Source organism: Eumetopias jubatus, unplaced genomic scaffold (genome assembly GCF_037043125.1).
Source record: "Eumetopias jubatus isolate StellerSeaLion01/CBP00866 unplaced genomic scaffold, mEumJub1_p1.0 scaffold_6, whole genome shotgun sequence".
In the NCBI taxonomy this organism is placed as follows: domain Eukaryota; kingdom Metazoa; phylum Chordata; class Mammalia; order Carnivora; family Otariidae; genus Eumetopias; species Eumetopias jubatus.
In genome coordinates, this window is record NW_028274812.1 from 129,520,223 (window position 1) to 129,664,401 (window position 144,179).

Here is a 144,179-nt window from a genome sequence, read left to right on the forward strand (position 1 = left end):
CTAATGACAGAAAAGGGAGCCAACGCTCTGCCCAGAAAGGAAGAAAATGGCTATGTCACTTCCTGGGATGTTAATGTTAACATGGGATGGGGACGTAAGGAGTGCTGAAGTTCAGATGGCGTTATTGTTAAGTTAATTAAAGTTGAATTGTATTAACATTCAGTTCTTCATTCCCACTAGCCACAACCTATGTGCTCAAGAGTCTTATGTGCCAGGGGGCGGAGCAAGATGGCAGAGGAGTAGGAGACCTGGATATCGTCTGGTCTCAGGAATTCAGCTGGATAGGGATCAAACCATTCTGAACACCTACGAACTCAACAGGAGATCGAAGAGGAGAGTAGCAACAACTCTCTGAACAGAGAAGCGACCACTTACTGGAAGGTAGGACGTGCGGAGAAGTGAATCCAAGGCGATATTCATGGGGGAGGGGGCCTCCGTCGGCCGCTTCTGGCAAGTGATAGAGCCGCGGAGCACAAAATTGGAACTTTTAGAAGTTGGCTCCGCTGAGGGACGTCGCTCCAGTGGCTAAGCGGGGGGTGGAACCCTCGCGGGACAGTGTGGTCTCAGGACCCTCGGGGTCACAGTAAGACCGGGGGTGCCTGAGTGAAGCAGAGCTCCCAGGTATCAGAGCAGGGAAGCCAGCTGCAGAGACGGAGCCGAGGCGCGGGCTCTCAGCTCGGGGTGGCCATAAACTGTGATCTGTGGCCCAGTCGGGCCACTGCTCCTCCAGCAGGGACCCAACAAGGGGCAGAGCCGGAGAGACTCCCCTTCCTCCCCCGGGAGAAGCGGCGCGGGAACGCACCGCAGGGATCTGCTGGGTTTGGAGACTCCACATGGGGTCGGGTGCCAGAGATAGAAACACTCGGTCACAGGCCGGGTGAGCACGGAGTGCGGCCAGAGACTGGGGAGACGGGAGTGACTGCTTTTCTCTGGGGGCGTGCTGAGGAGCGGGGCCCCGAGTTCTCAGCTCCTCTGGGAGCAGATTGGGAGGCCACCATTTTCACCCTGGTCGTCCAAAGCTGTACCGAAAGCTTGCAGGGAACAAAAGCTCCTGAGAGCAAACCCAAGCAGATTGCTTAGCCCAGACCGACAAGGGCGGGGCAATTCCGCCTCCCGCAAAGACATTTGGGAACCATGGCAACAGGCCCCTCCCCCAGAAGATCAGCACGAACAGCCAGCAAGCCAAGACCAAGTTTACCGATCAAGGAGAATGGGAGAACTCCAGCGCTAGGGGAATACTGCACATAGAATTCATGGCTTTTTTACCATGATTCATTAGTTTTTCAAAGTTAATTTTTTAACTTTTTTAATTTTTCTTTTTCCCTTTTTCAACCAACATCTTATCAATCCCTTTTTTAAAAAAAACATTTTTTATTTTTCATTTTTAGAGTCATATTTTATCCCTTCATAGTAGTTTTCCTTATTTTTGACATATATATATAAGTTGTTCTCTCTTTAAAATTTTGAGATACAGTTTCTTCTAACAGATCAAAATATACCCTAAATCACTAGTGTATGGCTTTGTTCTAGTCTCCTGCCTGATCACATTCTCTCCCTTTTTTTTCTTTTTTTTTTAAATCTTCTTCTTTTTTCAAACAACTTCTTATCTTATCAATTCCTTTTATAAAATCTTTTATAATTTTCATCTTTACAGTCATCTTCCATCCCTTCATTGTATCAACCCTTATTTTGTACATATATGTCTTTCTTCCTTTAAAATTTTAGGAGGCACTTTTTTCTAACAGACCAAAATACGCCCAAAATTTAGTGTGTGGCACTGATCTATGCACTAGCCTGATCATATTTGATCATATTCGGGTTTTTTTGTATTGTTCTGTTTTTGTTTTTATCTTTTTCTTTTTGTTTTTTTTTTCCTCGTTCTTTTCTCTTTCTTTCCCTTTCTTTTCCCCTGGTTTCAGGTCTTTCCTGATTTGTATAGAGTATATTTGCTGAGGACGTTGTTAACCTGTTAGCATTTTGTTCTTTCATTCATCTCTTCTCCTCTGGACAAAATGACGACGAAAAAATCACCTCAGCAAAAAGAACAAGAGGTAGTACCGTCTGCCGGGGACCTACTCAATACGGACATTAGTACGATGTCGGACCTAGAGTTCAGAATCATGACTTCAAAGATAGTAGCTGGGCTTGAAAAAAGCGTGGAAGTTATTAGAGAAACCCTTTCTGGAGAAATAAAAGAACTAAAATCTAACCAAGTCGAAATCAAAAAGGCTATTAATGAGGTACAATAAAAAATGGGGGCACTAACTGCTAGGATAAATGAGGCAGAAGAGAGAATCAGCGATATAGAAGACCAAATGACGGAAAATAAAAAGGCTGAGAAAAAGAGAGAGAAACAACTACAGGATCACAAGAGCAGAATTCGAGAGATAAGCGATACGATAAGATGAAACAATATTAGAATAATTGGGATCCTGGAAGAAGAAGAAAGAGAGAGAGAGGCAGAAGGTATATTGGAGCAAATAATAGCAGAGAACTTCCCTAATGTGAGGAAGGAAACAGGCATCAAAATCCAGGAGGCATAGAGAACCCCTCTCAAAATCAATAAAAATAGGTCAACACCCCGACATCTAATAGTAAAACGTATGAGTCTCAGAGACAAAGAGAAAACCCTGAAAGCAGCCCGGGAGAAGAGATATATAACCTACAATGGTAGAAATATTAGATTGGCAACAGACCTATCCACAGAGACCTGGCAAGTCCAGAAAGGACTGGCATGAGATCTTCAGAGCACTAAACGAGAAAAATATGCAGCCAAGAATACTATATCCAGCTAGGCTGTCACTGAAAATTGAAGGAGAGATAAAAAGCTTCCAGGACAAACAAAAACTAAAGGAATTTGCAAACACGAAACGAGCCCTACAAGAAATATTGAAAGGGTCCTCTAAGCAAAGAGAGAGCCTAAAAGCAGCATAGATCAGAAAGGAACACAGACAATACACAGTAACAGTCACCTTACAGGCAATACAATGGCACTAAATTCATACCTTTCAATAGTTACCCTGAATGTAAATGGGCTAAATGCCCCAATCAAAAGACACAGGCTATCAGATTGGATTAAAAAACAAGACCCATCAATATGCTGTCTGCAAGAGACTCATTTTAGACCCAAAGACACCCCAGATTGAAAGCAAGGTGGTGAAAAATCATTTACCATGCTAATGGACACCAAAAGAAAGTTGGGGTGGCAATTCTTATATCAGACAAATTAGATTTTAAACCAAAGACTGTAATAAGAGATGAGGAAGGACACTATATCCTACTTAAAGGGTCTATCCAACAAGAAGATCTAACAATTGTAAATATCTATGCCCCTAACGTGGGAGCAGCCAGTTATATAAGGCAATTAATAACAAAAGCAAAGAAACACTTTGACAACAATATAATAATAGTGGGGGACTTTAACACCCCCCTCACTGAAATGGACAGATCATCTAAGCAAAAGATCATAAAGGAAATAAAGACTTTAAATGACACACTGGAACAAATGGACTTCACAGACATATTCAGAACATTCCATCCCAAAGCAACAGAATACAAATTCTTCTCTAGTGCCCATGGAACATTCTCCAGAATAGATATCATCCTAGGTCACAAATCAGGTCTCAACCGGTACCAAAACATTGGGATCATTCCCTGCGTATTTTCAGACCACAATGCTTTGAAACTAGAACTCAATCACAAGAGGAAAGTCGGAAAGAACTCAAACACATGGAGGCTAAAGAGCATCCTACTAAAGAATGAATGGGTCAACCAGGAAATTAAAGAAGAATTTTAAAAAATTCATGGAAACCAATGAAAATGAAAACACAACTGTTCAAAATCTTTGGGATGCAGCAAAGGCAGTCCTGAAAGGAAAGTATATAGCAATACAAGCCTTTCTCAAGAAACAAGAAAGGTCTCAAATACACCTAACCCTACACCTAAAGGAGCTGGAGAAAGAAGGGCAAATAAAGCCTGAACCCAGCAGGAGAAGAGAAATAAGAAAGATCAGAGCAGAAATCAATGAACTAGAAACCAAAAGAACAGTAGAACAGATCAACGAAACTAGGAGCTGGTTCTTTGAAAGAATTAACAAGATTGATAAACCCCTGGCCAGACTGATCAAAAAGAAAAGAGAAATGACCCAAATCAACAAAATCATGAATGAAAGAGGAGAGATCACAACCAACACCAAAGAAATACAAACAATTATAAGAACATATTATGAGCAACTCTATGCCAGCAAATTAGATAACCTGGAAGAAATGGGTGCATTCCTAGAGATGTATCAACTGCCAAAATTGAACCAGGAAGAAACAGAAAACCTGAACAGACCTATAACCACTAAGGAAATTGAAGCAGTCATCAAAAATCTCCCAAGAAACAAAAGCCCAGGGCCAGATGGCTTCCCAGGGGAATTCTATCAGACATTTAAAGAAGAATTAATAGCTATTCTCCTGAAACTGTTCCAAAAAATAGAAATGGAAGGAAAACTTCCAAACTCATTTTATGAGGCCACCATTGCCTTGATCCCAAAACCAGACAAAGACCCCATCAAAAAGGAGAATCACAGACCAATATCCTTGATGAACATGGATGCAAAAATTCTCACCAAAATACTAATCAATAGGATCCAACAGTACATTAAAAGGATTATTCACCATGACCAAGTGGGATTTATCCCTGGGCTGCAAGGTTGGTTCAACATCCGCAAATCAATCAACGTGATACAATACATTAACAAAAGAAAGAACAAGAATCATATGATCCTCTCAATAGATGCAGAAAAAGCATTCGACAAAGGACAGCATCCTTTCTTGATCAAAACTCTTCAGAGTATAGGGATAGAGGGTATATACCTCAATATCATAAAAGCCATCTATGAAAAACCTACAGCGAATATCATTCTCAATGGGAAAAAGTTGAGAGCTTTTCCCCTAAGGTCAGGAACACGGCAGGGATGTCCATTATCACCACTGCTATTCAACATAGTATTAGAAGTCCTAGCCACAGCAATCAGACAACAAAAAGAAATCAAAGGCATCCAAATCAGCAAAGAGGAAGTCAAACTCTCACTCTTTGCAGATATGATACTGTATGTGGAAAACCCAAAAGACTCCACCCCAAAACTGCTAGAACTCATACAGGAATTCAGTCAAGTAGCAGGCTATAAAATCAATTCACAGAAATCAGTGGCATTCCTATACACCAACAACAAGACAGAAGAGAGACAAATCAAGGAGTCGATCCCATTTACAATTGCACCCAAAACCATAAGATACCTAGGAATAAATTTAACCAAAGAGGCAAAGGATCTGTACTCAGAAAACTATAAAATACTCATGAAAGAAATTGAAGAAGACACAAAGAAATGGAAAAATGTTCCATTTCTTCCGTTCTTCCATCATGGATTGGAAGAACAAACATTGTGAAGATGTCAAAGCTACCTAGAGCAATCTACACATTCAATGCAATCCCCATCAAAATACCATCCACTTTTTTCAAAGAAATGGGACAAATAATCCTAAAATTGGTATGGAACCAGAAGAGACCCCAAATATCCAGAGGAATATTGAAAAAGAAAAGCAAAGCTGGCGGCATCACAATTCCAGACTTCCAGCTCTATTACAAAGCTGTCATCAACAAGACAGTATGGTACTGGCAGAAAAACAGACACATAGATCAATGGAACAGAATACAGAGCCCAGAAATGGACCCTCAACTCTATGGTCAACTCATCTTTGACAAAGCAGGAAAGAATGTCCAATGGAAAAAAGACAGTCTCTTCAACAAATGGTGTTGGGAAAATTGGACAGCCACATGCAGAAGAATGAAACTGGACCATTTCCTTACACCACACACAAAAATAGACTCCAAATGGTTGAAAGACCTAAGCGTGAGACAGGAGTCCATCAAAATCCTAAAGGAGAACACAGGCAGCAACCTCTTTGACCTCAGCCACAGCAACTTCTTCCTAGAAACATTGCCAAAGGCAAGGGAAGCCAGGGCAAAAATGAACTATCGGGATTTCATCAAGATAAAAAGCTTTTGCACAGCAAAAGAAACAGTCCACAAAACCAAAAGACAACAGACAGAATGCGAGAAAATATTTGCAAATGACATATCAGAGAAAGGGCTAGTATCCAAAATCTATAAAGAACTTATCCAACTCAACACCCAAAGAACAAATAATCCAATCAAGAAATGGGCAGAAGACATGAACAGACATTTTTCCAAAGAAGACATCCAAATGGCCAACAGACACATGAAAAAGTGCTCAACATTGCTTGGCATCAGGGAACTCCAAATCAAAACCTCAATGAGATACCACGTCACACCCGTCAGAATGGCTAAAATTAACAAGTCAGGAAACGACAGATGTTGGCAGGGATGTGGAGAAAGGGGAACCCTCCTACACTGTTGGTGGGAATGCAAGTTGGTGCAACCACTCTGGAAAACAGTATGGAGGTTCCTCAAACAGTTGAAAATAGAGGTACCCTACGATCCAGAAATTGCACTACTGGGTATTTACCACAAAGATACAAATGTAGGGACCCGAAGGGGTACGTGCACCCCAATGTTTATAGTAGCAATGTCCACAATAGCCAAACCGGAAAGAGCCAAGATGTCCATCGACAGATGAATGGATAAAGATGTGGTATATATACACAATGGAATATTACGCAGCCATCAAAAGGCATGAGATCTTGCCATTTGCAATGACGTGGATGGAACTGGAGGGTGTTATGCTGAGTGAAATAAGTCAATCAGAGAAAGACCTGTATCATATGACCTCACTGATATGAGGAATTCTTAATCTCAGGAAACAAACTGAGTGTTACTGGAGTGGTGGGGGGTGGGAGGGATGGGGTGGCTGGGTGATAGACATTGGGGAGGGTATGTGCTATGGTGAGCACTGTGAATTGTGCAAGACTGTTGAATTACAGATCTGTACTTCTGAAACAAATAATGCAACATATGTTAAGAAAAAAGAAAAAGAAGATAGCAGGAGGGGAAGAATGAAGGGGAGTAAGTCGGCAGGGGAGACGAACCATGAGAGACGATGGACTCTGAAAAACAAACTGAGGGTTCTAGAGGGGAGGGGGCTGGGGGATGGGTTAGCCTGGTGATGGGTATTAAGGAGGGCACGTTCTGCGTGGAGCACTGGGTGTTACGCACAAACAATGAATCATGGAACACTACATCAAAAACTAATGATGTAATGTATGGTGATTAACATAACAATAAAAAAAGAGTCTTATGTGGCTAACAGCCACTCCACTGGATAGTGGAGATACAGCACCTTTCCATCGCCACGGAAAGTAAATGCAATGGGTCTCCTGAAAAGGTTGCAAGTGCCAATGGGTCTGGATAGCAAAAAAAACAAATTATAATTATATGTAATGAGAGGGTTTTTTTTTTAAGTTCAGTTAGAACTTCCTAGCGTGTTATTAAGTCACACAATAATGATGGAGATACACTTACTCCTGGCTTTGGATGTTTGGATGACCCACTGTTCAAAGCATGTCTGTGGGATATGCAAGATATTGTCCCCCTGTGTCCAGCTACCAGATGGGCCAGGGGTCACTAACTCTGTTGTCTCCAGCTCATCCAGCTGCTGGTTGATGGAAAAGGCCCATCAAAGCAAAGCACTGAAATAAGGAGGCACATTCGTCCTGCACGTTTAACAAACACCCTGTTGCCTACTACTGGATTCCATAATATGAGAAAAATCCCATTTAATAAGAGGGTCCTCTTATTTCATGTGATTAGACACTTAAATGGCCTGATCACATGGGAGGGACAGAATGGAGTCATTCTGCAATGGATCTTGTTATGTCTAACTCCTCTTGCTCCCATTGACATGGTATGCTTTTCTACACTCCATTTACTTGCTCAAATCCAAGTCCACTGGGTCCATTCTACTGTTAATCTTTAAACATAAGACAGAGGTACACAGAAGGGTGCAGTGTTTCTTGAGTCATGTGGATAAACATGAGCAGTAACAACAGCAGACCTGTAACTGGGGCGAAAGGAGATGGGTAAGCCCTAGTTTATGTCTTCTGTCTACCCCCTGGTGGAGGGATTCATTACAAGTTGTAGCAGATGAAGGAAAGAGAAAGAGAAAAAAGCATGAATTATTTCCTGAATATCTATTCAGTCCCTCCCTCAACAACCTCGTGTTTGTTGTTTACAGGAGATTGCCAGCTCCACAGGAGAAGAACCGAAACCCTGTTCTTTCCCTTTGAATATGTTCTTTCCCCGGGAATGGCAGGAGCAACTCAGCAGCAGGGGGGCTGCCCTGCCAAAATGCTTACCTCTGAACTCAAGGGGCCATCACTCTGGGTGCAAAAGAAATTATGAGCTTTGCTGCCCTGTCAGGCCTAGAATCCTTCCCTTGGCCATGGATAATACCTAATGATTCAGAGGAAGTACTGTCAATTCTTCAAAGTGAACCCAGCTAATTGTGTGATGTTATTCTGAGGCATTGGGAGAAGCCAAAAAAGAAGGGAGGCTGGGGAGAAATTCCTTCCTTTCCAACGATCAGCTTACATCCTGCACCATCAGATTTGATTATCCTTATCTTTTCTTGCATAACTACAAATGTTATGACTGGACAGAAGTGACCAGACTTCCAAAAAAAAAAAAAAAAAAAGCTCCAGCCACAATATTTGACTCCATAACTGCCTGTGGTGGTAAATTCCTTAGCCTGGCCACATGCTGTGTGAACAGCTATTTCCTTTGATTTATTCATTTACCAATTCTTAACGCTATCAGGTGCCCTCTCGTTCCCACATTAGAGAATGAGGCCAAAAGAAAAGTCTGTTTATTTTGCATCATCTCTTTTTTTTTTTAAGATTGACATATGTATTTGAGAGGGAGAGCACATGAGTGGGGGGAGGGGCAGAGGGAGAGACTCTCCAGCAGACTCCCTGCTGAGCTTGGAGCCTGACCCAATGATGCTCAATCTCACCAACCTGAGATTGTGACCTGAGCCAAAACCAAGAGTCAGACACTTAACCGACTGAGCCACCCAGGTGCCCCTCCATCCCTTTTCATTTAGGCAATTTAACCTAAATATACTCTAACCTCTTTTTCTCATACTGCATAGTAATTTTAAAAATTAATTCAATTTTTTAAAGGTACCTTAAAAAAAGGAATTAATTTTTTAAGCTACCTTTAAAAAAAACTGAGTAAGTAATACAAGGATATAATTAAAGTCATTTAGGAAAAAAAAATAAATAAAAAATAAAATCATTTAGGCACTGCAATAAACCAAAAAAGCAAGTATCTCTCCTGTTGCAGACCCTTGGCTTCCCAGTCCCCACCTCCAAGGCAGTATTATCAACAGCTGCTACAGTATACTCCAGAGATATCCAAATTCACAGATGTGTGCTTTTCCTTTTTTAAAAATGCATTTTCACATATCTTGGAGATCATTCCATTTTGTCATAGTGCTACTTCATCCTTTTTCATGGCTGCATTGTATGCTAATATGAATATACCATAATTTATTTAACTAGTTCCAAACTGATGGATATTTATGTGTTTCTAATCATTTGCTGATATATGAAAAGCCCCAACAAAGATCTCTGTATACATGCCTTAACATAGAAACACAAGTATCTGTATTTTTTTTTTTTTAAGATTTTATTTATTTGAGAGAGAGAGCACATGAGAGGGGGGAGGGTCAGAGGGAGAAGCAGACTCCCTGCTGAGCAGGGAGCCCGATGTGGGACTCGATCCAGGGACTCCAGGATCATGACCTGAGCTGAAGGCAGTTGGTTAACCAACTGAGCCACCCAGGCACCCAAGTATCTGTATTTTAAATGTTGATAGATATTTCCAGATTGCCTTCTAAAGATGTTATGTTAATTTCTATTCTTACCAACTCTACATAAGAGTCCTTGTTTCCCACAATCTTCCATCAAATGCTAGTTCTACCTGAAAAACCACACACGGTGTAGGAACCTCCAAATAAACACTGAGTCCTGACACTGAACCTTCTACCCTTGTAAAACCAATCTCACCTGTGTAAGCCCTAATACCTGACAGGGAAAAAGAAGTAAGATGAAACACACAAAATGGGTTACATGAACAAACAACCAGAGCCACCTAGAGGTTCCTAGGTTTTAATATCACCAAGTTTGTGAACTGCTCAATTTATACCAATAATTGTGTATGTGCTTTTTTAGGGATGGAAGTGAGAAAAATCCAGAATTTTCATTAGATTCCTAAAATGTCCAATTTCTGCCAAAAAGGCTAAGAATCAGTAACCTAGATATTAAAAAAAGAGAAAGACATAGAAGTAAAACTGCACACAAATCCAAGGGCCTGGTTTTATGGCCTAATGTGGACATACTAAATAACACTATGAACTTAAAACTATTAAGACATAAAACAATGAAATCACGCTAGAGTTAGAATTGCTTCTCAAATTTTGGATTAGTTTTTTTTTTATTTAAATTCAATTTAGTTAACATATGGTGTATTACTAGTTTCAGGGGTAGAATTTAGTGATTCATCAGTTGCATGTAACATCCAGTGCTCACTACATCACATGCCCTCCTTAATGCCTATCACCCAGCGACCCCATCCCCCACTCCAGCAACCCTCAGTTCAGCATCTCTCATGGTTTGCCTCCCTCCCTGTTTTTATCTTATTTTATTTTTTCCTTCCCTTCTCCTATGTTCATCTGTTGTGTTTCTTAAATTCCACATATTAGAAAACAAAATTTGTGGCCCAAGGTGGTTTTGTTTAAGTTCTGTGACACCAGGCAGAGAGGTTAACAAAAAATAACTCACATTCTGCCATCATTTTGTAAGAATATCTGAACATCAAAAAGCAGGAAAGATGTAGCCCTAGAGTAAAAGGCAGAGTCCTTGAAGTTGAATACGATTAACTCTGTTTAAAACTCCCTACACTGACCCTCATTTTCTCACGCCAATCATCTGGCCCAAGAATCTGAATGGTGCAGACAGGAAAACTCTGTGACGTATTCTCACTTGTCCCCGGACTGGCACTTGGAAACTGCTGCTATCAGGGACTGGCTCTTAAATCCGTGAAAGCCAGGGCTCCTTGCACAGCTGAAAAACCCAGAGGAGAGAGCACCAGAGTTTGAGTCTGGGTTTGCCGTTAATGAACTTCAGTTAAGTTACCTCGCCTCTCTTTGAACTTCAGTTTTCGACATCACATGAGAATAGTAACACCTTTCCTGCTACTGCACAGGACTGACAAGTTCAAATAAAATAAATAGGTGAGCAAGGTTTTTTCCGTAATGCAGGATCCACTTTAAGGACTAACATTTACTGAGCAAAAACAAAACAAAGAAACATTCACTGAGCATTGTTAAAGTGCCAGATATTGTTTGTTTTTTTTTTTTTAAGATTTATTTTATTATTTACTGGTGGGAGGAGAGGCAGAGGGAAGGGATCTCAAGCAGACTCCCCGCTGAGCACAGAGCCCCACGCGGGACTCAATCCCAGGACCCTGAGATCATGACCTGAGCAGAAACCAAGAGTCAGACACAACCGACCGAGCCACGCAAGCACCACTTACATGCCAGATATTGTTTTATACAAATATTACCCCATCTAGCCCTGGGAGGCCCCAGATGAGGGAAGCTGAGGCTGAGGATAAAGTAATGTGTGAGATTTATTCAGCTGGTGAGGAGTAAGGTCAGGACTTGACCCCCGGGCTGCCTGGTTCTAATTCCGTATTCTTAAGCATTTCTACACACTTTTTTAAATTAATCATATTCTTGTTATTATTACAATTCTTGTAGGTTTTAATTCCAGCTTCTGGCTGAACATACAATAATTATTAATCATTTACCAGACTCAGGCTCCTCTGATAGATCAGCAAGACCTATGGATGACAGTTTTTAGTTTAATAACAAAGGATTTGCTCAGGGACCATTCAGCTAATACATGTCCCCCCCTTTTTTTTTTAATCTTCAGATATTAACCTTTGTAGCTAGCTATAAGACCGAGCTGGTCTTATATTGCTAAGAAAGAAGATTGAGGCATTATTGTATTGGAGATATGTCACTGGATAGAAGTGTAAAAAACGGGGAACATAGGATATAAAATTCAAAACGTGAAGTCAGCTTGAGAAGTGTTGATTTGATTTACTAAATCTTTAGTAAATGATAGGTAGGCATTAAAATAGTATGTGGGGCTTGCTGAAGCCAAAGAACTATTAAGAAACTCTATAACAAACGTTTTCTCATTCATATTTTTTAAAGATTTTATTTATTTATTTATTTATTTATTTATTTATTTATTTATTTATTTAGTGCGAGCATGAGCTATTTATTTATTTATTTATTTATTTATTTAGTGCGAGCATGAGCCAGAGGAAGGGCAGAGAGAGAGAGAAAGAGAGGGAGAGAGAATCCCAAGCAGACTCCCCGCTGAGCTCAGAGCCCAACATGGGGCTCGATCCCAGGACCCTGAGATCATGACCTGAGCCGAAATCAGGAATCAATCGCTTAACCGACTGAGCCACCCAGGGGAGCCTCTCATTCATTTTACTTTGTGATTTATCTAGAATAAAACATTATTGAGTTTTCTCTTTTGCTCAAGACAGGGTCATCTTTGTAAAGCTGACTGAAGCTTTGGTAGTTCAAGGTCTAGAGCCGAGAAGCCCTGGTGGGGCGGCATGAGTAATGCGCGGCACCTGAGAGCAGCAAGGACAGCACCGAGAGCCCAGCAGTCCTGCTGTCACCTGAGTGAGGAGGTGCCACCAGGGACAGTAGCTCCCATAGGTGTCCTTTCTTTTGGCTTTCTGTTACTTCCCCCCAAGCAGGACCACATTCCCTCATGCTTTACTTGGCAGCTTCCCAAGTAGACTTCCAGCACCCCCCACCCCTACCCCATACACTGTTTAAAGCAACACTCCCACCATGCCATTCTCCCGTCCATAAACGAGCTGGCTCTTCTGGTCCCTATGGCATCTAGCTCCTAAGGTCCTATATAATTCACTTCCATATGATTTATCCAATCTCTTTTTCCTTCCTTCGTCACCCCAACCCTACTTCAGGCATGAAGGGGACTTCACTTTTCTTTAGCAGATAAAATGCTTGCTCTCTCTCTCTCTACATATATATAAACATTTATTGATTGGTTACAGTACCTCAGAAATGGCTAAATTCTTTGTCTCGTTAAATAGTTTATTCATCACATTAAACCTATGGGGCAGCTATTCTTATCTCCCCCCAGTTTATAGGTGAAAAAACTGAAGCACTAAGAAATTAAGCACAGCCAGTTAGCAGAGGAGCTGGGATTTAAATCCCAAAGTGCCTGGAACTCAGAGCCCCTGGTCTTAACCATTACTGATCAGCAGCTCACTAGCTATATAAGCTGGAGCAAGTTACTTAACCTGTCCAGTCCTTAATACTCTCCAGTGTAAACAGGGATATAAATGTCTACCCTGCTAGATTAATGAGATTATGTATTATGAAGCTACTATCAAAGAGTCTGACAGTCAAGGGGCTCCAAAAATGTTTCTGTCCCTTTTCTTTTCTGTCCAATTATATTTCACTTATCTTTCACATTCTGCCTCTCCCATGAAGCTTCCTTGGAAGAAAGAATGAACTATTTCAGCCTACGGTGACTTCTTCTTCCTGTGCAATCCAAGAGTTCTAAAATTCAGTTTTAAATTGTGTTCCAACTATTTCATTTAGGTTAGTCTTTGCTTCTCTACCTAAAATATTATATAGACAGTAGCTACATATTAAACTTCATTTATATCCCCTGTACTTTGCAAAATATATCATAAGAACCAGATAAATGTTGGTTGGATCAGCAATGCAGCCCCCTGGATACAGTCTAGGACAGACCTTGCTTTAGAACAATTGCATTCTATCTTAGCAAATGCTTATAAAAAGGTATTATGGTAAATACAGATTCATAATTTATCATTTATCCAGCCTGGGTAACAATGAGTTGAAAATGAGGAACAAACTCTAATTTAACTTTCCTTCTTTGCTTATAGCCTGTTATGTATCTGGTTGTTAAAGGCTAAGAAACTCCTGGTATCTGAAAAGCTATACTATATCTTACTGAATTGCTATATTACTGAGGAAACAAGGTCGGTACGAGAAAACATTAATAGCACCCATCCTTAAATATGTATGGCAGCAATTAGGATTTAAGTGCTTTATAGACGTGTTAATTATTCATAGCTGGTGATTTCCCTCTGAGGTAATTATAAAGACCATTAAAGTAACTGGAATTTGTAGAGTTGGCTAACTATTGTGTTAAGCCATTCCTGGGACTGAGCCAAGATAAGAAGCCAAAAAAGATTCCACTGATACAGACCACAGCCAAAACAACAAAGACAACTGATTTAAGGCTCCAGACACAGTTCATTCTAAGTTCTTAAATTAGACTGAAGACCACCAAAACCTGGCCCCAGCACACTCCACAGAAGGAACAAAGTGCCAAGACCTCATGCCTGGTGCTCTTCCACCCAGAGAGGCTACTTTAGCCACAATCCCAGAATCACACATGGGCTGCTTTCCATCCAGTCCCGTGTGATAGCACAGGCCCTACTTTTGCTTTTTGCTGTTGTCATGGACTCTTCTTTAGATGGTCTTAATTTTATCTATTACCTTTTTAATTTTTTAAAAAAATTGACCATTTCCATCTACAGTTTCTCAATTTGTAAAGGGTCAGTGGGAGTCAAAAGACTGTCAAGTGGTAAGGAATTCTCGAATGTGGACATATGGCCATCAGGAGGAGCTAGATGAAGCTGCCAACTACATTGGCTGGCCAAGTAAGGGCCAGGCTAGATGGAATGATACCTTAAAGGAAGAAAACCTCAATATAGCTATTTCCACTGTTTCCGAAGAACTGGTCAATTTCTAACACAATCAGAAATCATTTTAAATGCAAAATTTCACACTACACTTCTAAAAGTTACATATTTCACTACAGAACATGACCAACAATTTGATTCTGATGTATCATAATGAAAAGACACTAAATCAATACCCACGCTTCCAGACAAGGAGAAGATTTATGAATACCTAAACAGGCCAGACTGAAAACAGTCTACCCTACTGTGAAAAACTTCCGGAGACAGCTTATGCAACCTCCCTAAGTAATGTGACAGTGTCTCGAGTTTCTCTTCATTCTGCTGTCACTCCCTGCAACACTTACACACAATATGTTATACCTCTTATTTCGTAGGGAGGATATGTCAACACAAAGTCCAATATTCAGATGCAATTTCAAACGGGCAATCTTCTGGAAGTTTCCAAAGATATATAGTTGGCATAGTCCAAACTATATAGGCTCAAAGTCCATGACTGTCCCCAATTTTTTCTCAGGACACAAAGAAGAAAACCCATAATGAAATCATTTATTGTGCCAGTTTTCCTTCAGATGAGAATTCCAGAAGGCAATGTCTAAATATTAGAAGTCTTCACTTCTCTTGTTTGCCATGAACATGATTCCGCTACCTCTGTGATGTCCAGATTGTTAAGGATCACAGAGAAGACAGCTCTTATTATGAATATCTACCAAGCTGCACTGAACATAAAGGACCCACAGGGTTCAAAAGAAGCTCTCACACTACTCAAAAACATGTTTTGATGAAATGGATATTCATGCTCTCTAGAAAGTGCACATTTCTTATCGGAAAGCCTGAAACAGAAGCCCCAAATTCTCTTCGGGAGTAAAAGAAAAACAATGCCATAAGTAAGTATAGTTCCAGAAGCTGCAGGTAATCTCTGGGATGGTTCCCAGAAGTGGACAAAAAAGGACCCAAGGCCACCATCTCACAAGAGGCTATAAGGCAGTGAGCAGTGTTCCCAAAGCAAAGACAAACAACTTACCCGGCCAGAGCCCCTCTGAGTAATGCCAAGTGGGTAGTAATTCATTACTGCTGGTCACTGGATTCCAGTGGAGGAAACTGAAATGTCATACCTTCATTCACAACACCGGCTCATGGAATTATTTTTTCCGGATTCCTTGGGAAGTTCAAGTATTTGAGAAGAATATCAGGAACTGTTGTTTCAGCCTGTTTTGTGAGTAGATAATTGCCTTCCAACTCCATTATTTCAGGAAATGATGTGTGCGGCATTGTTCTTGGATGGGGGCAGCACTGTGTTTTAGCAAGATCCATACATGCTTATTAAACAAAACAAAACAAAAGCACGCGGACTAAGTCACTTCGCTGAACTCAGACTTTTTGAATCTGGGCTCTAGATAAGAGGCTGGCCCCAGACAACCTACCCACATACCAAAAACATTCTTTTGAAAGGGTGTAAGCAAAACTTGTTCTGAGAAATGAGAAATTTCACCAAAATTACTAAATGTGGTAATAAATAACTCTGGTCAATTAAGTGCTGTCAAAATCGGTTCAGCAAAGACCTGTTTGAAAGGCTAGGTTTTTCTCTAATTTGGGTCTGAATCAAAGACCAGCCTGGGAACTAGAAGTAAAACACTTCATCCTGAGAAGTACCTTTGATTCCATGGAATATATTAGCCGATCTTCCTGAAATGTGACATCATTTGTGGTACCAGCTGTATGGGTGTGCCATCTAAGGATTTACAAAACTAGCATTTCTTTGGCTTTAATATGTATTTTAAGATCATAGAAAGCAGTCTAATCCAGCTAAGGGCTCCAAGGGGAACTGCTATGGACTTCACTTTAAGAAACTTAAACTATTTACAATCATGACCTATCAACCTTTTTATGGATGGGTTGCAAAGAATAAATTCCCAAATGGACATCTAGAATCGATGATGATGATACAACTGTTAAAAAACAAACATTAAATATGGCGCTCATACGTCAGGCAATGTTGTAAATATATTACATAAGTTAGCTCATATAATCCTCAGAACAAACTTATAAGTTTTAGTACTTTTACCACCCCTATGTTACAGATGAGGAAACTGAGGCACAGAACAGCTAAGTAACCTGCCCATGGTTACCTAATTAATGAGTAGCAGAGGTGGAACCGAACTCACAGTGAATACGCTCACCACCTCAGCTATCCCACCTCTCGTGGTTCTCAAACACTTCTGTCTGATTCAGTTATGTATGTTACAATGGTCAGATCTCCTCTTAATAGAGGTTATTATTTGGATGGTTTGTTAATGAAATGAGAAGTACTGAAAATTTTCTAGTTAGTCTCTATTATGATTCAACATTAGTTTCCAATAGTTGCTGTAGAGAATTCATTTTCCCCTTGAACAATATATTACTATAGCTAGGATATGTAGGTAAAGAGAAAGCCATTTCTATGAAATATCTATGCCTGGCATTATCATTCAAAAATTTAAGGATGTATTATCTTTAAAGGTTTTTAAATAATCCGTTACCAAATGTAGAAGTAAGCTATAAAGAAATCCCTCAGTTCTTTCATATTACACCTTAAAAAATCAGGTATGAAGAAATCTAGGTGGAGTGTTAGACTACAGCATAGCCTCCCATCCATCCATCTACCCACCCATCTATCCATCCATCCACCCATCCATCCATCCACTCATCCATCCATCCACCCATCTACCCAACCATCCATCCATCCACCCATCTACCCATCCATCCATCCATCCATCCATCCATCCATCCATCCATCCATCCAATAAGTCCCATAAGTCAGGCACTGAGAATACAGAATGGGTAAGACAGACAAGGGTCCTGCCCCTCATGGAGGTTATATTTTAGTCGGGGGACTTTAAATACAAATGTGAGGGTGCTATTTTAGGTTGAGTGGTCAGGGAAGGCCTCTCTGAGAGGTGATGTTTGAACAGAGAACTAAAGAAAGTGAGGGAGGGAGTCTTGATTGGATATGGGGACAAAGCATGTCAGGCAGAGGCTCCTAGGTGGAAACGAGCTTCGGTATGTTTGAGGAACAGCAAGAAAGCTAGTGTAACTAGGTGAAATTAAACAATGTGCACAAGGGCAGGAGATAAACGTGACATAGACAGGACCTCATAGGCCATGCCAAGGGGTGTGGATTTTGTTGAGTGGGAGAGACTGCCATTAGTTGTAAGCAGGTGAATGACAGTGATCTGATCCGTGCTTTCTAAAAGACACATGACTGCAGTGAGGGAAATGAACGGGTGGGGAGCAAGAGCAAATGCAAGGAGACTGGTTAAGAAGCAGCAGTCTAGTTGAAAAACCCAATAGTGGCTTAGAGTAGAATTGCAGCAGTGAGTTGGTAAAAACTGGTGGTTAGATTTGGGATATATTATGAAGGCAAAGCCAACTTGGCTAACAGATGGGGTGTGTGACACAAGAATCAAGCAACTGGATAAACAGTGGGGCCTCATACAGAGATTTGGAAGACTAGGGGAGGAACAGTGTGGGAAGAAGGGGAATCAAGAGTTCTGTTTAGACACTGAAGTTGGATACCTGTTAGCTATCTAAGTAGATAAGCTTCTCAGGCAGATTTTTGAATGTGTGAGGGGAAGAGTCAGGGCTGGAGATAGAAATTGGGGCTGGTTAAAGTCATGGCTGTTGGGAAGAGACTAGGTTGGAGGTCTGACCCTGAGGCACATATAAAATTAGAGGCTGGAAAGAAGAGGAATATCTGGAGAGGTGGAAGGCAAACCGGGAATATATGGCGATCAGAGAGCCAAGTGAAGAAAGTGTTTCTAGAAGGAGGGAGTAATCAATTGTGTCAACTACTGAGGTAGAATAATATGAACTCAGGGCCAATCATTGGATTTGGCTTGATGGAGTTGCTGGTGACCTTGACAAGAGGGGTTTCAGTGGAGGAGTGGTACTGAAAAGCAGGTTGGAAAGGTCTCAAGGAGAATACAAGGTAAGGTAAGTGGAGACAGAAGCAAATTTTCAGGTATTTTACTATAAATGTTAGCAGATAAATGGACCTAAGGGTAAACGTGGAGCCTCTGGAGGGCATCTTGGGTCTAGATGGTAGACCCGTAATATGTTAAATGAATGATTCTGCGTGATCCCTAAATTTTTATCTTTTCATCTGAAAAAACAAATAAAAGAAATAAAATTAGTTTAACTGATTATAACTAATGTTTGAAACATGCATTTTTTTCCTGTACACATTTAATCAAGGTTTTGTTTTGCTGCTTGTTTGAGATACAAGGTGGCATACAAATGGGCATCTAGACGTGGCTCAGCCAGTCAGTTGGCCACAGCAACTATGAGTATTGTCTCTTACTTTTCTCTTACTATCATTGTTCTCCTTTCCCTAACACTTAAAAAGGGAACTTGCCTTTTTCTTTACTAAAATCAAATCTAGATGCTCCTAGGTGGGCACTGGAGATGAAATCTCCACTGGAGAGCAGTAACCAGGCCTCGTGGGTACAATGCACACCTGCTCCTTGGAGATCTCTCCCTACTATCACCACCATGTACTTTATGCCAAGGGACACCTCCTTCCCGAATTCCCCCCACACAACTGAGATCATATTGGAACATGTAAAAAAGGTTTCACTGAGGATTTGGGGGCTACAAAATGGGAACAGTCATAAAATATAACTAGATAATCTGGTTTATAAAACATACCTCACTCATCTTTGGCTGAAGCACTCCTATCAAGAAGACTCCCTGACTAGCTCCATGTGGCAGGGTCTATCTGTAACCCCAAGGAATGCTACCAAGTGTGCCTAGATTTCTGAAAGTCCAGATGAGAAGGGGAGAGGAGGGGAGAGGTTCTCAACCCACCTGGTCCTAAGAATCACCACTTTCTCAGGTGACTGACAGTAATGTCCAGGCATTCCAGGACTCAAGTACAGTCTCACTCTGGGTCCTTAAGAAGATACCTACATGAGATTATAAGACAATAAACCCAGGATCAAGAGATACACATATATCAGATACAGGAAGGTGTTTTATTATCATCTTATAATTGTAGACACCACTGGGACCTGGGATCTCTACCACCACCCTAACTCACTTCATGGTAACCCAGGTCTGTGACGGCAGGGCCAGTCTGGGCAAGAAAGAAGGGAAAAGAAATGAAAATAAACCCTTAGGAGTTGCTTTCTACAGCCATTGTCATTTCTCAAGCCCCGTTTTAAGTCCTAGGCAGCAACTTCACAGCCAACTCAGTCACCTCACAGAACATCCCACACTTAGAGAACCTCAGACAAAATGTCTGAAGTTCATTGAATCTGCAAATGAAGAAACTTTATCCAGTGATGGGTTTTAAAAACTATTATTGTCACCTGAGTACATTTACAGATGTGTGTTGAGTACGCATGGTGGTGGTAGGGAAGGGTGCTTCTCTTCTGTCGTCTGCTTCTTATTCTCAACAAATTCCAAAATCTCTTCAGCACCAGATAAGAGAAACTGTGACTTCATCTGGAAACGAGATGGATAACATTCTGTTTTGAGACAGTAAGTAAAACAATGGAAAGGCAAGCAGACTGGTGGGAGCCAGGCCTGGGGATAAAGAAGGATTTGGCCTAAACTGTATTAGTCTCTCTTCAGGAACTAAGGGATTCCTGCTTCCTCTGGTCCTACCGGGGAACATTACTTTCAGGCTACAGCAAGAAGGGTTCATTCCGGGTCTCTCAAGTTGAAACTCTAGATACATTTCTTAAAAAAAAAAAAAAATTAAATATAGTGGCTTATAGCCACATACTACTGGTACTACCATTGGCACCAGATATTTTGAGACATAATAGTTTTTGTGGGCTAGCTAAGTGCCTAATCACTATGTACATCATCGTTTCCATCTAGAGATTCGTTCCAAGTTCGAAACAGATGACCTAAATTTTAGAAAAATATCTATACTGGTTAATTGGGAGTAATTATGTGTGTGTTTGAAGAAGGTAAGATTTCAAGTTTCTACTTTTGCAGTATATAGTTCACCTTAAAAGCTTTCCTAAGAGAAATAGCAATATTATAAATTAGGTGACAATAGACCAGAACACTGATGGTGTAGACTAAAAATAATGGAACATATTAATCTAGCCTATGTATTTCTTCATATTCAATCACTGGTAAAACACAAATGTAAACAGTGAGGATAATTCAAATCTTCCTTAACCAAACCCATAACTAGCTCTGTAATATGGAGTTTCCCTTGTTTAATACACAGTCAGCACATGTTCTCAGCATGGGATATAAAACATATTCTCTGTCCTTGAACAATTTAGTCTTCTGGGAAAGGAAACAGGAAATCCTTAAAGAGGGGTAGCTGCTTAATAAAACCCCATAGTATTTTCTCACTAATTATATAAAAGCAAAATATCTAAAAGGTGAAGAGAAGACCCTTCAATATCTTTTTTAATTTCATAGTGATGATATTCTCAAAAGAAAAAATTTGGTCACTTTGGATAACAATTAAGAATGTATATGAAAAGGAAATATCCCAATCTGAAACTGTGCTAGTAATTGGCGTAAGTAATATAAATAGCGGGTGCCTGGGTGGCTCAGTCATTGAGCGTCTGCCTTTGGCTCAGGTCATGATCCCAGAGTCCTGGGATCGAGTCCCACATCAGGCTCCCTGCTCCGCGGGGAGACTGCTTCTCCCTCTCCCACTCCCCCTGCTTCTGTTCCTGCTCTCACGGTCTCTCTCTCTGTCAAATAAATAAAATCTTTAAAAAAAAAAAAGTAATATAAATAGCACATAAACATATCTATATATGGATGTTAAGAATTCCTACTACCTTAAATTCCAAACCAAGATCTTCATCTCTATCCCTGCCCTGTCTGGACTAGGCATTGCTGTTTTCAGCTACATTCTCAAAATCCATGAGCAGGTTAGTAATTTCCTCTATCAAACAGTCATTCATCTGAGTCTACACAGTAACCTTCCTGTAACTTTCATAGTGCCACTTACTCTAATAGTCTCATTACATACAGGATAAACACAAAATACTCAAGTTGGAAATGACGTGAAAATTTTCTAAGTGATGTGTTTAAGTCCCTGTATAAATTTAGTGATGGAAGCATGACTAAAACCTAAGTCTTTTGGCTCTCAAACCAGTGCGCCTTCCAATTCCTAGTCTTCCCTATCACTGCCTTCAACATCGAAGAATCTGTAATTGTCATTTGAATTTGCCAGGAGTATTTCCATCTATGTTTTTGGTAAACAAGGGTGGAAACCAAGCTTCATTCACTTCTTTATCTCTGACATCTACTGAGGAATAGAGTGGCTGGAATATAGGTGTTCCATGTGTTTACTGAACTAAACTGAACCAGAAATATTTTGCCATTCTTTTCATTCTCTAAATCCTAATCAATTCAAGTTTTATCTGTATTAATAATAGAATGACTCTCTGTTTACAATTCACAAAGATAGTTCCTACCTGGAATTCACTTATTTTAATCATAAACTACGTGCTTGTATATAATGGGGTTTGTGTACGTACACACACAGACACACACACACATATAAAAAATGGTCATTGATATATTAATATTATGGTCCTTGGTATCATATTGTCTTGGCTTTTCTATTTTATTATCATATGTACAACTTGATTATAAATTCCTTTAAGATTGAGGACTATGTTGACTGTGTTTCTCTTGGCATAAAATCCAGACACTATACAATGCTCCAGTGAATAAATACTCATTAAATTCTACTTTGGCTTCTATACCAAGTGGGGAAAAAAAATGCCCTGACAACCAGCTCTTCCCATTATTTTCCACCAATTATATAATTTGGTCTCTAAACATTCATTTAGAAATTATAACTCTACCTCACTTTGGAGGAAAGGACCAAGGGCTTTTCAAAATTCATCTGAAAACATTCCTGGGAATGCTGTTTCTTGATTTGGTTTTGGTTACACAGCTGCAACCTAATCATCTGTGCACTAGTCTATACTTCAGTACAAAGTCCAAAACATCACCTGGAGTTTTTTACTATATATTTTTACTGCTAATAAAACCCTCACATCAATAATATAATGAAAAATCTGTATGTTTGAGACATGAAGGAAAAAAATATATATAATTCTCAAAAGTACTCCTAACCCTCCAGAAATCCTGTACATACTTTCCTACATTCTAGTATTTTTGTTCAGTAATGTAACTTAAATTATCTCTTACACATCTTTGTTCATAGATGGTATACACCCATCTATACAGAGCAGCTTAGATGGAGGGGGGGGGGAAATTCTGTTATCACAGTGACACCTGCTGGTTTTAGTTATATATTTCAGACTCCAAGTGCAGGACAGATTCCCTAGCAACAAAATTTTGCTTAGTACAATTAAACTTAATGTTTTCCATCTTAATAAATTACTTATTTGATGTATAATTAATTTTTAAAGCAAATTTAACATACAATTGGCCACATTTTTAAAATTCTGCGACAATGGTCTTACTGTAACTTTATAAACTATTTTCTTAGAAAAAGTAACATTTCCAAAAAAGCTGTTTAAGCCTTTCAGGGTACATTAAGTTTTTTAAAAAGTGATTTGACTTGTGGCTTCCTTTTCAAATTCTCTACAAATATATTTTAAGGGAATGCATTATATTAAACCTTAAAAACATTTAGAACATATTTTCTTTGTAGAATTGTAATTTTTGCAATATAAGCAATTTCATAAAAGTTGAGAATTACATCTATGCAATAGAGAAACTTTTAAACTCAATCTAGCTAACCTCATATATTGACTTTTTTCTCTCAGATTTATTGATATTTAATTGACATAGAACATTACATTAGTTTCAGGTATACAATGTGATGTGATATATGCATATATTGCAAAATGGTCACCACAGTAAATTAACATCCACCATTTCAGTTATAAAATTTTCTTGTGATGAGAACTTTTAAGATCTATTCTCTTAGCAACTTTCAAATACACAATATAGTACTATTAATTGGTTACCATGCTGTACATCTCATGACCTAATTTATTTTCCAACTAAAGGTTTGTAATTTTGACTCCCTTTGCCCATTTCACTCACTCCCCACCCCCACCTCTGGCAACCACCAATCTGTTCAGTTTCTGTGAGTTTGATTTTTTTCTTTAGATTCTATATATAGGTGAGACCCTACAGTATTTGTCTTTCTCTAACTTATTTTACTTATAATGCTCTTAAGGCCCACGTGAAAACTCATGTTTTCACAAATGACAAGATTACCTTCTCTATAGCTGCTTAATATTCATTCCATTGTGTATATATAATCGCATTTTCTTTTTCTATCCAACCGCTGATGGATTTAGGTCATTTCCACATCTTGGTTATTGTAAATACTGCAATGAACATAGGGGTGCAGATATCTCTTCCAGATAGTGGTAAGGTTTCCTTTAAATATACCCAGATGTGGAACTGCTGGATCCTCTGGTAGTTCAAGTTTTAATTTTTGGAGGAACCACCCTACTGGTTTCCAGAGTGGCTGCACCAATTTACATTCCCACTAAGAGTGCATGAGGGTTCCCTTTTCTCCATTATCTTTGCCAACACTTACTATTTCTTGTCTTTTTGATAGTAGCCACTCTAACAGGTGTGAGGTAATGTCTCATTGTGATTTTGATTTGCATTTCTCTGATAATTAGTGATGCTGAACACCTCTTTAGGCACCTGTGTGCCATTTGTGTGACTTTTTTGGAAAGTTGTCTATTCAGTTCCTCTGACCATTTTTTACTGAATTTTTGCTTTTATGCTACTGAGTTGTAGGAGTTCTTTATATATTTTGAATATCAACCTCTTATCAGATATGATTTGCAAGTATTTTCTCCCATTCCACAGTTTTCATTTTATTGATGTACAGAAGCTTTTTAAAGTAGTCTCACTTTTTGCTTTTGGTATCAAATACAAAAAAATCATCAAATGTCAAAGAGCTTACCCCTGTGCCACCTTCCAGAAGCTTTATTGTTACAGGTTATGCAATGAAGTCTTTAATCCATTTTAATTTTTGTGTATGGTATAAAATAGTGATCTAGTTTCACTCTTTTTTGGATGTGGCTGTCCAGTTTTCCCAACACCATTTACTTAAGAGACTATCCTTCCCCCATTGTATATTCCTGATTCTTTTGTCATAAATTAAATGACCATATGGTCACATATACATGCAGGTTTACGTCTGGGCTCCGCTCTCTATTCTGTTCCACCGATGTATGTATCTGTTTTTATGCCAATCCCATACTCTTTTGATTACTATAGCTTTGTAACATACTTTGAAATAACCAAGTGTGATGCTTCCAGCCTTGTTCTTTTTCAAGATTGCTTTAGCTACTCAGGGTGTTTTGTGGTTCCATACTAATTTTAGGATTATTCTATTTCTGTGAAAAAATGCCATTGGAATTTTGTTAGGGACTTAACACAATCTAGCTAACACATATAATCTATAGTAATCATTCTGAATTTGGGTAGTACAGACATTTTTATAAATTGTATAAGTCTTCCAATCCTTCAGCACAGATTATCTTTCCATTTATTTATGTCTTCTTCAATTTCTTTCAACGATGTCTGGTAGTTTTCAGTGTACAAATCTTTTACATCTGGTTAAATTTATTCCTGGGTATTTTATTCTTTTTGATGCAGTTTTAAGTGGGATTGTTTTAATTTCACTTTCTGATTTCTCTTACTTTCTTGTTGTTACTGTAGAGAAACACAACTGATTTTTGTGATTTTATATCCTGTAACTTTACTGAATTTGATTAGTTCTAATAGTTTTTTGGTGAAATCTTCAGGGATTTTCTACATATCATGAAAGAAATAAAACTATGTATTTGCAGATGACACCGACTTCTTTTATAGTCAAATTTTTCACCCATACATGGTGGATAAATTATTTGCTATGAAGGCTAAACTTCTCCAGGCCTGCCTGGTCTCAATCAAACTTGATTTTCTTTTTTTATGTTTAAGGGAGGAAAACAATTATTCCAAAGGAATAATGGGAACATATTCTGTATTCACTTCCATTTTTAAAAAGTATTAATACTGCCCACGTTGATTGTGGAGTGGTTTTGCTGGCCAGGAGGGCTAAATGCATTGCAATGGGCTTGTATTCCCTTTCTCCTTTATGTAAAGGCTGGACCACTCTGGCCTGGTGTGTGTGTGTTGACAGTTCTCAGCGACCTCAAATCATACAGCAGTCTGTTCCCTAGTGGCATTTATCGGCCTTTTAACCTTGGCCACACTCATATTATTTTCCATCCTGTGGCACAGTCTGAAATAGTAGTAAATACCTTTAGTAATTCAGAATATTTTAAAAGAAATTTCACATATTGGAACTTATTAATCTTTGGTTAAATTTCACATGTTGACTTATTAATCTTTGTAGGACATGAAGCATTCTTTTTTATTTTTATTTTTTTTAAATATTTTATTTATTTGAGAGAGAGAATGAAATAGAGAGAGTACATGAGAGGGGAGAGGGCCAGAGGGAGAAGCAGACTCCCTGCTGAGCAGGGAGCCTGATGTGGGACTCGATCCCGGGAGTCCAGGATCATGACCTCAGCCGAAGGCAGTCACTTAACCAACTGAGCCACCCAGGCGCCCCAGCATTCTTTTAAAAAAAAAAAAAATTTTTTTTTTAAAGAAAAATTGAGGGACACATCTATGCCATGGATTTTCATGACATTATTTATGGATTAAAAAAAACATAAAAGAATTATTTATCTAGCTAATGCTGCTGGCTCAATGTTAGGTGAGCAAAACACTATATTCCCTGTATTTCTATCACTTTACTTTTTTTCCAAAGAACAAAGTGTATAAGTCTTGATTACGAGGATGAAGTAAGATTAAATTACATATAAGGCACTTAAAAGTACATTGTAAACTTTAAGCTATAAGCTGTGTTATACAAATGTGAGTATTGGTTACTTACCTTAAATCAATTTTGATTATTTCTGCAGAGACCATTTGAATCTTGAATTTTTCTGAGGATCAGATGTTAGTGTACTTCTTAATTCACTGCTCTGTGCAGTGCATCACATGTAAAAATGTCAGTTTCCTTTTTTTTATGGAACATAAATATGAAAATATCAGAGGAAATACTGCTTTGTTAATTTTGCCAGATCAATCACAAGAAAGCACTGTTTTTAACAGTTAATTTTAAAAATGAGAAGGAAGAACAGGTAGTGATATGACCGATTTTTAACCTTCCATTCATTCTGTGACCTTGAGTTGCACGTTATTAATATCAGTATTTACTGGAGTTGAAAATTAATGAAATGATTTTAAAACTTTCCTGAAGGACTAAGAACTACTAGAAAATACATGTTCTATAATGGTAGCTTCAAATATTTTAACTGAATGAATACTTAAAATATTTTTCTGGTATTTTTCATCCTGAGATACAGACTTACAGCACCAAATGGCAAAAAAGGAGCCTCTAGGGTACAGTTTCAGGAAAGGCAGTCATTATGCTAAATTCCAAAGCAATAAAACCCTCTACTTTTAATTTGCAATGGCAACCAGAACCTAATACATCAAAATACATGTACATTAAGAAACAGTTCAGAAAGTGAATGGAAGTGTTCAGATGGAAAGCCTATTGTGTTCCAGGAGCAAAGAAGAGAATCTATGATGTATCTGGGAAGCATCTGTGACTCCTCCAGGTTTTTAGGGCACTTCTGGTTTAATACCACAGATCTAACCTCTAACTACATATCCGTATTTATTTACATATTCACAAACCACAGTAATGTCCTAAAAAGAAAAGAATCCAAAATGAAGTATTCAGATAAAAGTGATCAAGGTTCAGAACAAGACTACTATATTCTTATTGGTCTTCAGTAGCTCACAAGCAGTAAAAAGAATCCAACAGAAGTAATAGAAATAATCAAATTAGTTTGCAGATAATAAATAATCAAATGGACAATATTTGGCACAATAATTAAAAGGAAAGGTATCGCTTTTTATACCAGAATATATGGACATTTCTTTTGGAGGTAAATTTTAATATAATAAAATCAACACATACTTGTCTAACATGCTATTTCTGCACAGGGAAATCTCACTAGCTACTGAATGTCAAGAACACTGGGGAAAAAATTTAACTATTTTTTTTTTTATTCATGGCTGAGTAATGGTAAATAAATGGAAACAACTGAAGGTAGATAGGAAAGAGTGAAATTCCATACCATAATTTAGACTGGGAACTGGTAACTGTCCTAAAGACATTTCTCCACCTCTGTAGCCTAGAAGGGCCCCAGTTTTAAGGAGCCACGTCTACACGGGGGACAGGAATTACACAGTTTGGGACTGTATTAGTCTCCTCTGACTGCCCTAACAAAATACTACAGATGGGGTAGCTTAAACAAAAGAGATCTGTTACCTCACAGTTCTGGAGGCAGTGAGTCCACAATCACAATTCCAGAAAATTCAATTTCTGGTGAGGCTTGCAGATGGCCAATTCTTGCCGTGTCCTCATATGAACTTTTGTGTGTGTGCAAGTGGAGAGAGAGTGCTCTGTTGTCTCTTCTTCTTTTCAGAAGGACGCTGTGTTATGGGATTAGGGCTCTACTTCAGTTCACCTTAATTACCTCCTTAAAGGCGCTACCTCCAAACACAATCACCTTGGGGGTTTGGGCTTCAACATATTAATTTGGTGGGACACAATTCAGTTCATAACAGGGACTGAGCTGGAGGAAGAGAAGGACTGATGGACCCCCAAAGGGCACGACTCTCAACGAGTAAAGCAGGAAATACCTCAGTGTGCCCTTCTTTACTCCAAGTAGGTCTGCGGAGAAAAGTCTCCCCTAGGAATGCTGACACTCACATATGTCCGAGGACGAAGGTCACACCACCTGTGAGCGTGTGTGCACGTGTGTGTGCGCGCACTGAAGCACAGGGGAGACACAGGGAGGAAACCCAAGATGAAAAATGAAGTGATCCAGGGTTGGTCGTGCCCCAAGAAACAAACTGGTATTTCAAGGAAAAGAAAAACAGTATCCTCTCTATGGGAACATATTTTAAATGAAAATTCCCCAAAATAAAGTTTAGAAGAATACCAACTCAACCAAAATCACTGGTCTTATTAGAAAACAAATCACTGTAACTGTTTCAGACAAAACAACATATACAAATTTAGATTTAGAGCCACAAAAAAGGAGAAAAATATGAAATTATCATGTATAGAATGTAAGTACATTTAATATGTTTTAAGAAAAGAGAAAGAGGAAACAATGGGACTATCCCAAATGACCAGGAATGTTTGAGAAACAAACAATTCTTTGGAAATGAAAAAAACAACTATAATTAAAAACTCAATAGGTTATAAATAGGTTAGAGATGGTGTGAACACAAGAATTAGGGAACTGGAAAACAGATTTAAAGAAACTATCCAGAATTCAACACACTGAAGAAAAAGAGACAGAAAATATGAAACAGATATAAGAGATACAAAGAACAGAATGTGATGATTTCCTAAAGGAGAGAATGAGCGATATGCAATATTTAAAAGAGATAATGGCTGAAAATTTTCCAGAATTCATGAAAAGCACTAATTTTCAGGTTTAGGAAGCTCAATGAATGTGTATAGGATAATAAAAAGAAGTTAAAAAAAAAATACTGGAATAGGGGCGCCTGGGTGGCTCAGTTGGTTAAGCGACTGCCTTCGGCTCAGGTCATGATCCCAGGATCCTGGGATCGAGCCCCCGCATCGGGCTCCCTGCTCGGCGGGAAGCCTGCTTCTCCGTCTCCCACTCCCCCTGCTTGTGTTCCCTCTCTCGCTGTGTCTCCCTCTGTCAAATAAATACATAAAATCTTAAAAAAAAAAAATACTGGATTTAAAAAAAAAAAGAAATCCACATTGTATTACAATGACTTTAATTATAAAACACCAAAGATAAAAACTGTAAACAATGTGAGACAGATTAGCTTCAAAGGAATACCGATCAGACTACAACTATGATTTCAGAAGCAACAACGAAAGCAAGAAGACAATGAAAGAATATCACTAAATACTGAGAGAAAATAAGCATCAATCCATCAATCTGGAATTGTAGAGCCAGCTACCTTTCAAGGATAGTAAAATGATAAACTGTGGGTAAGTCTAAATAAACACTGACTGTATACAATAGCTATTTTTGGAGTTCAACTGAGATAAATTAAAATTCTAGACACTAACTGATTGAGGAATCAAACTCTGTTCAAAAGTCTCTGGTGTTGGGCGCCTGGGTGGCTCAGTTGGTTAAGCGACTGCCTTCAGCTCAGGTCATGATCCTGGAGTCCCGGGATCGAGTCCCGCATCGGGCTCCCCGCTCAGCGGGGAGTCTGCTTCTCCCTCTGACCCTCTTCCTTCTCGTGCTCTGTATCTCTCATTCTCTCTCTCTCTCAGATAAATAAATAAAATCTTAAAAAAAAAAAACAAAAACAAAAGTCTCTGGTGTTGAGGGAGACAGTAAAGATACTAACTTTAGATTTTGTTAACTATGCAGATTAAATTTCTTGGTAAGCACTAAAAGTTAAAAATTGAGTTTTACCTTCTAAACTAGTAGAGGGAGGATAAACAGGAAAACAAAATGAAAATTAATCTATAGGAAAGCAAAAACAAAACAAAACAATGGGCAGTGAGGAAACAGAAAAGGTAGGACAATAAGCACAAAAGATGATATAAATGAACCCTAACACATCAATAGTTTCAACAAATTTAAATGGATTAGATAGAAAAAAACCCAGTTATAATTTTTAAGTTACAAATACTAACCAGCTGATGTGTGTAGCTTATGTAAATTAAAAAAAAACCCACAGAATTAAAAGCAATAAAAAATGAAATAAAAACATTACTAGAAATAGAGGCTATGTCAACAAGATTCAATTCTAAGCTTGGAAGATAAAAAATTCCAAAGTCGTATGTACCTAATAACAAAGCTTCAAAATATAGGAAACAAAAACTGACAGAATTACAGGAAGAATTAGAAAACTGACTAGAGTATGAAACTTCAAAGCATCTCAGAATCTGAGGGATTACATAGAAGGAAAACAACAGTAAAACAGAGATAATTTGAACAACACAGTAAGTTTGGTCTAATGGATACCCAACAACTGGAAAATAGCATATGTTCAAGTGCTAATGAAACACAAAAACTAACAATATTTTAGGTCATAAGGCAAATAAAAAAATTTCAACATATCAGTCTTATACCAAACCATTCTCTAACCACAATCCAATTAAAGAATAAATCAACAAGAACAATTTAAAAATCTACAGGTTAATAAAAGAACTGAAGAAAAGAAATGAAAAAACACCCACAAATAAGTCAAAAAAAAGAAATCATAATGAAAAATAGAAAATACTTAGACCTTAAGAATATTTTTATAATACGTTAAAAAGGCAGAATGTTACTTCAACTTGATCATTACAAAATAATCCTGTGAGCTACGCAGAACCCATTTTATCTCTGCTCAACAGCATAAACAGAAATGTTGTAAATTATGTAATTATTAAAGTTAATTTTTACATGCAAATATCTATCAAAAGTGATTTGGAAACTGGGAAATATAAGTGAAAATATTAAGGGGAAGGCAAACCAACCGTCTCTTTTACACACTATGTTGATTAGCTAACAAAGTTACAAAGAAAGAATTTAATATCTTAATGTTGACAGTTCAAAAAGCTTACCAATTCATTTTGGTTTAAGGAGTCCTTTAGATCCTTATATAAAATATACAAACTTATATAGTATTTATTATTCATATGAGAGGAACAAACACTATCAGAAACCTTGGCTGCACAAGTGAAGTAGTCACTTTTGCTACCACATTTGCTCTCACACACAGTCCTGATTTCTCAGTCATAGCATCTGTTCAAATGGTGCGCTGGCAATTAATAGCATTCCAGAAACTGCCTACAGTACAAAGGGAATTTTCATTTAAGGTTCCCCTCCCTTTTCATGTGTGGGCTATTTTTGGAAGTATGGTTTTATTTTTTTCCATCCACTGAAAGAGAATTAAGAAAATTCCAACATGCCTTAGTGTCAGCAAGTGCTCTTTTTAGTCCAGGTACCAGAGAATGATTGATGAACCTGTCAAGCCTACAGTAGCGGACAGAGAAAGTTGGCAGAAGTTCAGTGTTATTGAAAGAAATCTCAAATACTTATTTCATCTCCTCTATTAACTTTAATCACATTTTCAACATGCAGCCAAGAATGAAGCTTTACAGTAAGCCATAAATTTACACAAGCAAGCATTGTCACTTTTCTGCAGTAGCAACACTGAGATAACACAAGAGAGTTGGGTATTTTCTTTCTTGTGCCTTTCTTTACTGGAGAGCAATAAAAAATATTTGAAAGATTTATCCATACCTTGAATTCATTCGCCATATATCTCAGAAATTATTGCATTTCATTTGCTTGGTTTATAGCAAATAAAAAAATCAACTTAGTTTCTCAATTAGACTGTTAAATGCAGATTTTTTGAAGATCACAGTGATGACAGAATTGGTACATGTTTCATCATAATACACCTGCTTATGAGAACAGACGTTAAACACTAAAAAAGGATTTACATTTAACATGGATCATTTGCCATGTGGGCAAACATTTCTGGTTTATTCAGAGCCAGAATCTTTATATGGTTCCAGAGGGACTCCTTGGCAGATTTTGCTGATTACTCATTAAACAGTTGAAACATGTATAGACGTTATTTATCTTACAAAGCTTACCGACAGCAAAACAGACACAAAAATGAGGTAAATACCATGGACAAGATTATGGTTCTTGGAAAGGCTAAACGTCAAATATATTTTTGGTAAGATTTTCCTTCTAAGTATGTTTTAAAAGCTGAAAATATTAAGTGCCGGAAGGCCAGAAAACTTAGCAAGTGTGTTTTGTCATTCAGTGAAACACTTATTATGCCATACTACAAAATGTGTAACCTTTCCCAATGGGCAGTTCAAAGACCAACGTGGCCATCTTTGTCTCAGCAGAGAAAAGGTTTTGCCTCTCACCTCTCTTAAATATGATCTCTGCTCCAAAGACGTTGTTTTTGTCCACATTACTCATGGAATAACACTGTATACATTCTTCCAATAACCAAGGACGTTATGACAGTAGCTATTCTATCTGCCTTCTAAGCCACAGTAACTAATATTCACCCTATGTGAGAAAGAATTAAATTATTTTTCTAAGAAGTCTATACTTACAGTCCTCTGAGATAATCAATGGAAAAGACACCCAGTTCTGATTAACAAAAAGCAAATTTATCCCATTTTTCCTCCTATCCTCCCCATTCAAATAATCATATATAGGCACTTAAAACTGGAAAGATGTAGCACTCTTCTTCTATTAAACAATTAAGACTTACTTTTCTTCTGATATAAGAGTGCCATCGAATATATTGCTAAGCTTGAAGCAGAGGCTAAATGGTTTGGTGGGAACAGTTTTTTGGGGGGAAGTCAATGTTCTCTTATTAAATTGTCACTGTTGTGGTTAAAGTTCTTAAAAGGTTGAAAACTTTGCTAGGTCCTTCTCCATGTCGGCATATTGTTCTTTAAGCCTCTCCATGGCTTTTCTGTGTTCTTCATCCACTTCAGCCTGTCTGCTGTGTTGTTCTTTCATAAAATCTTCCCACTGGGTTATATGCTGTTTTTCACTAGCTATTAAATGGTCATTAAGAATCTGAGAAAAGAAATTTGAAAGTCACATGACATTTTCCAGACAATTATTCCTCTATGCAGAAGAGACAAACATAACTTTACCTCTTGATATGTGGCTACTACAGCAATCAGCTTGAAAGTCACAATGCTAAAATTGCATCAGTTTTAATGTCCAACAAGAACATGACAAATTAGAAATATCTAAGGCTTCTTTACTATGACTGAACATGGATGGGTAACCATATTTCTGAAATTTCAATAATGTCTAGTATCTTTAAATGACAAAATCAAATACAATCCAAGTAAATTTTCATACCTCTATTTCTTCTCAAATTCCATTTAACTGTACTTAATATTTAAATCAAGTTTAAAGATTATATGTCCAAAGAGAAATAAAGATGCATGTCTTACATAAAGTATTTTTTCAATGCATTAAAAAAGATTTTAAATTCAAAAAAGATTTTGGGACTCCTGGGTGGCTCAGTCGGTTAAGTGTATGCCGTCGGCTCAGGTCATTATCTCAGGGTCCTGGGATGGAGAGCCCCGCATCAGGCTCCCTGCTCAGCGGGGAAACTGCTTCTCCCACTCCCGCTGCCCCTCCCCCTGCTGTACTCTCTCTCTCTCTCTCTCTGTCAAATGAATAAAAAATCTTTTAAAGAAAATTTAAAAACAGATTTTAAATCTAAAAAAGATTTAGAGGCATAGATTATTAGTCACTGGAAGAGAACTCAAGACATCTCTTCTGGCTCAGTTCCATTCCTTAAAGTAAATAAATGCCAAAAGCATCTGTGCAAATATCTTAAGTTCTTGAGATGTCCCTTAATACTTCTATATAAAGGTGAAAAAATTTTCTTTTGACTACCACGATAAAGATAAAACAATGTATAAGTGAAAAAGGCGTAAGTTTAGTACAATTTCAATTATCTTTGAATATGTACAACAAAGAAAAGCTCAACAGGAAAAGAGAGTATGAAAAATAGCTTTTATATCCCTGCCTTAAATGTTCTACATACATGTCTTTACAAGTCTGGATAGAGACTAAGTTCTATGAAACAAACAAACAAAAACTGTGACAGATGTAAACCATAAAAAGTTATAAAGCACCTAAAATCATTATAAATTCCAGCACTCTAATGAAAACAGGACACCTGGTATACTCAGATACTGGTGCCCAGATGCTTGGTCACACCAAAAAGATAGCTAATAGGAAAAAAAATGGGAACTGTTTTCATGCTGTCATCATGTCCCTGCTGCTCCATTTTCTCTCTCATCTGAGATGATGATAAGCAGAATGAAAAGGTGGATAAATCCATCATTCTCTAAGTATCTACGAAATGCATGTTTTTGCTACTTGTTTTGCATATCTTATCTACTCCTAAAAACTGCTCTTATAAAATTACATTATTTTCACTTTACAGATGAAGAAGTTAAGGTTTAAGGACAGTAAATGTATTTCTCTATGGTCACTCAGCTACTAAGTTGTAGATTCAAACTTAGGTCTTTGTGATACCCAACCTATGCCTTTTTTATCCAAAGTGTGAACTGGATCTTTCCAGAGGAAGGTTTATACAGGTAGGAAGTCTCTTTTACAAGACAAAAACAACTATTACAAGAGCTTTTTCCTGCCAATGTGATCTGACCTTCCTCCGCATGGAGGCTTTTCAAGTGAAAAGAGGTTGGAGTGAGTCTGAAGTCTGCATTAAAGTCAAACATTCCCCTAAAGTATGTGCCACAGACCCCTGGGACCTGCACAGGCACTACAGTGTGGGGAGAGAGGGTTAGGGAGGGGTTTGCTGGTGGCAATAAATTTAGGAAACAGGTTAAACAAAATTCAGAACTTTACTTCTTAAGTTTTCAGCCTCACGGATTGTAATTCTCCAAAAGATGAATAAAACATGGAGTTCATTAAACTCTTTTCATGGTACTTTGGCAAAAACTATTATATTCTAAGAGAAAAGCCACAGTCAGACTTAAGAGAGAAGAATATGCAAATAAACTTTCTCAAAATGGGATCCTGCTTTAGCTGTAAATTATTTTTTAATAAATACAGAAAATACTAAACGTGCACTCAGATGTTGTTTAAAAGATTTTTCTTTTTGGGGCGCCTGGGTGGCTCAGTTGGTTAAGCGACTGCCTTCGGCTCAGGTCATGATCATGGAGTCCCAGGATCGAGTCCCGCATCGGGCTCCATGCTCCGCGGGGAGTCTGCTTCTCCCTCTGACCCTCTTCCCTCTCGTGCTCTCTGTCTCTCATTCTCTCTCTCTCAAATAAATAAATAAAATCTTAAAAAAAAACATTTTTCTTTTCTTTTTATTCTTTTAAGATATGCACCATAATTGGCTCAGCCGACCCTGTGATTTGGACCACAAGGCAACGGCCCTGATTCCACTTCCCACCAGAGAGCACTTTTTCCAGTGCTACTGAATGGAAAAATGATGATTTGGGAAGCATATAAACCTCACTTCAAATTCTGGTTCACTTGCTACCAGCTGCATGACCTTGAGCAAGTTAAAGTTTCTTTAATTTTAAAATGAGGAAAATACTTCATACTCATAAATAAATATTTATGAAGACCAGAGGTATTACATGTCAAGTTCCTAGCTCACTGCCTGTGGAACTTAATGAAAATTAATATCACTATTATACAAATTATAAGCAAAACATCTAGAAGGAAGATCAAACCACTTTTTATCTTCCCCATTTTCTGCCCTTTAATTTTAATAATTTATTTTTTATTTTACTAATTTTAATAAATTTAATAAATTATTTAATTTAATAATTTACTTTTTAAGATTTTATTTGAGAGGGAGAGATCCCGCGTGTGCGCGCGTGCGCTTGCATGTGTCGGGGGAGGGGGGAGAGGGTGAGGGAGAAGCAGGCACCGGCTGAGCAGGGAGCCCAAGGTGGGGCTCCATCCCAAGACCCCAGGATCATGACCTGAGCTGAAGGCAGACACTTAACCGACTGAGCCACCCAGGCATTCCTAGTTTTAATAATTCAATTTCAGCAACAGATTCTTGTAATAATTTGAACAATACAGGCAACTCAAATAAAAGTGAGTTTCCCCTTCCCATTCCTATACTCAATTCAATCCTCCTTGATGATTCTACTATTTACCATTTGGCTCTAAGAAAAGAATTTAAGATGTCACTAATTATCAGCATGTCTATTTTGTAGTTTCAGAATATTATGACTAAAAACATATATATCCAACTAGCTTTTTCACGTAAGATAGATCACTTGCTTGGCCTCACAGTTCAGGTGAAAAGAAGCTGAATGCTGACTACTCTCTAATCCAGCTGAAAATCTAGTCTTGCTTTCTTACCACTAAGCTCATGAAGTCACTCTTGGAAATGCTGATAAATGAGGTAGGAAGAAATGATAGGCATCAGCCTTGTGGGGAAGGAGAACACAGATACAAAAACTTAGAACACACAGTATTTGAGAACATTTCCTACAGAGAAACACTCTAACATCCTGAGGACACCCCCATACTCACCACAACGTAAAACTGTCTATTCTCAACAATTCCTGATTCGTAAAGAAAGTTAGCCTATAATAATTCTTTTTATGAAAACCAGAAAAGTACGAAATACATTTTTAAAGATGTCCCCCCAAAATAAAGTTATGAAAGTGTGTGCTTGAAGAAGATAAAACCTCAGCTCTGGTAAGCTTGGCTAGATGGAATGTTTCATTTTCTAAGATTCCTAGACACATAAGGTTTTATTGTATGTAAGAGCAGAAAAATCCCCAATTAGCTGTATCTTACATATCACCTAGGCAAAAAAGTATTGTACGACAGGAGTGAAGGTCATCCTAGGGTATAGCTATTCAAAATGTAAGGAAATGCAGTCTGGCCAGTTGTAACTTCACTGGAATAGAATGACAAGGAGCTGAGCAGCTGCTTCATCGAGAGCAGCACATAAGGTCCCTCCTGACAGACTGTCACAATACTTCCTCGACTCCACTGAAGCCGTTCTGACGTCAGCGGGCGCCCCAGTTCATACACGAGGAAGTTACAGAAGCCAAGGACTTGGCCCGACATGCCAGTCAATCTGTTCACAACTACAAAGAACTCTCGGAAATAAGGAAAAATCTTTTATAAATACTAAGCTAACTGCAGACGATTATCACTTGTGCACATCACCTTCAGGAACAGCAATTCTGCTTTTATGTTCAAGAAATGGGGTTCTAAGTGAGATTCAGTCTGAAGTAAGTGTTCCTTTCATTAAAACACATTTGAAAACAATGATCCGATCGAACTATAGTTAGAGTCACACAGCTTCATCTAAGTCTGATAGCAAGTGATAGCTCCCCACGTACACACCAAATCCTTTCTCTGGTATCCTTTTTCCTGGCATTATTAATAGTTCAGTGAGTACTAAAGATTATTTCCTGACGTTTGTACAAACGTATCTCTTTAATAACAACACAATGGAGTCGCATTACACAGGAGGGTCTGCAGTTTTTTCAGTAACGACACACCATGTACCAGGGGTACAGCAACAGCAGGAGGGTGGGGGAGCCCCGCCCTGGGTGCAAGCAATAAGACAGTGTATTGTCGGTAGAGAATTTACATTAAGGACACAAACAAATGAAAGACTGTTTTTTATCATCACCAGCCACTGACGATACTGAAAAAAGTCGGTGATAAAATACTCCTCCTAAACCAAAAATCTTTCTCTGATCTAAAGTTCTAAACAATTACTGAAGTTATTGTTGAATTTTAATAATATGTTTCAAATTAACACATTTTTATTGTTTATCCTTTAATAAACTTTGTATTTTACACTGAAGTTAATTTAGAGGACTTCCAGTTACATAACCAGTCCTGGACAAAGATGAAGTCGGCTATACATGTTTATTTCCAAAGTAAATACCAAACAGTCCAGAATCATTTCAGCTTTCTTTAGACACTAAGCCCCTCCAGCCCCCAGGGAATTCAATATTATTGCACTTAAACAATGACAGTAGAGCAAATGCAGATAAACTCTGAATCAGTTCAAATCCATTATTCTATATGACCATTTTTTTGTACTTAAATTTGAGTATGTTTTTATTTATACCTAAAATTTTTATACTGTAGGGATATTGGGAACCATTAGAATGACTGCCAAAGAATAAAGACAGTATTGCAATTTCTGGAATTTATTGTGACACATGTTTTTTATGAAGCTCTTTCAGACTTATTCTTATGCTTAAAACTTTTCTGAACTATGTATCTATTGCTTCATGTCAAAGAAATTTTTCAAAATTATAATAAAAAAGCATTTTTAATCAACTGAGTCAAAACATTAATTTGTCTATACTATTTATTTAATTTGAATAGTCAAAGATCAATTCAATGAGGTTATTAACAAATCTGCGTAAGAATCAAAAGCAAACTGTAATATTATTCATTACCATAACAGACAACATGTAGATGACAAGTTTTTTTTCCTTTTTTTTTTTTTCAAAAAATAATCGATGTACTTAAATTTATTAATCTCTTACCTTTTTCCTTTGGTGTTATAGTACTTTTTTAAGTTTTTTATTTTTTTACTGGTGTGACTACATATATGAAGTTAAAAACACCACCACCTGTATTTTTGTTCTTGTCATTATTCTTTAACATCAGGCTTATTATTAAACATAATTTTGTTGGGAGTGGTAAAAAATGGTCTATTCTAAGTGTCAAATATGGTATATATGCTGCTCCTATAGAGACATATTTCCATAGACACACACTTAGAACCCGGTAGAATCAAGAGTAAAAATCCAGTTTTCTACTCTTTTTGCTACATAATGTTGTTTAAACCAAATATATTAAATTATTAGTCTCAGGATTGGCTCTGTTTTAAAAAATGACAGAAACTAACAAGTATTTCACATTCCAATTTCCAAAAGTATTAAAAGCTTTAAAAAAACTGACTGAATATGCCTGAATAGGCAGAAAAAAGTCTATAGGCATACACTATGAACCACTCAGGGATTTATATGTGCTAATTTTCAAAACAAAAGTACAACTAACTTTGAAATAGTTTTTCTTTTTCTAGCAAGAGTTTATGAGAGCATGTGGTATTAAAAATCAAGTCACACCAGAACCAGATGAGTTTACTGGTGAATTCTACCAAACATTTAAAGAAGAATTAGGGCGCCTGGGTGGCTCAGCTGGTTAAGCGACTACCTTCGGCTCAGGTCATGATCCTGGAGTCCCGGGATCGAGTCCCACATAGGGCTCCCTGCTCAGCGGGGAGTCTGCTTCTCCCTCTGACCTTCCCCCGTCTCATGCTCTCTCTCTCATTCTCTCAAATAAATAAATCTTTAAAAAAATAAATAAAGAAGAATGAATACTAATCCTTCTCAATCTCTTCAAAAAATTTGAAGAGGAGGGAAGACTTCCCAACTCATCCTGAGGCCAGCAATGTCCCAAGACCAAAGCCAGATAAAGACACTGTATGAAAAAAGAAGTGCAGATCAATATTCCTGATGAATACTGATATAAAATCCTTAATAAATTACTAGCAAACGGAGTTCAACAGCATATTAAAAGGGTCGTCATACACTATTTTGTTCTTGGAATGTAAGGATGGTTCGAAACACATGAGAATCAATGAATAAAATATACTACATCAACAGAATGAAGGAAAAAAACACATTAATCATCTCAATCTAATGCAGAAAACGTATTAGTCAAAGTTCAAGACATGAACTTTTTTTTACCTTACGTGGTAAAAACACTCCACAAACTAGTGATAGAAGGAAACTATCTCAACATAACAAAGGTCAATATGTGAAAAACTCACAGCTAGCATCATATCCAATGGCAAAGAACTGAAAGCTTTCCCTCTAATATCAGGAAGGAGACAACAAAATTTTGCTTTAGCCACTTCTACTCAACATAGTATTAGAAGTCCTAGCCAGGGCAATTAGGAGGGAAAAAAAGAAGGCATCCGAATTGGAAAAGAAGAAGCAAAATTATCTGTGCTTACAGACAGCATAGTCTTATATGTAGAAAACCATAAGGTTCCACAAAAAAAAACACTAGAATGAACAAATTCAGGAAATTTGCTGGATACAAAATCAAAAAACTCAAAAATCAGTTGCATTTCTATATACTAATAATGAACAATCCAAAAAGGATATTAGGAAAATTCCATTTACAAGAGCATCGAAAAGAATATTTGGGAATGAATTTAACCAATGAGGCAAAAGACTTGTACAGTGATAATTTATATATACATACATACATATATATATATATATATATATATATATATATATATAAAATGGTAATCTCATTAGAGATAAATTTAAAGAGAAGCCAATCCTGAGGCCAAACTATGTCTAGGAATAGGTCTATAAATGAACTCTGAGATACATAATAAGAACAAAATTTTGCATATACTATAGTCTAAATCAGTGAGTCTTACCGGTGGGGGGGGGCGGTTTAACCACCATTTAATTTTCTCTTGTCCCTCAAATTTTTGGTTATCACAGCACAGATTAGGGGGAAGCGCTACTGGCATGTAGTGGGTAAAAGCCAAAGATGCTTCCAAACATCCTACAAAGCACAGGCCAAGCCACCACAACAAAGAATTATCTGTTCAAATGTCCACAGTGCAGAGGTTGAGACACCCTGGCCTATGGGAAAACTCTGAATTGGCCAACTAAGGCCTAAAAGGCCCTTTCAAACATCTGTCAGTAATACACTATCATTAATTTTACCAAAAAATAAAAAAGAATTTACTTCAGTAAGAAGTGTCAGAATAACAGCTATTCCTTTGCATTTTCAAACTCTATGACGAATGATGTATATGCTATTTCGTTGCTCTCAAGAAAATAATCACGCAGGGGTGTAACTAAATCTAGTAAATATCTGCAGACAAGATGAATCAAAGGATTTGTATTTACTTTATTATTATCTCTACTCTGGTCGAATATGGCTTCAAAAGTTGACACGTGTGCATGAACCTAAGTTTAAACTACTGACAAGTATTAACAGCTTGTTTCCCTTGATGGTATATTTTTAAGTCACTGAATTTTCTAAACTAGTTGTATTTTCATTTCATTACTTTTTTTTAAAGATTTTATTTATTTATTTGAGAGAGAGAGAGAATGAGAGATAGAGAGCATGAGAGGGAAGAGGGTCAGAGGGAGAAGCAGACTCCCTGCCGAGCAGGGAGTCCGATGTGGGACTCGATCCCGGGACTCCAGGATCATGACCTGAGCCGAAGGCAGTCGCTTAACCAACTGAGCCACCCAGGCGCCCCTCATTTCATTACTTTTAATGCTAGCTTCCAAAATGCAACTTTGTACTAGAGGGTAGTTTTCAAGACATATGTCAAATAACTGGGGAATGTGCATTTATTGTTCTTCTGAATGTACTTTTTAGGTATCAATTGTGGGAAGTGTAATTTGGATGAATGATGTTTATCATAATTTACTTCCCACAGAATTCCACATATTGTCTTGACATAAAAGAATTAAAGATTAATGGCAATAGTCTATTTTATTCCATTACTACTCCCATCTCTTTGTTCTGAGAGCCATTCAAATATACAAAATGTAGCCAGCAGTATAACCAAGGGCAACAATTAACATGAGACTGTAAAACCCAGCTAGAGGTCAATTTTGCTTTGTACACATTTGCTAGATGAAAATTTAAACTTTATGTCTATATCTTTTATATATATATATATATATGTAATCCGAAACCTCTGCCATGTCAGTTTTGGCAAAAATCAGATATAGCAGTATCAAAAAAGGGTCCTTAAAGATAGATATTTCAAATGTTCTGCTAACAGATAAGCTCTAAAAAAGAAACAAAGACTAAAGGTTTATTGACCTGCAGAATATAAAGAATGTTTACTTTTCTCTGAGCACTGTCTGAGAAATGCATCTTTGTGTAACATTTAGCTGTTGAATTTTATTCAATTATCTTGAGAAAAGAAAATAATCAGAGTGGATTCTTACACATTTAGCTTCGTAAATGCCATAAAAATTCTTAGTGAAACACATTTCAGTACATTCTAAAATATTGATTTTTAATATGTATTCCACATTAAAAAATAGTTCAGTAACATTCTCTGACATAATACCTATTAGAAATATATTTAAAACTAACATAATCTAAGGACTTTATTATTTCTTGAGGCCATTTTTATTCAAACCACAGTACAGTATCTTAGTATCTTTTAAAGAAATTGTGAATGGGTGGGATTCTCAAGAGCTTCACCAACTCTAAGAGACCACAGCAGGGTTCTTACCCACCTTAAACAATAATCGAGCTGGCAGGGGAAAAATGATGCCTTCCACTAGGGGTGGGATACAATCTGCAAAGCTGTTTCATGTAGATTATATAATACAATTTATCTGGTAAGTAGAAAAATCAATCTATCAGATAAGTATAACTGGTTTTTATTTTGCAGATGAGGAGCTTGAAGCTCAAGGACTTGTGTAAGAGGATACAGCTAGCTCAACAAAGGAACTACCAGAAGTAGAAGATTCCAGGTATTTTCTCACCAAAGCTGGTCATTTTCCTACTTATATACAGTTAATACACCAAATGTGAGAAAGTTCCAAGTGACAAGAGGAACTATTCCAATTATAATTTAATTTTAGGTTAGTTCTACTCAAGAGTGACAAGAATTGACATTTCATCACAATCCTAACTGTTCTGACAATCTCTCAGGAAGAAAGGCCAATAATGTATGAGTGCATATTGATGTCAATCTGCTTAAATCACATAGTAATAGGCTACACAGAACACTTTTTTTAATTTTTATTTTGAAAACCAAGAGAATTGCTTATTTACAGTAACAGCCAGTGTTCTATCAAATAGTGTTTCTGTTTCTCAAAACCAGAAATGCTCCTGGTGCCCTCAACCACAAATTGTTTAATATAGCATTCAAGATTCTCCACAATCATCTCCAGAAATATCCACTTAGATCCTCTACATAGCAGCTGCGTGGGACTACTGACTTCACAGCCTTCTGTCTTTGCTTACCCTGTATCCCTCACCCTACAATATCTTTCTTCCCATCCTCCATCAACTGAATTCCTACTCACTGATCAAGGTTGGGCTTGAATGCCACCATCTTCCTAATACATTACTCCTTCTACCAAGATCCCACAAAGTTCTTTGTAACTTGACCACAGTTCTTACTTTATCCTACATCATACTAGTGTTAGTAGTTTGGGACTCCTCTTCTGGACTGTTAGTTCCTGAGTGTATGATCTGCCTTCAACTTAAACTAAAATCTTTCATCCCCAGTGGCACCTCGCAAAGGAGAGAACTAAAAAATATCTGCTGTCCAGCCTGGCATGGCCCACATGAGCTCCAGTGCCTGCCTTTACAGTGCTCTCTGGACACTGCAAGCACTACACTCTGACAGATTTCCCAGCATGGCTTTGCCTTGCCATTTTATCAACATGCTCAGGGGCCCTGCTTCCTGACCCAGCCTGCTAGGACCCTACTCCTCCTGGGCAGTCTTCCCACCTGCCTGAAATGCCAAGTCCTTTCAGTAAGGCCCAATTCACCAAATTGTTGAATTTTTAAACTCTGTATCGATATTTAGAATTGAACAGAAGGTGTAGAAACTTAAACTCTGGCAAGGTTTACTTCACTGCATTTTTATACAGTGCAGATCTGAACTATTATTGTGGATTAACTACAATCCATTCCAGAGAAATGGAGATAGTAACACTTGTTCATACATAAAAGGCATTACATTCACAGTGATTTAGTATTTTCAATATTTCTTAAAAAGTGTATCTTTATTAGTTTAGAACAATGATTAAGTTATAAAAATACTTTATGGAAATTGTAAGTGAAAACAGCAAATCATCACAGGAACTTAAATTCTTGTGCTGTTTTTCCACATCTGAATTTATGTAAGATATACTTTCAATAAGCAAAGCACTACCCAGCAAGTGATTCACATACTTTTAGGACTATTCATTAAATAAACCATCCACAGGCATGAATGCTTCCTTTTCTAGAAGAAATATACTCATCAATGCTTCAAGTTTAAATAAAAGATTTATATTTCCAATACGGTGGGTATTTTTTGTTCTATGTAAAAGTCTTAGTCTCTGTTCTCAATCAGACAAATACCAAAAACATGGAAATGTTGAAAAAGGAAAAAAAGAGGTCTGCAATTTGAATTAGAAAAGTATGGATGGGGCAATCATGTGCTCAAACCTCCTCAACATTATCTTCAATGAATTAGCCATTTTTAAATCACTGCATAAAGAAAACAAATTTGGAGATTTTTTTAATCAAAAGCAACTGCTAACAATTCAGTGATATTAAGAGTTATAGACCCCATTAGGCAAATGATCTACTTTTACCTTCTTTCGTTCCTGCTCCCTCTGTTGGAGTCTACAGACAGAGTCAGAAGCTGCTCGCACTGAAATAAAACAGACAATGAGTTTCAATCAGCAGCCCTTGTTCAAGACTTACCTGAAAAAAACAAAACAAAACAAAACACACCAAAACTTGGATTGTTTTAGATCTCATGATAAAAGAACTGATACTATTTTGGTCGTGGTGAGGTGGCTAGAAGGGAAAAAAGAAGTTTTGCCAGTATATTCAGGATGCCATAATTAGAACCACCATCATTCTTGAGCCTTGAGGTACAAACCAAGGGCATTTTAAGTACTAATTCCAATGACAAGTTGTCAACAATGACTTCAGAATTCTCCAAAAAGATATAAAATGCCTGATAAATTTACCATTACATTCTGATTATGTCTTTACAGTGTGTCTCTTTGATTCATTCACCCTCCCTCCCTTTTCTCATTCATACGAACTTCTCTCTTGCAGGTAGTGCTTGATACCTACAATGCTTCCACAACTTTCTATTCTTGTTTCTCCTCTCTTATCTGTTAATTCATCCTGGCTGCCATTGCCAGATTCAAATTTCTCTGGACTGTTTTCATTGAGTGATTTCCCTTTCTCATGGACCACAACTACTAGTAATAATTATTAGAGTTATTTATTGAGTATTACTAGTGCCCAGACCCATGCTAAGTACTTCCCATGTATTATTCGTCTTAATCCCACTTTCCTATTAGGAGAGGATCATTGTCCCATTTTACAGATTTTTGGCATCTGTAAAAAACTGAGGTACAAAGAGAAGGTAATACGACTAGTAAGTACAGAAAGCAGGATTTAAAATCAGACCCCTGCCTCTAAGGACTTGGCTCATACCCTCAACACTCTACTCCTCTTATGATCTCATCAATGAAACTGGTCTTCATCCATCAGTTTTTCAGACCCTTTCATTTACTGGACCCATCGTATTTCTGTACACAAATGTTTTCGCTTATTTCACTGTTTCGCATGCAGGTTAACAGCGAGCCATAGTCAAATCTAGAGTTGACTGCTTAGTTGCATAACTTGGCATGTTTGCTTGCGCGTTCATTCACTTGTTTAATACTGAATAAGCACCTACTATGTGCCAGGCGCTGTGACTACTGCAGCTCCTAGTGCCTTAGCACCTTAGTTCCTCATCTGTAGAATGAGCATAAGAACTAATACAAGCACTTCAGAACTGACATTAAATGAGATAATACGACAGAAGCTACAATGCTTACAAATAATTGCAATATTAATGCCACTGAGAACAGTTCTTCACAAGGTGTAAGCAGTCAAGGAGTTAAGTTATTATCACTATTATTCTTCTTACTGTACTATCCCTATGGAAAATGCTTTCCTTATTCCTTTCTTCTAATGAAAATGTTTTACTTGTCTTCAAAGAACAGTTCAAGGGTGACTGCCTTCATAATAAAGCCCTCCCAGATTAATCCTTTCCCTGTAAGGATTTTCTCTTATTTGAAATTCCTTTATGAGGTAGGTGTGTATCACACCACTTTATCCTGTAATTGCTTAAACAGAGGTTTGCCTAGTGTTTTACAATTCTGCCTTCCTATCCTACCCAAACCTAGCCCCAAATAGCTCACAAGTTCCATAACAGGGCAGGGACTGTGATTTCCCTTTCAGAAAAATGTTAGGTCCCTCCCTGTGAGAATATGGTAAAAGAGGAGGGTTCTGCTTTTCAAAAGTAATGTTTTTATCAGTAACCATTTATTTTAGTTATATCAAAGATAATATTTTAGGACTGAAAATTATGTTCCCAATCATTGTTTGTTCTAACAGAAAAGATGAAAACAAAACAAAATGGGAGCTGATTAGATCTGCCTTCTTTCTGTGGTATATTAATATTACATCATTTCTCCCAAGCAGTGGTTCTATCATTTCCTGATTGGATTTTTTCCCCCTGACTCCAAACATAACTTAAAAAAAAATCCATTTTGTGGTCTTTGGGTGCTTCTTCATTTTCAAATCATTCTGGGCTTAATCTAAAAGAAGAGTTACAAGACTATGATATCATTTTGTCATTTGTTATGTCCTTTAAAATTTTAATTAGAACACATCTGACAGAGGAGTCAGAGGCAAACTTTTGTCCCTCATATTTGTGCTCAGACAGAATGACCATTTTTAGAAATTTCACTCCCTTAGAAGTAACTGATTTTTTAATTCTTTAGCCACACAATAATAAAGGCTTACTTTCTAGATTTCATGAAATCTGCTTTTCTAAAATACAAGAAAAATCATGTGACTAAACCAAACATTCCTTCTTCATGATTAGAGACCCCAAGGGAAAAGGCCCATTATGCAAACCTACCCATCACTTCCACATCACTTACTGCAGTGTTATACCTAATTCAGTAGGAAGCCATCTCCCCTGTTGTCTCAGTGTTTTAGGAGACTGTACTGATTTTAAAGCATCAAGAATCTGTCAGATTATTTTCTCTCAATCAAAAGAGTTTTTAAAATTAGCACCACATACAGTAATTGTGCCACAGACGACAATTAACAACATCCTGACTGTCCTCACAGAAGAGAAGCAAATACATTCTAACATGGTGTGTATATGTAAACCTCAAATACATACATAAGCAAATAATTTTGGTTTGCTAGCAGAAGATGTTGCCTGAATTCTCATTCACTCATTTCAATGAATGCATGACTACTTCGTGACTACAATGTGTCACTGTTTTAGGTGTCAGGGGTACTGCAGAGAACAATCAGAGTCTCTGAGCTCATGGAACTTATGTTTTAGTTGGGGAGACAGACAACATATAGATAAATATTGAGCATGTCAGGTGGTGGTGGATATTCCAGAGAAAAACAAAGCATGGTAAAGAGGCCAGAGAATGCCTGAATGAGGGGCAATGATTATTACAGCATGGCTAGAAGGGTCTCACTGTGGACACCTGAGCGGAGATCTATAGGAAATGACAAGGGACAAAAACCTGACAAAAGAGTATTCCAGAGGGATCCCTGAAGTGGGAACACATTTGGCATATACTAGAAGAAGAATAAGGAGGCCAGAGTTGCTAGAATGAAGTGTGGGAAAAGAAAATGGAAGAAAATAAAAAAGTCAGAGCGGGGCCGTCATGTAGAAATGTCCAGGCTACTGTGAAGACTTTGGCTTTTCTCTAAGCAAGGTGAGGAGATCCTGATATAGTAATGACAAGAGCCAAGACACATTTCGAAAAGATCATTCGGGCTCCTATGTGGAGAACAGACCACAGGGAGGAAAGACATGAGTTATGTGGCTACTAGAACAATCTAGGCGAGAGGTCACTGTAGCTTAGACCAGGGTGGTAGCAGTTAGGAACATGATGAGGGTGGTCAGAGTCTGGTCACAGTCTCAAAGTGGAGCCAAGAAAGTATGTTAGTAAGATACATATGAGGGGATGACCAGGGGGAGAATGGAAAAGGGAGGAGACGAAGGAGATGGGTAGAGGAAGAAGCAGTCAGTGAAGAAGAAAATTCTAACTGGTAAAGTGCTATTAAAAATTGGTTAGTATTTTAAACTGTTGAATTCCTAAAGATCTCTAGGTAGAGACAGAGTGAAGCAAAACCAGGCAAACTCAGTCCCTTAAAATAACCCACAAAATAAATAAAAAGTTAAGAAAAACAAAAGGTAAAAAATTCCATCATTCACTGAATAAGGTTGAATTATAGTTGTATATTATAAACTTTGAAATGTGGCAGCCAAGAACTGAGACTCCTAACCCCACTGTAATTACTTCATCCCCCAAAAGTTAGAAAGAGAAAATGAGTTGACAAAATTCTTAGAACTCTAATATGCTTAAATTTATACAGAAATAGATTTGGGAGGCAGAGAAAGTACGTAACATGTGAGAGATAAGACAAAACACTTATTCTGAAAGAAAACCTAATATAATTTTCCACAGGTACTTTGTTATACAAAACAACAATATGAACTTATTAAAAGAGAGCAAACACATTGCATGAAATGAAAAATGAAATTGCAGCGCTAAGGAAACAAACTGAGAACTATGACAATATCATTACAGATCTAATAAATAAATCAGAAGGAACTGAATAGTCTAAGACTAAATAAACAACTGGCAGCACTAGAACTGCAGGATAGAAAGCAAATACTGCAAACCTTGATAAAGTTAACATTTTCAGGTGAGGAGTTGGGGAAGAGAGGAAGGAGGGGAAAGTTGCCTCTAACTTTCAAGGCATTAATTAATGCAGAAATAATAACAACATGACCCTAACTTCTGAATGTTTTTTGTAATTTTTTTGTTTTTCTAATTATTTTTCTTTGATCTTTTAGTAACTATTATCTCTTATAGTATAGAAACACTTATTTAAGGTATTCCCTTCAGTTTTAAGTGTTTGTTCTGTTAAACTCAAATAAAATTTAAAATTAATACCTAAGCTTCAAAAGTGTATGAGCCCATTCTTATCAAACACTCTCTCTCCCCCTCATACCTTCCCAGCTAGCCATTCAGCCATTATTTCTCTACCTGTTCTTCTATTTGGAGATACACAGAGATGTCTGAAATGATGTTCCCCAAAGTTAAAAAGCAATGGTTATATTCAGGTGGTTACTAAGGTGATTTATTGCTTTCTTCTTTCTCTTTTTTTTCTTATTACTTAAACATATATCCTTCTGTTTAAGTAATAAAAAAAAAAAGTGACGTTCTCAAAAAGAGAGAGCAAGGGGGGAAAGAAGAAAAAACTATCTTCCTATGACCATGCTAGTTAATGTGAATAAGGAATAACCCAGAGAGGCTCTGCCCTTCTTACTCTCAAATCAAGGTCGCGGTCCTCAATACTACAGTGAGATCTCCAGACAACAAAGTTGGTGAAGCCCATGAGTCTGTGAAATAATTTGTAAGCAGGGCACAGACATTACTGTTATCAGGATGAAAATAACATAAAGGCTGCATCTTGATGACTTTATAGGCTGCTTTTTCCATATTCTCCTAGAGCTCTCATTTACTTTTTCTGATTTTTAAGGACCCACAGGTCAGTTTTTGTTCTAAAGCTTCTGGTCCCCAAATCCGGAGACACTCTGCAAGGTGGGTGGCTGCCCAGCCCAAAGCGGAAACAGTTCCAAGCGGAGGATTTCGTCACAGTTCTACATTCCAGTAATTCAAGACGTCTGCACCTTACTGCTCCACAGTTACTTAGCTCTGTGCAACATGTGGGACCACCAGCTTAAGGCCACACCTGCAGAGTTCTGAGCACACAGCTCTCCCACAGGAAGAGATAAATGTGGCAGTTGTGTTAAGAGGCACAAAACAAAACCCAACTCATCCCTAGGCTTGTAAAGCGCTACTTAGGTCAAAATATATTCCAGTATATTCCATATAAACTTGCTTGCATGATTTTGTACAAGTCCCTGATCAATTACCATTGAAAATAAACAAGCCAGCACTCTGACTTAAAATGGCAGATTTTTAAATGTGAAATTCCCCAGGAATGACAGCTGGGCCCAGGCAAATTTTTAAAATTAAAGTAGATAATCATCTCCATTCTACGCATGCTCATAATACTTACCAGAATATACGTGGGCAGAAGCCTACTGAAGAAGCCTTTCCTGCTTCTGGCAGGCAAACACCTCCAAAAGTCTTTTCTTGGGTTCACAGAGCTAATTACACCCAGGGTAGTCCACAGATTTTGAAACCTTAACTACCAAACTTTGTATTTTATGTGTTTCAATTCTTTTTTTAAGATTTTATTTATTTATTTGAGAGAGAAAATGAGAGAGAGAGCACATGAGAGGGGACAGGGTCAGAGGGAGAAGCAGACTCCCCGCTGAGAAGGGAGCCCAATGCGGGACTCAATCCTGGGACTCCAGGATCATGACCTGAGCCGAAGGCAGTTGCTTAACCAACTGAGCCACCTAGACGCCCCATGTGTTTCAATTCTTTTCAGGACATGTGTACAGTCTGAATCCCATTTTACCAGCAATACTTTTCTATTTCATTATGAAGACTCTTACTTTTAAGAGGCTAGTCCTCAAATCAGAAGTAATATTAGCCCAAGAATGAAGTAAGTCAAAATAGTCATTCATAGATTGTTACAAGTTTTACCCAACTTATTTTTATATACTCAAAGTGTAGAAAAGGAAGGTTATAGGCACATCTCAAATGCATTCATAAGAATTCTTATTAATAATAATTCAAGTTTTACTGTTAGTATAACATCTAGAATGTTTGTCAGGGTTAAGGAAGTCACTGTACAAACAAACAAGGGATGTCTGTAGTAAAATGCAAAAGCCCACAGTCAATTTTAGACTTTTTACTATTCTACTCAAGGAAACCAAACATAATCTTGGGGCATTCATTCTATCCAAGCTCCTAAAGGCATTAGACTACACAAAACTAACTTGGACTTGAATACAAAGACTGGCTTAACTCCGTTATTAACCAAATCTCCCTGTTGCTTTCCTTCACAGATCATTATATTACTGGCTAGTTTTGTTTTCTTTTATTTTCCCCCCAGAACGATGTTTTTTCAGTTACCAGCATTATCTATCCTTGGACAAGCTGAATACCGTCAATATAGATCTAAGGAGAAGCCCTGAGTAAGATCAGTTATTAATAAAACTTTTATTTTATATTATTATTTGATACGTTTAATAAGGATTCTTTTCTAATATCTTTCCACATTACAATGTTTTGCTTAATGAAAACAGTTATAAGATACAAACATTTATGACAGGATTATGTTTTTAAAAAGTTAAAAACTCTAGTATCCTGTCTGAAAAAGAAGTTTCATTTCATATCCTAACTCTTAGTTACCAAACTTCTTCTTATGGATAATTAAAGAAACAAAAAAGGTAAAAAGTGCTGCAATTTTCTCACATCCTAAAAGGACTCCAGATGCACACATCTCACTTTGGAGATTAACGCTCTCAACATCAACGGCAACATACATTAATCATGAGATAGTCAATGTTCTCTATGGCAGGGCTTTCAATTTCTATGTTTTGGTTAAGAACTCTCTCTCCACCTACTACCAAAATACTGAAGGAAATACATTTTGGCATAGCATTCATTTGAAATAAAACAATATATATAAAAAAAACCAACAATGCCGGCTTACATCTCTGGAGAACTTGGTTTAAGTTGTCCTGCATGATTTCTCTACATTTGGGAAGAGTATGTTCGTTTGTTTCATGGATCATATTCTTCAAATTTTCAAGAACTCGCATTTCTCGAAGACCACGTTTTTCCTATTAAAAGAAAGTAAATTACTAATACATACTGTGTCTTAAATCTCAGTAATTACTTTCTGGGATTTCCAGGCAGGTTTCGGTTGTTATGCTATTACTTATTAATGAAATTTACACAGCTTTCTTCTAATTATTTGGCAATAAATGAGGTCACAACCTGGAGGCATTCTTTTTATTATGAAATGCTTCAAAAGTTGCAATATGAGTAATCTTTTTATAGCAATGTTTAAAAGTGGGCATGAGAAACATTAAATGAACAAAAAGAGGACTAGATTGCCACATATTTTATTCTGCACAGCAAAGAAATTAGACACCCTTGATCTAATTTTAATTTTGGTGTTCTTACATCAAACACATAATAATAGCTCCCATTATTATGCTGTTTTTAAATCTAATCCCATTTTTCTCAAAAATGTGCAGTAAGGGTAACAACACGTAGATACTTCCCTATACAGAAAAGAGTTAACGTTGACCACTCTCCTTAGAAAGGCCCGCTTGCAAGGCTGGCCTCTGGCCAGGGGCTGGGAACTTGCCCAGTAAATAGTTCCCTACACTGGTATAAAACTTTCTATAAATGATAAGGCACATCTTTTCTTCTGGGAGTCTAGAATTTTGATACACGCCAGGCACAGACTGCCTACCTGACCAATTGCCAATAAAATCCCTGGACTCCTAGACTCGGGTGAGTTTTCTCGTAGGCATTTCACCTGTGTTGTCACAGCTCATTGCTGGGGAAATGTAGCCCATCCTGTGTGACTCCACTGAAGACTCCTGGAGGCTTCTGCCTGGTTTCCTCCAAAATCTTCATCACGCACCTGTTCCCTCTGCAGATTTTGCTCTGTATCCTTCTGCCGTAATAAGGCCTACCCACCAGTATGACCATATGCTAAGGCCTATTAGTCAGTCACTGAACCTGGATGTGGTCTTGAGGACCCGTGATACACCCCCCCTTCAGAAAACAGACTTTAACACTACCCTCCCACCACCACTTGAGGGTGGGCCAGATTTAGTGACTTGCTTCCAAAGAACAGAGTAGGGAAAGCAAAAAATACTGACTTCACAGTGAAAACAATGAAGGTTGACATCATCAGTGATGTCATGGTGATAACACATACCCTCTGATGTAATGTGCCAAGGGCACTTCCCCAAAACCCATAACCCCAGTCTAATCTTAAGAAAAACATCAGACAAACCCAGATTGGGGGACATTCTATAGGCTACTGGCCAGTATTCAAGACTGTAAAGGTCATGAAAAACAAAGAAAGAAAGATAACTGTCACAGGCCAAAGAAGACTAGAAAGACAGACAAGTACGTGCAGTGTGGTACCCTGGACTAGGTCCCAAAACAAAAAGAGGACCGTGATGGAAAAACTGGTGAAACCGAAATAAAGTCTGGTATTTCATCAATAGTAATGTATCAATGTTTTACCCATTATATAAGACAATAGGGAGAGAAACTGAGTGAGGGGTACACGAGATCTATTTATACTACCTTAGCAACTTTACTGTCAGTCTAAAATTAATACAAAATAAAAAGTTTATTTAAAAAAGAAGGGTAGTAAACTTGATTGTAGGGAAATAAGTTAGTTGTATTGCTGAGGTTTTTATTTTGTTCTGAGCCATTCTTATGGAGCAGCTATGGCCAGATTTTTACTACACTGTTTTTAGATTTTTACTAAAATTTTTTCCATAGAATCTTTCTCAAAGAATCAAAAGCGAATACTGTACTTATTGCCAATCAACAATTCTCAACTCCTGGCTTATTTTGTTCCCTCTGTAACACTGCATACATTCTCCTGCCCACAATCCTAGATTCTTTTGAAGCAAATCCCAAACAGCACATCATTTCAACTGTAAATATTTCAACATCTTTAAAAGACACTCTTCTTAAAAAAAAATACAGTAAGACCACTTCTCTGTCCCCTTCTCTCCTCACACACTCTCTCACACACGTACATGTGCGCTCAATAATAATTCTTTAATACTATTAAATAACAAGGCAGTATTCCCATTTCCTCAAATGTCCTATTAATGTTCTTTTTTATCCCCATTTAAACAAAAATTGAACTAAAACTTATATATTGCAACCGGTTAATACGTTTCTTAAATCTTTTTTAATCTATAGATTTCCCCTCCATCACTTTTTTCTTTGCAATTTGTTGAAAAAAAGTGAGTCATCTGTTCTGCAGTTTCCCACAGTCTGTTATTTGGCTGAATGAATCCCCGTGGTGTAATCTAACATATCCCTTTGTCTGTTCTCTTTCCTGTAAATTAGCAGTTAGAACTAGAGGCTTGATCAGATTCAGGGTTTTGTTTTTTTGTTTGCAAGAATATTTCAGAGGTGGGCTGTGTACTTTCAGCAGGATGTTGGTAGCATTCCGTCTTTGTTTATCAGCAGGAATACCTCTGTAAAGAGAAATTTCCCCTCAACTATTTGGTTACTCTGAGGAATGCTTACATGTGAAAGGCAAAATAAAAACTTGATTATTTCCTCTTATTTAACAGATTTAAAAATAATGATTTGGTTCCCTAGTATTCTCTAAAGGTTTCTGTTTGTTTCTACGCATTCCTATGACTCACAGAATTAACATATTTGAAGTTTTCAAAAGCCATTACAGTATTTTTCCTTACTGGTGTTCAAACTGTCCTATCTTTGTCCAGTGGGAGCCCAGTCAAGTCGGCTCTGCAATGCTTTAGACAGAATTCTATGTTCTTTAGTAGCCTCTTTGCTTTCTGATATAACTGGGTGCACCAGGCTCACTTCGTACATTTCTGGACTCAGACTTGGAATCAGCAGGTCTCTAAACACCATTTTTTTTTTAAAGATTTTATTTATTTATTTGAGAGAGAGAGAATGAGAGAGAGAGCATGAAAGGCGGGAGGGTCAGAGGGAGCAGCAGACTCTCTGCCGAGCAGAGAGCCCGATGTGGGACTTGATCCAGGGACTCCAGGATCATGACCTGAGCCGAAGGCAGTCAATTAATCCATTGAGCCACCCAGGCGCCCCAAAGATTTTATTTATTTATTTATTTGACAGAGAGAGAGACAGCAAGAGAGGGAACACAAGCAGGGGGAGTGGGAGAGGGAGAAGCAGGCTTCCCGCTGAGCAGAGAGCCCAGAACCCTGGGACCATGACCTGAGCCAAAGGCAGATGCTTAATGACTGAGCCACCCAGGCGCTCTAAACACCATTAATATTTAGAAATGGTATTTGAGAATGATCACTAGGGGTGTTCACTGCTACTGGGTCAGTCATTATTTCTAGGCCTTTCAGGGGATAAGGCTACAAAATAGGTTATATGCTTTTTAAAAGACACATTTTAAGTTCATATTAAACAAATTAAGAATAAGGTTTTTAATTACTGTTCTTACCCATTTCTTTGCAGTTCTCAAAACACCAACAGAACTACTCATTTGCTTTATCACCACTTCACTCAAATGACAATGACACTAGCATCAACAAAATGATTACTGAAAACAGCTTAAGGGTTTGTTTGCTTGTTGTTGTTGCTACGGCTGTTCTGAAGGCATATTCCGCTAGGAATGTACAAACTGCCCTGTTTTAAAGTTACTTGGAACAGTTTCTCTCTGCATGGCAATGCCACCATCCAGAAACACACGTTTGCTTTTTTTTTACATTTTACTTGATTTTTAGGGATTGTTCCTTAAAACTTAATTTTTTATGTAAAATATTTACATGCCTCCAAAATTACATTTATAAAAAATATATATACATTCCAAACAGTCTAGCTTCTATCCATGTCCTTTGCATTGTATTCCTTCCTAACTCTCTCTTTAGGTAATTATTTTAAAAACTTTATCCTACCACTGTCTTAAGTATAAGGATATACATCCACATACATACGTGAATGTATACACACACACACACACACAGGCACATATAAATGTGGATGTGGATGTATTTGATGTGAAAATGTTGGGGTTCGGAGTGAATGGTCAAGAAAGAATTCTTGAGGTGTCTCCAGTGCAAAAGGGTGGTTTTATTAAAGCCGGGAGACAGGACCCGTGGGCAGGAAATGCTGCACTGGGGTTGTGAGGGTTGACTGATTATATACTTTTAAGTTGGGAGGAGGTCAGGGAGAGCATAAGCCTCTAAGGAATTTGAGATCAGGCGCATTCAGGGTGATATGGCCATAGACATCTTCCTCTAAGGAATTTGGAAGCAAGGTTTCCAGGACCTTGAGGGGCTAGCTGTTATGAGGAAAAGGTGATTTACTACTATGTAGTAAACCCTTAGTCATAAGACCCTTCAAATGTTTATCAGGGGGCCACATGTTTGGAGGATGATTGCTAACGTACAAAGAGATATGGGGGTAGAGAAAAGGAAGTTTCCAAAGGAATTTTTTAAATGTTAAAGGAGACTTACGGGATCCTGGAGTTTGGGCTAATATTAAGCTAAGGCTGCCTTTTGCCCTTAGCAAAGTATTAACATGGAGGCAGTTGAGTTCCGAGAAGAAGGTCACTCTGCCTGTCTCAAAGATTTGTCAATGGGCTGCAAGTTGTAAGGAAATTTAATTTTTTCCCTTTTGCCTTTGTTCTCCCCATTATATTTATTCATATGTATGTGTAAGTATATATATATTTTTCCAATTCCTTCCTTCTTAAATGGAAACATGATATACAGATATTCTTATTTCACTTTATGAGGGACTCATAAACGCACACACATAATGTATGTAACATTTTCAGGTGTGGTCATGTGGTCTATTTGTTCTCCCTCTTTTCGTATCTTTTTCAGTATTGAGAAGAATTTGGTGTTTTTGTTCTCATGGTTATATTTATATTAATACTTTATATAATACCCTTGGTCTCCACTTTTTTGGTTACTGTCTACTGGTTCCCTACTATAAGCAATATTAGTATGAGGATCATCGCCTTCTCTAGCTTTCTCACTCCTTCAGGATCCTATGTGAAACAGTACCCTTTTACTCCCAGTTAATATTTATAAGGCAATAAGAGCCTGGCGATATTCTCCTCATATACACTTCCCTCAGCCTCCACCTTTCAGTAGACCGAGTCTGCATGGTCAGAAAGCAGTCACTGCATGTTACACTCTCTCCCTTAACAACTGCCATTCAGTCTTAGTTCTGTAAGTAAATGGATATTTAATGCTTACCAACTCTTGTTAGGTAGAAGTCTTGCCAATCATTTTCGTCATCTGAAACTCACTCTGTGGATTATATAATTGGTTCCTCAGGAAAGGCTCATTTGAACAATATTTGCAGAGTCCTGCATGACCCAACAACAGTGGATTATATAGCTGCGGGTCAGCTAGACATAAAATCCCTGGCTGTTCAAATCCATTGTCTTCTGGCATAAGACAGATAAGTCTGTTAACAATCAGGTTTTCTGGGCGCCTGGGTGGCTCAGTCGGTCAAGCGGCTGCCTTCGGCTCAGGTCACGATCCTGGGATCGAGCCCCACGTCAGGTTCCCTGCTCAGTGGAGAGCCTGCTTCTCCCTCTCCCTCTGCCTGCTGCTCTGCCTATTTGTGCTATTTCTGTCAAATAAATAAAATCTTAAAAAAAAAAAAATCAGGTTTTCTTCCCCTAATAAAAGATACCCATTTTGTCTATATGCCCAAAGAAAAAAATTTTTTTTCTATAAAATCCAATAGATTAAAAAATTTCTCAGTGTAGGCTCTTCTGGGTTAATTTTCCCTGACAGTAGTGTGCCCTTCCATAAAATTTCGCTAGTACTTTTTTTCAGGAAAGTTTTCTTGAATTTTAGTTCTCACATTTGTTCTATTACACTGCTTTGGCTTTCTTCTCTAAGGGCTGATTATCAGGCATATACTGTATTGCATCTTCTGTATTTACTATCAATAACTACTCCTTTCTCTTGAATTCTTTTTATCTCTTTCACTCTTTTAAATTTCACATAAGGGCTATCCATTGTGTTTATTCACTCTTGTGTTCCTTCTAGTTTAGTTTTCATTCCTGAAATAATTTTTAAAATTCCTTTTTCCTGAAATTTTCACCTTAGCTTTTATTTTTTCCATTTCTGTTTTAGCCAATCAATTTTGAGTTTTTCTGATTCTGATTTATACCCTTTTTTTCCTCACTTCTAATAATTTTCTTATGCTTCCCAAGCTCATTTTAAATATTAGGTTACAGTTCTTATCTTTTTTTGTGGTCATACTTACACTCATTGCCTTAAAGGACATTATTGTTATGGGATTTGACTCCTGCTTACTTTTAATTAGTTTTCCTCTATTTTTACAAGGGAGAGGTGGTCAGGACGGTCTTTCTAACTTCAAAGTTCTAGAACGCCCTTTTCCTGCTATTTCACAAAGTATTCAATCTCCTTTAGTTTCTCTAAGGTGAAGGGCCTTGTTCTAGAAGGGTGTTTTGGTTTGTGAGTTTCAAACTCACGGGTGGCTTCAGCCCTCTAGACTTTTCTGTGGTCTGCTACCACTCACTCAGAAATTAGAGCCTGTGAAGTCCCCTCTGAAGGTTCTGCTTTCTCCTTAGAATGGCCCTTCAAGCATTCCTGATGGTAATTTTGAGGTTTTCTAGCATTCAAGACTTCACAAGACCCTCGGCCATTCTTCCATGTCTTCCTCCAGTTTCTGATTCCATAGAAGACTTTTTTGGTGATTTGGTCATTTGGTATCTGGGGGATACCTTGTCCCCTGGTTTCATTACAGATGTTGCCTGGTTTTGCTATTCTAGTTGCTCTATCTCTGTAGCCAGAAGGAAGTGAAAAAACAAACCAACTATGTCATAGCTGCTGTCACCTTCCCCCCACGGCACTGGAATCTGAATGAATCAAGACTATTCCTTATGGTACATTTTTTCTTTATCAAGATGCAAAGGAGTGGTCTGTCAATTCAAATACAAAGACAATGAAGAACAGAAAGGGGAGTTCTGCAGTTCTATTCAAAGTATAGGTCTTACTCTAGGGTCCATGGATGGGCTTTGGGATTCCAGAATGCCCCTGAAATTGTACTCAAATTGAATATATATATGTCCTTTACACATTTTCCTGGGAGAAAAAAATTCTCCAAGGAGACTATGACCTACTAAAGTTAAGAAACACTATCAAAGTTGAAATAAAATATAAAGTTAAGAATCCCTATCAAAACACCAATAGCGTATTTCAGAAATAGAACAAATAATACTGAAATGTGCATGGAACCACAAAAGACCCGGAATAGCCAAAGCAGTCTTGAGAAAGAAAAACAAAGCTGGAGGTATCATAATTTCAGGTTTCAAGATATACTACAAAGTTGTAGTAATCAAAACAGTATGGTACTGGTACAAAAATACATACATAGATCAATGGAACAGAATAAAGAGCCCAGAAATAAACCCATGCTTATATGCTCAATTAAGCTATGACAAAAGAGGCAAGAATATGCAATGACAAAAAGACAGTCTTCAATAAATGGTGCTGGGAAAACTGGAGAGACACATGCAAAAGAGTAAAACTGGACCACTTTCTGACACTGTACACAAAAATAAACTCAAAATGGACTGAAGACCTAAATGTGAAACCTGAAACCATAAAAATCCTAGCAGAAAACATAGGTAGTGATCTCTTTAATATTGGCCTTAGGCAAAAGCAACAAAAGCAAAAATAAGCTATGGGACTACACCAAAGTAAAAAGCTTCTGCACAGCAAAGGAAACTTATCAACAAAACGAAAAGACAGCCTACTGAATGGGAGAAGATATTTGCAAATGCTATGTCTGATAAGGGGTTAATATCCAAAATACATAAAGAACTTAGAAAATTCAACACCAAAAACAAATAATCCAATTAAAACATGGGCAGAGGACCTAAATAGCCTTTTTTTTTCAGAAAACATACAGACGGCCAATAAACATATGAAAAGATGCTCAACATCACTCATCATCAGGGAAATGCAAATCAAAACCACAATGAGATATCACCTCACACCTGTCAGAATGGCTAGAATCAAGAAACACCAAGAGTTGGCAAGGACGTGTAAAAAAGGAAACCTTGTGTACTGTTGGTGGAAATGCAAACTGGTACAACCGCTGTGGAAAACAGTATGGAGGTTCCTGAAAAACTTAAAAATAGAAATAACATATAATTCAGTAATTCCACTACTGGACATTCACCCCAAGAAAATGAAAACACTATTTCTGAAAAGATACAGGCACCCTTATGTTTACTGCAGTGTTATTTATAATAGTTAAGATACAGAAGTAACAGAAGTGTCCATTATAGATGAATAGATACAGAAGATATGAAATGTACACACACACACACACACGCTGGAAATATTACTCAGCCATAAAAAAAGGGATGAGATCTTGGCATCTGCAACAACATGGATGAACCTTGCAGGTACTATGCTAAATGAAATAAGTCAGACAGAAAAAGACAGGGGCACCTGGGTGGTTCAGTTGGTTTAGCATCTGACTCTTGATTTCGGCTCAGGTCATGATCTCAGGGTCGTGAGACTGAGCCCCGCATGGGGCTCCGTGCTCACTGAGGAGACTGCTTGAGGATTCTCTCCTTCTCCCTCTGCCCCTCCCCGCCACCAAATCAGTCAATCAAATAAAAGGACAAATACCATATGATTTCACTTATATGTAGAATCTAAAAAAACCAAAACAAACAAAAAGGAGAAATAAACCCATAGAGACAGAAAACAGATGGTTGCCAGAGGCAAGCATGAGGGGGGATGGGCAAAATGAGTGAAGGGGTAACAAGTACAGGCTTTCACTCATGGAATGAGTAAGTCTCAAGGATAAAGGGCACAGCACAGGGAATATAGTCAATGGTATTTAAAGCACTGTATGGTGACAAATGGTAGCTGTACTTGTGGTGAGCATAGTACAACATATACACTTGTTGAATTATGATGTGTAGACCCGAAACTAATGTAACATGTGCCAAATATACTTCAATAAAAAAAAAATTAAAAAAGAACCACTTATTTAGAGGGTTATTTCTTCTATCAGGCAAACTGGTAGTCTTATATTGTAGAAAGGGAGTTTGTAGCCTCATTCATTTAAACAACAAATAGGCCCAATGATAGTGTTATATAAGACAGAATGTTAGAAACAGTCTCTGCCCTTAAACTTACCCGCTGGTATGTGCTTGTTTTTATGCTGATATTTTTGACCACGGTGCACTGTTGACACTTATTACAAAAGGAAGACTATAAATTAACATCCATTTATTTTTTTTAAAGATTTATTTATTTGAGAGGGAGACACAGCATGCAGGAGGAGCAGAGGGAGAGGGAGGAAGAGAGAAGCAGACTGCCCGCTGAGTGGGAAGCCCGATGTGGGGCTCAACTCCAGGACCCTGAGATCATGACCTCAGTTGAAACTAAGAGTTAGCTGTTTAACCAACTGAGCCACCCAGGCACCCCTCCATTTAAGAGTGTGTGTGTGTGTGTGTGTGTGTGTGTGTGTGTATTCTGGGGCATAAATTCTCAGAACAAAGCTTAGCACTAATGAAGCTTGGTTTCTGATGTGTAACACTCCATAAAATTACATATACAGTTAATTTTAAGTTAAATTTAATAACAAGTTGCTCATGTAATGTACTTAAAACAGTACCTGCCACTATGTGCTTAAAAATGCTACCAATGGGGACACCTGGGTGGCTCAAGTTGGTTAAGCGTTCAACTCTTGATTTCGGCTCAGGGTCTTGAGACTAAGCTCCCCGTCAGGCTCTGCACCAAGCGTAGAGCCTGCCTGAGATTCCCTCTCCCCTCTCTCCCTGTCCCTTCCCCCCACCCAACTTGCACTCACTCACTTCCTCTAAACAAACAAAAATGCTACCAATTATTAATAATATTAGTACAGTTACTAAAATATTTATATTTAAGATATAATTTGATACTATTAGAAAGGAAATGAGAGACCAATACCATAATTTAAAATTTTCTTTCAGTCACTAAACTGGTCAGTCCCACAGGATTTAAAACCGTATTGTGTGTGTGTGTGTGTATGTCTATCACATGCTATATGGGACAGACTTTATCCTGATACTTAATAATCTGACAGTTACTCTAATAATCTCCCATCCAAGTACTAACCAGGCCCGACTCTGCTTAGCTTCTGAGATCAGACGAGATCGGGTGTGTTCAGGGTGGTATGGCCGTAGACAGTTACTCTAATAATCTAACCAAAAATGAGAGATTAGGATGTCAAGCGAAATTCTAGTTTGTCCTGCCTTTTAAGGAATTTTCTCTTCATCAATTCAACCCACATTCAAATTCATGGACACAATCCCTTCCAACTCTGTAATTACTGCACTTATTTGAATCCCTTTTTTTGGGGGGGGGGCTCTACTTTTAATCGTCTCCATTTTTGTTTTTCCTACTGGCCAACATCCATTTTTCTTTCTTAGCTCAAACACCACCCCCTCCATGAAAATTTTCCTCCCAGCTCTGTGGGGAGTTGCTTCTGGAGTTGTTTCCTCTTGAGATCTCAAGTGCTTTGTGCTTATTTTATCATAATTCCACCATTAAAATTCACTGGTTCTATGTCTTTTTTCCCCTAGACTGTTACCTTCCTGGAGGTAGACTCTTTCTTATTTATTTTTATATGTCTCCTTGACATTAGTTCTGGATCCATTCTCCTTTCTTCCCATCAATCCCCAAATATTATCTGGAGCGGCAAATGTGCCTGTACAGAGAATGCTTGCTATTTTCCATCTGCCTTCTTTTTTGTTACATGAAATGCAGATGTCATGGGTAAAACTTCCAAAGCCACCTTGAAAGCATAAGGATAGGAGCAACACTCCAGGGAGGTAGAAGGCAAAGTTAGAAGAAAAAGCTAACTCCAGCCCTAGGCTCTGAGTATTGAGAGAAAAATAAATACTTGTTAAAAAGCCACTATTTTTGGGCGCCTGAGTGGCTCAGTTGGTTAAGCGACTGCCTTCGGCTCAGGTCATGATCCTGGAGTCCTCGGATCGAGTCCCGCATCAGGCTCCCTGCTCAGCAGGGAGTCTGCTTCTCCCTCGGACCCTCCCCCCTCTCATGCTCTCTCTCTATCTCATTCTCTCTCTCAAATAAATAAATAAATCTTAAAAAATTAAAAAAAAAAGCCACTATTTTTCGGATATCTGTTACTGGTAACTAAACACATTCCTTACTGATATACCTAGGTAATCAGTAACTATTCAATAAAGCATTCAAAGAATAAAATTTGCTAAAAATGAAATAAGCAACCAGAGAGGAAGAGGTGGTGGGATGGGCAAAGTGGGTGAAGGGGAGTGAGAGACACAAGCCTTCAGTTAATGAAATGAATAAACAGGTCATGGGGATAAAAGGTACAGCCCAGGGAATATAATTAATGGTATTGTAATAGCGTTGTATGGTGACAGACGGTAGCTACACCTGTGGGGAGCACAGCATAACGTATAGACTCGCTGAATTACTATGTTGTACACCTGAAATGAATGTTAACATTGTTCCAACTATGATTCAATAACAAAACCATCAAAAAAGAGACTTATGCAACTAAAAAAAAAAAAAAATGAAGTAAGAAACTTGTACAGGACCATAGACCCCAAAAGCACTCCAGAAAAGCTCACTAACTGTTCTACATGGTGAGGCCATGACATCTCCTCTGTGGCTAAAGAGATAATGGTCCCGCAGACACTGCCACACCCACAGACCCTACCGAACCGATGCTCACTGAAAGGGCCCTACTGGGATCTCTGTGCACTGGAATCAACGATATAAAGGATCTGCATAAAGTCAGGAGAAAGACAGTCAGCTGTCCAGAAATACTAACAAACACAAAAAGAGAGCTTAAATATAATAGAACTTCAATAATTTAAGTAATGCTGCCACCATGTGGCACTTACTCCTCTCTTCTAGAAATAAAATTTTATAAAGAAAAAGATGATTGTTCCCCTGTGCATTAACTTTGTGAAACATAAAAACTATAAACAACTTTAGTTTGAAATACTAGCCAGGTTTTCTTAGGGTGAACTACATTTAAATGCAGGAGAGATGAAAGTTCTAGGAAGTCCTAATAACCGCCTCACTGTTCCTCTCTGCCCAACCATGCCATCTGGGGACGAGAATCGGAGGATGTCGTTTGGACCAAGATACAAAAGAGCTGTAAATAATGCAGATACACATTCAAATCAAAAGCCTCTAAAATGCTTTCAGCTTTTTTCTTCTAATTTGAGGCAAAATGTCAGCACACGGTACAGAGAAAAGGTAGATGAACCTGATACACAAGAAGGTTTCCATGCTACTCTAAACCCTCAGGAAGACCAACTAGGGAGGTTACCATGTAAAAAGCCTGGATCAGGTATGTGGCAAGAAAAGGAGTGGGGGCGCCTGGGCGGCTCAGACGGTTGTGCATCCCACTCGTAGTTTCAGCTCAGGTCCTGAGATCAGCCCCCCATCAGGCCCCCGCAGACGGCACTGCGCTTAGCGCAGAGTCTGCCTGTCCCCCTCCCTCTGCTGCTCCCCCCACTCTCTGCTCACTTGCGCGCTCTCAAATTAAGAAAAAAAAATTCAAAGGAGTTATGTTACACTTAGTTGAAGATAACCACTTAAACTTAGCTGACAAGGTATTTTTGGGTCTTTCAGAGGCCAGTCCTTCATGACAATATGAGAATGCTTCATGGCTGGGTCTATGCCTGTCTTCACCAGGACAGCACTGGTTCCTGACATTATGTCCCACACAAAATAAGTGCTCGAGACACAAAATAAGCTTGTTTCTCTCACACCTGGTGTGATCATTTTATTCTCTAGTAAACATTTTTCTAATATAATGCTCCTGTCATTTGCTTAGCAAATCTCTATCTTCCCTAAAATGGAACCCAATCTCATTCACACTATTGCAAATTCTGAATTAAAACATTTTTATCTAACTGTACTTGCTACCATCTTTCTCTTAATAACAGTTAACAACATTCATCTAACACCTGTATGTCAGGGATTTTTTAAAATAACATACCATTTAATCCTCACAAAAGCTGTACAGTATATATTATTGCTCCCATTATTAAGTAGGCACCTTAAGCCTTAATAAAGCAGGTAATCATAGCTGATAAGGGGGGCAGGGTTTGAACCCAGAGATGTCAAGCTCCAAGGCCCGTGTTCTTTTTCCACTCAACATCGCCTCCCTTCCAAAAAGACTTGGAAGGCTTCACGATGTGGAGTGCAAGTAATTCCTCTCCTCTCAGACACAAGCCCATCTTCTCTTGCCAACTATCTTCTAACCCAGTTAAAAGAGGTATTGGCTTCTATAGGAAGTGAGCTCTTAAACATAAGATATTCAACCGCATAAATGTAACACTTCTTTCATCTGCCACTCAACACTCAGCTTCATTTGTATAGATGGCCCTTTCATAGAAACCATCGACATTATTTTTTTTAAAGATTTTATTTATTTATTTATTTGAGAGAGAGAGAATGAGGGATAGAGAGCATGAGAGGGAAGAGGGTCAGAGGGAGAAGCACACTCCCTGCTGAGCAGGGAGCCCGACGTGGGGCTCGATCCCGGGACTCCAGGATCATGACCTGAGCCGAAGGCAGACGCTTAACCAACTGAGCCACCCAGGTGCCCCCATCGACATTATTTAAAGAACACTGATGTAAGTACAATGACACATATTCTAGGGATATCTCAGCCACTAATTAGCAATGTGTAACTTTTCACACTTATGAAAAAGATGACTTATGACATCAGTAGACATCAGAAAACTCAAGTTTTAGTCAAGGCTCTGCTGCTTGTTCTTTTGAATCATATTAAGCACCTACAATGCATCAGACATTGGTTTAGGCATTTTTAAAATAGATTTATTTATTTATTTTAGAGAGAGTGTGTATGCGTGTGTGGGGGGGGACAGAGGCAGAGTGGGGGAGAGAGAGAATCCCAAGCAGACTCCCCACTGAGTGCAGAGCCTAACACAGGGCTCGATCTCACATCCCTGAGATCATGACCTGAGCCAAAATCAAGAGTCAGACACTTAACTGACTGAGCCACCCAGGTGCCCCTGGTTTAGGCATTTTTAATACAATGAAGAATAAGGCATTTTTATACAATGAAGAGTCCTGACTTTTATGGTACATCTATTCTAATGAAGGAAGACAGGCAATAAACAAATAAATAACAAGAAAAATATCAGGTAGTTACAAGAGCTTATGGTAGGCAAAATTCTAAGATGGCCCTTAAGACCCTCACCCCTAGTGTACACACACCTTCTCTCAGTTATTCAATCAAACCATTATCTAGGTGTTACTGTATATATATTCTACAGATTTATTAAGGTCCCAAATCAGCTGACTTTAAGAAAGGGAGACTATCTTCAGTGGCCCTGGCTTAATCAGGTGAGTCCTTTAGAGTCTAGGCTCTTCCTGGCAAGCATAAGAGGGAGGGACTCCACATGAGCGAGACTGACTTATGGTTTTGTTTTTGTTTTTCTGGTTTAAGTAATCTGTACACCCAACATGGGGCTAGAACTTAAAACCCTGAGATCAAGAGTCACATGCTCTACCAACTGAGCCAACCAGGTGCTCCCAATTTCTGGCTTTGAAGATGGAAGGGGCCACCTGCCAAGGAATGTGAATGGCCTCTAGGAATTCAGAGGGGCCCCTGGCTGACAGCAAATAAAGAAATGGGAACTTCACTGTACCATGGAAAAGAACTGGACTCTAAGCTTCAAATAAGAACAATGTCTGACCAACACCTTGATTTTAGCCTTGAGAGACTCTTAAACATAGAATCCAGCCATGCCATACCCAGACTTTATTCTCACTAAGGAATTGGTAATAATCTTCATATAGCATATTAAGGGAATCATCTCTGGATAATATTCTGTGGGTCCCAGATTATCTGTACCCCACCAAACAGTAATGATGATGAAGAGAGCTAACAGCTGCTTATTCCTAGATACCAGATCACATTCTAAGATATACAGACACATGCACTGTGTGCACATGCATACCTTCAATCTTTACAACCACGCTGTCAATTAGGTATTATGCAGATTTTAAGTAAGAGTCTGTTGAACCCAGAAATGGTATCTGATGCTACAGCTCTGTCCCTCATCTTGAGGGCTCTGTGCCACTGGCTTTCTGTAGTTTTAAAAAGGATTTATGAAAAGGTTCTTTCCTTTTGGCAGGTTTAGACTTCCTGTTTGGCTGGAGTCTTCTTTGAAAATAGCACCCCAACTTACACAGACTCATGAAATTTTTGTGTGCAACACCAAGTACCATCTATCTGACAGTAGCTCGGGCACTACTGTTTAAGGCACAATGAAGCGATTACACATGTGTAAAACACCAGGAATACGAAACAGGATGGCAGGCTGGTGCCTCAGTGTTGATGCAGCATGGCACGAAATGCTGGGTGGCAGACGGTAACACCAGCAAGGTAGGGGCCTAGAGAAGGATGCTTGGATTTCATCCTGTAGACAGCAAATATTATTTAAGGGTTTTAAAAAGTAAAGTAACATCAGAGCACTCTGGCAGCATGGTAAAGACTGGATTTGACTGGGGTGATGAAGCAGGCACACAAATTAGAAGGGATGGAGATTTATGAGTAATATCCAAAAGAAATGGTCACTGAAAGTGGGCATTAACCGGGTAAGAACAGTCAAGGATGAGTCTCCTATTTTAACCTGAGTACTTTGGGTGGGTGCTAATGCTCCAACTGAGAAAAAAATATAGAAAATGGATCTGGAAGACCTACACCTATCAGTCTTTAAAATCTTTTTTTCACTATACTCATTTTACTGATGAAGAAAACTGAGATCAACAGATATTAAATACTCCAGAGTAGGCACCAGCACTTGAGCCCAAGTCTCCTGCTGCCTAGTCTTAAGCTCCTTTCATGAATGGTAATGCCTCTTAATGAGTTTTACTTTGCCTATTTTATGAACACATGAATGGAAATCAGAGACTTTAAAACCAGAGAAGTCCCCTTCTGTATATTAACATACTAACAACTAGGGCAGTATTTTTACAAAATAAGTTTTAAATACTCACTTCAAATTCTTTCACAAAATAACGGGTTTCACCTTGAATAACTGGTCTGTGATCTAAAAGCCTTGAATGAATTTCTCCAAGGTCTATAAAGACAAAATGAAATTCAGAGTTAATCCACGCTGGGGGGCACAATCTCTAGTATCTCTAGTTTGTTTTACTCTTCCCAATTCTCATGAATAGATGTAGGTTAAATTCTAGTTTAGACTTGGACTGAGAGGAAATCTCATCCACTGCCAGTAAAACAATGTAAGTACTTCTGAGAGCAATTTGGCAATATCTGATAAAGCTCAAGACATGTATATCCAGCAATTTCATGCCTAGGTGTCCCAGAAAAACTCTTACACAAATGAAAGACATTTATAAATGTTTACTACAGCATGAGTGTAATGTCAAAAGAAGAAAAAAGGAAACAATCTAAATATACTTAGACAATGGAATACTATAAATCAGCAGGTAAAAATGAATACACTAGGGTTACATTTACTAACATGGATAAATCCCACAAATATAATGCTCAACAAAAAAGCAAGTTTCAGAAGGATAAAGCCATTTTATATAAACTTAAAAAATATGCAAAAGACACTTCCTGTTGGAACACATACCAAAAGCAATAAAACTAGAAAGAAATGCGTGAGAACAATAAACAGCAAAACCAAGACAGTGGTTAACTTTAAAGGGGAGGGAGAGCAATGCAATTACAGCAAGGTACCCAGTGGGCTTTGAATGTTTATTTATTAAGATGGGTGGTGAGAGTGCATTACAGGTCTCTGTACTTTTTTTTTTTTAAAAGACTTTATTTATTTGACAGAAAGAGACACAGCGAGAGAGGGAACACAATCAGGGGGAGTGGGAGAGGAAGCAGGCTTCCCGTGGAGCAGGGAGCCCGATGCGGGGCTCGATCCCAGGACCCTGGGATCACGACCTGAGCCGAAGGCAGACGCTTAACAACTCAGCCACCCAGGTGCCCCACAGGTCTCTGTACTTTTTGGTAGGTCTGAAAAAGTTAAAGTTAAGGGGAAAAGTTGTGAATTTTAAGCTGTTTTTGTTAAGTCATTCTATTCATACTACTTTGCAACAACTATATAGTTTAAGAGGTAAACCTCAAAACTCCTGGAGGAAATTAAATCTCCAAATAAGAACATGTACCATTCATGTTTATTTACTAGCATAATCTGTTCCTCTAATTTTTTTATTTTTGCAGACATGCAATGAGGCAATATTTCAATTCTCTATTTAAGGAGTTTTAAAGGATACATATTGGGACGTATGCTAAGTAAAAAAATATAAAAAGAAGTATTACTTCTGCTTAAGCTCTTCAGTGATTCATTACCCAGAACACTTCTGTAATTCTGTGAGAAAATTATAGTTCATTAAAAAAAAAAAGTTCTATTCTGAGTTAAGTTTGGGAAATAGATAAAATCAAGTTAGACAGGTTCCTTCACCTCAGATCTTCTGGGAGTCTGTAGTTTACTTATATGAACTATTAATGCCCAAGTGAGGGCTACAGTATGCAGACACGTGTGGACCTTATTTGATAAGAGAACCTATGTGGCAAAGAGTATCTGCTCACATTTCAGTAAACACCAGTGTCTCTGAAACACAACTGGCCAACAGGCTGAAGTTCAAGCCTCCTAGTAGCCCACCCACCCCCCACCCCCACAGTCCTCCATGTCTGGCTCCAGCCACCCTTCCCCCCATGTTGGCAATTCTGAAGTACTTGCAGTTCTCCAAAAACATCATGCTCCTCTCGTGTCCTTGTCATAGTTCATGCTCTGGAACTCTTCCCCAATCCCTGTTCTTCCTTCAAAACTGCTCAGACATCACACTTCCTTGAAATTTTCATTGATTCTATTCAGCTTCCTCCTAGGTTTCAAGGAGTGCCCCCACTTTATGCTCCCAAAGCACCAGGGGCAATTACTTCTACCATACTACTTACTATGTTGTCCTAAAATTGTATTTCTCTTCCAGGGAGTATCTCAGACACCAAATTATTTATATCATCCACAGAAGACATAGGAGTTAACATGTATTTTTCTATGTGATGGAGAAGCCATTAAGCCTTGTTGATTTGGAGAGCCTGATATAAGGAGAACTTATGTGACCTTCGGAGAGAGAATTCAATTCTGTTTAGAAGTGGATAATGATCACTTCTAAAACCCTGACTGTGCCCCAAAATTTAAGAGAGTGAAGATCTAGGGAGAAAATACACATGACCACAGAAATTAAGCCACTAACTAGTTTTGTTATAACATTATAACAACAAAGCAAGCACATTACAATGCAGGAGTCGCAAGGACTAAAATTCTCCAAGTCTGATGGTGTAAATATAAGTTACAGATTTTCATGAAAGTTCCACTCTAACCTTATTGCATGCAAAGCATTCTTTCGTTGTTTGATATAATCTTTTGCCCTCCAAAAATTCATACTCTAATGTGGGAGATGGACAAAAATCCCTTCACACAAAAGAGATGAGCACTTTAATGGAAGATCAATATGCTGCTCTGTGGCTATGAAACAAGGAGAAACAGTCAATTGTAGATCTCTCATTATCTAATAAGAGAAGTTTCTCCTCTGGCCCTGAATTTCCAGGCCTTTAATGTAATATCATATGGAACAATTTACTGCAATTTTTCTGATAACGTCCTTTGCATCACCAAACAGATGTTACTCTTCCTCACCACTTCTCAGATCCATTACCTCATTTTCATCCCTGCTTGTCTCACTAGGATAATTCGAACACAGTCATACCTCTCTGTAACCCACTCTACAGAGTTCTTGTCATTTGCAGTAGTAATGTTTATAAACTTGCCTCGAACACTGAACTAGCAAGTACTGAACTACTGTTCCTAGAGGAAATACAGGCTTAGCTTCCTTCTGCAGGCCTCTGATCTCATTTCTGTCACACCAAAATGCCATCTGTATTACACAGGCTTATCAACATCCTTGTAAAACATGCCAGTCTTAGCATTCCAAAATCTGCTCTTACAGCGTTAACAATTTCTCCTGTATTAACACTTACCAGTTATTTTTACCTGCATAACCTACTTCACCTGCAAGTCAAACATTTTTCACACTGTACCACCTATGAAAGTGTGGCCAGCCCTAGACCAGAAGGGTTTAACATTTTCCTGACCTTATCCAACCGACCATGAATTCCTTTGGCTTTCAGCTTCACAGCAATGCTGTCCACTACGCTCTCTAAATCATCTCAGGAATCCACAAATTTAGCTGCTTTCCCATCACTTCATCACACGCTATAAATGTTACTTTGGCACTTTCCAGACTGGCCTAACACACAAATTGGTGAATGCCCTTCCTTTTTCTAGATTGTTGACTAATTAACATTTACCTTGCACCAAACAGCACTCTAACTCATACCTGAAAGAAACTTCTCTAATACAGTATTTTCTCTGTAAGGCACACCACAGCTTTCTTGTGCTTAGGGAAAACTCAGCACTACACCTTGGGGATCTTTTTAAAAAGCAAAATCACCATCAAAAAGCACAAAAATGTGAAAAATATGGCACTAAATAAAAAGCAAAAAGGACACTTATGGTGTAAGAGCTAAAACAAAAAGCAGAGCATTGCCTTGTTCAGTCTCAACTACAAATGTGCATGTAGGGAGACTCAAATTTTTCTCTATTCTGTGCATGTGGGAATGACTATGAAAACACCATCAGTATTGATTTTGGAGTTACAAATTCATTTTAGCAATTAGACAAATTCACTAACACCCAACGCACAAGATGAGGATCCACAGTTATCTGCCTGAGTGCTTTATTTAAAATATGAATCTAACCACATGATTCTCATACTTACTGCTGGAGAGTTTCCTGCCATTCAAGAAAAAGTCCAATTCCCTAAAAAGGCGAGAAGTCTTCTATGGTCTGATTTCTACCAAACTCCACCTCTCTCAGAGTCGCACTGTAGCAATACATGTAGCTTCCCAAACATGCCATGCCTCCACACCTTTGCTCATGCTGTTCTAAACTAAGTCCAAAATAGCCTTGCCTTCTTTTATGAACTGCTAACACTTGACTCTTCAAGACTCAGATCAGACACTACAGTGTCCAGGAAGCCCTCCCTGTTTCCCAGTTCTTACTTCTTAACACCCAAACCATGGGCCAGAAACCCTTAAAGACCCAGGGCACAAGTCCTGAAATCATTTATTTATGTTTCCCTTTCACTAGACTCTGGCAATAAAATTCAACAATGATCTGTTCACAACCGATGGTCTTTAAATAAGAATGAACTAAAAATAGATTTTCAGAATGAAAAGAGTGAATGGTTCCATAAAAAAAAGTCAAGGAAATTCTGGACATATTTTTTAATTAAAACTCAATTTTCAATTAACTTGAAAAACTTTCCTTGAATTACCTTTAAAAAATAATATATGAAAATTAAAAAAAACCAAAACCTATGCATCAAGGGATACAATCAACAGGGTGAAAAGGCAACCCATGCAATGGAAGAAAATATATGCAAATCATCCATGAGCAAGGGGGTTAATATCCAGACTATATAGAGAACTACAACTCAACAACAAAAAACAACCTGATTAAAAAATGGGCAAAGGACTTGAATAGACATTTTTCCAAAGAAGATATACAAATGGTCAATAAGCACATAAAAAGATGCTCAACATCACTAATCATTAGGAAAATGCAAATTAAAACTACAAGACAGGACTTCATACCCATTAAAGAGGGCCACTGCCAAAGACACAAAATAACAAGTGTTGGTGAGGATGTGTAGAATTGGGAGCCCTTATGCACTGTGAGTGAGACTGTAAAAATAGTGCAGCCACTACAGAAGACTGTATGGTGACTGCTCAAAAAAAATAAAAATGGAATTATCATTTGATCCAGCAATTCCAGGTCTGGGTACACATACACTCAAAAGAACTGAAAGCAAGGACTCAAACAGATATTTGCATACCTATGGTCACAGCAGCATTACTCACAATAACCAAAAAGGTGGGAGCAACCCAAGGGTCCATCCAGAGAGGAATGGCTACATAAAATGTGGTCTATACATACAGTGGAATATTATTTAGCTTTTACAAGGAAGGAAATTCTGACACATGCTACCACATGGATAAACCTTGGGGACGTTATACACAGTGAAATAAGCCAGTCACAGAAGGGCAAATACTTTATGATTTCATGTGTATGAATTACCTAGAGTAGCCACATACAGATACAGAAAGTAGAACGGTGGTTGCTGGGGACTAGAGGGAGGGGGAGATGGGGAGTTGGTGTTTCACTGGTACAATGGGTTTCAGTTTGGGAGGATGAAAAGTTCTGGGGATGGATGGTGGTGATGGCTGCACAATAATGTGGAGGTACTAATGCCACTGAACTGTACACTTAGAAATGGTGAAGATAAATTTTATGTTACCTGTATTTCACGGCAATTAAAAACATTTTTAAGTAGCAGTTCACTTAGCACATATAAACATTTATACTTTAGCCCCGACACTCACGCACCACTCCCACACCCCTAATCAGATTTTTACAACCTGAAGTCTAGAAAAATAGCCAACCCACAGCCAGCTGTGCTGAGCGGTCTACAGTCCTGACAGGTAAGGTCAAAATGAAAGAGGCAGCAACCAAAGGACGTCATTCTCTTGGTAGTGAAGGACTCTGGCATCCTACGAGGGCTTCCACGCTGCAAGATGCTAGGACAGACAGGGTCAGCATAGGATTAAGAACGGATACGGACTGAGGATGAGAAATTCCGTACCTAACCGGCAAAGATCCTGCTACAGGAAAATAGGGTTGTTGCGAGCTTTGGGAGTCGAGTATTCAGGTTCTGTGAGAATCCGGGATGTACCCTTCTCAAAGTGCAAAGCAGGGAAGACAAATGGACATCTCTACACGTGTATGGCGCTTTCATGTTTTAAGACGCTTTCATATATGTTATCTCATTTATTCCTTGCATGACCCAGGAGCAGACAAGGGCAGAGTAGGTCAAGCAGACCACCCAAAGTCACCCAACTCCTAAGCGACCTACCGGGGGGCGCAGGCCCTACCCGACACCCAAGCTCCATGCCTCCCTAAGCGTTATAGGACCGTCGTGAGGCAGCGTCCAAAGCAGCTCCGCGCTCAAAGGTCCCCTGCAAGGGAAAGGGGAGAAGGGGTGGGGCCCAAGACGCACATCCGCGGCTTTTTTGAAAAAGTAAGAGGGACTGGGTTGGTTGGTTGTTACTGGGAGGCATCTGGCGTAGGAAACCAGGCGGGCTCTGGCCGCTACTCCCCCAACTTCCCACGAATGCGAGGCCGCGCGGGAGCTGGGAGGCGCCCTGGGGAGCGGCCCTGGGTCAGAGGGCGCCGCTTGGGAGGTGGAGTAGCGCCGGGCTCCACCACAGCGATAGCCCTACCACTCCGTACCCTTGATAATAAGATGCGCTGGCGAGCCCGCGGTCCCCAGCGAATCCTTCTTCTTGTCGCCGCCGCCCGGGGTGGCCTCACAACCCACAGGGGTCTCCGTCTCTCCGCCACTCATTGCGACCTGCTCCGCCCACCCGCCTCCGCGTTGCGCCTGCGCAGACCTGCGTTGCCCGCTTTCCGGGCGCGGGTTTAGGGCGTCATCAAAGGGCGTAGGGAAAGCTGAGTCTACCCAGCGGGCAATTGCGTTAGTGTAGCCAGAGATGGGGACTTCAAGAAGCAGATGCCGCCATGCTGGGTTAGGGCAAATGCGGCCGGAATTGGAACGTTGGTGTGAAATTCAGTCGTTTCTCCTTAAACTCGCTGGAATTTATTCTGGTTTAGAGAGGATGGGAGAGAGGAGATACAGTCGCAGAATAATATTAATAGTAGTAGAAGTATATTATCTCTGTTATTACCTACCACCAATATGTTATAAAGCATTTTGAGGGGCATTGCCGCGTTTAGTCATCATAGCAACTCAGGGAAACGGTTTTACCATTTCTTTCTAACAAATGAAACAGGGTTAAAGTAACTTGCCCAAATCACTTAGGCTCATTCGTGCCCATGTGAAGAAAAAACAAATTTGTTCTTGGTATTTGTATGTACAAAATTTCAACTGGTTGTTATATGGTCTAAGATAAAATACATGTAATTACGGAAGGGACCGGTTTGCTAGGCAGCTTTGAATTGTGGTCATGAAATGTCAACTTTGGAGCTGCATGTATCTAATTGCTGCGGTTTGTTAAACTCCATAAAGTTCATCTTGTAATCTCAACAAGTCTTCACGTTTGTTCAAAGTACAGACAATGTGCAGCTTTGCAATGGCTCCTTCACCTCCTATGTTCATCCAGTGGTTCTTTCTAAGAATCATCTAGTCTCCCCCTGTCTCTTTCTGTACAGCCCTTACCCTCCAGGGTATTGCAGTCTAGTGCTGAAGATGGAACATAAGCCAACGTTTAGAATATGAAGCCTATAAATGATAGCATTGAGGAAGGTACAGTACACATGTGGGACACCTGGGGGTGGGAGGTGGCCAGGAAAGACTTCCCAGAGGAGGCACCTATTTGTCCTCAGAACCGAAATGAAGAGAGGTTGATCAGGTTGGGTGAGAAGAAGATGGAAATTGGGGTTTTCTAGCGAAGGAAATAACAAGCCCAAAGGCAAAGAGGCATAAAATAGATGAATTAATACATGAAATGTACTCTTGATTAATTGCAAGTTATTGAGTCTGATTTGTAAGCTTTCTAGTCTCAATTCCATTCCCTCAGCTTTAGCATCAACCTCTAGAAAATGTAATTATTTTTAAAGCCTTCATTATTCTCCCCACTTCTAAGTACTTTTCTTTTTCAAGTTTTCTTCTGCACCTGCAAGCTAAATTTCCTTTCAGCTTGTCTTCTCAGTGTCTTTGAAATACTGAAAAATCTGAAAAGGCTCCCTATAATACAGTGAGGTTAATGCTTCTTCCACATTAATGTGGCTATTAAGTATGCAGATTCCGGGTTCTACATTCAAAAATTTTGTTTCAGTAGTTGTGGGGTAGCAGCTATCTCCCCCTACCCAACTGCTGATTGACTCTAAGTGATAGAAGAATTTTGGTACAGTAGTAGTTAAGACTTTGGAACCAGACAGAACTGGGTTGAAATTCTGGCTCTGCCTCTTGCCTGCAGTTCCTTAGCTGTAAAAATGGCAATAAAATATCCATTTATAAGATTTTGATGATTAAAGAAGATAATACCCATAAAACGCTTAGTACAATTCTTGGCGCATAGCAAATGCTCAATAAATGTTATTATGACTCCTATAACCTCCTCTATCTCCTTTTAAAGCCCTGCATAATCTGTTCTCATTCTTCCAATCCACATTTATCACCCACCACTAAAATATCCTGTACTTTTTTAGCACTTTACAATTTATAAAACGCTATCACATATCATATGACATGTCTTTTCTCATGAGTCTAGTTGAGGTAGCTATTAAATACCCACTTTGATGAGTAAACTGAGGGTCAGAGAACATGCTAGAGTATCCAAAGGTGACTGCAGTGATTCCTTCCCTCCGTGTGTACACATGCAACATGCTGCTCAGATAGAGTTGGTCTCCCCTCCCCTCGAAACTGGCGGGCTTTGTGACTTGCTTGGATAGATAGAACATGGTGGAAAAAATGTTGGGCCGGTGTTGGGCCTTGAGACACCTGGCGGTTTCTACTTTTGCTCTCTTGTCAGGAAGTCCAGGCTGTCCTGCTGTAGGAAGGCCGTCATGTGGAGAAGCACTGGAAGATGAGACATCACATGTAGAGAGAGGCTATGTGGGTGAGAACTGAGCCAGCAAGCAGTCAGCATGAGGCCACAGATGTGTGAGGGAGTCATTCTCAGCTCTTTTCATCCCAGCCATCAACCGTTTTGAACGCAGTCGCATGAACTGCTGTGGAGCTAATAACGCCACACAAGCCCGAAAACTGCCTACTCCTGATAAGGGAACTCTGTGTCCTAAGATGGCCGACTGACCCAGCAAGGGAGTCCCAGCCCCTGCCCCAGGGCTCTTCCAGGTTCTTCTCCCTGCCCAGCTTCCCACACATGCCAAGACTGCCTAGTATGCGGAAGTAGAAGTGTATAAATTACCCCCTTTGTGCTTGTGGCTCAGACCTTTGGAGACCACTCTCCTCTGAGCCCGTGGGCATTAAATAAACCTCCTATCCTCCAAGATCTCTGAGTGCTGCTTGGTTCTTCCCACGGGCGATCCAATCCAGGTTCCATAACACTCCAACCACAGTATTGTGAGAAATAATGAATTTTGTGGGGGGGAAATAATACATTGGTAACAAATAGTAAAATTTTGAGAAATAATAAATAAATTCACTAAATGGTCTCTGTTTCAATTATGCCCATCTCTCCTAGACAGGATTTACGATGGGTTACAATGATCCCTATACTCCCATGAGATGGCTGGTAGCTATCAAATAGCAGAACCGTCGTCAGAACTCTGGTCTTTAGACTACAAGGCTGGTGCATTTCAACGTAGCAAAGCCCAGTCAGCTAGGGGGGTCTTTCCACTGTGCCATGACTGTGCCAGGCATATTTCTGCTGCTTCTCTTTAGACACTCCCTTCCTGGAATGCTTTTCTTGCCCTTTCTGCCTATTCAATTCAGTAAACTTTATTGATGTTGTATAATAAAGAATTGGGCTGATCTTTATTCCTGATTCCTTGGAGATAACCTCTAAATCTTTGGAATATCTCAAATATCTCAATTGATAGCAGTGTCTTTGTTATTCATGGTGGCCTGAGTTTATGCTAACGAGGTCACTCCCAAGGGCCCTTAGATGGTTTCAGGATGGGAGCTGGCCATGCTTGAAGACCAACGTCTGATTAGAGGGTTGGGGCTTTGAGCCATGAAATAACACTGACCTCTGGGGAGCAGAGGGGGACTGGGGACTGAGTTCAGTCACATGGCCAATAATTCAAGCATCCATGCCTAAGTAATAAAACCCCAATAAAACCTCCTGGACACAGAGGCTCCAGTGAGCTTCCCAGTTGGTAATCTCCCACTGATGTATCTAGAGGATGGGGCGTACTGAGGATACAGAAGCTTCATGTTTGGGACCTTCCCAGATCTCACCCCATGCATGTACTCATTTGGCTGGTCCTGATTTGTATCCCTTACAATAGAACTATAATCATAAGTACAGTACTTCCCTGAGTTCTATGAACCATTCTAATGAATTACTGAACCCGAGGGGGTAGGGTGGGAACCTCCAAAATTTGTAGACAGCTGGCCAGAAACACGGGTGTCTTAGGAACCTGGAGCTTGTGCCTGGTGTCTAAAGTGAGGGCAGTCTTGTAGAGAATGGTGTCTGTTACCTGTGGGGTCTAAGCTAATTCCTGTAATCAGTGTCAGAATTGTGTTGCAACTGAACAAATACCTACACGGCACCCATGATACGCCAGATAATGTCATAAGTGCTCACACATATTAATTCATCTAACCCTCATGTCAGTCCTTTGAAGTAGGTATTATTGTTATTATTATCCTCATTTTACGGATGAGGAGGCTGAGGCACAGAGAGGTTAAATGACTGTGCAACTTGCAATGTGGCAGAAACAATCTTGGTCCCTGTGCGTGTGTTTACCTGTAGATGGTGGGTGAGGAGAGAGTGGGGAAGGGAGACTGGGAAGGAGGGAAGAGAGAAGTCATTCTACCTCTAAAAGGACATATGGGCTGTAAATTTTTTTCATTCAAACACATTTAACAAGCGTGTAGTGAGCACTTTCTATGTACCAAGTGCAGTGCTAGGAGCTGAGATACAGGGGTGAGCAAGACTGCTCAGCCTTTTCCTTCTCTCAGTGAGTGTATAGTCTACCAGAGGGAACAATATTAAATCACTATACAATTACTCTTCTTCAGTTCTGTTGCTTATAGTCTGCAGATACATGTTCTAGCTGTTTGATTGTTCTGTTCTGTATATCACTGAGTTATGTTGTTGTCTGGAATGCTTAGGTCCGTAGCAAAAAGTCAGAAAAGAGTCACATGAGCAGTGCTGTTGCATCATGCACTTCAGCGAGGGTTAGGGCTTCTATGAGCATGTCCTTGGACTCTATGTCATCTTGCCAAAGGTCTTGTGTTATCTCTTGTCTGGATCCATGAGATTTTTCTGTATTCTTAAATGAAACTTTGAGATAATTACAGATTCTCACACAGTTGCAAGAAATAATAGAGATTCCTTGTATATTTCACCTCCTTTTCCTCCAGTGGTAACATTTTGCAACTGTTAAAATCACAACCAGGATATTGACATCAATACAATCCATGGATCTTATCCACCTTTCCCATTTTGCTTGTATTCATGGTGTGTGTATGTGTGTGTGTGTGTGTGTGTGTTTGGCTCTATACAATTTTTAAAATATTTATTTATTTATTAACGGGAGCAGGGGGAGAGGGAGAGGGAGAGAATCCCAAGCGCTCAGCGAGCGCTGAGCTCCGTGTGGGGCTCAATCTCACCACCCTGAGACCATGACCCCCTGACCTGAGCTGAAACCAAGAGTCAGATGCTCAACGGACTGAGCCCCTCTGACGCCCCTGGCTCTGTACAATTTTAGGTTGTAGGTTCATGTATCCATCATCACAGTCAACATATTGAACAGTTTCAAAGCCATAACGATCCCCCTGGATACCTTTTTGTAATCACACCTACTTTCCTCTCTGTCCCCATCCCAACCCGTGGCAACCTATAATATATTCTCCATTTCTAAAATTTGGTCTTTTAAAAAAGTATTACAGGGCGCCTGGGTGGCTCAGTTGGTTAAGCGACTGCCTTCGGCTCAGGTCATGATCCTGGAGTCCCGGGATCGAGCCCCACGTCGGGCTCCCTGCTCAGGAGGGAGTCTGCTTCTCCCTCTGACCCTCTTCCCTCTCGTGCTCTCTATCTCTCATTCTCTCTCTCTCAAATAAATAAATAAAATCTTTAAAAAAAAATTTAAAAAAAGTATTACATGCATGGAATCATACACTAACTACTTCTGTGTTTTAAGAATAGCTGTTCTCACCATCATCTTATACCTACAAGATCATTTTCCAGAGACTCAATATCAGACACTTTTCAACCATGGAATTGTAAAGGGATTTTTCCAATTATTGTGCTTTTTGAGAGTTAAGACTTCTAAATCATGGAAATAATATTAATTTAGTAGGAGTAAAGTTCTTACTTCAGGGTAATAATTGCTACATCCATATTGAAGCTTATGAAAATTAGAAAATAGAAATAAAATGAGCACTTAATTATATACATACAGAGAACAAAATTGAAATTCATTCCTTGGTATAAGTTCATCAAGGATAAGCATAACTGGGGGAAGGGACTTCCTAAATTTATTTTGCTTTTTATCATATCTGCTTCCTGAGATTTCCTCTGGCACATTTTCTGTTGACATTACTGTTATCCACTTTTGTCTATTTTTTTTTTAAAGATTTTATTTATTCATCTGAGAGAGAGAGAGAATGAGAGATAGAGAGCACGAGAGGGAAGAGGGTCAGAGGGAGAAGCAGACTCCCCGCTGAGCAGGGAGCCCGATGCGGGACTCGATCCCGGGACTCCAGGATCATGACCTGAGCCGAAGGCAGTTGCTTAACCAACTGAGCCACCCAGGTGCCCTGTCTAACCTATTTTTGAAGCAGATAAAAAAATTAAAAATGGAAGAAACTAATGAAAGCAAAGGAGAGAAAAAGACTAGAGGGTCTTTGGGGGTTAGATGGTAAATATTTCTACATATTAATCTCATGAAGTTTTGGGAATGCACCGGGCACACTAGACTTGAGATTTTGGTGGAAGTAGCATGTTGTGCTTTGAGATCAGCTGTCTTCCAGGTGGCAACCACTCAACAGTCCTGTCCTCAATCCTTCTTCTTACCCCTACAAATGCTTCTGTTGTAGTTACACCACTTGGAGAACATGAGGCACCCAACTGCAGGGCCACCACAAAGAGGACCTGTGCTCCTGTGATGGGGCTGACTAATCAAAACGTAGAGAGCTCCATCCCCCCACTGGTCACACCTTCAGAAAATGTCACAAAAGTACCAGCTGTTGAGTGATACAGCTACTCTATGCCTGATTGTCACCCCAGCTTTGGACAGGTGTACTACAATGGTCCTCGTGGTGTGGTCACCACACTGGACCTATCAAATCACATAAACTCAGATTGGAGCTTAGCAACGTGTGTTTTGAGAAGTGCTAGGTGATTTACCATGCACACTAAAGTCTGAGAACCCCTGCTTTAGTGTGATATCTGTTACGCATTCCCCAAACTTCTGACAATGATAGTCAACTCTAGAGTTCTTTTATCCAAGTGAACAGGGCTCAAGTCAAATGCTGAAAGCAGTCAGAAACTACAGAGCTGATGAGAACCAGCCAGAGGGTTAAAAATCTCTAAGTGACTTTAAGATAAGGGTGTGTGTGTAGAAGGTCAGGAACAATGAGACAGTAGGGGAAGGATAACCTACATTACGTGAACAGACTGGTTCATGGACTGCACCAAAGAAACTTTGGAATTGGTAATCCGATAACTGGAAGTTTGTGGTCTTGGTCACAGCAAGCCTCTGGCCTTGTTGTTCAGAGCTATGCCTTGTCAAATTAGTTGTGTGGCTACTGTATTGCAAGCTTAATTTGGACAGACAGGCCTGCCAGGCACAAATTTCTCAGGCAGATGATGTTAAGGGGGAAAAAAGTATCCCCTGCAAGACTGTTAGGACAGATGACACTCAGCAGGAATGGCAAGCCAAATCTGCAGGATCCATAATACAATTGGCTAGCCCTAGGGACCCAGTCTCTTTGAAGTGGAAGAGACAGCACGCATGAGCCATCACATTAACTCACCAGGCTGGAAAAGATGAAAAGCTTTCATCCTCCCCACAAAGAAAGTTCAAAAGATTAAAATATTCCTAAAGGAATCACGATAATGGAAGCAGAAATCCTTGAGACATAATAGCAAAGATATTCAAGATCTCAAATTCTCCTGACTTCCTGTCTACCTTTTTGGGCCTCTCTCGTAAGTGAAAGATGAGTTTTGCTAGATTAGGTAGCAGGTGGAATTAGTTTTATTCACCAGCAGTATTGGGAATAAAGGCAGAGCCTGCAGGAATGTGGGCTCCAGCAACAAGTAATCATTATTGCAAAATCAAATTCCCCATCTCATCTCTGATATGCCTGTATGTAACCCTAGAGCTGGGCTTCAAAGTGTTATAAATTCAGCATATAAGACATGGAGCAGTGGGATATAGAGCCCCTTGTGTATCTAAAAGCTCTGGCTCTGGCCAGCAAGAGAGATATATGATGGTAACTTTCTCCCCATTGCTTTTGCAATAAAATTCACCCAGAGCTCCCGGAAGTTAGGAATGTAATTCAGCTTCAATAAATCAAGACTAAAATTAAGATGGCCATATATGTAGCAGCCTGCTCAGGTGTATGAAGAATTTGAAACTTAGTGCCCTGGTAATAGGTAGGAGCAGATTATCTAATTATGGAAAAAGGAAGAAATATTGCTCTCTGGGGTAAAAAGCTAAATGCTCTAATCCATTAAACCACCACATCTCTGCCAAAGCTAGATTAATATTAAAGTTCATGTAACGTCTGACTTTTTTTTTTAAAGGAATGAAGTCAAATGAAAAAAATATATAAGTGAAAAAGCTATACTTCACAATAATTCTAATTTGCCTTCTTGTCAAATAGTTGCGTATTTGATCTTCCAGTGTGATGCATCTGTACCTGATTATAATAGAGTTCCATTCTTTCCCAACAATAGATCTGCTTAAATTTTTATCAACACATCCTGAGGTTTTTCTGGAAGGACTTTCAGCCGGGCTCTAATGTGATGCCCTGCAGTAGGTGAAACTCCCATTCATTCTGCTCCTACCTTCCTGCCTTCATCCTTGCAGGAGACCTTATGTGCATATCACTGACCATGCTTAACTATGGCTTCAGATTTAATTGGGTGGAGCCATTGGAGGACCTACTCCCTGTTTAATAGGGAGTAAGTAAAAATGAGAATGCCCACATATCTGTTTAAAACCTCAGTCCAACCAACGTGGATACTCCCGGGAGGTCACTCTTCCCGGGCTCCGTCCAGGTGGCGTACGGGAGCATAGGGCTCTGCCCCGTGATGTACAGTCCCTTTCCACGACGTTGGAGATGAAGCCGGGCCTTGAGTCTGTGCCTGCATATTCCTACAGCTTCTCAGAATCCTCTGGACGATGACTGAGGAGATAAACCATGCAGGAAACAGCTCCCTCTATCTGGATCTAGGTTGATTGGAAAGAAAAACCTTTTCTCCCTTCCAAGTACTACTGGATTAAGCTCTTGCCTACCTTATTTTGCAGTGATCACGCAGGATTCCAAGTAAATTTGATTTGAGGAGAGAAGAGGAGCCTCACCAATCATTGGCAGTTAACACTTACCCTTTTTGGGTCCTTTATTTGGCAGGGAGGGTTGGCAAAATGAATGATAAATGCTGTTTTTATAAGATAAGCCTGGAGGTTTGGAAACTTGGGCACATTTGACCTCTTTAAAACTGAATACTAAATTTGGGGAACAAGTTGAATGTTCCATAGGACAGGTGCCCATTGAAATTTAAGGAATGTGGACAGCACTGAATATAGGCATGTCTTAACAATCTGGTCTTTGACCCACAAAGCCCAAAGATTCCCGAATGCCTGTGAGGAGAAAACTTCAGGAAGCTAAAATGCTACTTGGCCTTTTCTACCGTTCTTAAGTAAACTGGGTTTTCTAACTACATAACTGAATGGAAAACAGAAGCCTATCAGATCCTAAGTGTCTTATTAAAGATCTAGGCCTGGGTGGCTCAGTTGTTAAGCATCTGCCTTCGGCTCAGGTCATGATCCCAGGGTCCTGGGATCCAGCCCCGCATCGGGCTCCCTGCTCGGCGGGAAGCCTGCTTCTCCCTCTCCCACTCCCCCTGCTTGTGTTCCCTCTCTCGCTCTGTCTCTCTCTGTCAAATAAGTAAATAAAATCTTAAAAAAAAAATTCAGGTCTGTTTATAATGTATTTATGAATTATAATAAAGATGGCTGCATAAAAAAATAAAAAAAATAAAACCTCAGTTCAATAATCTTATTGCTGAGTCTGGATGGGGAGGGAGTGGCATTTTAACCAGAAAGCCAGGTGATTATGTCATTCTCGAAGCTATGTTACTTTTTTTTACCATATTGCGACAGCAGCTACTTGAGATTTAAAACCATACAACTTCATAAAATACTTCATGACATCTTATGCTTTGGATATAATAACTGTGTCTAAAGGCATTAAAAAAAAAATCTTTAAAGGCAAATGACCTTTTGATATTGGCTCCAGCCCTGTTATTCCGCTTTGTTTTAAAACTAGTGTTCATTTCAATGAATGAAAATTTCATGGAATCTGGACTGATGAATGTTCCTTCTCTATTTGAAATTTTTTATCTGTTCTTGAAAGTTACATGTGAAATAAGGAGACAGGGCCATGTATCTACTCAGGGCAGTCAAATCAACCCGTGTATAATATGGTGACAGATTATGTCCTCTGCCTCTGAAATTGTCCAATTCCCATTCACTCCAGCCATGGTTTAACTGAGGTGTTGGTTAGCATGTGGGCTGGTCTATGCCCTCATCCTAACTCCTCAATTAATGTGAGATAATTTGAATGTGTAGTGCCTGGTACAGAGCCTGCAACAGAGCAGGCATTCAGTAAATGGTATCTGATTGTTTTTACTTACTTTCAAGCAATGCTGAGTGGCAGCAGCCTCCCAAAGAAACTTTACATGCTGTTTCAGAAATTTGGTCACAGACCATTAGATTGTAAATGTGAGCAATAATGTCATTGTCATCCTCAGGGACAAGCAGTTTCTGATACATAGTAGGTTCTAAATAAATATTTGAGGGATTATTGAATGATCAGTGATGCAGACTTCTGAGAATCACAGAAAGAAGATGGTTATAAAGGGGCATTCACTTTTCAGAAGAAATAGCATGCACAAAGATTGCCCCACTTTTTTTTAGAGTCATCTCACTGTTCTTTTAGAAAACAAAACAATGAATAGAACAGTCCCTTTTTCTGAACAGCTTGAAAGATGTGAGGACAAGAGATTTTTAAATTGGTAAGTCGTAAGACAAATTCATGTTTTACCAAAATCATGAGATGTTCTGCCCAACTGTGTTATCTCAGATGGGCTCATGCTGCACAGGTGCCTCAGGGACAGCAAAAGGGGACTTAAGAATTAGTTTAAGGATTTGAGTTTATAAAATTGTGGGTTATGATTTTACGATCTTCCATAGCAGTACTGATCACTTTTTGTGTGCTACGCATCGCACTAAGTAATTTTTATATGTTCTCATTGCAAATTAAATCATGAGATCAGAAATTTTTATCTCTATTTCATAAGAGGGATTTCATGTACACTGAACTCTTCAAGGTCTCCTCATATATGGTGAGGCTGATGGATTCCATTGCTTAAAAAAAAAAATGCTTTACCTAGCTGTAATTCACATATCACAGTTTAGTCATTTAAAGTGTGTAAGTCATTTATTCTTGAAGTTATGTACTCATTTGTTTTATCCAATGCTTAGGGTAGCTTTTTTCCTGAGGTTGGTAATAACTAATTTCTCAAAGTGATTTAAGCAGTACCTTACTGGTACACAGGTAGTCTACAGGTTAAGTTTGAGTCAAACTTTTGTCTGAATCCCAGCTCCTTGATAATGATTGTGTGATCTTGCCCAAGTTCCTTAACCAATATGTACCTGTTTCATTAGTTGCAAAAAAAAGGTCATAATTAAAGGAGTGAATTCCCTCACAATACTTAGAATGCTGCCTGATACATACTAAATGCTCAATAAATGTTACTTACGTATTGTTGTTATTAAAAGCATGGGGCGCCTGGGTGGCTGAGTCGTTAAGCGTCTGCCTTCGGCTCAGGTCATGATCCCAGGGTCCTGGGATTGAGCCCCGTGTCGGGCTCCCTGCTCAGTGGGAAGCCTGCTTCTCCCTCTCCCACTCCCCCGGCTTGTGTTCCCTCTCTCGCTGTCACTCTATGTCAAATGGATAAAATCTTAAAAAAAAAAAGCACAACAGATCCTCCTGGTAGCTCATGAGTATTGCAGAATTCTGAAATAGCTTCTGAATCATGGAAATTGTGGTCAGTGAAAAGTATTTACTGTATTCTAATTCTTTACAAATTGACGATCCATGGAGTGTCAAGAATTTACTAATAAAAATTCTTTTACAAATTATTTGGCATTCAGAAGATATTTTTCCATTTAAATACTACTTACTGTGAGAGATACCTAGCTGACTACCTAGTATCCCATTTTTCCTTCTTCATCATTGACAGGGCTCCAATTTTATTCTGGATGACTTCTCAGTTGGGAGAAGTCTTTTTGCCCTTCCTCTCTTCCTCCTCTGGATCTTGATCACGGAACTGATGTCTGGGGCTCTGGTAGCTGTTTTGGGCTTTAAATTGAACTTGAGAAAGAAAAACGACTCATTCAGTATGGAGAAGCAGAAAGATGGGAGCTGGATGCCTCATACCAATTGTGGACTGTCTTCTTTCATATGAGAGGAAAACAAACCACTTTAATGTTACTTGGTTTTTCTGCCACTTGACAGCTGTACCTAATTGCAATTCACCCTTACACTTTCCTTGGTCATTGCAAAATGGCCTTAAAAGAATACTCTATTCTTTCAACAAACATGCTGAGCATCTGTTGTTGCATGCCAGTCATTGTTTTGAGGGCTGAATATGTAAGGGAAGAGTCTCTGTGCTCAAGGAATTAACAGCCTGGTAGAAGAGACAAATAATCCTAATAGTACAATGATGTCAAGTGCCAAGCTCAAGGGTAGGAGATGGGTTGGTCAGGAAAGACCTGACTTTTAGGAGGACATGACATAGTTCAATAGTGAAGAGTGTCAAGTGAGAAAGGAAGGACATTTCTGGCATAGAAATACCTGACAGAAACGACCCATGATGCACGGCAACATTTCTACAAGGAAATGAATTGTTTCTGTTTTAGGTGCTGAGAACATTACCTAACCTTTGCTTACAGGAGCCAGGTCTTTACATTTCTGCCATGCCTTCATCCTCTAAGATCCAAGTTAGTGACAGGCAGTCCTGGCACATAATAGCACTGGGCAATACGTGTGGAAGCAATGCTGCGCACTTGCATAAAGAATTGACTAGCAGATGTCATATCCTACCCTTTCCTCATAGCTGACCTAACCTGAAGGGAAAGGAAGAAACGGCTGGAAAGGAAAAGCTGGGTAGCCCATCTCTCCTCTATCCTGCCTGTCCTGCCCGTCGTGCTTATTTCCCCCAGCAGTCCTGGGGCAGAGAGAGAAGTGTTAGGGGAAGGAGGAATTTGCAGCAGTGGAATAGGACATGGAATGTTTGTAGCAGACCCTGCTGGGGCAGTGGTTTGCAAGAAAAGTCACAGACTGGGTCTGCCTCTGTGACACACATACTAACTCCCAAGACTGGACTCTTCTAGTCTCAGTGTGCAAATACAAGTTTCTAGTTTCTAATTTAAAGACTGTGTTATATAATTAAAAAAAGATCCTTCCAAGGGCAATGAAATGTGAGATCTAAACCTACAAAAATTGCCCTATTACAAAATAATCACATACAGTTAGCTTCTAAAATCTGACTTAGTAACATGAAGGACAAAAATGGGGTGGAGCGGCTCTTACAGAGGAAACTTTACTGATAGACATGGGCTCTATGCTAGGCTTTTTCCATATGTATTATCTCATTTAATCCTCGTAACTTAAGAGTTAGCTTTATTTTTACAGATTAAGGAAACATGGTTAACTGATTTGCTCAAGGTCATATAGCTAGTAAGTGACAAAAGCGGAACTCAACCGGAGGGCTGTACACTTCCCAAATCTCTGCTTTTCTCACTTGACCTTTGAATTGTACACAACTGAGATCCAGCACCAGCACCAAAATAGTAGTATGAAAAAGTAAAGCGCTCAAAGTCTCGATTTTTTAAAAAGATTTTATTTGAGAGAGAGACTGTGTGCGAGCGTCAGAGAATATGAGACAGCATGAGCTAGGGGGACGGGCAAAGGGCGAGGGAGCCTGCAGAACCCCGCTGGTCAGGGACCCTGACATGGGGCTCCATCCCAAGACTCCGGGACCATGACCTGAGCTGAAGGCAGATGCTTAACTGACTGTGCCACCCAGGTGCCCCTAAAAGGCTCTATTTTTCTTATTATTTGGAAATAAAAGTTCTTTAGCTCTCAATAATTATTTACTCAGCCAGTAAGTTATAAAATGTATAGATTTGTTAATAACACGTGTCCTTGTTCTTTAGAGAGCTTCAGCAGCAGCCTTGAGTTGGCTTTTAGTTTAGAAAAATCTAGTAGTTGTCAAGTCTAAAGTTAGTGGGATAGCAGGAATTTCCCATCTTGTTTTTAGCCACTGCATATTCCAATAAGCCCAACACAACAAAAGAACCATTAGCTCCACTGAATGTATCTTATTCCAGCTCCCTCCAGGGCAGTTCAGTAGTTAGTTTCACCTCAATGAATACTGACTACAGGAAAGAAAGAAACAAACAAAAAAGATTTTTTCAACCACATTTACTGGCTCACATAAATATTTGAAAACAAATCCATCTGTCTTCCCTTTCTGTAACCTTGGCACATTTATTATAGTTATTAAACAAATTACTGTAAATATCCATAAGGGGGAAATGAATTGTAAAATATGAGATGGAGGCCGATAAATAGCCAAGTTATGTCACCACTGAAAGGACTATTTTTTTCCCTTAAGATTAAGCCACTGATTTGCAAGTTTTACTAAAATAAATTTCATCTATGAAAAAAAGGTTAATTTATAACTTGATCTCAAGTTTTGACAGTTGAATTTTTACATAAAAGCTGCAAAATTTCAACTGAAGAACAAATAAAACATTCAGACAAGTTTATTCCAACTTCAGCAAATAAAGAATGACTGTGTAGCCATTTACGTTATTTCTCTGGTCCAGAATACACTTTCCATTTAAAATATTTGTGATCATGCTTCTGTATGTCATGGATAGCTTCTAGTGGGAATTAGTATATAGTCTGTTCTTGATGAAGACAACAATGGACAGATGTTGCCTGATCCCTGGATAATGCTGAATGTGACAAAACCAGCGAGACACATTAAGATATTTCTCCTTTTCTTGAACTGTCAGGTCAACCTAAATAGAGATTAAAAACACACACAACACAGACATTGCATAAGAACAATTATCAATATCATTTGTGTAGAAGATAAAAAACTCAGGGAGAAAACTCCAGTTCTCAAAAGCCAATACATTTAGATAGGAGTAAAAAGTTTCAGCCACTTAGAAGAACCATTTGTTTGATGTTTTATTGTTCAGTTCAACACGAGACATGCTTTTTAGGGAAGTCTCAAATTTTCAACAAATGCAAAAATTGCATTAACCCAGCATCTGGAGATCCAAATGTTACAGGATTTGTGTCCCCTTAGTGCCCCAGTTCTTGGTCACGCTGCTTCGAAGAATGGAGAGTGGACGAGACGAAGAATGGTGGGCAGCAAAGTTTATTGAGGAAGAGAATAAAGTTCCCAGAGAGGGAGGGGGGCCCGAGTGGGTTGCCCTCAGAGTTTCTAAGTTTAGGGGTTTTTATTGAGCTCTTTTGCGGAACTTTCTTAAGCAATCAGGGTGTGCTGAGTTGTGCCAATCAGAGCTCTGGTCACATATCTATTAGGTTAATGTCCACATGTTGATGGTCTTTTTTTTTGCTGACATCTGGGGGCTTAGGTCTTACCTGTCCCTTGCCTGTGATATTGACAAATGCTTTTGTAGTTAACTGTCTTATTTTAGGACGTTTTGCAGAAGTCATTTCTGCAAAGGCTGCAAAGCAGAATGTCGGTCTGGTCCTGTCTAAGCTGCAAAACAGGATGTTAGTGCTGTTTTATCTTAGCTGTTCTGACTCCATACTTTCTTGTTGGGGACCCTGGCTCTGATCATCTAACTCCTAACAGAAAGAGTTTGTTTTTTACTTTTTGGAAAGGAAGATAGGAGAAAGAAAGAGAATAGCTTCCAAAAGGCTAAGACACTGGTTCTCTCTACAATATTTTTTAGCAAATCTAAAAGCAAGGTTTATTAGGATCTAACATGCCTAACAAGGGAATACCATGTACACTCAAAATATATATACTTCCTTTCTCTCTCTCTATGTATATTACTTCCTTTCTCTTAAACTCTGGGGAAAACCTGTACTCAAGAAGATGATGACCCACTTAATTGCAAGTGATTATTGCCTAATACAAGAAGGAAGGGCTATTTCCAGTGGCATATGCCTCAGATGAACAACAGACCTTCTCAATTCAGTTTGCTACAAAGCTGAACTCTCTCTCTAGTGGAGGTAGCAGGCCACACAATTTCCTGTCAAGCTACAAGAATGCCCAGAGATTTGGTTAGAGAAAGACGCAATAAAAACAGTTGGTGCCGATCATTTCACTGGGCTCCAATTCCAAAGTAGGTGACTCAGAGACTTTTCTCTGAGACAAATCTTGGACTGGAATCATTAAGAGCTGTCAGGTAAAGAGAGAGCCAGTGGAGCAGTAACTAACAGTTATGACCCATGTTTAAGAGTAGAGTAGCTAGCTCCTTTTCCTCTTCTTAAATCAACATTTATTCAACAGATATTACAAGTCTCTGTAAAACTGACTGGAATATTTACACAAGGGAAAAAAAAAACCCTCCTGTGGTTCAAATCCATTAGCAGTCTGCTTGTTGGGAGGCATGTCTAGTGAGACAGATGTCCTGTGGCTGTTCAGAATTTAGCATATACTCGTGTCTACAGGCAAAGACTCTGCTATGTTACTGGGTCAACAACACTGAAGGTCAAATCGCTCTAGTATGCAAAATGTATTGCAGAATACAAAATAGTATTAATAAAATTAAAAGGTAGATATGTAGTATTTTCTCAATAAATGTTTAACTGAACTCATTCCCATTTCATATTTACTGTAAGGCAATTTATAAAGAAAAAGTGATACAATCATCCTGCTTTCCTTTTTACCTTAGACATGAAGATACCATTGTATCAACAATGTATTAACATTGTCTTTGGTGGCCTCAGAGGTCCAACTCTGCAGGCTCAGTTTACTTATATTAGCAGTGAGAGTCTCCTGCTTATGCTGCATAAAAAAATTTACGTTTCAGGTTTAGGTCCTTACTTATAAGCTGCTACACAAATTATAAAAATATACTCATCTTGTTTAAGGCGGTGTAAGTTTGCATCTAGTTATCAGAAATACATTACTATAACTGTTTCACCTACAATATCGTTAATCTATGGCATATAGAAAATTAACACATTAGTCAAGAAAACTGACCAAGAATGTCTTTTTTTAATATAAAATTTACTTTTTATTAAAAGAGAATTCATGGCTTCACATATGAAGAATTATCTTATTCCTAACTATCTGGACTGTACACAGGAGGCAAATAAACAACCACTACAGAATAAACTGAGTAACTGAGTATCAGTTTATTCAAAAGGTAATATTACATTTTGTAAAAGAGCTGACACTTCATTCTTTTTCTAAATCTTTCTCATATGTAAACTTCACCAGCTCAACCACTAGTAAACACAGCTACAAATCTAACAGGAAATGGGGGTGAGTTTTCTTCATTCATACACACATACATACATTCGAAATCAACTTCAGCAAACCTCTCTCCCGATAGCTAAAGCAAACAAGATTTACTCCAACTTGATTTCATGTCAGCTGCTGAAATACAGGATTCAAATCTGACCACTTTCTACAATTTACTCTTCTCACAACTCTTCCATTTAAAAGTCTCCACTCAGCCACTTGGTGAAATGTTATTTTTCTGAAAGAATTAAAACACACTGAGAAGAAAGCATTTCCTAACAATACAGTACTAATGCTTGTTTGATCTATGTGCAAGTTGTTCACTCAGACTCTGAAACACAAAGGGCAGTGTCTGTTTACCATTTACATTTCAGAGGAGTATATGCTACTGCAGAAGGCTGGTTAATGCTGCTACTATTATGGCCTATTATTTAAAATGGCAAAACAACAAGACACAACACACAGCAAAATCGATATTCTCCAACTTAAAAATTGCACATTGAGTCTCTAGTGTAAGGATTATGAATAGACTCAAGGCACAAAGGAACTCATTTTTTATTTTTTGTTTTTTTTTGGGGGGGTACAAAATAAATTTTTTAAAGGTTTATTTATTTTAGAGAGAGAGCAAGTGAGTGGGGGGAGAGGAAGAAAGACAGACTCTCCAGCAGACTCCCCACTGAGCATGGAGCTGGATGCAGAGCTTGCTCCTACGACCCTAAGATCATGACCTGAGCCGAAAGCAAGAGTCGGATGCTTAACTGACTGAGCCACCCAGAAGCCCTGGTGCAAAATAATTTTTATTCCAGGAGCTTCTAAAGCTTCTTCTAACATTTCCATTTTATTCCAATAATTTTTAACTAGATGACCTACTTCAGAGAATGTAAATGTTCATTTTCCCTCAGAAAATTTTGCCAGAAATACACAAGAACCTTTCCAAAAGGTGCCGGTTACCACTGACCCTCCTCTTAGTTTAAACTTTGGAGCTTGTCCCATGAATCTGAGAAAATTATGACTGATCTCAATTTGTTACCTCTGCTATATTTTTGGTAGGCACTTTATTTCTGAATTTACTGTAAATAAATACAAAACAGATCCCCCCCCCCCAAAAAAAAAACACCTTACAATTTTTTAGAACTTTATAGATGGGATCCCCTGGGCCCTTTCACGTACAACATTGGTCTTCCAACATCCCTCTCTAGTCGGCTAGTTTCTTTTCCTTTCTTACAACAGGAAACACAATGCGACTTTCCAGTCACCACTTCCTGTTTCTTACTGGCCCACATGCCACTGTGTCTACAGCCATGATTCTTGGCTCTTTCTACCTAATCATCCCTTTTTATTTATATTGGCTCTCTATACCTAATCTGAACCTTCAAAGCCGAAGAGATAATATTCTTAGTCACTAATTTCCCATGGAGACATGTGAGCACCACTTTAAGTGACCCATTCCAGATCAGGGTGAGAGGCTGGTTTGCTACCTTCGGGACATTCTTTATGGCTGGTGCTGCTGGACTGCACTGTAGCCGTTTCTTGTACTTTTCCTTTCTTTCCAAAAGAACAACATACCTCCACTGGTGCTCCTAACTTCAAAACAAATGTATTTAGATGATAACAATCTCACAGTCAAGCAGCTCATAATGCTACAAAGGATTTCAATAATCTTGAGTAACAGTGTGTTCACAGGGACTGCTATCTATGAGTGAAATCACTTTAAGAAAGCAATGAGTCACTGGTATGATAATAAACAGCCATGCTAACTGGCAGTTTCACAAAGGAAGAACAACGTAATATTCCTCAAAGGAATTAAGATAGACCAGATCTTAAAATTAAAGTAACTTAGCCACAACTAAAATTGGGCTCACAATGAAACAAAATACTGTGGGATTATCTGATGACTTGAAGGTTCCCTGACTGCTGTTTTGTACCCTGTGATTACATATTAAGTATTTAATAATGGGAACAAATAAATGAAGGAATGCATGAGGGCAAAAATAAATATACTGCCAAAGCAAGCAAAGCGCAAGAAACTGTCTGATGAACACGAGCAGGTAGTCAATCTGAGCTTTACATCGATTCTGCCTGAATACTGAATAATCACCTTTTTCTCATCTGGATATATTTACACCTAACTCAAGAGGGATGATGTCATTTAACACCACAGTGCAATTCTATCACAGTAGAGGTTTGAGTTGGTGAGGAGTTCCTTGAGAAGGTGTTTATTTCTCTGATGTACTTTGCCTGCACAAGGACCAGGGTGGGAGAGATGCTTTGGTTATGGACTCATTTCATGAACCCAAAGGGATGGTGAGCTGAATGATTTACATAACATTCTACTCACTTTTGTTTTGAAAAAGATAAGCATAGTATCTTTCATCATAATATCATAGTCACTACATGTAAAGAGGACATACATTGCAAAACAGGAAATATAAATGGGCACTTATCATTAAATATTGTTAATGTAACCCGAGTTTTAACATGCTGCATTGAACAAAACACTTCTAACCTGCCTGAAAACCAAACGCCCTCCAGGACACCTGGATTCATAATTAAATAACTATGCAGCTTGTGCTGTGACTATTTCGCTTTATAGAATTATGACCTTGTTCACTCTGCTGGCCAAGAAATTCCAGACAAGCTCCCTTCTTCTGAGTATTTCCTTTCCCTACCACATGACCTGCATAAGCCAGGAGAGAGAAAAACGTAAATACACACTTGGTTTGCAAGAGTTAGACTTTATTACATGGGAGAAATGCTGTCCTTCTCTTAATGAGAGTCAATGCCACTAGAAGACAGGCCTTCACTAGCCAAGTGATGGTCCGGACAGGCCTTTACTAGCCTGCTCACAGCATCACACATAGGATTAGAGATGACATTTCTCCTAATATTAAGCTTTAAAATTAAGTAATGCCACATTTAAATGTTTTAAAAATGTCTACAAGGGTGCTGTTGTTGTTGATATAAATTGTTCTTATGCTTCTCTAGAAAGTAGCCATGCTCTTAACAGTGGACTTGCTCTCAAATCAAGTTATGGACACCTCCTAGTTGAAAGACTGTAGATTTGTCACCGGGATAAAGATAGGTAGATACCATAACAGCAAACTCTCTTTAGCTAGAGGCTTTTGTATTTTGAAATGAGGTAAACCATGCCACGTCACCATTCTACAGTCAAAAAGTTACTAAAATATTTTGAATCTAGAATGGAATAGATCAAATTATTTCAGCTCTACTTAAACTGTCTTCACATTCAAATAAGGTTTTAGAGTTAATCATATTAAAGTATAAAACTGAAGATTACACTATAAAGATATACAACCTAAAATAGGAAATACAAAGAGGAAGAGATTGCTAAGTATTGCTGATCTCAGTAAGCATCTAGTTGTATGATGCATTGTGCTAAGAGCTGGAAGGGGTACAGAGAGGAAGGACATGATCCTCCTCAGTCCCCTTATTCTGCTTAAAATTATTCTGCTTCAAAATACAAGGAACATTTGTCCTAATTTATTCCTATTGTACCAATAATTATTAATAGCCCTCCTTTCACTGTCAAAAGTGTTTTGGATGAGAAATCAGATGGTCATCCTACTCACATGCAAGATTTACATTCAAACTTATCATTAAGCTTTCTAAAACAACACAAATTCCCTTAAATAGCCAAAGGCATCTGAATCCTGCAGATATTTTTCTGACAATTTCATGATTCTACATTTTACTTTGTTCTACTTGCCTCTTTAACTTTTACATAATACTCTGACCAGAAATTAGCACTTTGCCTTATTCAATTCTTTTCATGTGAAACAGGTCTTATCTCTTTGAAGAGATCAACAGTTGCTTGAAAATAGGGTTTTATATTTCTTTTATGTCTCTCAAGGATAGTATTATAGACATATAATGAACTCAGTATGTATAGTTGTAATAGAAACTAGTAGGCTGAGTGAAGGATCATACTAGGTGGTTACAGTGATGATGTTATAGAACTCAGCACAATCCTTTAGGGATTTTAGAGAAACAATGCTTAATGAGTCGAGTAAATCCACTGAGAAATTAGAGCTTGAGGGGGGATGAAGAAAAACTGTCATACATTATGTTTTTTTTTTTAATTTTTTTTAAAGATTTTATTTATTTATTTGAGAGAGAGAATGAGAGAGAGAGAGCATGAGAGGGGGAGGGTCAGAGGGAGAAGCAGACTCCCTGCTGAGCAGGGAGCCGGATGCGGGACTCGATCCTGGGACTCCAGGATCATGACCTGAGCCGAAGGCAGTCGCTTAACCAACTGAGCCACCCAGGCGCCCAGTTATGTTTTTTTTTTTTTTTGTCATACATTGTTATTTGACGGTGTATGAAGGGCGTCCCCATACACTGCGACACTTGCAGCAGAAGACGAAGTTCGTCTTGGCCCCTCCAAAACCCAGGCTGTGTCTTTGCACAAAGCACTTGATGTTCCAAGCCCTAGCTTCCTTCTCTATAAGAGGAGGATAATACCACTAGCCCCATCTCCTTCCGAGTTATGAGGTACAAAGAGAAAATATACATAAAACTGAAAAATCTAAAGGAATCCGTTATGTTATTCAATGTTTATGGAGGGGAGTGCAGACTATATGCACGTGGAAGGAATTACGTCAGACGGGAGTGTTGCAAATATGAGTTGCTGCAGTCTCTGGCTCAAGCCGTTTACGATTTAAAAGAGAGAAATTTTCCAAGAAGAATTACAGTAGAAAGCGAAACAAGCCGAAGCTGAGGGAGGCTGTGAGGCACAGAGCAAACAGAGGAAAGGGCTCTTCGGTATGCTACAGGAGCCTGAGAGGGCTTCACCAGGAGGTCAGTGCTGCAGCTGAGTGACACCTGCTGAAATGTGAACCAGTGTGGGAGGAAAAAAAAAGGCTGGGCCCAGGGAGCCAAAGAGCAGAGCAGTACGAGGACCCTGAGCAGAGGGAGCACAGGATGAGAGACCAGAGAGTATGCTATGGCTGAGAGAGGGGTGTATGGGGCGAACAAGAGTGATGAAGCCAGCAGGGGAGGCAGGGTCAACAAGGAGAAGGAGCTGCCATCCCAGGCAGTGAGGAGCTACTTATTTGGAGAAAGAAAGACACATTCGTGAGAAAAATCGCTCCAGTGGCCATGAAGATGGGTGGTATGAGATGAAACTGGTGGCAGGAGGCCATTTCCATAGCCTTGATAGAAGATAATGAATTCTGGAACTAGGGCAATGTCACCCAGGATTACAGGAAGACACATGTGAGAGGCATCCAAGAGGTGGAAACAAAGAACCTGATGAATTGGATGCATGAGGTGTGGAATACAGAAAAATCTAAGGGTTATTTTTTTCCACAGGGGAGAAGCTAGGTGATCTCAAAGAAGATATCTGACCTCTCTTACTTTATCTGTAAAATGTGAATGATAATAATAATACCTACCTTATAGGACTGTTTTAAGGATTAAATGAGTTAACATTTATGAAGCATGGAGAACACAGTGAGTGCCATATAACTGTAAATAAATTTAAGATGGGATACAATTTAAAGTGACTGATCGGGGGCACCTGGGTGGCTCAGTCGATTGGGCGTCCGACTCTCGATTTCACCTCAGGTCTTGAGCTCAGGGTCCTGGGATCGAGCCCCGAGTTGGGCTCCACACTCAGCGGGGAGTCTGCTTGAGGGTGCTCTCTCTCCCTCTACCTCTGCCCCTCCCCCAACTCACACTTCTCTCTCATAAACAAATTCTCTATAAATAAATTAAAAAAAAATAAAGAGACTGACCAGATAAAGGGGAAAATTGCACATATGGGAAAGAAAGGATATAAAATTTGGGACAAGATCCAGAAACAGGGCAGGAGGGTGCGTTCAAGTAAGAGGGCAGTGAAAGGAGACAAGACGGTTAAGGATAAGCATGCAGTGGGCTGGAGGATGAAGGCATTCAAATGAACAGTCTCCAATTTCTAGCTGAGAGAGGGAGGATGGCTCTGTGATAATGACTAAGATAAAGGGGGAGGGAAAGGAGGGGGTTAAGGAAGGTGCTAAAGGTCTGGAAGTATGCCTGCGAGGAATGAAAGAGCTGATCCGTAGGAGAGCCTGGCTGAAAATGGATAGTATAAATCTATAGTGGTACCAATCTGTAGCTTTGGGATTTCTCCATCAGAGCTCAGCTTGGATATGGGATTGAAGGCATTTATGAGAACTGACCGAGACGTGGGGATTTACAGACAAAGAGTGGTGAATGTACAGTGGAGCAAAGAAGCTGCAGATACTAAGAAGAGTATCGGAAGTTACACAAAAGGGGATCTAGGTTGGACAGGGAAAAAGTAAATAGGTTTGGAAGTGGGAAGGAATCCAATTGCTTCAGACAATGATGGGATTAGTGAGTTAGAGATTACGAGCTAAGGATTTGAGGTTTCACAGAATATGGGGTACTACAATTAAGATGTTAGAAGGAGAGTGGGAGGCTGATGACAGGGGTCAGGTGATGATGACGATCAAGCTCAAAGGGTGGCAAGAGAAGTAGGTGCGAACAAGGTTAGAAGCAACAACAGGAAGCAAATAGGTCAAGGAACAGGAAGCTACTATATTTGATGGAAATGTGGAAGGAATACGTGCATAAGGTACCTTGTATAAAAATAATTCATTTTCATCTGAGAAGGTGAAAATGCAAATTTGATTTAAATTCAAGACAAATAAAAAAAATCATTCTGAACATTACAGTGAAAAAAGCTAACAACTATTCAAATACTCACTATAAAGCGATGAAGTCCATAGTACAATAGGATATCTGCTAAGGTAAAGTTATATCCTGTAAGGTAGACTTTATCTTCGAGATATGAATTAAGATCCTAAAAAATAAAAATAAAAAAATAAAAATTTCATTTAAAAAACAGTAATAATTGGGGTTCTGGGGTGGCTCAGCCAGTTAAGCATCTAACTCTTGATTTCAGCTCAGGTCATGATCTCAGTGTTGTGAGATTGGGCCCCACATCGGCTTCACGCTCAGCTCGGAGTCTCCTTGAGATTCTCCCTCTTCCTCTGTCCCTCCGCCAACTCACACACAGGTGTGCGCACTCTATCAAATAAATAACATCTTTGAAAAAAAAAAACAGTTATAATAAAGTTAACTACCATAACATTGGACTTCAAACATTTAGAAGACTATTAGAAAACAAAACAATGACTTTTAATTTGATAAATTTAATCTGACATTAATAGATTCAGATTCATTCAAAGAACAGATCATATACCAGTCATCTCATTTTAAAAACAGGGTAAATGTTATTAGTCTTATTTTATTTTAAAGAAATAAGAAAACATTAAAAGATGCTATTCAGAATGTCATCTATGACCATTTGAAAGACACCAATTTTGGGGGGGGTGGAGATCATTTTATAAATTATGTTCATATTAGATTTAATTTTTCCATTAAAATATAAAAAGCTCTTCAATAATTTCTCTTAGGATTATTGGTTTGCTATATTTTTATATATGTATATTTAAAATTTTTAATTGTAATACAATCACGTTTCCATCTTAACCACTTTTAAGTGTATAATTCAGTAAATATCAGGGGTATTCACACTGTTGTGTAATCAGTCTTCAGAACTTTTTCACACTTCAAGACTGAAACTCTATCCTGTTAAACAACACCCCATTTCTCCCTCAACCCAGACCCTGGCAACCACCATTCTTTCCATTTCTATGAATTGACAACTTTAGATGCAACATGTAAATGGAGCATAGGGCATTTGTCTTTTTGTGACTAGCTTATATGTAGCATAACAACCTCAGGGTTCAGCCATGTTGTTAACATGAGTCAGAATTTTCTTCCCTTTTGAGGCTAAATAATATTCCACTGTTTATATATGCCACATTCTGTTTATGTAGTCATCTGCCGAGGGGCCCCTCTCAACTATTACCAGTAATATTGCCATGGATGTGGGTGTACGCATAACTCTTTAAAGCCCACTTTGAATTATTTTGGGTATACATCCATAAGTGGAATTACTGGATATATGGCAATTCTATTTTGATCTTTTGAGGAATCAGCGTATTGTTTTTCATAGCAACTGTACCATTTTACATTTTTAACTGGCTTCTCAGTTTTTTTGTTGCTGAGTTATAGGAGTTCTTTATATATTTTGGATATTAACTCTTCATCAGTTACGTGATTTGCAAGTATTTTTCTCCCATTCCACAGGCTGCCTTTTCACTCTGTTGACTGTGTCCAGTGATGCAAAGAAGTTTAAAATTTTGATGTAGTCCAATTTACCCATTTTTACTTTTTGCTGCCTGTGTTTTTGGCGTCATATCCAAGAAATCCCTGCAAAATCAAATAACATTATATTTTTTTCCCTGGGTTTTCTTCTAAGAGTTTTATAGTTTTAGGTTTTACATTCAGGACTTCAATCCATTTTGAGTTAATTTCTATATATTATGTAAGGTAACATTCCAACTTCAATTTCATTCTTTTACAATTGGAGATCTAGTTTTCCCAATACCTGCAGAGACTCTAGTTTTTTTTTTTTTTTTAAGATTTATTAATTTATTTGAGAGAGAGAGAGAATGCACGCATGGGTGTGGGGAGAGGGACCGAGGGAGAGAATCTTCAAGGAGACACCATGCTGAGTTTGTAGCCCCATGCAGGGCTCCATCTCAACAACTCATGATATCATGACCTGAGCCAAACCAAGAGTCTGACACTTAACCGACTGAGCCACCCCTAAAAAGACTCCAGTTTCAAACACCATTTAAACCTACAGAAAGTTCTTTGCCATTTGTTCTCCAGACCACAACCATCAATTTTCAAAAGGCAATGTTAAATTAAATATATACACAAAAGAATTCATTTAAAATCTTTAACAACAACAAAATATTAGTAAGCACAGAGCTCCCTAAATGGTGAATAAGCACTTTTGAAGGAAAAAAAGAATTAAAGTACATGTCAAAAAATGAAATAAAAATCTCAAGAGATCCTAATCTAAATTAGACATAGAATCTGACAGAACAGCATGAATGAATCAATTACCTCCCTGAGAAAAGAAAAAAATGTAGATAAAAGAAAGATCATATGAATACTCTGGGTTCCTCTCAAAATTAACATATAATTTCACAGCACAGGAATTCATGCTGCATTCATTACATTACACTCGAATCAAATGAGACAAAAGATTCATATAACCTTTAGACAAAGGTTTATAAATCAGTTACATGGATTATCATCAGATATTCTCACAGGCTTCTCTAAGGACTCGTTTTGGAACACTGCTCACTAGTCAACAACATTTATTCCAGAAAAATTCCTTAAACCGTAGAGAACATTTTGTTTTCTCAAATCACATCCCAAACGCCTGGCATGTGGTATTTCCGTAGGTAGTAAATATTTGCTGAACTGAATTTAATCTCTTTGAGTCTGCCCATGTCTTCATCTAAAGACAGTAATTTTCAAAATGCTATATGAGCATGGAATTGCTAGGGGTGCTACAGATGAGGGCATAAAGGAATATGGACAAAAATGAGACAAATGCAGAAAAATCAAAATAAAATTTGGGTACAGAGGGTGAAATAGACTGGTATATAAGGAGCTACCACTTAAATTCTACAGTGATCTGTGAATGGAGATGGTTTCTCTCCAGTGTCTTCAAATGAAACACCTTGGATAAAGTTTAAGAATAAAATATATATTCAATTTAATTTTAAGAAGCATTTTTTAAAAAGGCCTGAAACAATAATTTAACACTGGTTTGTACAGTGTATATATTCTTAAAATAGAATCCATGTGTAAGTTTTTGTTATAGAGACTCTCAAGGTTGTCGTCTTTAAAATGTCTTCATAATTAATATTTTTCTGATTAGTGATATAATTCAAAATTTCCCTGCCATATCACAGAATTTCACATATTCAGAATATTCACAGAACTAACATTCAGTGTCCATTTCCTTTGTTTTAAACAAGTCTTTCCCATGGCCAAAGTTTATCAAATATTTCCCCCTATAGAGTTCTGAGGCTTTTTTCCCTATTAGTATTAAACTTTCTAATAACACTGAGAAAGCAGTATAATAAACAGCTATATATTCTCCATCTAGATTCAACAAATGTGTTTTGTAATGCCTGCCATTTTGAAATTATGTATTACCTTAATTATGAGCCATTTAAAGTTAGAATAATGGTTTTAGACCAAAATGGAACTTTAGAAAGTAAGAAGTAAAAATACGTAATACAAAGATAAATAGCCCAGTATTAAAAAGAACGCATACAAGGACATTTTTAAAATGATTTAAATCCTGATACACCTATATGAGGCAATACTAACAGGTTATCAAAAAAATAGTATAAATGAATATTCTGTGGACATGAAAGATATTCACAACACACTGTCAGTGAACAAAAATGCAAGTTACAGTGGCCAATAGCTGCCCACTTTTAAAACAAAACACACACGTCTATACAGAAAGGAAAAGCATGGAAAGAACATGAAGGGAGTTCAATAAATACTTGACGACCAAACGTAAGTGTTATTAGCACTTCTCTCTTGGTGGGACTACTAATGCTTGAAATTTTTTTCCTTACTTATATTTCCTAAATTTCTATAATAAATATTTACTGCCTTTAAGATAAAAACAGCAAAAAGCAAAGCAAAACAGAAAACAACACTTCCTCATCTATGCTTCTATGGCCAAAAATCACACTGCCGTCCATTATACATACACTTGTCTCCCCCACTGGTCTGAGCTCTGTACAGGCAGGGACTGTGTCTACTCGGTCACTGTACCACTGGCCCTTAGAACTGCGTCAGGCACATCAGTGCACGTACAGGTACAGGTTAAGGAAACTGGCAGAGCAAGGATGACAACCAAATCACCTGTTCCCTTGTACACTTCAAAAATGGTAATCAGATTCTCCTGATTGCAATTTCAAATAATGTTTACATATCCCAGATAGAATATTTTAGTGGAATTACTTCTATGTTCTTAAAACCCAATCTCTGAATACAACTATGAACTTATAAACCCAATTCAGTGAAATCCTGTTCATATCTTTCAGAATGAAGTACTTTATTACTATCCTTTCTTCTGGAAAATTATAAGAGATAGTTATATTTATATTTTATTTGCCTGAAATCCCACATTCACGTAGAGGAAAGGCATGCTTGCTTCCCTCTGGAAAGGCTGATGAGCACGGCAGAGGCCAGTGGGAGGGGTCAGTATGGATATTAAGCATAAATAGCTGATTAGGATAGACCTATAAAGGAACAAAGCCTGAAATTTATTTTTTATCAGTTCTCTTTATGGTATCTATCAAAAATATAGTTTAAACCATTTCCCCAGTGATCACTGAAAAGCTTTCAGTTCTATGAGAGCTTCTTGCACAACTCATACTACCAATTTATATGACACTGGGAATAAAATTAGAAAACAGAAGGGATTCCTGCAGTGACACGTGGTTGCCTAGATGATCTCTATGGTTGCTTTAAATTCTAAGCTTCTATAAAAAATTTTTTGATCTGCTTTATTTTTATGTAAATAATTAACAAAAAGTATCATTTGGAATATTTTTCACTGCTGGTGACTCTGGAGCCATGTTCAGCTTATACCTTATATTGATAAATTCTTTTAGTCTGATTTTGCTTCTTTGGAAAGAAAATACAGATCTTAAAGCAGTAAGTCTCAAGGAAAAAAATGTGAGTTTTTTCAGATCTAACAGTTTTCTTCAGTAGCTCCCAAAGATTCTGATTCCCTTCCTGCCTTCGAGAAAGTACTTTACTGCTGAGTGCAGAAACTAAGTATTAAGACATCCCATTACAAAAAAAAAAAAAAAAATCATACAAATAATTGTTGACTGATGAGTGTTAGGAAGAAAAAGCATATAGAACAAGTACCCACATGTGTTAAGAGAAAGGTGGTCAAGAACATTTCTGGGGAAGGGGCATCTGAGCTGAGATCTGAAGGGGGAGCGTAGGCAGAGTCTGTTTCCAGCACAGGTAATAAAAGGTACAAATTACCCCGAGGCAGAAGGAAACAAGAAGGCCAATGGCTTTGGCTAGTGAATCTCAGGGGAGAGAGCTTCCTGCTACTAACAGTTCATGCATTTTAGCCTCTAAAGAGAAGTCACAATACCTTCAACAGAGTGTGGATATCGTCTTTATTGGAGTGTCCATCTACTCGAGTTACCCTGTATTCCAACCACTGCTGAACGATTGCTTTTTCTTCTGCAGTGCTCCCAAGCAAATATTCTTTGTTGGCCTGCTTGACAAGATGAGCTGCTATAGTAGTCAGTCCTGTTAGACTTGGACCATTGTTTGTCTGAAGAACTGGAATCTTAAAAAGAAAAAAAAGTTCTTCTGAAAAATTTAAAAAACAAATACCAACATGACCTTAAGTTCTAAGGAATCACTAAATCCCTCACTGCTTTCTCAAATGCCCTAGGATTCTACTCCAAGATACTAAATTACATTCAAATGAATATCAGGAAAATAGTAGTTAAGATGTTATTTACAATTTGAGAACAGATGCTTGAAGTGAAACAGCAGTAACACTGCAAAAGTCAATGTTTCTACATAATTCATAACTGTGCATATACAAGAAGAAAAATGGAAATCCTAATAATACTGCATTAGTTTTGATCAAGTTTACCAATACCCTATTTTAGCAAGATGAACATACTTAAATAAACCTGACTTCTGTAATAACAAAAGGATATGATTACAGTTAACACTGACTTAATGCTGATGTAGTTAGAACCACCAAATGAGATATGGGTTGGTTTTAGTGATATGTGATCTAATATAATTATATCTCGTTAACTAGGTATGGACTGTGACAGTGACTTGGTTGCCATGAATTGCATATCCACCAATTTTTTAGAGTGAAGTCACTGCTGGCCAGTATTTCATGTTTAAAAAACATTCCAAAATATAATTGCGGCCACTGATAATAGTCTGGGCTTCAGGTAATCATCTGAAAAATAATCCTATTTTTGTTTCCCTTATTAGAACAGCAATACTGGGGCGCCTGGGTGCCTCAGTCGGTTAAGCGTCTGTCCTCAGCTCAGGTCATGATCTCAGGGTCCTGGGATGGAGCCCCACATCAGGCTCCCTGCTCAGACAGGGAGCCTGCTTCTCCCTTTCCCTCTGCTGCTCCACCTGCTTGTGCTCTCTCTCTCTGTCAAATAAATAAATAAAATCTTAAAAAAAAAAAAAACCAAAACAGCAATACCAAGGTTCAGATTGTAAGAAATTGACAGTTAATTTAAATGTTCTTGATGCACAACCAAGCAAAGCACTATGAGAAATTTAAAAGAAAACGGAAGGTATCATCTGATGAGGAGACTGACCACTGGGTGTTATATACAAACAATGAATCATGGAACACTACATCAAAACCTAATGATGTAATATATGGTGATTAACATAACATAATAAAAAAAAAACACACTGGAAGAAAACAATAAGGAACCCTCTAGGGGTGCTGGTTCTACTGTTTTATACCTTGCTGGTTGGTTCCTTGTGTGGTTACCTACCTGTGTTCACTTTGTGGTAACTCGCTGAGATTTATTCAGTTTTCTGAAGGTATGTTATACTTAAAAAACAAAATAAAAACAGAAAAAGAACTTGACATCAATGAGTGTGTGGGGGGAAATGACATTTAATTCTAAAGAGAATTATTTGTAAAAATAAATTATCCACAATCCTACATTGCTAACTCAAAAACTTCCCAGTTACCTTCTCACTACATCTTCTAAGTTGGTAAGTAATTTCATCATCTTACAAAGAACCAAGGTCACCCGCTTTGTCATGGCAGAATCAGGGTTTGGATAAAGTAAGATTGACTCGAAAGTCCCTTCTCTTTCCTTCATACAACCTAAAGTACACAAATCTTATGTAGTTGCAATTGTGGGATACATACTTTTTCCACATTCATTTTAGGATGACATGGTCTTCTAAGTAATCACCGTCGATGGCTAATAAGTAATATTACAATATGCTGATGTACCATAATTTAACAAACCATTCTCCGAAAGCTGGATCTCTGGATTGTTTTCAATTTTTTTCTTTTATTTCCTTAAATAATCTCTATGCCCAACATAGGGCTCGAGCTTACGACCCCGAGAGATTAAGAGTCGCATCCCCTACCAACTGAACCAGCCAGGCGACCCTGGATTGTTTTGAATTACACAGTCTCCCCTTATCTGTGGGGAATATGTTCCAATACCTCCAGTGGATGTCTGAAACCACGGACAGATAGTACCAAACCCTACATATACTATGTTTTTCCTACACATAAATACCTACGATAAAGTTGAAGTTATAAATTAGGCACAGTAGTACAAGATTAACAGCAAGAACTAATAATAAAGTAGAACAATTATATCAATATACTGTAATGAAAGTTATGTGATTGTGGTCGGTCTCTCTCCAAATGTCCTATTCTACTGTACTCACCCTTCTTCTTGTGATGATGCAAGATTTCAAAATGCCTATATAATCAGATGAAATGAGGTGAATGATGTAGGCGTTGTGACATAGTGCTAGGCTACAGCTCACCTTCTGACACTATGCCAGAAAGAGGATCATCTGTTTCTGGATATGGCTAACCATGGGTAACTGAAACGGCAGACATTGAAACTATGGATAGGGAGGAGGTACACAGACGGGTGACTACTGTATAAGTGGTAATGTTGCAGAGAAGGCCTTATTGCTTGATGTGGAGAACAAAGGCAAAAGAAAAAAATTAAATTTTCTTACAACTTACAGCCCAATGACAAGTCCTCGAGACAGGTAGAGTGACATTCCTCTAGGAACTTAACTGCCTCCATCGATGTTAATACTTTGCTAAAGGCAAAAGGTAACCTTAGCTTAACATGAGCCTGACCTCCAGGATCCTCTAAGTCTCCTTTAATGTATAAAAATCCCTTTCGAAACCTCCTTTATCTCTACCCCCAAGATATATGTTAGCACTCATCCTCCAAGCATATGGCCCACTGATATACGTCTGAAGGGTCTCATGACTGAGGTTTTACTAGACAGTAATAAATGACCTTTTCCTAACAATAGCTAGCCCCTCAAGGTCCTGGAAACCTTGCTTCCAAATTCCTTAGAGACTTATGCTCTCCTTAACCCCCTCCCAACTTGAAGATAATCAGTCACTCCTCACAACCCCAGTGCAGCTCCTTCTGCCCACGGGGCCTGTCCCTGTGCTTTAATAAAACCACCCTTTTTGCACCAAAGACACTTCAATAATTCTTTCTTGACCATTCGGGAGTACCCGAACCCCAACATTTTCACATCATTGCTGGCTTACTGCTATCAGTTGCCTCCCTGCCCCACCAAAAAAAAAGACCAAATCTTTTCATTTGTTCCCATCCCTTTCCCCAAACATATAGAAACTTTCAATAGCTGCCCTCTAATAAGACCAAAAAAAAAAAAAAAAAGTTTTAATTAAAGTAAGAAACCACACTATGAACTCCAGAGCCCTCACAACTGCCCTCAAACTATAATTTTGGGCTTCCTTTGCATTGTAGCACTTTTTCATATTGGTCTACTTCTTGCCCCAAACTTCCCAATCTTTCATAATTTTGGCCTTACACACTTTAAACACCAGCTTTTCTGTGAAGTTTACAAATCCATTCTCACAGTCAAAATTAACTTTCCTGTCCACGTTCCTCAACAACGTCTCCTCCACTTAGTATATATTCTGTCTTGCCTTAAATTAATTGCCAATGACTGTTTCTCATACTAGGTAAGTTTCCTGAAGGCAAGACTCATGTCTTGGCAATGTTCTCTAAAAAAACAGAAACCAAACAAGGGAGCAGTGGGTGAAGGGAAGGAATTAGCATATGGCCAGAGGAAAAAGCAAAAGCAGGCGGCTTTGTCTCCAATCAGTGGGCTCATCTTAAGCCCCAAGACCTTTCTAGGCTTCAGCTGAACTTATGTGTAAGAACTACACTAGGACCGCTTTTAATATAAACCAAACAAAGAACAGAAAAAGTAAGAACAAAAAATAAACGTCACATGGAAAAACTCTCAAGGGGGCAAAAAAAAAAATGTTACCTATCCAAAGAAGTCTCCCTAAAATTATTCTCCTTTCCTAATGCATTCCATCGACATCAAACAACGATATTTACGAAACACAAATGTTCTTCACCGCCCTGAGAAATCTGAGTCCTTATACCTTACCAATTTCATACTGTATTAACTTTCCCCTTCATTCTCTTCACGTCACACACTGAACCTGAACAACTCAGAAAACCTTCCTTGAATCTCCCGATTGGACCAAGACCACTTATGTGCTCTCTCTGCCATCTCGGCTTCAATATAGCACTTTTCATTTATCGGAATTAAAACAGCAACAATATTTGTCCACCTTGTTAAAACCAAGCTTCCTGAGGAGGAAGGACTGTGTCCTTCTCAACCACTGCTGCATTCCCCAGTCCCAGCACAGTGCTACTTGGCACCCCGTTAGTTCTCTGGAGTAGCTGCGTGGCACTGAATGAAAGGTAGTGTTACAGGAAGTGCTGTCAATGAACGCAAATACGGGGCCCCCAGATGGGTCTAAGGGCTCTTTGAGAGCTCTCCTCGCTTTCCCAGAACAGGATGACAATTTCCCAGGAGAAAAAGGTCAGGGCAAGCCGGAACGGGGCAGATTGCCCTCCATCCTCCAGGCTGCAGGAGACCGAGAGACGCCAGCCAGTCGGTCCTGCGGCGCAGACACGTGGGGGAGGAGAATAGCCGCATCCTCCGCCTCTGCCGGCTAGCCCATCTTACCTGAACTCAGCAGGGCCCGCTCCTGCCCACCTCTTCCCCTCCACGCAGCCCCGCTTCTCACCTGGCGCTCGCCCTGAGCGCTGTATTTGTTCCCTTTACTCAGCCCCAGGGATTTCTCCAGCAGCGTCAACTCTGCGGCCGCCGCCATCTTCCGGCAGGAGTTCCTGGCAGGGGTGGGACTAGGGTAGCAAGGATCTCCTGCATTGGCTGGGAGGGAAGGCCCTCTCCCACAAACGTCACCAGCTATTGGCTGAACGCAGGGGGCGTGGAAAACGCGCCTGAGCGAAGGAGGCGAGGCCAAGGTAAGGGGCGGGGCGGAAAGGGGGTTGTAAGACAGGTGGAGAGGTGGTGGCAAACAGCTCTGTGAGTTCTTGGAGCTCCTGAGGGCTTATTGGCATAACGGGCTTTGGTGTTACAGTAGAAGGAGTCTGCCAACTTCTAGACAGCAGGCTGTTGTCCTGGCTGCCAGAGTTAACTGGTTAGCTGATTTGGCATGCTAAGAGACATTTTATAATTGGAATCGAGATTTACCTTAGCTTGGCTTGGGAATCTGTGAATTTGAACAATCAAATTGAATAGCAAAGACTTCACAATCTATTAGGAATTTCTAACGGTGTTATTCATGGGGATTTTAATTGTATTGGAAAAACAAATTTTCTTCATTCAATCTACAGCTCAATAGTAACGGTAACATTAAAATTTAAAGATTATTTGTAGAGCACTGGGTATGGTAGACACCATCAAGCAATTCCTGTACCCCAAGAAAATCAGCCATTAATAGTCTTAATGATCTTTATTTGCAATACCACAAAGATAAAGTAGTGATGTAATTTATGTAGCTCTTTTCATGTAAATTAGCAATGCATGTAACATTTTCCCCCTGAGCTGTTATATGCTTAGGTCTTTAAAGTAGAAAATGGGTAGTGTATGTTGAAGCCTGGACTACTTCCAAAAGATTTCTGGAAAAAAATTTTTTCCACATTGAAAAGTGAATGAACAAAATGTGTATTATTCTGAGAGAAATGGAAAAGAAGTACTACAAGGTAGCTCATCACTAATTCAGAAATACGGACATTTCATAGGGAAATGCTCTCCCTGTGTGATACCATCCTTTCACCCAAATACTTAATGAGTTAACACTGGCAGCAGAATTAAATGTAAGGAAAAGGAAATTTGGCCAAATCAACATAAACAAAATACAAAGGAAATTCCAGTGTAAGTGGATTGTTGCACATTGATTTTCTATTTTCCATACACAGAGAACTGAATGACTATTTCACTACTTCTAAAATGGCCAGGGTGCCTGGGTGGCTCAGTCGTTTAAGTGACTGCCTTCAGCTCAGGTCATGATCCTGGAGTCCCGGGATCGAGTCCCACGTCGGGCTCCCCACTCGGCGGGGAGTCTGCTTCTCCCTCCAACCCTCCCCCCTCTCATGTGCTCTCTCCCTCTCTCATTCTCGCTCTCTCAAATAAATAAATAAAAATCTTTTAAAAAAATAAAATGGCCAGTCCTCTGAGAAAATTCACCTATTTTCAGTGTTTAGTTCAATTTCTGCTTATAATAAAACATTTTTAAAGATTCCACAGTTATGTAATTCCAGTGGATGGCATATTTAAAATAAGGCTTGACCTAAATGACCTGAACTGTGATTTGAGTTCCAAGATAAAAAAATAACTGAATAGATATTCCCCCAAGTGATAGAAGTGATAATTTGGGGGAGTAAGATTGGATAAATGCGTAAAATATCACCTTTTAATTTATCCAGTTTGAATTATTGCAGATAGATTTTGTAATTAAAAAGAAAATTTGTTTTAATGTAGATAGAAACTTCTTCCCCTCAAGCCCTGAAGTTTTTTAATACTGAATTTCTTTTTATTTTCTGGTATTCTTACTTTTGTTGTGGATGTTCATGAATGGGGGTGGGAGGAATTGGTTAACCACTGCAGTGCTTCTGAAATGAAAGGGAAAGGAGGCGGTGCCACATGAAAGAGGCAAATTTAAACTGGATTCCAGGAGCCAGAAGTTCTATTCTTTATTCAGCACTAACTGGTTGTGTCGCTCGAGGCAGGCAATTAGCCTCATTAAGACTCAATTTCCCCAAATATAACCCCAGTGGGCTTGGATTCTATCTGGTTCCTTTTGGTGATGACATTATGTCTTTCAGTGTTTAAGGTGAGCACACGTATTTCACTTTTTGCCTTAAAGTGAACATGCATTTTTGTATACTTTTGCCTTAAAGTGAACATGTGTTTTTGTACAACTAATTTTGTAATTTTAATTTTGAAATGTAACTGCACCACTAAAGTAATTTTATATGTGGTTGGCTGGGAAAGCCTTTTGTTGTGGCCAATTGTGATATATAAATATCACAGTTTGCTTGTTTTAAGCAGAATTTAAGGGTGGCAATAGAGACATGGATCTAGATGTCCCTGTCATAGTCTCTATTCTTAACACCAACAGATGAGAAAGAAATCAGAAGTGCTTCATATAGACAGGTCCTGCAGCTTTCATGGGCATGCATGCTGGGAAGGGTCCTGTGCTTGGTTTAATGCTCTGCTGTTGCCATCTTGAAATTCATTATATGTATATATAATATATTTGTTTTTTTTGAGAGAGAGAGAATACGCATGCATGTATACGCGCATGCCTGTGTAAGCAGGGGGTGGGGGCAGAAGGAGAGGGAGAGAGGGAATCCCAAGCAGGCTCCATGCCCAGCTCAGAGCCCCATGCAGGACTCGATATCATGACCGCAAGATCATTACCGGAGCCAAAATCAAGAGTCAGATGCATAACCAACTGAGCCACCCAGGTGGCCCCCATTATATTTTTTTTTTTAAAGGACACTGCATTTTCATTTTGCAGTGGGCCCCATGACTTAATATAGCCCGTCATGCATGTAAAGCTTGTTACCTTTGCTCTTGGGTTTAATAGACTAAAAAGATTTCAAGAAGCATTTGAGGCTTGGACATTCCATGTCCAGTGCTTGAATATATCTTTAATAAATGCGGATCTATTTCAGAAACTTCAACATGATCTACCATGGCTGCGTGTGTACTGTTTGCCTCCTCAGGAACCCAGAGGGAAACTAATCCTTGCTGCACACTATTGTGTGTATGTTCAGTGTGTTAGCATAGCTTCTAGCATTCAGTCTCTACAACAATAGTAGGAGATGTGTGACTCTCCAGGTATGATTCAAGTCAGGACATTTGGATGGAATCAACAGTATCTGCTCTGATTAATTTAAGCGAAGGTGGGGAATACAGGAAAGGATTTTAGGAAGTTCACAATAATGTTAGGCTGTAGGCTAGAGAAATAATCTCAAACCTAGGGTTCAAAAACCAAGTTGGAGAATTGGCCTGTTAGGAAACTTCTACCACTTATGTCATGTCTACAAAGTACAAACACCAGAAATTAGATGTTACTGCAGCTACTACTGCTACCAGCAATATGTCACTTCGGCTCAGGAACATGACCTTCAAATCATTGGGAAACTTCTCTTTCATCATTGCCTGTGCAAGCTGGATGCCTGGGCTACTAGCTTTTCCACCATGCACAGTGGTTTCCTAACATGCCTTACTTCTGGATCAAAGTCCTGATTGGTGGGACTTAGTCACTTGCTTGTGTCCAAGGCTGTAAGTTAATCCAGGAAATTGAGTTTTGACTTCCATATTCAAGGGGAATTGATTGTATCTTTATCTCTAGTACCATGACTAAATGATCGAAATAAAGGAGGTGGTCATTATACAATGCTTATCTGCTCTGCATTGTAGGAACAATATAACTATAAAACATGTATAACTATCAAAAACTATAGGGGGGCGGAGCAAGATGGCGGAGGAGTAGGAAACCTAGCTTTCGTCTGGTCTCAGGAATTCAGCTGAATAGAGATCAAACCATTCTGAACACCTACGAACTCAACAGGAGACCGAAGAGGAGAGTAGCAACAACTCCCTGAACAGAGAAGCGACCACTTACTGGAAGGTAGGACGTGCGGAGAAATGAATCCAAGGCGATATTCAGGAGGATAGACGGCAGGGGAGGGGGCCTCCGTCGGCCGCTTCTGGCAAGTGATAGAGTCGCGGAGCACAAAATCGGACCTTTGAGAAGTCGGCTCCGCTGAGGGACGTCGCTGCAGTGGCTAAGCGGGGGGTGGAATCCTCCCGGGACAGTGTGGTCTCAGGACTCTTGGGGTCACAGAAAGACCGGGGGTGCCTAAGTGCACCAGAGCTCCCAGGTATCAGAGCCGGGAAGCCGGCTGCAGAGACGGCGCCGAGGCGCGGGCTCTCAGCTCGGGGTTGCCATAAACTGTGATCCGCGGCCCAGTCGGTCCACTGCTCCTCCAGCAGGGACCCAACAGGCGGGAGAGCCGGGGAGACTCCCCTTCCTCCCCCAGGAGGAGCGGCATGGGAGCGCACTGCAGGGATCTGCTGGGTTTGGAGATTCCACACAGGGTCAGGTGCCAGAGATAGCAACGCCCGGTCACAGGCCGGGTGAGCACGGAGTGCGGCCGGAGACCAGGGAGACGGGAGTGACTGCTTTTCTCTGGGGGCGCACTGAGGAGCGGGGCCCCGAGTTCTCAGCTCCTCCGGGTGGAGATTGGGAGGCCACCATTTTTGCCCTGGTCCTCCAAAGCTGTACGGAGAGCTTGCAGGGAACAAAAACTCCTGAGAGCAAAGCCGAGCAGCTTCCTTAGCCCGGACCGACAAGGGCGGGGCAATTCAGCCTCTGGCAAAGACATTTGGAAACCACAGCAACAGGCCCCTCCCCCAGAAGATCAGCACGAACAGCCAGCAAGCCAAGACCAAGTTTACCGATCAAGGAGAACGGGAGAACTCCAGCGCTAGGGGAATACGGCACATAGAATTCATGGCTTTTTTTTACCATGATTCATTAGTTCATCAAAGTTAATTTTTGTTAACTGTTTTTTTTATTTTTCTTTTTCCCTTTTTCAAACAACATCTTATCAATCCCTTTTCAGAAAAAAAATTTTTTATTTTTCATTTTTAGAGTCATATTTTATCCCTTCATAGTAGTTACCCTTATTTTTGGCATATATATATAAGTTGTTCTCTCTTTAAAATTTTGAGATACAGTTTCCTCTAACAGATCAAAATACACCCTAAATCACTAGTGTATGGCTTTGTTCTAGTCTCCTGCCTGATCACATTCTCTCCCTTTTTCCTTTTTTTTTTCTTAAATCTTCTTTCTTTTTTCAAACAACTTCTTATCTTATCAAGTCCTTTTATAAAATCTTTTATAATTTTCATCTTTACAGTCATCTTCCATCCCTTCATTGTATCAACCCTTATTTTGTACATATATGTCTTTCTTCCTTTAAAATTTTAGGAGGCACTTTTTTCTAACAGACCAAAATACGCCCAAAATCTAGGGTGTGGCACTGATCTATGCACTAGCCTGATCATATTTGATCATATTCTGCTTTTTTTGTATTTTCTATTTTTGTTTTTATCTTTTTTTCTTTTTTTTTCCTCTTTCTTTTTCCTTTCTTTCCCTTTCTTTTCCCCTGGTTTCAGGTCTTTTCTGATTTGTATACAGTATATTTGCTGGGGACGTTGTAAACCTGTTAGCATTTTGTTCTCTCATTCATCTATTCTCCTCTGGACAAAATGACAAGATGAAAAAAATCACCTCAGCAAAAAGAACAAGAGGTAGTACCGTTAGCCAGGGACCTACTCAATACTGACTGACATTAGTATGATGTCGGACCTAGAGTTCAGAATCATGACTTTAAAGATACTAGCTGGGCTTGGAAAAAGCGTGGAATTTATTAGAGAAACCCTTTCTGGAGAAATAAAAGAACTAAAATCTAACCAAGTCAAAATCAAAAAGGCTATTGATGAGGTGCAATAAAAAATGGGGGCAGTAAATGCCAGGATAAAGGAGGCAGAAGAGAGAATCAGTGATATAGAAGACCAAATGATGGAAAATGAAGAGGCTGAGAAAAAGAGAGAGAAACAAGTACAGGATCACGAGGGCAGAATTCGAGAGATAAGTGATACGATAAGACGAAACAACATTAGAATAATTGGGATCCCAGAAGAAGAAGAGAGAGAGAGAGGGGCAGAAGGTATATTGGAGCAAATTATAGCAGAGAACTTCCCTAATGTGAGGAAGGAAACAGGCATCAAAATCCAGGAGGCACAGAGAACCCCTCTCAAAATCAATAATAATAGGTCAACACCCCGACCTCTAATAGTAAAACTTACGAGTCTCAGAGACAAAGAGAAAATCCTGAAAGTAGCTCGGGAGAAGAGATATGTAACCTACAATGGTAGAAACATTAGATTGGCAACAGACCTATCCACAGAGACCTGGCAGGCCAGAAAGGACTGGCAAGATATCTTTAGAGCACTAAACGAGAAAAATATGCAGCCAAGAATACTATATCCAGCTAGGCTGTCACTGAAAATAGAAGGAGAGATAAAAAGCTTCCAGAACAAACAAAAACTAAAGGAATTTGCAAACACGAAACCAGCCCTCCAAGAAATATTGAAAGGGGTCCTCTAAGGAAAGAGAGAGCCTAAAAGCAGCAAAGATCAGAAAGGAACACAGACAACATACAGTTAACAGTCACCTTACAGGCAATACAATGGCACTAAATTCATACCTTTCAATAGTTACCCTGAATGTAAATGGGCTAAATGCCCCAATCAAAAGACAGGCTATCAGATTGGATTAAAAAACAAGACCCATCAATATGCTGTCTGCAAGAGACTCATTTGAGACCCAAAGACACGCCCACATTGAAAGTGTGGGGGTGGAAAACCATTTACCATGCTAATGGACACCAAAAGAAAGCTGGGGTGGCAATCCTTATATCAGACAAACTAGATTTTAAAACAAAGACTATAATAAGAGATGAGGAAGGACACTATATCCTACTTAAAGGGTCTATCCAACAAGAAGATCTAATAATTGTAAATATCTATGCCCCAAACATGGGAGCAGCCAATTATATAAGGCAATTAATAACAAAAGCAAAGGAACACATTGACAACAATACAATAATAGTGGGGCACTTTAACACCCCCCTGACTGAAATGGACAGATCATCTAAGCAAAAGATCAACAAGGAAATAAAGACTTTAAATGACACACTGGACCAAATGGACTTCACAGACATATTCAGAACATTCCATCCCAAAGCAACGGAATGCACATTCTTCTCTAGTGCCCATGGAACATTCTCCAGAATAGATATCATCCTAGGTCACAAATCAGGTCTCTACCGGTACCAAAAGATTGGGATCATTCCCTGCATATTTTCAGACCACAATGCTTTGAAACTAGAACTCAATCACAAGAGGAAAGTCGGAAAGAACTCAAATACATGGAGGCTAAAGAGCATCCAACTAAAGAATGAATGGGTCAACCAGGAAATTAAGGAAGAATTTAAAAAAATTCATGGAAACCAATGAAAATGAAAACACAACTGTTCAAAATCTTTGGGATACAGCAAAGGCAGTCCTGAGAGGAAAGTATATAGCAATACAAGCCTTTCTCAAGAAACAAGAAAGTTCTCAAATACACAACCTAACCCTACACCTAAAGGAGCTGGAGAAAGAACAGCAAATAAAGCCTAAACCCAGCAGGAGAAGAGAAATAATAAAGATCAGAGCAGAAATCAATGAACTAGAAACAAAAGAACAGTAGAACAGATCAACGAAACTAGGAGCTGGTTCTTTGAAAGAATTAACAAGATTGATAAATCCCTGGCCAGACTGATCAAAAAGAAAAGAGAAATGACCCAAATCAACAAAATCATGAATGAAAGAGGAGAGATCACAACCAACACCAAAGAAATACAAACAATTATAAGAACATATTATGAGCAACTCTATGCCAGCAAATTAGATAACCTGGAAGAAATGGGTGCATTCCTAGAGATGTATCAACTGCCAAAATTGAACCAGGAAGAAATAGAAAACCTGAACAGACCTATAACCACTAAGGAAATTGAAGCAGTCATCAAAAATCTCCCAAGAAAGAAAAGCCCAGGGCCTGATGGCTTCCCAGGGGAATTCTATCAGACATTTAAAGAAGAATTAATACCTATTCTCCTGAAACTGTTCCAAAAAATAGAAATGGAAGGAAAACTTCCAAACTCATTTTATGAGGCCAACATTACCTTGATCCCAAAACCAGACAAAGACCCCATCAAAAAGGAGAATTACAGACCAATATCCTTGATGAACATGGATGCAAAACTTCTCACCAAAATACTAGCCGATAGGATCCAACAGTACATTAAAAGGATTATTCACCACGACCAAGTGGGATTTATCCCTGGGCTGCAAGGCTGGTTCAACATCCGCAAATCAATCAACGTGATACAATACATTAACAAAAGAAAGAACAAGAATCATATGATCCTCTCAATAGATGCAGAAAAAGCATTTGACAAAGTACAGCATCCTTTCTTGATCAAAACTCTTCAGAGTATAGGGTTAGAGGGTACATACCTCAATATCATAAAAGCCATCTGTGAAAAACCTACAGCGAATATCATTCTCAATGGGGAAAGACTGAGAGCTTTTCCCCTAAGGTCAGGAACGCGGCAGGGATGTCCACTCTCACCACTGCTATTCAACATAGTATTAGAAGTCCTAGCCACAGCAATCAGACAACAAAAAGAAATCAAAGGCATCCAAATCGGCAAAGAGGAAGTCAAACTCTCACTCTTTGCAGATGATATGATATTGTATGTGGAAAACCCAAAAGACTCCACCCCAAAACTGCTAGAACTCATACAGGAATTCAGTCAAGTAGCAGGATATAAAATCAATGCACAGAAATCATTTGCATTCCTATACACCAACAACAAGACAGAAGAGAGACAAATCAAGGAGTCGATCCCATTTACAATTGCACCCAAAACCATTAGATACCTAGGAATAAATTTAACCAAAGAGGCAAAGAATCTGTACTCAGAAAACTATAAAATACTCATGAAAAAAATTGAAGAAGACACAAAGAAATGGAAAAACGTTCCATGCTCATGGATTGGGAGAACCAACATTGTGAAGATGTCAATGCTACCTAGAGCAATCTACACATTCAACGCAATCCCCATCAAAATACCATCCACCTTTTTCAAAGAAATGGAACAAATAATCCTAAAATTTGTGTGGAACCAGAAGAGACCCCGAATAGCCAGAGGAATCTTGAAAAAGAAAAGCAAAGCTGGCGGCATCACAATTCCGGACTTCCAGCTCTATTACAAAGCTGTCATCATCAAGACAGTATGGTACTGGCACAAAAACAGACACATAGATCAATGGAACAGAATACAGAGCCCAGAAATGGACCCTCAACTCTATGGTCAACTCATCTTTGACAAAGCAGGAAAGAGTGTCCAGTGGAAAAAAGACAGTCTCTTCAACAAATGGTGTTGGGAAAATTGGACAGCCACATGCAGAAGAATGAAACTGGACCATTTCCTTACACCACACACAAAAATAGACTCCAGATGGTTGAAAGACCTAAACGTGAGACAGGAGTCCATCAAAATCCTAAAGGAGAACACAGGTAGCAACCTCTTCGACCTCAGCCACAGCAACTTCTTCCTAGAAACATCGCCAAAGGCACGGGAAGCCAGGGCAAAAATGAACTACTGGGATTTCATGAAGATAAAAAGCTTTTGCACAGCAAAAGAAACAGTCCACAAAACCAAAAGACAACTGACAGAATGGGAGAAAATATTTGCAAAGGACATATCAGATAAAGGGCTAGTATCCAAAATCTATAAAGAACTTATCAAACTCAACACTCAAAGAACAAATAATCCAATCAAGAAATGGGCAGAAGACATGAACAGACATTTTTCCAAAGAAGACATCCAAATGGCCAAGAGGCACATAAAAAAGTGCTCAACATCGCTTGGCATCAGGGAAATCCAAATCAAAACCTCAATGAGATACCACCTCACACCCGTCAGAATGGCTAAAATTAACAAGTCAGGGAAGGACAGATGTTGGCAGGGATGTGGAGAAAGGGGAACCCTCCTACACTGTTGGTGGGAATGCAAGCTGGTGCAACCACTCTGGAAAACAGTATGGAGGTTCCTCAAACAGTTGAAATTAGAGCTACCAATCGATCCAACAATTGCACTACTGGGTATTTACCACAAAGATACAAATGTAGGGACCCGAAGGGGTACGTGTACCCCAATGTTTATAGCAGCAATGTCCACAATAGCCAAACTGTGGAAAGAGCCAAGATGTCCATCGACAGATGAATGGATAAAGAAGAGGTGGTATATATACACAATGGAATATTATGCAGCCATCAAAAGGAATGAGATCTTGCCATTTGCAACGACGTGGATGGAACTGGAGGGTGTTATGCTTAGTGAAATAAGTCAATCAGAGAAAGACATGTATCATATGACCTCACTGATATGAGGAATTCTTAATCTCAGGAAACAAACTGAGTGTTACTGGAGTGGTTGGGGGTGGGAGGGATGGGGTGGCTTGGTGATAGACATTGGGGAGGGTATGTGCTATGGTGAGCGCTGTGAATTGTTCAAGACTGTTGAATCACAGATCTGTACTTCTGAAACAAATAACGCAACATATTTTAAGAAAAAAGAAAAAGAAGAAGATAACAGGAGAGGAAGAATGAAGGGGAGTAAGTCAGAGGGGGAGACGAACCATGAGAGATGATGGACTCTGAAAAACAAACTGAGGGTTCTAGAGGGGAGGAGGGTAGGGGGATGGGTTAGCCTGGTGATGGGTATTAAAGAGGGCACATTCTGCATGGAGCACTGAGTGTTATGAACAAACAATGAATCATGGAACACTACATCAAAAACTAATGGTGTAATATATGGTGAGTAACATAACAATAAAAAATATAAAAAAACTATAACGATTTGTATAACTATCAAAAGTAGGGAGATAAGATGAAGAATATATGGAAATGAGACTAGCTTGCTGATTGCAGTATTGGTGTTGATTAGAAGGAAAAAAAGCTATTATTTCACATTAGGTACTGAAGGAGCAGGAGGGAAGGAGAAAGAAAAGATTTCTAGCAAATTCCAATATTGTTCATAATAGGTAAGTGATAGGCAGTATCCCAAAGAAGAGAGGATTCGGTTATTATATAAAGGTATTATTTTAAAGGTAAACTCAGAGCAAAAATAAAAGTTTCCTAAGCACCAAAAGAAAGAGAGAATGCAAGCAAATAAAGCAACCATGTAAGCGGGTGACTGTATGTCTAGCTATACCCATATGACAGAACTGAGGCCAAGTATATGGATTATATTAATAGATATGTAGGTTTAATTCACCTATAAAAGAAAAGGATTTTATTTTTTTAAAGATTTTTTTTTGTATTTATTAGAGAGAGAGCACACACGAGTGTGTAGCAGAGGGAGAGGGAGAAACAGATTTCCCACTGAGCAGGAAAACCTGGCACGGGGCTCAATCCCGGGACCCTCAGATCATGACCTCAGCCAAAGGCAGACATGTAACTGACTGAGCCACCCAGGTGCCCCAAAAAAGATTTTAGAATTGTCTAACAAAGCAAAATTCGCACGATGTTGTTTATAGGAGAACATCCAAAACAGCACAAAGGGCACTTTATAATGCTAAAGGCTACAATATGGGATAAAAATAAAATAGTGATTAATGTTATGTACCCAAAAACGTGACAAAATTTTCACCCAAGCAGATACAACAAGAGATGGCAGGAGACGTAGAAACTCAGGAATAATGGGAACCTTTAGTATATCTCCCTCAATCTGAGACAGAACAAGTAGGAAAAAAAAATCAGGAAGAATAGAGAAAATCCAGAAAGATAAGCAGTAATGGAGAACATATACATATGTACAAATCTCTGAAACCTGATAGATAGAGGAAACACCTTATGTATTAGTTTTGCTTTGACTGCTATGACAAATTTCTACCATCTTGGTGGATTAAAACAACAGAAATTCATTTTGTTGCATTCTGGAGGCCAGAAGTCCAAAATTAATTTCATTGCGTCAAAATCAAGGTGTCAGCAGGCTGCATCCTTCCAATCAAGGCCAGCATCTTCAGATTTCTTTCTCTTTCATCTTCACACACACTTCTCCTTTGTGTGTGTCAAGTCTCCCTCTGTCCCTCTCTCATAAAGACCCATTGTAGTTGCATAGAGAGCCCAATTGGATAATCCAGGATAATTTCCCCATCTATATATCCTTAACTTAATCATATCTGCAAAGACCCTTTTTCATATTCCTTTATAGAGTAATATATTTCCAGGTTCTAGTGATAAGACCTGATATTGGGGGGCCATTGTCAGCCTCCCATACCTTCATTTTGAGTGAACATGAACATTCATGAAAATTGATTGCATCTTAGATCACGAAGGAAAAAAAAATAAATTTGAAAAGTAACAAATTCTAAAGAATAAAAATAATTTTTTGACCACAATGCAGTAGAATCAGAAACTAATAAAAATAAAAATTTAAAAAGACTTCTTTTAGAAATGTAAAAACATTTTAATAAGCAACTCTTGGGTTAATGAGGAAACATAGGGTGAAATAGCAGAACCTCATGAATCTATGAATGCAGGTATGATGGAAAATTTATTCTGTGAAATATTTATACAAATAAAAATGAAAAATGAATTAAAATAAAATTGAAATGTAAAGAATTTAAAAATAAGCCAGAAGAAAGCACCAGGAAAAAAGTGATAAATATAAAAGAAATGTGTAAGAAAACAACAATAACAACAAAAGAGTAGAACTTATGAATAAATTCAAATCGCAAAAGTTGAAAAATTCACAAAATTAACAAACCACTAGCTAGTACGTAGTGAAAAATGTAAAAAGGAGAAAGCATAAATACACAAAATTAAAAGTCATGGAGGGGGGGATGGTGCCTGGATGGCTCAGTTGTTAAGTATCTGCCTTTGGCTCAGGTCATGATCCCAGGATCCTGGGATCGAGCCCCGCATCAGGCTCCCTGCTCCCATCAGTCTCCCTGCTCCCACTGGGCTCCCTGCTTCTCCCTCTCCCACTCCCCCTGCTTGTGTTCCCTCTCTGGCTGTCTCTCTATGTCAAATAAATAAATAAAATCTTTAAAAAAAATTTAAAAAAATGAAAGTGATGAGGGCAATCACCATCATAACAGAGAGAATTTTAGAAATCATAAGAGATTTATTTTGTATAAGTCTCTGCAAATAAATGTAAACTTAGATGAGGTTTCCTACAAAAATTTTTTGAATTTTTTTCTAGAAAAATGTAATGTAATCAAATTGACACCAGCAAGAAAGATATCCTAAAGATTCCACAGTAATTACTATGGAAAAAGTAGAGGAAGTAGTAAAAGAGCTGCCTCACAAAAAAGTACCAGTTCCAGATGTATTCACAGTGGGATTCTACCAAAGTTAAAGATCAGATCACCTCAATGCTGGTTAAACTACTCCAGAGCAAAGAAGAAAAACTTAGAAATTTGTTTTACAAAGAGACTAAACCATTGATCCCTAAACCTGTCAACGATATCTCTAAACAGGAAAACTACAGAACAATCTCAGTTATAAAAATATGTGTAAAAATCATAAAGTATTAGCAAATAGAATCCAGTTACATATAAAAAAATACATCATGAATACATGGAATTCATTCCAAGAATGCTAGGGTGGTCCAACATTAGGAAATCTGTTAATATAATGCATCATGTTAATATGGCTAAGGAGAAAAATCATATAATCATCACTGCAGGCTCAGAAACATCCTTTGACATTATTTAATACTCATTCACATTAAGAACACTCAGTAACATAGGAATTAATATATACATATGTTTGAGTGTGTGTGTGCTTGCACATGTGTGTGCCAAAATCCCAAAGGTAGAGTTTACTTTTTATTTAATGGGAAAACATTAGAAGCTTTCTTGTTAAAGTCGGGAAAAAAGCAAGAGAGCTCTCCCTCTCAGCTATTTCATAACATTGTGTGAGAGAGTTTTAGCCAATGCTCTTAGATAAGAAAAAGCAATTAAATGCATTCAAATGGAAATGAGAGGTCAAAATCTGTTTGTAGAGAATTTGATTTTATATCTTCAAAACTCAAGATAATCAATGGAAAAACTACAAATAATGAGAAAATTTATCAAAGCAACAGATTATAATAGGAACATAAAAAAATCAATGTTAGAAGTTACAATTAAAGAGATCCCATTTGTATTAAATATTAAAAAATGGAGATATAAAAAACATGTTAGTCATATCAATAACAATATAAAAACACAAAGCTGCAAAAGTACAGTTGAACAGATGGATAGACATGCCATATTAATTTATAAATTACTAAATTCCAATAAAAATAACAGTTTTTTTTAAAAAATATGGAACTGGATAAGTAAAGAGTTCATTCAGAACAGACAAACAAGAAAGAACATAAAAATTCTGTGGGTGAAAAAGAGCAATGAAGAGTGGGAGCTGGGAGAGCCCTTTAAAGCTTTATTATAAATCTTCTCTAATCAAAACAAGGTGGTATTGACATATGAAGAGACAGATCCGTGGACCAGGATAGAAAATCCCGATATAGACCTAGCCGTACTTGTTAATATGCAATAAAGGCAACATCTCAAATCAGTGGGGGGAAAAGATGGACTTCTTAATAAATGGTATTCAATAGCTCCCACTACACACACACAGATTAATTCCAAATATATTAGAGATTTAAATGTATTAAATAAAAGCTTATGAGTACCAAAAGAAAACATGGGTGATTTGTACTTACACTATGTTCTCATAATAACACAAAATGTACTCATAATAAGGGGAATGAAAATTATAACCACATTGATATCATTTCTTATCTATCATATTGGCAACAGTCCAAAGTTGTGAGAACATGTAGGCTATGTTAAAAAATGGGAACTCAGACATTTCAGGTGACAGCACGCTGATATAATCCCTATGTGGGGAATTGGGTGGTGGCTAGCAAAATTACAAACATGTTTAGCCTTTGGCCCAGAAATTCCACCTCTAAAATTGATTCCATGGAATACTGACAAAAACATGACAACAAAAACTATGTGTGTATAAGGCTATTGAATGCCATCCTGTTCATTATAACAAAAATTAGAAACACCCAAATGTCCTTAAATAGTGGACAGGTTGAAGAAATAGGGTACAGAATACTATGTAGCTCCCCAAAGGAATGAAGACCATCTCTGTATAGTGGTACAGAATGATCTCCAGAATATATTGTTAAGTGAAAAAAGCAAGGCGGAGAAAGTGTTAATAGCATGCTACCATTCATCTAATGAAGAAGAGGGTGGTACAAATATACACACATTTTTCCTTCTATTTAAAAAGTGGAATGATAAACCAAAAACTTAAAAAAAATGGAAGGTAACAGAAATAGAAACTAGACTTTTGTGACCATACTTTTTCCTATAGGTTTGACTTTGGAAGCAGGTACATATTTTTACATAATTATAAACATATTCAATTTAAAAAGTTTATCCTTGAAAAACTGAAAGCAAAATAAAGCAAATGGCATGGCGGGTCAATTTGGTGGCACAATCACATAGCGTGGAACTCTTTTAAATGCCTTTATAACACAATAATTTAGTTGTACATTTTTAGTGAGATACACTCTAAAGAAAAAAATTCATGAAAAAAATCTGTTTTTTTTTGTTTGATTAGCATATTGGCAGTGCTGGGCTCTAAGTGTTGTATTCCAAGGCATGTGTTATATTCTAAGGCATGTATACTATGAACTTTGTACTAAGGCATATGTACTGTGGCACAAAGCAAGGGAGTAATTATGTGGTGTTGCTAGAAAGTAGGGGTTTTGGTACAGCAGAAAAGAGGAACAAGATGTAAGATAATGAGATAAATCAGAACTCTTCAGTTCTGAATTTGAATTGAAATATCAATATGAGCTCATGATGATTTTATCTTAAAGAAAATGAAAAGTATTTCCTATCAAGCTCTGATCACTTAAAAGTCTTAGAGACAGGAACAACTCCATAACACTGAGAGCCCATTGTACCCAGATTCTAGTTTCAAATACTGTTTCCACTAAAGGGAATAATGGTTCTTTGCTGAACTGACTGATTCCAGATCTGGGACAAGACATGTATAAGATGAGCCTAGATCATCTTGTCATAGCAGAAAGCAAAGAACTTATCAAAGAGTAATGAAGAAGTGCCAAAGGATGGGATAGTATCATTTGAGGGTCAGTAAGAATAACTGTAATGGATTAAAACACTTTAAATATATTTGGATCTATGAGGTCATAGTGATACTAAAAAACAAAAAAAGCATTGATCACCTTTGGATAATTCTAGTGATCCAGTTCATTATTTTGAAACGTGATAAATATTGGGAACAAATAAACGTTTTTTTCTTGATTATTCTATTGATACTGTATTTCAGGGAAACCAAATACTGATGAAGGGAAAATTTCTCTTTATGGAAGTGCTCAAGCTAATAAATGAAGATAAAACCATAGAATATCAATGTTTTGCATCCCCCCAATGAAATAATGGACCTAGGCAATGACTATTAATAATTGCTCACACCACACATTAACAAGTAGTCTTGACAATTGAAGTAGTCTTGCCAATTGCATCTGAATCTGATGAAGCCTTTTGCTCTAGCAACCAATTTACAGGAAGTATTGGGGGAAAGAGGAACATGTTAAGTAGCACCATGGACAATCAGCAAATTCTACCATGGAAAACTCTTTAGAACAAATGATCTATTTCATTAAATAAATTAGAAAGAAAAAATAAAGGAGGGAGGTAGAACTTATAAATTTAAAGAGTTCTAGGGACAAAACCAATTGCAGTGTATGGATATTTTCTTTTTTTCAAATCTTTATTTAAATTTTTGTTCATTAACATATAGTGTAATATTGGTTTCAGGAGTAAAATTTAGTGATTCATCACTTACATATAACACTCAGTGCTCAACATAACACATGCCCTCCTTAATACCCATCACCCATTTAGCTCATCCCCCACCCACCTCCTCTCCAGCAACCCTCAGTTTGTTCTCTATCATTAAGAGTCTTTTATGGTTTGTCTCCCTCTCTTTTTTCCCCCTTCTCCTATGTTCATCTGTTTTGTTTCTTAAATTCCATATATGAGTGAAATCACATGGTATTTGTCTTTCTCTGACTGACTTATTTCGCTTAGCATTATGTACTCTAGCTCTATCAACGTCATTGCAAATGGCAAGATTTCATTCTTTTTGATGGCTGCATAACATTTCATTGTATATATATATACCAAATCTTCTTTATCCATTCATCAGCTGATGGGCATATGGACTCTTTCCATAATTTAGCTATTGTTGAAATGCTGCTATAAACATTGGGGTGCATGTGCCCCTTTGTTTTTTTTTAATAATTTTTTATTGTTATGTTAATCACCATACATTACATCATTAGTTTTTGATGTAGTGTTCCATGATTCATTGTTTGTGCGTAACACCCAGTGCTCCACGCAGAATGTGCCCTCTTTAATACCCATCACCAGGCTAACCCATCCCCCCACCCCCCTCCCCTCTAGAACCCTCAGTTTGTTTTTCAGAGTCCATCATCTCTCATGGTTCATCTCCCCCTCTGACTTACTCCCCTTCATTCTTCCTCTCCTGTTATCTTCTTCTTTTTCTTTTTTCTTAAAATATGTTGAGTTATTTGTTTCAGAAGTACAGATCCGTGATTCATCAGTCTTGTACAATTCACAGTGCTCACCATAGCACATACCCTCCCCAATGTCTATCACCCAGCCACCCAATCCCTCCCAGCCCCCACCACTCCAGCAACCCTCAGTTTGTTTCCTGAGATTAAGAATTCCTCATATCAGTGAGGTCATATGATAGCATGTGCCCCTTTGAATCAGTATTTTTGTATCCTTTGGGTAACTACCTAGTAGTGCAATTGCTGGGTTGTAGGGTACTTCTATTTTTAACTTTTTGAGGAACCTCCACACTGTTTTCCACAGTGGCTGCACCAGTTTGCATTCCCCCTTTCTCTGTATCCTCGCCAACACCTGCTGTTACTTGTGTTGTTAATTTTAATCATCCTGACAGGTGTGAGATGGTATCTCATCATGGTTTTGATTTGTATTTTCCTGATGCTGAGTGATGTTGAGCATTTTTTCATATGTCTATTAGCCATCTGGATGTCTTCTTTGGAAAAATGTCTATTCATGTCTTCTGCCCATTTCTTAACTGGATTATTTGTTTTTTGGGGTGTTGAATTTGATAAGTTCTTTATAGATTTTGGTTCCTAACCCTTTACCAGATATGTGATTTGCAAATATCTTCTCCCATTCTGTAGGCTGCCTTTTAATTTTGTCGATTGTTTCCTTCACTGTGCAGAAGCTTTTTATCTTGATGAGGTCCCAATAATTCATTTTTGCTTTTGTCTTCCTTGCCTCTGGAAATGTTTCTAGTAAGAGGTTGCTCTGGCCGATGTCAAAGAGGTTGCTGCCTGTGTTCTCCTCAGGATTTTGATGGTTTCCTATCTCACATTTAGGTCTTTCATCTGTTTTGAATTTACTTTTGTGTATGATATAAGAAAGTGGTCCAGTTTCATTCTTCTGCATGTGGCTGTCCAGTTTTCCCAGCACCATTTATTGAAGACTGTCTTTTTTTCCATTGGATATTATTTCCTACTTTGTTGAACATTAGTTGGCCATAGAGTTGTGGGTCCATTTCTGGGTTCTTTAGCCTGTTCCATTGATCTGTGTGTCTGTTCTTGTGCCAGTACCATACTGTCTTGATGACTACAGCTTTGTGATATAGCTTGAAGTCTGGAATTGTGATGCCTCCAGCTTTGCTTTTCTTTTCCAGGATTGCTTTGGCTATTCAGGGTCTTTTGTGGTTCCATACAAATTTTAGGATTTTGTGTTCTACCTCTGTGAAAAATGCTGGTGGTATTTTGATAGGGATTGCATCAAAGTGCAGATTACTTTGGGTAGTATAGACATTTTAACAATATTTGTTCTTCCAATCCATGAGCATGGAATGTTTTTCCATTTCTTTGTGTCATCTTCAATTTCTTTTGTAAGTGTCCTATAGTTTTCAGGGTACAGATTTTTTACCTTGTTGGTTAGGTTTAGTCCTAGGTGTCTTATGGTTTTCAGTGCAACTGTAAATGAAATAGATTCCTTGATTTCTCTTTCTAGTTCTTCATTATTGTTGTATAGAAATGCAACAGATTTCTGAATGTTGATTCCTGCAACTTTGCTGAATTCATGTATCAGTTCTGGCACTTTTTTGGTGGAGTCTTTCAGATTTTCTACACGGAGTATAATGTCGCCTGTGAATAATGAAAATTTGACTTCTTCCTTGCCAATTTGGATGCCTTTTATTTCTTTTCATTGTCTGATTGCTGAGGCTAGTACTTCCAGTACTATGTGAAATAACAATGGTGAGAGTGGACGTTCCTGTCATGTTCCTGACCTTAGAAGAAAAGCTCTCAATTTTTCCCCATTGAGGATGATCCAGCTGTGGATCTTTTGTACATGGCTTTTATGGTATTGAGGTATGTTCCAACTATCCCTACTTTGTTGAGGGTTTTTTATCAAGAATGGATGCTGTATTTTGTCAAATGCTTTTTTTGCATTTATTGAGAAATGCATTAATGCATAATGCATTTCTGCATTATGGTTCTTATCCTTTCTTGTTATTAATGTGGTGAATCACATTGATTGATTTGCAAATATTGAACCACCTCTGCAGCCCAGGAATAAATCCCACTTGATTGTGGTGAATAATTCTTTTAATATACTGTTGGATTTGATTTGGTAGTATCCTGTTAAGAATTTTTGCATCCATGTTCATCAGGGATATTGATTTGTAATTCTCCTTTTTAGTGGGGTGTTTCTCTGGTTTTGGAATGAAGGTCATGCTGGCCTCGTAGAATGAGTTTGGAAGTCTCCCTTCCATTTCTATTTTTTGGAACAGTTTGAGAAAAGGTATTAAGTCTTCTTTAAATGTCTGGTAGAATTTGCCTGGGAAGACGTCTGGCCCTGGGCTTCTGTTTGTTGGGAGATTTTTGATTACTGATTCTATTTCTTTGCTAGTTGTGGATCTATTCAAATTTTCTTTCCTGTTTCAGTTTTGGTAGTTTGTATATTTCTAGGAATTTATACATTTCTTCCAGATTGTCCAGTTTGTTGGCATATAATTTTTCATCATATTCTCTTATAATTGTTCATATTTCTGTGGTGTTGGTTGTTAACACTTCTCTTTCATTCATGATTTTATTTTTTTGGGTTATTTCTCCTTTCTTTTTGTCAAAAGTCTGGCTAGGGGTTTATCAATTTTATAAATTCAATAAATTCAATATAAATTCAATATCATTTATTTCTGCTTTAATCTTTATTATTTCCCTTCTAATGCTGGCTCTAGGCTTTATTTGCTCCTTTGTTAGCTCCTTTAGGTATAAGGTTAGGTTGTGTATTTGAGATTTTTCTTGCTTCTTAAGGTAGGCCTGTATTGCTATATACATCCCTCTTATGACTGCCCTTGCTGCATCCCAAAGGTTTTGGATCATCATGGTTTCATTATAATTTCTTTCTATGTATTTTTTTATTTCTTCCTTAATTTAACTTAATTTCCTGGTTGACCCCTTCATTCTTTAGTAGGATATTCTTTTACCTCCATGTATTAGTGGTCTTTCCAAATTTTCTCTTGTGGTTGACTTCAAGTTTCAAAGCATTGTGGTCTGAAAATATGCAGGGAATAATCCCAATCTTTTGGTACTGGTTGAGACCTGATTTGTAACCCAGTATGTGATCTATTCTGGATAATGCCCCATGTGCACTTGAAAAGAATGTATATTCTGCTGCTTTAGGGTGAAATGTTCTGACTATATCTATTAAGTCCATTTGGTCCAGCGTGTCATTCAAAGCCATTGTTTCCTTGTTGACTTTCTGCTTAGATGATCTGTTCATTGCTGTAAATGGGGTGTTAAAGTTCCCTACTAGTATTGTATTATTGCCAATGAGTTCCTTTATGTTTGTTATTGATCGTTTTATATATTTGGGTGCTCCCAAGTTGGGGGCATAAATATTTACAATTATTAGATCTTCTTGTTGGATAAACCCCTTTATTACAGTATAGTGCCCTTCTTCATCTCTTGTTACAGTCTTGGTTTTAAATTTAGTTTGTCTGATATATGTATGACTACTCCAGCTTTCTTTTGACATCCATTAGCATGATAGATGGTTCTCCATTCCCTCACTTTCAATCTGGAGGTGTCTTTAAGTCTAATATGAGTCTCTTGTAAGCAGCATATAGATGGGTCTTGTTTTTTTAATCCATTCTGATATCCTATGTCTTTTTTTAAATTTATTTTTTATAACAGTTTTTAAGATTTTATTTATTTATTTGACAGAGAGATGCAGCGAGAGAGGGAACACAAGCAGGGGAAGTGGGAGAGGGAGAAGCAGGCTTCCTGCTGAGCAGGAAGCCCGACGCAGGGCTTGATTCCAGGACCCTGGGATCATGACCTGCGCTGAAGGCAGATGCTTAACCGACTGAACCACCCAGGAACCAGTATCCTATGTCTTTTTATTGGAGCATTTAGTCCATTTACATTCAGAGTAATTATTGATAGATAAGAATTTAGTGCCATTGTATTACCTGTAAAGTCGCTGTTTCTGGAGATTTTCTCTGTTTCTTTCTAGTCTTTGTTGCTTTTGGTCTTTCTTTCCCACTCAAAGAGTTCCCTTTAATACTTCTTGCAGGGCTGGTTTAGTGTTCATGAACTCCTTTAGTTTTTGTTTGTCTGGGAAACTCTTTATCTCTCCTATTCTGAATGATAGCCTTGTTGGATAAAGTGTTCTTGGCTTCATATTTTCCCCATTCAGCACATCGAATATATCATGCTACTCTTTTCTGGCCTGCCCAGTTTCTATTGATAAGTCTGCAGCTGCCTTATGGGTCTTCCTTTGTAAGTTAAGGATTTATTTTCCCTTGCTGCTCTCAGGATGTTTTCCTTATCTCTGTATTATGCAAATTTTACTGTGATATGTCTTGGTGTTGGCTGGCTTTTGTTGATTTTAATCTGTGCCTCCTGGATTTGGATGTCTGTTTCTTTCCAGATTAGGGAATTTTTCAGCTATAATTTCCTCACATAAACCTTCTGCCCCCTTCTCCCTCTTTTTCTGGGACTCCTATGATGTGAATGTCATTATACTTTTTGGAGTCACTGAGTTCCTTAAGTCTACATTTGTGCACCAATATTTTTCTTTCCTTCTTCTTCTCAGCTTCATTGTTTTCCATAATTTTATTTTCTATGTCACTTATTTGTTCCTCTGCTTCTTCCTTCCTTGTGGTCATCATTACATCCAGTTGGTTTTGCATCTCAGTTACAGCATTTTTTTTTTGACATAACTAGTTTTTAGTTCGTTTATCTCTGCAGTTAGGGCCTCTCTGGTTTCTTCCATGCTTTTCTCAAGCCCGGCTAGTGTCCTTATGGTTGTTGTTTTAAATTTTGATTCAGGCATATTACTTATATCTGTGTTGATTAGCTCCCTGGCTATGACCTCTTCTTGTTCTTTCCTTTGGGATGGATGAATTCTTCTGTCTTGGCATTTTGCTTAGGTCTCTGGCTTTTGTGTGTTAGTAAAACCTATGCCTGGTCTCTTTCCACTAGAGCTGAAGCTTTGCAGCACTCTGATCAGTAGACCTGGTGTGTGTGGGGTGGGGGTGGAGGGTTGTGCTCATCTTCTGGGGGAGGGGTCTGCTGCAGCTCTGGCTTTCAACCACACTTGCTCTAGTAAAAAGCACCTTCAGAGTGCAAGAGGCTGGGGCTTGGTGCAAGCAGCTCAAGCTTCCACTGTGTGTGCTGTGCCACTTGTTGAAGTCCATCCATGCTGACAGGAGGGGCGAGAAAATGGCATGGGCCTGCTCTCTTCCCTGGAGAGGGGAGTTTGTGCCTGTCGCTGTTTAGGAAGTCCTCACAGAAGAGCAAATAGTCTCCCCTCTTGTGTCCCAGGCTTCTGTCAGATTCCTGACTTCACCCTGTCTGTGTCTGAGCCCTCTGCCCACCTGGCGGCACAGTGCTCCTGTGTTTTATCTCAAGCATGCAGCTGGGTTTCAAAACTCCATATTTTAGGGACCTGGCACAGCGCAGATCTGCACTGATCCTCTGGGGGAGGGTCTCGCCATGCTGTGGCTAGTGCTGGTTTGTCCCAGAAAAGCAGTCACATGACCATGTAGGGACTCAGAGTTTATGGTAAAGTGCAGCCAAAAGCTGACTTCCAGGTTAGCTCTCCTCAGCAGGTGTCTCTGCTGCTATGCTGATATATGAATCAACTCAATGGCGCCTCCTGGGTCTTTTGTCCCGTGAGAGGCAATGCCACCTCTCCCAAATGCACTCCAAGAAGGGGAACTGTTTCTCCCAGTGCAACCCAGGGGATCCTCAGACCAAGCTGTCCACTCCCAGGCCTCTGCCCTCCTCCACAGAAGCACCACTGCTCCCACCAGGCTCCACCCCAGCAGTGGCACAGATTTCTAAAACTTCAGACTTTGAGCTCTGCTGCTTATAAAAATTTGTGATAATCAGCCCCTCTCATTTTCCCAGTCAGTGATTTTGGGGAAGTGTTTTTCTTGTGCAATCCCCCCAAATAATGCTTTCTCTCTCTCTCTCTCTCTTTCCCCCTCTCTCCTGTCTCTGTGATCAGGGTTCCTTCCCCACCACAGCACCTGCAATTCTTTTTTCCCCCAATTCACCTCTTCACACCTCTTACCTTCCAAAGTGTGGCCTCTTTTGTCCCTCTCGTTGTGCAGTTTGTTCTTTTAGTCCTCAGATTGATTTCCCGAGTGTTCCGAATGATTTGCTATTTATGTAGCTGTGTTCAAGTGAAGAGGAAAGCATAGGGTCCCTCTACTACTCTGGCATCTTAACTCCTTACCTGCAATGTATGGATATTTTCTTAAGCCTTATTCTAGCAAAAAACTGTTAAATTAGAAGAAAAGTTTGGGTGATCAGCCATTACAGTGGTGGACGTTGACTACAGTCCATTTTGTATACCAGGGATATTAAATTAGTTGCCCAAATTCACATAGCTAATAAACACATATATGAATCACCTGGAGTTTAAGAAAATGCAAATGTCATACCATACTTAAGAAGATTCTGATTTGCTCTATCTGGGTTAGAACCAGGTATTGGTATTGAAAGAAAACAGAATGAAAAACAAACCCCAGGCGATTTTTTTAAAAGATTTTATTTATTTATTTTGAGAGATGGAGAGATAGAGGGAGAAAGAGTGCTTGAGCGGGGGGAGGGACAAAGGCAGAAGGAGAGAGAGAATCTTAAGCAGACTCCACACTGAACACAGAGCCCAACTCAAGGCTCGATCCCACAACCATGAGATCATGACCTGAGCTGAAATCAAGAGTCAAACATTTAACCAACTGAGCCAACCAGGTATCCCTAAGTCCAGGTGATTCTAACGTGCAGCTGGGGTTGAGACCCCCTTTAGTAGACAGAGGATCTGAGATTTCAACTCAGCTTTTTTTTTTTTAAAGATTTTATTTATTTATTTGAGAGAGAGAGATAGAACTACTGTGGTGGAGGGGCAGAGGGAGAGGCAGAAGCAGACTCCGCATAAACAGGGAGCCCAATGTGGGGCTCGATTCCAGGACCCTGGGATCATGACCTGAGCCAAAGCCAGACACCTAACAACTGAGCCACCCAGGCGTCCCTGTTGCATGCTCTTCACTCAATGCTAGGCATAAGAAAGAGGAGAAAGGTAAATTTTATTTAAAATAATCATGTGTTGTAATGAACACTGGGTCTTATATGCAAATAATGAATGAATCATTGAACACTACATCAAAAACTAATGATGTACTATATGGTGACTAACATAACAATAAAAAAATGAAAAAAATCAATGAATATATTTCTTAGATGATTTGCATATTTGATTGGAGATATCCCTGTCAAGACAGGCTTACTCACAATAAAAATAACTTGAGGATTTGATTTTGTCAGATGGAACACTTCCCTAATCTGCTCTCTTAAATCCACAGTACCTTAGGATACAAACTGAACGTCAAATGAAATTAATTTGGCAAGTGGAACATGAACTGGCTGACTTTCCTTTTTGGAGCAGGCCTGACAGCTTTCTGTATGTCATATTGGCATCTGTTAAAATGAGCTGCATATGCCAGAAACTGTTACTGTATCAGATTGCTCTTAGCAGTGCCTATCACCAATTTTCAGTTTTAGGAGAGTGTAACTTTCTATTTCAGAACATGTTTGAGTTTTGAACCCATATTTAAGTGACATCAAGTGTGAGGTAAATAGGTGACGTATGTGCCACATGTGCTAATTTCTCTTTGTCACAGAGACCTCTCACGTCTACGGGTGTCCCCTCAATTTTTAAGCCATTACTATGTGCCAGGCACTGATCAAGCACTAGGGACACATTGATGAGCACCCCCTTCTCCATCAAGCTTAGGTCGTCTTGAGGGAAGAGACTGGAAAACAGATAATCACAACCCTGTGGTAGATAATGATTGGGAAGTAGGGAGAGTGGCAAGAACACACAAAGGGACACTTAACATGGAACTGCGGGAGGTCAGGGAAGTTTCCAGGAGGTCCTGGTACCCAAGCAAAGACTTGAAGGATGAACGGGTTGTTTGGGAGAGAGGTAGGGTGACATGGTGTTGGGGGAGAGTTCTGGGTGGTGGGAATTGCATGTGCAAAGGCTATATATGTGAGGAGAACATGATTCTTTGCAGGAACTGCCCAAGGTGAGTACTGAGAGGGGAGGCTGGACAGGTAAGAGATGCTGGATCAGAAGGGCCTTGTAAGCTGCATTCAGAAGTCTTTACTCCAAAGTCTCTTAGATGCCTCAAACTCAGCATGTGTGAAGTGAGCTCGCTGTACTGTCTCCCGCCCTTTCCTCAGGGATACTCCTTCTTTCCTAACTCTGTCTCACTGAATGACATGCAAACATTTGCCCAGGTCAGAAGTCCAGGTGCCATCCCTGACTTACCTCTCCTTCATGTCCCAATGTGGGCAACAGAGGGTGGGTTCAAGGCCCAAGACAGTCTTCCTTCTCCTGCCTCCCCAGCGTAGGCAGACTGGCTAAGAGGGTCTACAATGGATCTGTGTTTGGGCCCAGATTGCCTTCTGGTCACTGTTACCCCATGAATGCTGCTCTGCTGTTCCCCATCCTCATTACTCATGCCTTATCTTATGGTCACCATCACTGGCCACTTGAAATTTTTTAGCTACCTGGAGTAGATCCTACATAGGGAGCTTTTTCCTGCCGGGGGTCCCAGTATCCATTTTGTTCTCTTCCCTCTGTCCTCCACCCTACAGCTCTAGACATCTATCTAAACTACCAGTCTATTTTGTCAGTGCCCTGCTAAGGCCTGAGAATTTAGTCCAGACTCCTTGGCCCAGCAACTAAGGTCCTGACCACCATTGACTTCTTCAGACTCATCTTTTGACACTTCCTGCCTGATGTTGTCTTCTCCAACCCTGCCTGTCTCCTCACAGTCCTGAAAGCCCCTTGTGCCCTCTTGCCTTTGAGCCTTTGCATTGGTAGTTGTCCCCACCAGAAATGCCCCTGCCCTCCCACTCTCGCCTTCACCTAGGGCTGGGGCTCTGAGCACTCACAGCAGCCTTGGGAATGCTCCCTCCACAAGAAGTACCCCACTGCACTGAAACTACTTTCTTGTCTCTCTGCCTGCCACCAGCAAAACTTCTGAGGGCATAGACTCTGTCCTGTTTATTGCTGAGTCATCAACACCTGACACAAGGCTCAGGACAGTAGTGGGGATAAATTCATTTGTTGAATGAAAAAAATGGAGGTACAGAATGATGTGGAAAGCTAGGCTGATGGGTCAAATGATTAACTCAAATTGTGAGGATATGGTAGAGTTCTGCTTTTAAGTAAGGGTCAAAAACCCAAAAGCAAGAAATCCATATGTGATCAGTAGGCCAGTGCAAATAAAATGATTCAGAAAACTACAAATTGTGAGTTGGTAAGCAGTTTCCTCAAGGAAAAATCATTTCCTTCAGCTGCCCCAATCACTCATTTACTGATCACCCGAACCACCTTCTTTGAGCTCAGGAATGGCCATTTATCATCTCATCAGCCCCATCTCACTGTCATACTCATCATTGGACTTTCAGACATTTGTCACTCACTGTTGTGCCCCAGACACCACGCTAAGCTCCTTACTCGTATTAGCTTGTGGATCCTCACAACAACCTTTGAAGCAAATACTATTATGAACCCCGTATTACAGAGGAGAAAATTGAAGCTCACATGAAGGTAAGAAAATGCTTTTTCGGAGCATTCAGAGATAGAAGTACCTTAGAAGAATGAAAGAATCCAGTTTCCCCCAGGTTTTGAGGCCTGCCCCTTCTGGATGGGTTCCTTGCAGCTTCAAACCTCTCAGACTCAGTGGCAACTCAACGAAGCTCTAGGTTCTTCCTGGGGATAGCACTTCATTAGAACTCAGCTAGAGCTTGGCCTGAGAGCCATTCAGGGTCACTGCTATGCAGTGGTGGCTTGTCTGCCCACCAGCAGCTGCTGCTTGTGCCAACATTGTTGCTGAGCTGGGAATGTGTTAGGGAAGAGCTGTTGGCACAGCTTCAACCTCAGCCCCGGGGCAATGATGCAGATAATCACAAGATTTGTAGCAGCAGAGTATCTGCCCAACGTTTCTGGAGGAAGGCCCAAAGGTGAAGCGTGTCTTCTGTGCTACCCTTTAAGTGAAGAGTTAGCCTGTGACCATCATACACTGACCCATCTCTTGGGGCAAGCTAATTCTTTCTCATAAGAGGAGCACAGGTTTTTGGAAGCACATGTGCCCATATAGCTACTTCCTTTCCCCCTGCTCTGGGTCACTATTTTTCTGAAGACTTTCCTAACCCAGCCACACCCCTGCTCCTGAGCAGGGCAGAGCTGGTCACCCCCCCCCTTTGGGGTCCCACTGAACCCTATAGGTCCTTCAACAAAGCACTTGCTACACTTCACATCTAGGACTCTTTCAAGTAGACACTAAGTCACTGGGAAGGTGGCTGGCACAGAGTTACCATTCAATAAATGTTTCTAGAATGAGTAAATGAAGATTAAATGAATAGTCATCCTAGGAATGAAATCTTAGGGAGACAGAATAGCATTGAAGAAAGAGGATGGGCTTTACAGTGGTCCAAACTATACACACATGCAAGGACTCGCAGTCTACATGCTGGTGTTGAAGGGTCGCACTCGTCCCCATTTATGGCAGATATGGTTGGATTCCTACCCCAAAGCTATTCTCCTTCCTTTTCTTCCATACACACCTTCTATAATACTGGCAGAAAGTACAGAGGCAAAACTAATGAACCAAAGGTTTGATCATTTTGGCCCCAAGTAGGTAACCTATTATTTCATGGTCCTTTATTGCTAATAATTTTTAGAATGGATTTTAAAGAGTTATTCTAAGTCTCTTTTGCAAACTTCAGCTCATTTTAGACTTTTTCTTCCCCAAAATATTCATGTACGTATTGGTTACAGTTGTCTACATAACAGTTCCACAGACTCAGAAGCTTAGCACATACAAATCGATTTCTCACTCATGTCACTGTTGAGTGTGGGTCTCTGACCGATAGTCATTTAAAAACTCAGGCTCAGCTAGTCTAGTAGCTCCATGATCATTGAAGACCTCAAATCCTTTTCTGGACCCTTTCAATCTGAACTATAGATGAAAACACGGGAAGAACATTGAGGGCCATGTCAAGAACTATGGGCTAGGATCGAAATTGTCACACATCAACTTCTGTCCACATGCTATTGGCTAGAAATCTGTTGTGAAGTTTAATGTAACTGAGGAGAGGCTGAGTAATGGTGTCTGTGTATCTGCTGGTTCTTTGGCATTTACCCCCAGGTTCCATTCTCCACTCTCTTTAGCTCTGCTCTGGGCCCCAGAAGAGTGACATCACCCTATGGATGACATTACCCAAGAATTCTCACCCTCTGGCTTCCAGAAAGCTTCAGTGTGGGAGGCACAGGCAGGGGATTGGAGGGTTAGAGTTTGGAGTTTCTATGTCTTACTCCCTTCTTGCATTTATTTGGCTGTCTGATAGAGTCTGATTCAATTTTCGATGTTTGATGGCTGACAGCTTTTGGGCTTCCAGCTAACTCTTCCCCACCAGCACACATCTGGTACTTTACATAAGGAAATCCCGCACACCTCCTTGAGCTCTTGACATCAATGGGAAGTTTGAACCTCATAGTCCTAGTTTGGGCTTGGGAACCCTTCTTCACTCTGATGCCCTAGGCATGATGGCCAAAGCAACTCTCTGCTCTTTGCTCTTGCTATTCTAGACCACCTTGCACCTACCCTTCTCTTCCCTGAAGTCCTTTGGGTGTGAGTAATAGACTTCCTTCCAACTCTCTTGGTGGATGAAGAAGTGTCATCAGTCAAGATGGCCAGCCTTGAGGAGTCGTCCATCCTGTGTCTATGGGATGACCAGAAGACAGGCTATGCTATCTGAGAGCAGTTGGCAACCTATCAGTGGTAATGGCTTTTTCTTCTTGCTAGACCCTGGGTGCCTCAGCATCCCTTATTGATTTTCTTAATCATTTCCACACCTCTGTAAATCGTTCTTTCATCAAAGTTTCTTGAATCATCAGAGTTGGGTTCTGTTTCCTGCAAGAATCCTGATTGACTGCAGAAGAGGAAACAGGTTTGCTGAACATTTAGTCAGTTGCTATCACATGATGGTCAGTGCCAACCTTTAGATTTTATCCTTAACTTTCAACATATATAGATATATATGCATGCCAACCTAAGTAGATGGGATTCGATTAGGAAATTTAGTAGAGATGGGTCTTTTCCATGTACTTGACACTAAAGTGTCATTTTGCTTTGAAACATTTTTGAGAGTAGGCTGGAATTTAGACATGTATTGAAATGAACACCACTCACCTGAGACTGGACATGGGACAAGCATGTTTCATGTAATTTTTCAGTGTAAGGCCAACTGTGATTCTTAGTAAGGGAGCACTGCTATGAAGATCAGTCTGCAAACTAGACACATCTTTTCCTCCAACTCATCCTGCTGAGGTGCACATAGATATCCCTGGCTTAGAATCAGCTGGTCCGGGAAATAGGTCATTTAATTAAGGAAGGAGATGCTAAAGAAAATCAGGAGGACAAATATGTATTCCCACGGTAGTCTTGGAATTCCACAGATGACCTGACTGCTTATACTTTATTCTCAGTTGATGCATTTAGATTAAGCAACTGAAACTTGTGTTGCTAGACTTTCTTTGATTTCATATCAAGCATTTTCCAAATTGAGAGGCATTTTTCAAATTCCCTTAAAGTTTGTGAACAAGAATCACCAGGGAGGCTTTGCCGTCTTTGCTCCTAATTTGTGTGCCCTCACTAGCTTGCAGCTCTTTCCAGGCTCTCTGGTGTTAAATTAATAACAAATGATGTGGAGCTGACAGGTAGGTGAAGATGGAGAGTACCATGATATTAAAAAAAAAAACTCAATCTGTTATGTAGCACAATGTAAAACACTTTGTCAGGTTTTGCCTGTAGGTATCTTAATTTAACTTAAATATTTTGCTCACATCTCTTTAACCAACCCAGAAGATGGAAACATGGCCCTCGGCATCTCTCTAGCAGACTTTGTAGCATGTATTAGTGTGATACAGAATATCAAACTTTGCCCATTATTTGGGATTATTTGAAAATGCACTGAATGCAGCAAAAAGGATAAATATAATTTCTTGATGGGGGAACTGTCTGGTTCTCATTTGAAGTTACAAGACGTCATACTTTGGATCAATATCAGCATTTTCTGGCAAGCAGAGCTATCCAACTCTGAGTGCCTCAAAATCAAGGTGCTCCTTATCATTCTGGTATATGGTAGACCTCCTTGGAAATGATTCTTAGCAAGTATGCTGAATCTTGGAAACATAATTTGACAGTATTTAAACTGCATGCATTCAGTTTGTTTTGTAGATTATGTCTCAATGCAATATTTCTTTAAAATATTTTTAATGGAAAATTTCCAACATACACCAAATAGAATAATATAAAGAATCCCTATTACCAATCCCTCAGTTTCAACAATGATAACATTTCTTTTGAAGAGAGGTGCTGCCACTGAATGTGAATTAAGAAACTGCTGGATTGGGTGATATCTCAAGTTCCCATGATTCAGTTTTACAGGCAACTTAAGCTTTCCTGTCTTGAGGTGTCTTGGTAAAATTGAATGAGAAGATTTTGATTTATACTCCTCCTGAGCTGTTCTCTTGGCCATTGGTCTTCTTCATCTCTGCTCCCACCTTTCCCGTGGACATCTACTCATTTCTCTGCTGGATACAGTTTTTTGATAAATTTTGCTTCCTCTCTACATGCCTGTGAAGGGGTGAAGATAGGCACGCTCCACAACTATTTCTGGTCTCTTACTTTTTTTCTTTCATACCACCTGATTTTACTGAAAGGTCAAAGCAAGTACAGGGAATTATAACAAAAGGAAGAAGGCTAAAATTGAATTCAAATTTGACCGGCCTGTCAGTTCAAGGACTTGTCCCTCTCCCAGAAGTTATACCCTTCCTGAAGAACATACCCAGGATACCCTCATGGGTACTCCCAGATCCTAAACTAATTTCTTCCATCCATAGATTGATACAATTTCACAAGGGTTGGGACTTGGATTCCACTTATCAGCCCCAAGGGCGTTTGGAGTTGACAGTATCTGGCTTCTACTTTGAGAAGGTGGAACTCATAATTAGAGAAATTACCATAATGTAGGGTGGATGTTCGGAGATGCTAGTTGGCCACATGTGATGAATATGTACTATATTACCTGTATTCTCTTTCCCTTTGAGAGCCATCACCTCACTCTTGCCAGTTATCTTAAAACAATGCTCTAATCATGTCATTTATCTGCTTAAACATCTCCATGTGACTCCCTAGTGTTTATAGAGCCATTCTAAAATTCCCTAGCTCAGCCAGGAACTCATCATCAGTGGCCCCCACCTATCTTCCAGCTGCGTTTTTAACTTTCTCATTCGCTATGTTTTTAAGATGCTGAATTTCTCCCAGCTCCTTCCATGGGCCACACACTTTTTAATTTCTCCATGGCTGTGGCAGAGACTCTTAGTATCTTTCAGTGTTCTCCTCTTCTTCCTCAGTTATTGAAACTTTGATGTTCACCTGGACTTATGACTGTCCAGAATAAACACCACATTTCCCAATTTCTCATGTATATAGGGGAGACCATATTCTAGCTAGAATGATTTAAGCTAAATTGCCACATGAAGGAGCTCTCCCTTCTTTGCTGGAACACAGATATAGATGGCTCGTGTTGGAAGAACCATCTGGACCATGAAGAGGAAGCCACACTTGGAGGATGGCAGATAAACAAGACAGAAGAAGTCCAGCTCACTGATGATCATAGAGATGCCGTACTGGCTCCAGATGCCTCTGTGTCATAGAGAAATAAAATTTTGTTTTGTTAAGCCAAGTTATTTTTGTTGTGTGTGTGTGTTTTCCTGTCACACACAGAGTGAAACCTAGTCCTAATTATTTCAGGGCCTTTAAGTGGATGACTTTTGCCTACCTGGAAAATTCCTATTCATCCTTCAACACTTAATTCAGATATAATCTCTCTGAAACTAGTGTTTTTTGGTCTTCTTCAAAAAGAATTATTTGTTGTCCTATTTTATAGCTAAAGCATTGTATGTGGGCATCTTTCATAGCTCTTCTTACATTGTGTTATAATAATGGATCACATTCTGTCCCTTCTGTCAGTGAACTATATGAGGAGATTGCTTCTCATTTATCTGGGCCCACCCAGTCTTTTTTTTTTTTTTTAATTTACATTAAATTAGAAAACATATAGTACATCCTTAGTCTCAGATGTAGAGTTCAATAATTCATCAGCTGCTTACAATACCTGGTGCTTATCATATCACATACCCTCTTTAATGCCCATCACCCAGTTACCCCATTCCCCACCCACCTCCCCTCCAGCAGCCCTCAGTTTGTTTCCTATAGTTAAGAGTCTCTCATGGTTTTTCTCCCTCTCTGATTTCTTCCCATTAAGTTTTCCCTCCCTTCCCCTATTGTCTTCTGTGCTGTTTCTTTTATTCCATATATGAGTGAAACCATATAATTGTCTTTCTCTGATTTATTTTGCTCAGCATAATACCCTCCAATTCCATCCATGTCAATGTAAATGGTATTTATCATTTCTGATGGCTGAGTAATAGGCCATTGTGTATGTATATATACACACTACATCTTCTTTATCCATTCATCTGTCAATGGACATCTCAGCTTTTTCCATAGTTTGGCTATTGTGGACATTGCTGTTATAAACATTGGGGTTTAGCTGCCCCTTCATATCAATACATTTGTATCTTTGGGGTAAATACCTAGTAGTGCAATTGCTGGATCACAGGGTAGCTCTATTTTTAACTTCTTGAGGAACCTCTATACTGTTTTCCGGAATGGCTGTACCAGCTTGCATTCCACCACAGTGTAAGAGGTTTCCCCTTTCTCCACATCCTCACCAACATTCATTGGTTCCTGCCTTGTTAATTTTTGCCATTCTAACTGGTGTAAGGTGGTATCTCATTGTGGTTTTGATTTGTATTTCCCTGATGGCTGGTGATGTTGAACATTTTTTCCATATGTCTGTTAGCCATTTGTGTGTCTTCTTTGGAGAAGTGTCTGTTCATGTCTTGCCCATTTCTTAACTGGATTATTTGTTTGTCCAGAATAAACACCACATTTCCCAGTTTCTCATGTATATAGGGGAGACCACATTCTGGCTAGAATGATTTAAGCTAAAGTGCCACATGAAGGAGCTCTCCCTTCTTTGCTGGAATGCAGATATAGATGGCTTGTGTTGGAAGAACCATCTTGAACCACGAGGAAGAAGCCACACTTGGAGGATGGCAGATAAACAAGATAGAAGAAGTCCCTATGTCTTTTGATTGGAGCATTTGGACCATTTACAGAGTAACTATTGAAAGATATGAATTTAGTGCCATTGTATTACCTGTAAAGTCACTGTTTCTGTATATTGTCTCTGTTCCTTTCTGGTCTATGTTACTTTTGAGGTCTATCTTCGCTTTTGAGTTGAGAAGTTCTTTATAGATCTTGGATACCAGCCCTTTATCTGTAATGTCATTTACAAATATCTTCTCCCATTCCATGAGTTGCCTCTTAGTTTTGTTGACTGTTTCTTTTGCTGTGCAGAAGCTTTTTATCTTGATGAAGTCCCAAAGGTTTTGAAGAGTTATGCTTTTATTTTCATTTGTTTCCATGAATTTTTAAATTTCTTCTTTAATTTCCTGGTTGACCCATTCATTCTTTAGTAGGATGCTCTTTAACCTCCAAGTGTTTGAGTTCCTTCCAAATTTTCTCTTGTGACTGAGTTCATCTTTCAAAGCATTGTGGTCAGAAAATAATGCAGGGAATAATCCCAATCTTTTGGTACCCATTGAGACCTGATTTGTGACCCAGTATGTGATCTATTCTGGAGAATGTTCCATGTGCACTTGAGAAGAGTGTGTATTCTGTTGCTTTAGGATGGAATGCTCTGTATATGTCTGTGAAGTATCTGGTCCTGTGTGTCATTCAGAGCCCTTGTTTCCTTGTTGATCTTCTGCTTAGATGATCAGCCCGTTGCTGTGAGTAGGGTGTCAAAGTCCCCTATGATTATTGTATTATTATCAATGTATTTCTTTAATTTTGTTATTAATTGGTTTATATAATTGGCTGCTCCCAAGTTAGGAGCATATTTATAATTGTTAGATCTTTTTGTCAGATAGACCCTTTAAGTATAGTGTCCCTCTACATCCCTTACTACAGTCTTTGGTTTAAAATCTAATTTGTCTGATATAAGGATTGCTACCCCAGCTTTCCTTTGATGTCCATTAGCATGATAAATGGTTCTCCATCCCCTCACTTTTAATCTGGAGGTGTCTTTGGGTCTAAAATGAGTCTCATATAAATAGCATATGGATGGGTTTTGCTTTTTTATCCAATCTGATAGCCTTTTGATTGGAGCATTTAGCCCATTTACAGAGTAACAATTGAAAGATATGAATTTAGTGCCATTGTATTACCTGTAAAGTCACTGTTTCTGTATATTGTCTCTGTTCCTTTCTCGTCTATGTTACTTTTGAGCTCTATCTTTGCTTACAGGATCCCCTTTAATATTTCTTGCAGGCTGGTTTAGTGATCACAAATTCTTTTAGTTTCTGTTTGTCATGGAAGCTCTTTATCTCTCCTTCCACTCTGAATGACAGCCTTGCTGGATAAAGTGTTCTTGGCTGCATGTTTTTCTCATTTAGTACCCATTTAGTACCTTGAATATATCATGCCAGCCCTTTCTGGCCTGCTAGGTGTCAGTGGATAGGTCTTCTGCCAGTCTAATGTTTCTACCCTTGTAGGTTAAGGACCTCTTGTCTTGAGCTGCTTTCAGGATTTCCTTTTTATCTCAGATTTGCAAGCTTTACTATTATATTGATCTATTGTGTTGATCTATTTTTATTGCTTTTTGAGGGGGGTTCTCTGTGCCTCCTGGACTTGAATGCCTGTTTCCTTCTCCAGATTAGGGAAATTCTCAGCTATGATTTGCTCAAATATACCTTCTGTCCCTTCCTCTCTTTCTTCTCCTCTGGGACCCCAATAATTCTAATATTGTTTTGCTTTATGGTGTCTCTGATTTCTCAAAGCCTCCCCTCATGATCCATTAGTTGTTTTTCTCTCTTTTCCTTGGCTTCCTTACTTTCCATAGTTTTGTCTTCTATGTCACTGACTTTCTCTTCTTTCTCATTTTCCCTAGTCGTTAGAGTGTCCATTTTAGACTGCATCTCAGTTAAAGCATTTTTTCTTTCAGCCTGATTA

At 39.0% G+C, this 144,179-nt stretch overlaps 2 protein-coding genes and 1 non-coding gene across 4 annotated transcripts; 1 reads left to right on the forward strand and 2 right to left on the reverse strand.

Moving 5' to 3' along the window:
- Positions 1-20,153: 20,153 nt before the first annotated feature.
- BLOC1S5 (biogenesis of lysosomal organelles complex 1 subunit 5) lies at positions 20,154-74,514 on the reverse strand. Of its 2 annotated transcripts, none has more exons than XM_028122934.2 (5): positions 74,373-74,514; positions 67,981-68,063; positions 51,885-52,014; positions 44,789-44,847; positions 20,154-20,304 (listed from the first exon to the last, which is right to left on the reverse strand). In XM_028122934.2, the coding sequence occupies exons 1-5, from the start codon at positions 74,485-74,487 to the stop codon at positions 20,179-20,181; spliced, it is 513 nt and encodes a 170-aa protein (XP_027978735.1). In that variant the 5' UTR covers positions 74,488-74,514; the 3' UTR covers positions 20,154-20,178. The 2 variants fall into 2 exon arrangements, with proteins under 2 accessions (XP_027978735.1, XP_027978734.1); XM_028122933.2 differs by lacking the exon at positions 20,154-20,304 and adding an exon at positions 31,586-33,476.
- An 8,459-nt stretch (positions 74,515-82,973) lies between these two features.
- LOC114223926 (small nucleolar RNA SNORA73 family) lies at positions 82,974-83,178 on the forward strand. The gene has a single exon (XR_003612269.1). It is a non-coding gene; the product is annotated as a small nucleolar RNA SNORA73 family (small nucleolar RNA).
- Positions 83,179-87,956: 4,778 nt separating this feature from the next.
- EEF1E1 (eukaryotic translation elongation factor 1 epsilon 1) lies at positions 87,957-108,472 on the reverse strand. Its single transcript, XM_028122915.2, has 4 exons — positions 108,354-108,472; positions 103,647-103,847; positions 98,280-98,375; positions 87,957-89,120 (listed from the first exon to the last, which is right to left on the reverse strand). Exons 1-4 carry the CDS (start codon positions 108,438-108,440, stop codon positions 88,980-88,982), a joined length of 525 nt encoding a protein of 174 aa, XP_027978716.1. The 5' UTR covers positions 108,441-108,472; the 3' UTR covers positions 87,957-88,979.
- Positions 108,473-144,179: the final 35,707 nt, after the last annotated feature.

What these genes read in the sequence shown, in the direction of transcription:
- BLOC1S5 (XM_028122933.2), bottom strand. Translation starts at nt 74,487, where the DNA reads ATGAGTGGCGGAGAGACGGAGACCCCTGTGGGTTGTGAGGCCACCCCG. An exon ending in AGCGCATCTTATTATCAAGG is followed by an intron (nt 68,064 to 74,372) that starts GTACGGAGTGGT and finishes TTGTCTTTATAG; the next exon opens with ACCTTGGAGAAATTCATTCA. An exon ending in AAACCAAGTTCTCCAGAGAT is followed by an intron (nt 44,848 to 51,884) that starts GTAAGCCGGCAT and finishes GTTTTATTTCAG; the next exon opens with TGCGAGCAGCTTCTGACTCT.
- EEF1E1 (XM_028122915.2), bottom strand. Translation starts at nt 108,440, where the DNA reads ATGGCGGCGGCCGCAGAGTTGACGCTGCTGGAGAAATCCCTGGGGCTG. An exon ending in ATATCCACACTCTGTTGAAG is followed by an intron (nt 98,376 to 103,646) that starts GTATTGTGACTT and finishes TTTATTTTTTAG; the next exon opens with GATCTTAATTCATATCTCGA. An exon ending in ATGGACTTCATCGCTTTATA is followed by an intron (nt 89,121 to 98,279) that starts GTGAGTATTTGA and finishes ATCTCTATTTAG; the next exon opens with GTTGACCTGACAGTTCAAGA.